Genomic DNA, 144,179 nt, shown 5'->3' with positions numbered 1-144,179 from the left:
TTCCTTTTCTATACAACTGTTAAAGATACAGGAGCCCTGTCCTCCTTTTCATAGGGTCATCCTACTTCAACAAGACTTGTGTAGGTGAGCAGCCTTTAAACCATATTATTATTATTATTATTATTATTATTATTATTATTATTATTATTATTATGTTGCCTTTTGCCCAATGCTGGGCCTCAAGGCGGCATTACAAAATTTAAAACATGTACATTAAAAACCTATAGAGATATACAAAAGTTAAAAGTATATTAAACATATCCCAATATTAAAACCTTTAAACCTTTAAAATGACAATTTTAAAAAGTTCTAGGCACAGACGGAGGTCCAGATCATTCACCAAAGGCCTGCTGGAACAAAAAAGTCTTTGCCTGCCTCCTAAAACACATCAGGGAAGGAGCCAGTCTAGCTTCCCTGGGAAGAGAGTTCCAGAGCCTTGGAGCAGCCACCAAGAAGGCCCTCTCCCACGTTCCCACCAGGCGTGCCTGTGATGTTGGTGGGACTGAGAAAAGGGCTTGTCCTGAAGATCTTAAAGCACGGGCAGGCTCATAAGGGAGAATATGGTTTTTCAGTTAACCTGGACCCGAACCATATAGGGCTTTATAGGTCATAACCAGCACTTTGAATTGTGCCCGGAAACAAACAAAGTCAGTGGAGCGGTTTTAACAGGGGAGTCGTATGCTCCCTGTAATGGCACTGAAATCTTGTCTGTCCTTGCATCTCATCACCCTGGAAATAACTTATGGCCCAGCATTTTGCACACATCTGAAGCTTGTGTAGAGAAACTGGTAAAATGTCTTGTAAGACCAACACTTACTGAATTAGAAGAAAGTTCTGCCTAGCCCAGCAATAATAACCAGTGAGAGGGCCCGCCCAAGGTATTTTCCTGCCTGAGGCAAAGGAGAAGATGGTGCCATCTCTCTAGTCCACATACAGAAGATGACTGGACTGGCAAGTGAATCTCACTTTGACAGAGCCCTCCACAACATCTGAGATATCAGGCTAGTTATATGGCATACACAGCTCTTTCCTCCAACAGAGTTTATCAGGAACAACTGGAAGGCTACCTCTGAACAGCTGCCTCCTGAGCCAATTGTCTCAATGTGCTAATGGTAGGGCCAGATCTGACCAGTAAGCCCCAAGGGAAGCTCAAAAAAATGGACTTGATGGTAACAACCATCTCCTCTTTTAAATTGCCAACACCTTTTAATTAGAGGTACACTGTGTCTGTACCTGGAGGTTCCACTTATACCTATCACACATAGGTACTGCCCACGTCCACTGTGAATTTTTCAAAGTCTTTTTCTTCTTTCTTAAAACCCATCGACGACCTTGGTCATTACCATGCCTTGTGGCAATACATTTCAGAAGTTAATCATGCATTGCATGAAGAAGTACTTCCTTTTATTTATCCTGAAGCTATTGCCAATCAATTTAATTGGATGACCCAAGTTCTTGCATTTTGGAGGAGAGAAAAAAGAATCTCTCTCCACACCATTAATAATTTTATAAGCCTCTATCATTTCCTTTTATTTGTCTTTCTGAACTAATTCCCACAGAGAGGGCTTTCTTCATAAGAAAGGTACTCTAGCACATCTGATCATTTTAGTTGCTTTTTATACTTTACTTTCCCCCAGCTTTGAGATCCTTTTTTTTTAAGATAGCTGTTCAGAATCCATCATGGGGGAGACCATAGATTTATAATAGCATTATGACGACCTTTGTTGTTTTTATTTTCAGTTTTCCCCTAACAATTTATCCCTTTGCAGATGTCCTTAATCAATGTGTATTTGGGGGGGAGGGCAGAGAAAGAAGTATTGAGGCAATAGGATCCACCCTTTATTTACAAATGCTCTTCCCAGAGCAAGACCCTGCACATACACCTGTAGAAGTGGAGAGCTCTGTCTACATGATCAGGGACTACAAGGTGTATTTTTTCTTCTCCCCTACCTGCTGCCCAGGCTGCTTCCTTTCTTTTTCTAGTCTTTTCCCACCCACCTCCGGCTGTCTTCTTCCTTCCTTCCTTTTTTCCAGGCTGCCACATCTCTCTCTCTCTCTCTCTCTCTCAATACTGTGCTTGCATGTGTATGTGTATGTGGGCGGGGGGGGGGGGGGGGGAGAAAGAGAGAGGTGTGAGAGAGGAAATCTATGGGTGGTGATAGAGGCCTAATCTACACCAAACAGGTTATTGCACTATGAAAGTGGTATGGAAGCTGTTCACAAAAGGCAGGAGTCACACGACTGCTTTATCGCAGTATTGAAGTGCACTGACAACTGTTGGCGCCCGTTGACACATACTGTATACCGCTTTTATACTGCTTTCATAGTGCTTGGTGTGGCTCCTGCCTTTTATATACCACTTTCATAGTGAAATATCCTGCTTGGTGTAAATGAGGCCCCAGAGTGTGAGAGAGAAAGACATGGGAGGCGGGGGAGCAGGGCGGGATGAATTATCTGGTAGGGGAGAAATAGAGTTTGCCTTCTGTGAAATGGGTTTCTGTTAGTGCTGAGAACTCTGGGAGTTGTTTATCTGTGCCTTGTGCTCAGTCTTTTGACTAACCATGTTATTAGCCGTGCTTCCCCCACAGACATTTTGTAGTGGTTCCCAGGACAGTTCCTCAAATTGCGAAATATGCCCACGAGCCCAAAAGATGTTGCCTATCCCTGCTCTCCAGTATCCCTTTGTTCGCTTGCAACTTACCACGGTGGATCCACACTTCTTCTGGGCCTTTCAGCCCTGTCCTCCTTCTCTGCAAGTTGGGAAAACACTGAAGCACTCTGAGGACAATGGGTACCCAGTTGCACAATGAACCTCTGATTTTTCTATAGGCTTTTATATGATCGATGACAATGGCATATGGTACTGGTGACAGGCTGTATTGTGGGGAGTAGGTTGATAGATGGACAATGCCGAGGGGAGACAGTAGATTGGGAACAGATAGTGAGATTCCCACCACTCCACTCAAAGGAGAGATTTTCCTCAGGACTGCAGTAGTAGGAAGAAAGGATTAAATTACCCCTCCATGCCTGCTTCAAATAATCATGCTAGCAACCAAGCTGATGCTATTTGCATTTTTTTAAATGTTAAATGCAAAGACACATGTAATGTTACATCAGCTTTGGCCATCAGCCTTACAGGGTTATAGTTGAGGATAAACAACCTAAGTTCCTTGGAGGAAGGAGGGATACAAACACAGCAAATTAAATAGAATGACAGTTTATCAAATTTAGAAGTAAAATAGAAGAACTGCAGAGGGGATTTTGCCATTGTTAAAATTGGAGCTAAGCCTTCTGTATGTGATTTTGTCTAATATAATTTTAAAGTTCATGCCAAAGCCACAACCATTAAACCCCCATGTATGCCACAAAGGATTCTATTGTATGATACATATGACTAAGAAGATATATTTTTGTTTGACGACCCATTTATAATTTGGTTTGAGGCTTAACAGCAGTTCTGCTAGTAATAGTTTTCTTTACCGCATGGCCATCAAGTTAATAGAGCTAGCAGTGTACAATTTAGAGTAAAACTAATAGGAAGTTACACACTTTTACTGCACACTGTAATAAGAATATGAGTTGAAACTCAAAAATTCACAGCAAACCTGTGAAAAATGGCATTCATTGTTAACTACTTTATTTCAGGATCTATAGATAAACAGAATTGCAAGCCATTATATTAAATTCAGCACTAAGTGATTTGTTGAAGCACTCTTGCTTCTGAACCCAGCATTCTTAAATGACACCTTGAAGAGCAGGCAGAATATTCTTCTTGTAAAATCTGGGACTAGCGCCACTGCCATAAAGGAAGGTTGTGAAAGTGCTATTGTCTTCTCAATGGCTGTCATTCCTTCTGTCAAGAGCTTCAGCAGAGCTGAGAGCACATCCCTTTATTTCCTTATGACAAATGACGATTTATCACCTTTCGTATTTCTTCATTTTAGTAATGCTTGTGTCTCCCCCCCCCACCCCCGGATGTCATTTAGGGAGGGTATGCTCTCAGCCTTCAAAGTTGTGGTAGAAGCATAGATTCCATTTAAGGAGGATTGGAGGGCAGTTCCCTCCTCATCCTGTGACTCTTCCATAAAAGCACCAATACCCTGAGCCAGCTCACTGTTTCAATTACATGGCCATGCATGCTAAAGGGTTAACTCCCATTGCACTTTCTATTTCAGGGAATAAACTATTCAGGTAATAGTTGGATGAGGAAAAACAACCTGAAGCTGAATTCAGACAAGACGGAGGTGCTTGCTGTCGCAGGCCACAACCTGGATTTGGAGGTGTGTCATCCAGTTCTGGATGGGGTTACACTCCCCCTGAAAGACTGTGTTCACAGCTTGGGGGTGCTTCTGGATCTGTCGCTCCAAATGACAGTCCAGATAGATGCGACGGCCAGGAGTGCCTACTATCAGCTTCGGCTGATATGCCAGCTGAGGCCCTTCCTAGAGTTAGAAGACCTAAAGACGGTAGTGCACGCACTAGTAACCTCAAGGCTTGACTTCTGCAATGCGCTCTACGTAGGGCTACCTTTGTGCCCAGTCCGTAAACTTCAACTAGTTCAAAATATGGCAGCCAGGCTGGTCACTGGTACACCTAGGGAGGGGGCCACATTACAGCAGTTTTAAAATCTCTTCACTGGCTGCCAATTAGTTTCCAAGCAAAGTATAAAGCGTTGGTTATCACCTTTAAAGCCCTACATGGTTTGGGTCCAGGCTACCTGCGGGATCGCCTTCTCCCGTACAATCCACCCTGCACACTCAGGTCCTCTGGGAAAAAATCTACTTCAGCTAGCAAAAACTAGATTAACAACTGTTACGCAGAGGACATTCTCTTCTGCTGCTCCCAGACTGTGGAATGGCCTGCCGGAGGAGACTCGTCAACTTAACAGTCTACTAGCATTCAAGAAAGCTATAAAGACTGATCTCTTCTGGCAGGCCGAATTTTAAGACGTTTTTAGAACGTTATTAGGCTATTTTTTAGGATGTTTTAAACAATGTATATTATGTTTTGTTTTAATTCAGTTTTATGTATTTTATTGTTTATTGTTTTTCCCTGCCTCGATCAAAATGGAGAGGCGGGTAAGAAATAAATTGATGATGATGATGATGATGACGACGATGACATGGAGTTTGCCTGTCATCTGTGGCTCCTATCTTCTAGTGAGTAAGTTGACAGCAAGAGAATGTTGATAAACAGTACACATTTCGTAATGGCAATCAAAAGTTAGGCTGATTTGGAAAAGTCTTGCAGAATCCAGAGTAAGTTATGTGGGGCAGCATGCTAGTGGCCGCAATGATGGACAATCCAAAAAGCTTTGTTCTGGGAAACTGAGGGTGGTGGTGGGGGTTGGTGGAAGGGACAAGACTGCAACAAGGCCGAAGGAGGTCACAATACTTACAAAAGCAGGCTCCTCAGAGAAGGATGGGCAAAGGAGGCCTGAAGCGGATGGGCGGGAAGCGGAGCAAGGAAATGGAAGGCTGAAGAGGTGGGGGAAAGTAAGGATTCCGAGGTGTTTGTGGGCAGAGAAGAGAATTGGTGGCTACTTGGCCGAGGTTTTGGAGGCCCCTGGGGAAAGATGCCTTGAGTGAGCCTCCTCTCTGAGTGGGTTCATCTCCTCACTTCTTTCTCTGCTGCATAAACACATACCCTGTCCCTCTGGGCCCATTCTATACCACCAATCAGAGGAAGAGCACAAGACATGTGAAGCAAGTCAGTCTGTCTGCTCCCTCCTGTCACTGCTTGCATGCTCAGAGAGGACAGGCAGAGGCAGCAAGAAAGAGGAGCAGCAAGGCCAGGAAGCTTCAGGCATTGACACCCACACCCACCCGCAGGGCTGTCGGCCTTAGAAAGTGCCCAACAATGCCCACCCATGCCACTGACCCTGCTATTGGAGTACCACAAGCCGTAGGGCCCAAGAAACCTGCACTGGATGTGGTAGGAGAGCTCAATTTAACAAAAAATGATTTCATCTCCTCAGCCAACTCTTTGGGCTGCCAACCTCCAGTGTTTCTGCAGAGTCCAGTTTCTTCCCCCAAGCTTATTAGAGTTCTCTCCACCTTCCAAGGAGCCCTCTCTTTTAATACTCCTCTTTACTGCTTCAGCTCTTTATAGTTTCCTGGATTGTAATTAGTGTTGTCATTATGCGAGCTCAATATGCACTTGGAGGCTATTGGGGTGGGTTCAGCAGAAGCATTAGCTGCACTCAACCCTCCCCAAGCCAAGAAGGTCACCAACACTTCCATTCCCTGCAGCAGCTCCTGTGCAAAGGATCTGGTGCTTATTTTTTAACCCTGACCTTTTGCAGAGTAGTAGGTAAAACGGATGCCAAGTCACTGAGCTGACATAACAGATATACTCTCTTGCATGCTAAATGCTCTGAAATTTTCAAACCCCCAGAGGAAGTTTTTGGTTTTGATTTTTTTTAAAAAAAATCTAAGTAGATTTTTATGCTTGATTGTTTTTATTTTGGAACTGATGTTTATTGCAAGTGACTTAACATTTATTTGTGTTGAGGCAAAAGCTGCTGCCTTCTTTTTCCTTCCAGTCAGTCTGTCTGTCTCCGTTGTAGCTATAGGGAAAAATTGCTATTGGGACAGAATGACATAGGCAGGCAATGACCATGAGCACACTGTGCTCAAAGCTCAAATTCTAAGAAAAAAAACATAATTATGTGATTCTGCTATAAGTAATGCAATTTATTATTATTATTATTATTATTATTATTATTATTTATTTATTTATTTATTTATTTATTTATTTATTTATATAGCACCATCAATGTACATGGTGCTGTACAGATTACACAGTAAATAGCAAGACCCTGCCGCATAGGCTTACAATCTAAGGTTTCGTGATTTCTCTTGTTTTTGTATTCTGTTTTTTTCTACTCCAAGGGAAGACAAAGGGCTTTGCAATGCTATCTCATACAAATTTTCCTGGGAGTAAATCACAGTGGAACTTCTGAGTAGGCATGTATGGGATTGCATAGCGAAAGTCTTAATTCAACTATCCCGGTGGCTTCTGAGATTTCACTTGGCACCATCCTTTTATGCACATATTTGCACTTATGAGGACTAGAAACCCGTGAAGGCCAAGAGCTCAGGAAGTTGAATTCTTTGCCACGTTCTACATCCTGTGCTCTGTGCCCAAAAATATTTAGTGATGGAATTTGGCTTTGTTGCCATTGTGGCACTTTGCTAAATCTGCAGTGCTGCATGGCGTTTTGAGAAACACTGTCTGGAGGGACGTGGATTTCCTTAGTCTGCTATGTGGACCAGTGGGATCAGGGAAACTTTGGCTCAGGTACAACCCTCGCAGTGTGTTTTGTTTTGTGTGAAGAGCAGTTACTTAAACAATCCTTTAAATCATCATTATAAGCATAGGCCTGAATATGATATAACTGGAGATGAACACATTGTACAGACGTCCCCAGATCCGGCTTCTGGGTTTTGGAGCAGTGGGTTTCTTCTAGAAATCTGTGCTTGTTTGTTTTTTAATGTGTAAATAGCAATTTCCACAAATTTCAGCCACAAATTACACAAATTTTAACTGGAATTTGTGCAAATCATGCATATTGCAGGTACAGTTTGCACAAATTGCTATTTATGCTTCTTTTTTAAAAAACAAAACAAAACACAAAAATCCGTGAACTGGCCCGACTTGATGCAGAATGAGTTGGGTCAGCTTGTGGGAAAGTGAGCCGAAGTCTGGGGGTCTCCACCTCCCAGACGGATTCCTCTAACGTCCCTAGCACATGGTCACATCTCATGGCACTTGCACTGAGCTTCTGGGAGAACACGTGGATGCCGGCTTACTACCTCTTGGTTGTGCTCTTGGTAGCACATCAGCCACTGTAGTGTAATTGTTAGTCTGTTGAACTAGGATGAAGGAGATCAGCCATCAGTGAATGAATCACTGATGATTCATTGAATCATCAGTGATGATTCAATGAATCATCACTGTCATGGCCAGTCATTGAATCCCAAAGGATTCAGTTTAAAGCCCTCCTGATGAAGTTCTTCATGCTGTGGTCAAACACATTCTTCCCAGCCCTTGTGAGGTGTAACCCATCCCTTGCCAGCAGTCCATCTTCCAAGTAGCGTAGCCTGTAGTCCCAGAATCTGAATCTCTCACATCGGTACCACCTTCGTAGCCAGTCATTCACCCAGAGTATTTTTGTTTCCCTTTCTATTCCTCTTCTAAAAACTGGGAGGATGGATGAGAAAACTGTCTGGGCCCCAAAGTTCTTGAGTTTCCTTCCCAAAGCTTCAAAGTCTGATGTGATTTCTTCATAGCTCTGTTTGGCAATATCATTTGTTCCCACATGGATGAGAACAAAAGGATATGTGTCAGTGGGCTTTATGAGCTTTGGCAACCCTTCAGTTATGTCTCAAATCTGTCCTCCAGAGAGACAGCAGACCTGGTGAGTCCATGGCAACATACTTTAGTTTCAATCACACAGAGCAGAGAGTCTCCCACAATGACTATTCTTCTGTTCTTGTTGTAGGCCTTGGTATTGTTGCCTCTGTTCAACTGACCTTCTGCCTGTTGCTCACTGCTGCATGGGGTCCCCCTATAATTCTTCCTCTGCAGGCTGTCCTCCAGTCTTATCTTCCAATAGCTGAAAGCAGTTCCATAGCTCTAGTGGTTCCACTGGTGCAGAGTGTCTTCTAGTTCTTCTGCTCCTGTCAGCCTTTTCCAGGGAGTTTTCTCTTCATTGGCTTTCCTGGTGGAAGAGCAACATCCTTCATCTTGATGTTGCTCTTCCACCTCTTGCACTTCTCTCTGCTGTTGAAGTTCCACCATTTTGTCTAAGAACTCTTCATCCTTTCTTATTTCTTAAAGGGTGGACACTCTTAGCTCAAGTACACTCATTTTTTCTTCCAATAGTGCAACCAGCTTGCACCGGTTGCAGGTGTACACCATGATGATCTCAGGCAGGAACACAAACATTGCACAAACATTGCAGGTCACCACCACTGGAAAAACCTTTCTGTCCACTGTCCCTTTTTGTTTCTGCCCTTCTGACTTTACTAGAACAGCCTCTGCTTTGTACTGTTCTCCCTGAATGTTAACAACAGAGTCCCATACTGTACGGGTGTGTCTTACAAGAACAAATATATATATATATATATATATATATATATATATATATATATATATTGTTCGGGACCTCCCCCTTGACCTCTTCCATCAAATTCTCTCTGACAAGCTCCTGTTTGCTCTCTCTGATCACTCTCTCTCTCTGGGAGCTGGCTTCCTTATGTAGCTTCTAGTCCAGCTGGGGCAGCTCCTCTTCTCTTCTCTGCTCAGCTAGGAGTCAGGAAACGGAGTGAGACTCCCTGCCCACTCAACTGCTGAGAGCAAACAAGCCACACCCCTTCAGGCCCAGCAGCAGCTCCCAGGACACACCCCTTGACTCAGGAGCACAAGGCAAGCACACAGCCTCTCTGAATAGGCAGCCCCCTAGATTTACTGGAGGCCTGTCTCCGCCTTGCCTTGGTCTCCTCTTCCACTACACCCTCCCCCTCTGACAAGCTCCTGTTTGCTCACCCTGATTATTCACTCTGTGAGAGCTGGCTTCCTTCTAGTCCAGCTGAGGCAAAGAAAAGAAAGCATCCATTAGAATAAGTAACTACCAGCTTCTCAGGCATAGGGTAAAAGAGAACCTGACTTTTAAAATATTCATAAACATTAACTAATATATTAAGGCAAACCTGCAAAATTATATTATTATTATTATTATTATTATTATTATTATTATTATTATCATCATCATCATCATCATCATTATTATCTTCAACCACAGCAGTTTGAAAAATGTGAGGTCTTGAAGGACAGACTCCTTTTAGTGAAAATTCATTGATTCATGTACAGAGAACTATGTCATGGACCCAACACTGTTAAGATAGAAATTGCTTTTTTAATATTTTACCCCAAACAAGGCAACCTCTATTCTGTGACTTTTATTTACTCTGCGTTCAGCCTAATCCTTTAGAAAAGCTGCAGGTGTTTTTTTTCCATTTTAAAGAGCACAGTGGATTCTTGACTCCATCAAACAATTTTCTATTCTTTTATTTCATTTTTCATAACATGCTCATCATCACGGCATCTGAGCACCTTTTTTCAGAATTAAATCGGAAGAAGGTGACTTTCCATCAGCAAAGTCTCTTATTCATATTATTGCCCTGGAGTGAATTCTTTCTTTCTTTCTTTCTTTCTTTCTTTCTTTCTTTCTTTCAAAAAGAATTGTTTGTGTTCTAGAAGTACTAATAGAGCTTGAATTTGAGGGAGGAAAACCATACCTAAGATGTAGACTTTTGAATTAAAGAGTCAATGGCAATATCTTACGCTGGGATGGGAAGGTGGTAATCAAGTGTGGGTTTTTTGTTGGAATGAATCCTGCAAACCTTTAATAAGTTTTGTTTTGAGATTAAGTGAGGCATGTTTTACTTTTTCTTTGAAGCAAAAAGGATTTATATTATCAGCAATGTATACAAGTGGAGATTTATGAGAATTTACAGTGGGTGGCGGTAAGGAAAGAAGGAAGGAAGGCCCATGGTGAATTGTATACGCATAGGCCCTATCTGTGCATTGATTTCCTTTCACAAAATGGGAGAATGATTGAATGAATTGGGGTGTACATGAACACATTTTTCCCCATAAGTTAGGGTGACCATACAGAAGAAGGACAGGGCTCCTGGATCTTTAATGATTGTATAGAAAAGGGAATTTCAGTATGTATCATTTGTATGCATACAGCACCTAGTGAAATTCCCTCTTCATCACAACAATTAAAGCTGCAGGAGCCCTGTCCTCTTGGCCAGATACAAAAGAAATTCCCTTTTCTATACAACTGGTACAGATATGTGAACCCTGTTCTCGTTCCCCTATGAACACCCTCCATAAGTAACCTTGTGTTTATGCAGGTGCCCAGCTCCAAGTAGGGCTTAGAAAAGACCTCTGTCTGAAAACCTGGAGAGCCACTGCCAGTCAGTGTAAACAACACTGTGGTAGATGAACCAGCAGGCAGCTTCCTATGAAATTCTCCTTGGTGTCTTCAGGACTTAAAAAAGAAAACCTTATCCTAATGTTTTCAGCACTTCTGCATCAAGGAAACTTTAATTTTGTGACCTTTATGAGATCGCAATCCTAAACACACTTCCTAGGGAATAAGCCCATGAAGACCTATTTTTCAGTGAGCATGTATCCGATTGTACTGTAAATAATAATACTTCTGGGAAGGGACAAGAACCTTTGTACTGAAAAGCCTGAATGCTGCAGGTAAGTTACAGTTTATTCTAACACTGTGAGCTTTATATTATTGGATATTGGTTGCTTCCTATTTTGTACAAGCTCATGACCATAAATTGGTTCAGATAATAGTTCAGATATTTTTTCACACACACGACTTATTATAGTTTTGTAACATCTGCTTTGTTCCTGCCTTCTCCCCTCACCCTCTTTTAACTCCCCCAGATGTTTGCTAACATACATTACTCAGATTTTTGTTTAATATAGATGTTCTCAGCCCACAAGGTTAGTGTTCCATAAAGGGTGATTCACATTGACATAATCTCTTTTATTATCAGAATTATATGTGCATCTGGAGCTAGATAGGTTTTTTAAACACACACACACACACACACACACACACACACACACACACACACCATGAGTAACATCAAGTAAATCATTATATATAATCTTGGCTTTGGTAAATTGAATTTACATCTTGTTACAGGTTATAATATGAACTCATAAGCTTTCACCAAGGAGTCTAGACACTGTTGACTTTATTTTTAAAAAATCCCCTTCCCATTTCTGCAATAATTTTAATGAGACAGAAATAGGGAAGTCCTGTCTTATCTCATCTTTATGAAGGCTACATTTCAAAAAAGTATCAAATGGGATTTTATAGGCTGTAGTCAAGAGAGTTATGCTGCAAGAATAAAATATTTACAGGCAGTGCCAAGCTCAGACTTTCCTGTTGGACTGTGCGTGTCTGCACTTCTGTCAGAACAAAAGCCCGGCTATATGATCACATGGGCGTCTGCAGGACATTTTCCAGGGCTGGGGTGCAATGCAGCAGTGCAGAGTGGTTTGTGGTTGTAATTCACACACATAATGTGTGTCACTACGACAGACATTTGCAGTAACCTTCTGAGTGCGTTGTTCCTTAGCATCAGATTCCATGACAATTCGAAGCTTACGCAGAGGAGTAGAAGATCCTGGGAACTGAACAGTGCAGGTCTTTGCAAGGCAAGAAAATCGGATTCTGGGTAGGGACCACATCACAGCTGGAGTATAGATGACTTGTGCCTGGGATACGTGCTGGGAGCAGGTGGGAGGACAAAGGGGAAAACAACCCATGCTAAGCCGATGAGTGTCTGATTGTCTGTCCAGAGCAGTGGGGCTTAGCAAGTGATTAACCAACCCACATGGCTTGTTTTCCACATAACTTTTCATAATGTGGGAACCGGCCGCGTGTGCCACCAGCTCCTCCTCTGAAGTTAATGGTGTTTTCTTTTAATGTATTGTAGTAATAAATAACCTTGTTGCAAAAGTACCTGTGTGTTGCCTACAGAGCCTAGGAGTGTGTAACATATTGGGTAGGTGACCCTCACCACCATATTAACTATGTCCTCCTCCTCCTCTGTAATGGCCGTTGGCCCAAGGGTAAAAGGAGTCAGAGAAAGAATCGAGGGACCATTGCCTTGCCTTGCAAAGGTCGGTGTTGACATATATATGCCATATCTTCAGGGTGGTGGCGGCGGCGGCGGCTTACCTTCCTTAGGGATGTCCACTGCTGGGAAATCCAGAACTCTTTTGATTCAACAGAGTTCCGCAGCGTGTATGATTTGTGTCTGCGAGACAAGCTGCAGGAACTTTTCTGCACATTTTTTTTTTTTTATGGAAAGGCTTTGCAGTTTCCCCAAATTTCAGAGCAATTTACACAAATTACAGCTGGATTTGTGCATATTATGGCTGAATTTGTGCAAAATGCTCAGACGTTTAGGGAAAAGGCAGAACCTTCCCCCCCAAAAAGAGAGAAAAAAAATGTTCAAAATTTCTTGAAAATCTGAAAAATGGCCTGACTTGCTGCAGATCGAGTCAGGTGCCACAGTGGGAATGGAAATGAAGTCCGGGGGTCCAAGCCTGGAAACCCCCATAAAAATCCACCCCTCCCCAGATGGATTCCGCCAACATTCCTAATCTTACTTTTTAGGATGAGGTGGCTGAGGGGTTTGTTTATTTTCTTTCTGTAACACTTCAAAAGAAGCCTCTTGAGATGCTGCTTGCAGCCAGGGATGAGCAATGTTTTTCTTCCCAGCACAACTATGCTTGTATGCATGATTGACTTAGCTCTGGGTAAGCGTGTGTGGTCCCAACTTGGGACCATGGCGATTCGGAAGGAGAGAATGTTAAACTTCCCCCCATCTTCTTTCACCTTACTTTGGCTTACATATCGGTTCCTACCAAAATGCCCTCTTCTGTACAACTCTTCAAGGTCCTAGAGGCCCTATTTTCTTATGGATCTTGTCAACCTAGTGTCCTTCCTGCTTTTTAGTAATTGTCTCCTAGTGCCTTGAATGTGGACATCAAGCTGTTTCCCCTAATTTCAGGACATGGCGAGGGCTCTGAGTGGTATGAGAAGGGCCACTTTGGCTTCCCACTAAGGAATAGGAGTGTTTCTCTTCTTCTGGCAGTTCAGCCAGAGGGTAACTAGGGGTGAATGGAAATCCCTTTTAGGCAAACAGAGGGAATTCCTTTGTGGTAGCTTTTTAAATGGGAAGGAACATTTCAGGCGTGACCATTGCAGAAAGCCAGCAAGTCACTGTGTCTTTGCAATCACTTAGCTCAGCTGGAGAAATTACTTAATTGTTGGCTTAATAACATTTGGGAAGACAAGAGGAGGGAAAACTGTAAGTGAAATTGAGGAGGGAGTGTGCAATTAGCCTCGCTAAAAGCTTTTATTATGCAAAAACCAGTAACTCTTGTAACTTTCAAAAGCACAGCTACAGTTCTTCTGTTCCTTTTCATTCTGAACTTGACACTCAAATAGTACTTAGCAATCTTTTCAGCTGAAGCGATTTCCCTTCCCCTTAATTTCCTGGAAGGCAGCAGATCATGGAGTTCTCATAGGAAATATAAAGTTAAAATTGGGCCTGTGTGATAGCTGATGCACAACTGTCAGAGAAATGGTGAGAGAAATGCAAATTAAAATATTTATCAGAAACTTTCGCAACTCTTTCTGTGTTGACCTTCTTCTTCTTCTTCTTCTTCTTCTTCTTCTTGACATTGAAATGTTTCCAGTTCAATCCTGCAGTTCCTTATTCATCTTTCCTGCCTGAGGTGTCCTGATTTTTTTGCTGTGAAATTCACCACAGTGAAAAGAAAATTCATATATTATTTTTTGGGCTATCTGTCCTAAATGTGAAAACCAAAATTGTTTTTCTACTGCTCAGTTGTTTGTCCGCTATATCAAAAAGATTTGCTTTTCTAAAACTCTGCTAGCATTCCAGGCTGTTCAGTATGCCAGCCATGGGGAACCTCTGGCTCACTGACCAAACTTGGCCTGAAGGGCCTTGGCTAAGGCTGCTCCCCTTCACCCCTTCAGGGCTGGTGAGGAGGGGAACTCCTGTTGTTATCTCCAATAAGCGGTTCCCCTGCATGCTCCCCACACCAATTAGACAGGCAAAGCTGCCCCAACTGAGGTGCCAGGTGGAGGAACAGATTTCTTGCCTCAGCAGTGGACGCTGGTGGCTCTGATATCAGTGGGGGGGGTGAATCAGCTCTGGGTGCTCCTTGGAGAGTTCCTTTACAGTTCTGTCTGGTTCTGAGTGATACCCAGAACTGATTCACTGCCCCACTGACATCAGAGCCATCAGCCTGACCTTGACCTTATGTGGCCAGCAGAGGGATGTGTAGGGTAGTCATCCTGCCACCCACCAGTTAAGTTCACCATCCCTGCAATATACTTTTCTACTATAATCTTCTGTTTACTACAGCGGAGATTGGCCACTTCCAAACACATCGAATAATTTCGGAGTGGAGGCACACGCAATAAGAGTTTCTAACATCTCTGAAATTATCCAGCTGTTTTTCAGGCATCAATGCTGTGTGTTTATCTCAATTGAATATCTCCATATTTGGAAGACGCTGAGTGGGGTGAGGCGTAGCTTTGATAACCAATTAGGAATTACCACAGTGTTGTCCATGACTGTGTTCTCCTCCAATCACTGCTTTCAGTGCAGTGTGTGTGTGTCTGTCCAATAGATTTGGAATGCACCAGGTTGGAGAAAGCTGGAGTAGAAACTTCCACCAGTAGTAGTGGAGCTCTGCATCAGCAAAGTAAAGGATAAAAGCTCCCTCCACAAATGTGCAGGGGTGGATTAATATGTGTCTGTTTTTTTTGAGGGGGGGATTATTTTTTTCTAAAAAATCAAGGCATGAATGGATCTGCTACAAACTTGGCATGCCTAAAGCCCTACATAAGAGCTATCATTGTGCCAAGTTTCATCTCTTTATCTTTAAAAATGACAGCAGTTTTTTTTTTTAAAAAAATATATTTTAAAACTCCAATTTTTTTTAAAAAATGGAAAAATCAAGGCTTGAAGGGATCTGGTCCAAATATGGCACGTCTAAAGACCTATGGAAGAGCTACCATTGTGCCATATTTCAACTCTTTAGTTTTAAAAATGAGGGAGTTGTAACCAATTGATTAATTTCCATTGACTACAGCATTTATCCAAAAACGGGTGGTTCTCCGATGGGTAATCTGATGGGATGGAGTAAGGGGAGGCACTCTGAATTTTGAGGTGGAGAGGACCTGCTCTGCATACCCCTACCTGCTATTCTAAAAATTGAATTAAACTAATTATTTTATTGTTTTATTGTTTTACCTGTACAGCACCATGTACACTGATGGTGCTATATAAAAAAATAAAATAAATAAATTATTATTATTATTATTATTAATAATAATAATAATAATAATAAAGAGGAAGGCTGCAGGTTGGAGCCAAAAACTCCATGGGCCTCAGACATTCCCCACCCTTGTTGTGTGGTATTTGCCGGGTGTAAACCATTCTTAAGATTCGTAGCTTGGAATATTCAGTGACACAGCGAAAGAAAAGTCAGTGAACAGATTCCACATGAATCATTACTTGGGGAGCTAGAACTGCAGTTTTAATTTAAACAAATTAAACCCATCTGTATGTCAACTGTGAAACACCTTCTGTAGTGACACCATTATTATTTTTTAAATGTGTGTGTGTGTGTGTGTGTGTGTGTTGCGGGGGTGGTGATCAAAGGTGAATCTGACAACCGGGGATGCTATCTTTAGATGAATGGGAGAAGCTTCCATGCCTGTGATCCAAAAGTAATGTTAAGAAGCCTAGCCTCATCTTTGGCCCAATGGCCTTTACAAATATGGATTAATCTACATGAATTGACACATAAACACTGAATTGTGTGGAATGACGTGGCAGATAAACTCATCTTGTGCATAATGCCACCAGATATTTAATATAATCCCTCCTAGGACTCTCGGCCTTCGAAGGAATACACAGATGAATGTGTGTTGTTGTAACCTGAACTGAGCAAAGCTACTCATATTTTCATGGAGTCTTTGATTATTGCTGAAAAATGAATCCCGGCATTCCTTGAGAAGCAATTATGCCAGTAAGCATTGTCCTTAGCGACATAGAATCATAGAAACATAGAATAGCAGAGTTGGAAGGGGCCAACAAGGCCATTGAGTCCAACCCCCTGCTCAATGCAGGAATCCACCCTAAAGCATCCCTGACAGATGGTTGTCCAGCTGCCCCTTGAAGGCCTCTAGTGTGGGAGAGCCCACAACCTCCCTAGGTAACTGGTTCCATTGTCATACTGCTCTAACAGTCAGGAAGTTTTTCCTGATACCCAGCCGGAATCTGGCTTCCTTTAACTTGAGCCCGTTATTCCATGTCCTGCACTCTGGGAGGATCAAGAAGAGATCCTGGCCCTCCTTTGTGTGACAACCCTTTAAGTATTTGAAGAGTCCTGTCATGTCTTCTTCTTAATTGCTTAGCCAAAGATGCACATCATTGGTACAATGGTACATTATGCCCCCCACCACGTCAATCTGTCCTCCATTGAGGGTTCCCCATATGCCAACGCTCCTTTTCTCCCAGCCACTCATCTGGTGGTTTTGTACAGCTTCACCCCCCATTATGCAAGGTTGAAATGCCTCTTCTAAAGCTTAATTACTACTGGCAGTAAAACCTTTAAACTAATATATGCTGTGGGGTTTTTTGGGGGGGGTATTTTGACCCCACCCTTATCCCTTTAGCTCCACCTACTACTCGAATGTGGCCCTTGAGAGCTTCTCTGAAACTGAATTCAGCCCTCCGGCAGAAAGACTTTCAAGACTTTCGTCATCCCTGCCCCAACGGATTGGAATCATGTGAGGGAGAGTGGGGCTGGGCGAGGGTGTTAGCTCTGCATCTTCCATTGTTATCCTGGCTCCCTGCTGCTGATGTGCACCCTCCAACTCCTGCAGGGTGACACACTGGCACACTTCTTCTCATTCTCCTAATGATGTGGGGGTATTAGAATGCTGAAATGGGGCTTGTGTGACCTCCCGCCCAGAGAAGGACCACCAAGGTGACCAATATAGGAAGGAGAAAGCAGCAGCCCCTTAGAGAAACAATGGCATCACATGAGATTTTTAAAAAAGATTCACCTACATGTTTTTTTTAAAAAAATTAATTATCCCTCTGAAATTGCTAGTTATTACCTGAAAATCGAAACTGGAGAATATTTGGCACAGTCCTAGTCATACCTAGAAACAAAATGCCTTTGCAACAATATATGGGGATATTGCTCATTTGTCTGCCTCTTTCCCTATTATCTTTGCTATTCTTTATGGCCCTGCTCGATTTAATGTGCCTTCTCTGTGCAATTATAAGGATGGGACAAAGGCAATTGCTATAGTTGCAGATGTTGTAGCTCTGTACGAAGAACTATTGACTATTAGTTTATTATAGCAATTTGAACGTGGACGGGGAGAGAGAAAGCCAGGCTTGGGTACTGGTTTCATGCTTCCAGTGTATCAGACAACTTGTTTGTCAACTATAGTAAGCTTCAAGGTGATGGAAGGGTAATGAGACAAAGTGCCAAAGTCTATGAAAATCAAGCTGCTAGGCCTTAAATAGGGGGCTAGTAACCACAGGAGCTGAATAGCTTTTCATGAACACAATCCAACAGTGTTCTTAAACTGGAATTGAAGTGCCAAAGGCACTGTGCTGAGTGAGTGAGCATGTCTGGGTGTCCTCTCCATTAACACACGAAACCTCTAAAGCATCTGTAAGGTTGCGGCAAATAATGCCACGTATCTTTCTTTAAAAAATAAACAAATGAGAAAAATACCCTGGCAGGTGTGTGCGTTTTTAAGAGATTCTTTCCCATCTCTTCCATGCTTAGAAGAAAATCCTCTTTAGCATTAATTTGATTCTTACCTAAATGAAAACTGCAGTGCAATAAAAGGTATTTTGCTTTCATTTGATGAATCCCTCTGACTTAAAAATGATGGCAGAGGAATTTGCTAGCCTAGCTTATTGGGGCCCTCAAGATGAGGCTCTGGCCAGAGATCAAGATGAAATAAAGGGAGGATATTTTCCAGGCAAGATAAATGAGGCTGCTCTAGCTGTATGTTCATTTGTTTTGGGAACGTGTGACCATTGAATATGCTGTAATACTTCGTGTCTTTTCTTTCAGGCATTTGTTAGAGAAGCTCTTGTGGAGCATTCAGCAGAAGCAGACAAATCCCATCACAGAACGGGGAACAATAATTGAAATTACTTTCATAAATTCCTCTTCGTCCAAAAGACACCACAGCCATATGTTCTGTGAGTGTTAACAGCAGAAGGTAGCAAGTGGCTGAATAGATACCAAAGCAGGTATAGAATCATAGAATAGCAGAGTTGGAAGGGGCCTACAAGGCCATCGTGTCCAACCCCCTGGTCAATGCAGGAATCCACCCTAAAGCATCCCTGACAGATGGTTGTCCAGCTGCCTCTTGAAGGCCTCTAGTGTGGGACAGCCCACAACCTCCCTAGGTAATTGGTTCCATTGTTGTACTGCTCTAACAGTCAAGAAGATTTTCCTGATATCCAGCTGGAATCTGGCTTCCTGTAACTTGAGCCCGTTATTCCATGTCCTGCACTCTGGGAGGATCGAGAAGAGATCCCGGCCCTCCTCTGTGTGACAACTTGTATTTGAAGAGTGCTCTCATGTCTAGCTGGTTGTTTAGGGGTCTTCTATAAAACAAAACACCCGCAGGACTTGGAGGAGCCCAGCAGTTCTTCCTGAATGCCTATTGGAGACCATGTGACCTTGCCATCTCCAATAGACATTCAGGAAGAACTCCTGGGCTCCTGCAATTGCTGGGGATGTTTTTTTTTTAAAATAATACTAGAAAAAAGACCCTTCAAGAACTGCCTACACTTAAAAAGGTACGTGGAAACCCTGCCCTTCTCTCTCCAAGGAGAAAATTCTCTATACACTGATGGTGCTATATAAATAAATAAATAAATAAATAATAATAATAATAATAATAATAATTCTCTCCCCAACAGACTCTTTTCCCAGAGTTTTCATTTTTCTCCCACCCACCCCAAAATGCCAAAAGTGGAATAATTTAAATTTTCAGCACAGCACTACTAACAGTATTAATATTGCTTTATTAATATTCTGAATGCCAGACAATAAGTTACGTTAATCAATCTATCACTTTTTCTTTTCTTTTTTAATGCATCATTTATTTTAGTATGTAGGAAAGAGCAATTTGGGTGGGTGGGTGGAAATGCTTGGAGACGCCAAGCTACCAATCTGGGCTGGGAGCACAGTGCCAGCTCAGGCCCCTGCCGCTACTCTTCTTTCAAAATGAAAGCAGCAGCGATAAACAGATTTCCCTCCCCGCCCCACCGTAAAAGCATGATTAAAGTAACATGTAGTCTGGTGCTGTGAATGTTGATGGGCAATTCAGGTTTGAAAACTCCCCCTCTACAAAATGTTACAAATATTCAGAAATAGCACATACATGGACCCACTGGAATTATGTCACTTCTGATTGCAGGAGGGGATTGTTTGTTTGAAAGTTCCTGCTTGTCGAAGAGCTTCTCTTCATGAGAAATTCATTGCATGCTCACGATTGGCAACTCAAGAAAGTTTGCAGGTCCATTACATAACATTAACAGCCAGGTCGTCTCTTGCGCTATCCCCTAGAAATCGTGTATTTTTTAAAAAACAACAACAATGATAATGTGTTATTATCTGGATATTGTGGGATTTCTCTGCCACTAGATGGCGCTGTCTCATTAAAACACAATGGGGCCTTTTCGAGAAGGGAAGAAATCATGTGGTCGTGTGTGAAGGAGCACATCACGATGATGGGAATATTGTGAGGCCAAAAGCCCTGTTAAGGCACGGGATTTTTCCTGTGTGTAGAGACGCTCAAAGGCTCTTCTCTCCAAGCCTTCCATGTGCAGAGTGTTTGATGTGAGCTTTCTAATAAAATAACCCCATCTATCATCTTGGGTGGCACAGTCCCAAGTGGTCTATATCAGCTTCTCTGAATGTTTGAAACACTTCTCCCTTTGAGACTGTAAAACGCTATTGCAAGAAGTACAGAGTGTTTTCATGAATATTCAATCCTTGAATGGTGCTTTAGCTGTTAAGACTAGGGTGGCCAGTTATGGACCGCCAAAAGTAGACAAAAGTGGGCACTGGTTTGCATAAAATGTGCATGTGCCAATGTATATGCAAATTTAGAAATAATTATTATAATTTAAATAGAAGTACAGCAGCTCTCCCCATACTGTTCAAGGTTGTGAGCATGGGCAATTCTACACTATTGCTTATCACGTTGTATATTACCCATTCTAACTTTATATTTCTTTGTGGTTTAAAATGTAGCAGGGCACACTAAGGGATTAAAGCGTTACTTACCTTTCGCTTTGACGGTATAAATTCATTAGACTGGGAGACTCTGTTTCTTGTCTCACTGTAGCTTGGAGTTACATTTCTTCAGATCTTACATTGCTCCGCCCACTTCCTATTCTCCTTCATTCTCCCTCCCACCCATTTTGTATTCTATCTACGCATGAGCTAGAATTGAATTTGCATTGGTGGGATTTTTAGGCTTTCAGTCACTTCAAAATCAACTTACCTTGAAACAAGAACTTTTGAATGGAGATAATACAGAACGGAACAGCCTAATGTCCTCCGAGCCGAATGGACATGAGGACAAACACAGGAAGTGAAGCTGTTTTATGCCCTGGAATCAAATAAACACGCCCCCTGTCAAGGATTGGATGAACAAGGAGGTTTGAAATTACAAAGAAATGTAGCGATAACAAAGGAAGGGGGCACATACGACCTCATGCAACATTGCTACAATGACGAAAAAGATCTAACGATACTAAGGTGGAGAAAACAACGATGATTCAACGTTACATAACGAGCGTCATGTGTACCAATGAGGTTTCATAACCCTTCTTTAACGTTATTTTTCATTAGTGTAGATCCCCTCCAGGTGACCTATGTGACTTGTTCACTCTGCTGGCCAAGTGCTGTTGATGCACAACCTCAGTGCTCCTGCTTTCCCTTCTGATTATTTTTAAATTGTTATACTGGACTTGAACTGGACACACTTCAAATAGAAGACTGTGCTCTATAAAAGATGATACATGGGCACCCTAGGATGCGAACCTCTGCTTATGTCACTGTAGGAAATGTTTATGTTCTAGTAATTACTTTATGTGGCAACTAATACAGCAAAATGAGAACAGTAGCATCAAGCTTTTCTATAATCACAAGGACTCCAAATGTGGGGGCTTCATGCACTTAGGAGATTCGGAGCCTTCAGGTTTCAAAATACTAAGTGGTAATTCAATAAGTGTGCTGTGAATATTCACAGATTTCCAATCCCAAAGCAAAAATAATGTATTAGCCTTGTGAGTAAGTGCCTCAAATAAGTGCTTTGAATAAGCAACAGGTTGCAAAACTGCTGTCAGGTTTATGCAAAGAATGAAAGGAAGAAAAGGAGAATACAAGCACAATAGCTAACCATGACTCTGCTGAAAATGGGGAACTGACAAACAGTGGCCCAGCAGGATGCAAAATAGCTTGTCAGTGCTTTTGAATGGGAAGAGAAATTGCTAAAATTGAATATCTGTGAAATTTATGGCAAAGATGTGACAGCAAAGTTTAGGAAGGCAGACAGCTCCACGAGGGAAAAATTGGAAGGCTTCCCCTACAACTTGTGTGCTGAAAAGCTGAATGGATTGGGCATGCTTAGCCTAGAGAAGAAGAAAAAAGAAATTATCTTTTAAAAGGAAGCCAGAAACATAGAGAATTATTGTTGGCCATATCCACTGAAGGTAGGACATGAAACAAACCGTTAAATTGCAGGGAATTGTCAGATATAGGGGTTAGAGCCATATTTACCTTTATTCACTGAGATAAGCCTAACCGTATCACTGTTATAAAGTTAGCTTACAGTCTACTAGTATGTCTTTACATTGCCCTCGTGGGAGTTTAATTGAATCTGCATGTCAGCAGGCATCTGCAAGCATTTCGGTTTCTACTCAAAGACATTTTGTGATGATGAAAGGTCGTCTGAAACCCAACTCTCCACTCTGCTTTTAAGAAAGGAAGTGGGCTCTCATTTTGAAGTGTTTAGAATGAATATAAGAGACATATTCCAATTGATCCATAGAAGCATCAAACATCTCATGGGAATATCTATTCTAATGACTATATACTTGATTTGGAGCGGCATCAAATGGTGCTGTTTCATTAGCTAACACAATGAAAAAGATACTGACCTGTCCTTTTCCAGAAATGCTAGTTTGAGCTAGTAGCTGGAGTTACTCTAGCAAGCATTTCTGGGGTTACTCTACCAATCCCCCACCATGGGCTGCTAGCCATGGGCCTGATTTTCATGATGAGGTTCCTCCTCCTCCTCCTCCTCCTTCCAGAAGGGGGAAAATCCAACCTCCTGCCATGGGTCCTGTTGCCCCAAGGGCCCATGGCAAAGTGTTGGATTCCCCTCCAATAATTGGGATGTGGCGCTTTAAATTCCATTGCAAACCTATGGAGATGGTGGTCTCCATAGATTTGCATTGAGATTTAAAGTGCCCTATCCTGAAAATTGAATTGGGAGAGGTGGTGGAGAAGCCAACCCCCTGCAATGGGTCCTATGGCAGAAGGTTGGATTTTCCCGCCACCCAATTTTTGGCATGGGATGCTTTTAAAAAAGAAGATTCTGAGCCCCATTTGTGTGCAAAGTGGGTCGGGGGAGGGGGGAGGAAATCTCTGACAGTGATCATGATCACAATCAAAGTTGGGAAGGGGATTGGTCCAAAGTCTGATTTAGGCACCACTGGAGGGTCTGTCACTGACAGTGGCTTGGCCACCATTTATAATGGCAATTGTGGCCTTGCCTGGCAAGAGAAGCAGGGGTTTCTGCTGCTCTTGCTTAGTGGCTCAGTGCCTGATGCCCAATAATGGGTTGGCATGTCTGGGTTCACATGACATACCAAGCCATCATGGGTAAATCAATCCTTACTGTAGATCAGGGTCAGTTGTTTAGGGAAAACAATGCATCCTGATAAGACAAGTCTGGGTTTGCACGACACACTAACCTGTTGTGCCCCCACGATGGGTTAGCATGGCATGTGAATCCAGTCATTGAGTAAGTGCCCTAGGGGGAATCTGCACGTCGTTCCGAGATCGCTTCTAAACGACCCCAGTGTGGCGTGAAAGTGAGCGTGTAACTTGCCTTTTGAAGAGCCGACGAAGAGACGTCCTTCCCGCCGCCGCCACCCAACTCCCTCCTCACCGGCTGGGATGGAGAGCTCGGGGGAGAAGGCGGGGTGGAGAGCTTCTTCCGTTCTCAACCCCACCTTCTTCAGCCGAGCTCTCCTCGCTGCTCGGCAAGGAGGTCTGCGGGTGGCAGCGGCGGCGGGGGGAAGGACGTCTCTTCGTTGGCTCTTCAAAAGGCAAGTTACACGCTCGCTTTCATGCTGCACTGGGGTCGCTTAGAAGCGATCTCGGAACGATGTGCAGATTCCCCCCTAAAATGTTATCCTCTTGCCCTCTGGCAGAAGGAAGTGTTTGTGGTATGGAGTTGCCACCTTGCTTGTTCACAATTTGTTTCCTTTCTTCTGTCCTAGCATAAGTGACATGAGGGAGGAGATACGGTAAAACCAGCATAGCTGCCACCTTTCACCCCCTACTCTACCATCCTCGACATTTGAGCAGTGCTAAAATGAGAAGTGTTCAGGCTACAAGCTAGGAGTTTGCATCAAAGCCATTCCTGCTAATTGCATAGTTGTGGCATGGTCAGCTGTTACTCAGGCCATTTCTACACCTGCCTTTTTTCCTGGGATTGTCCCGGGATCATCGCTGTGCATCCACATGACACACGGGATCCCGGGAGCAGGCAGGGCCGACCCTTCCATTTGCCTGGGATAATCCTTAGGTGTAGAAAGGGCCATAGTGATGGGTAAATACATGTCACACATATTCAGAAGCCTATTTTTCTTTTTCTTTTCTTTTTTAACTCCCCTGGTTCAGAAATGAACTGACAGTCTCCCAGAGAGCCTATGTTTAGTAGTCTGAACTGGCACATGAAGGCCAAAATTCTATGTACCATTAGTGGAAGAAACTGCTAAAACTACTGAAAAACTACGCCGCACTGCTTCCCCTCCCACCCACCCCTTGCACGTGAATGTATGAATGATAGCAGGCCCCACTGTAAACCTACGATCTGCAACTGCTTGCACGACCAGTTGTACAAGTGGAACTTTTGTTGGGTTTTCCCTTTTCCTGCCCTTCAGAATTTGGTTTCTGATAGCACAAAATCATTTGTGCTCGTGCAATGACACCACTGGATACAACCCAAAATATGTACTGAATTTCCACTGCCACATTTTATGTGTGAGACAGCATAGACACAGGGGCCGTGATGAATAAATTAAAGAAAAACGTGCCGTTCCATATGAGAGGAAAGCTTATTGAGGTCATATGTATGTATATCATGATTTTGGTGAAGAGCACGGGAATGCCGTTACATTCAAATCTTTTCATTTGTTAAACTTTGAAGAAAAAGGTTTCTATTTAAAATGTTGGGATTAATTTGTGTTGGTTGGTGAATGTGCATTAACACTATTTATTTATTTATTTATTACATTTCTATATTATTTTTCCAGGAAGACTTGGGGAATTTGCACAAATGGACAGCTTTAATGGGGGATTTGCATATTGCCTGATTAATATGACTCATCACCAATGATTGTGAGAGAATGTACATTGATCAGACTTTTTGTATATTGCTCAGTTAATATGTAGGCTCCCCATGTCAACATTGTTCAGGAAATATGTATAGGCCCTAGCTGAAGGATATGTATATGAATCACAATATATACATTAATTGGACATTCTCCACTTGTGTCCCTTGGGAACTATGTAGGTTTGATTAGACAATGTATGAAAACTAGTATTTTGGCATCAAGGATTTTGCCCGTGGGCATGTAGATGTATAAAATCACCAATATTTGTGCACATTCCCCTTTTATTTCACACTAGCTGTACCCGGCCACACATTGCTGTGGCTCAGTCTGGTTAAATGGAAAAGAAAGAAAAAAGAAAGCACACGTTTCTAATATGTTTAACTTCACAATGCTTGTGGGTATACAAAAAATTTTGTTGTTCCATTGTCTGTGCAGATATAGAGATTTTCTGGTTTGCCGACTCTAGAACACGCAACATATAATTGTCCATGTGAGAACCAATCCGTGTCTAGATCTAAACCGCGCAATTCTAAAGATTGGCCCTGAGCTTTGTTGATGGTGATTGCAATCGAATTGGGAATTGCAATCTCTTAAACTGAAATGGCATATCCGTTGGAATCATAGGAATGCGAGGAATGAGGACATCTTCACCTTTGAAAGGTCCTGTCAAGATTGTTGCTTCTACGACGTTGCTTAGTAATATTTTTACTGCAAGCCACGTGCCGTTGCAAAGCTTTGGCTGGTTGATATTTCGCAAGATGATAATTGGCACGCCGATTTTCAATTGCAGTACGTGCGGTGGCATCCCTGGCAGATCGAGTGAATTCAAAAATTCTGTTGGATAATTAACCGCTTCATCTGCTTCCACAACAGTGTCGACGGACTTGTATGTGACTGCCTCGCTTTGAATGTTAGACTGAATAATATTGTTAAGTTCGTAGACGTCTTTGTTCTTGGCCGCAAGAATCGCTCGTTCACTCAGCCAATCGTGATTCTTATAATTGGTTTGAATATTGGGAAATACTTTTTGAACCAATTCTTCTTTTGACGTCACTAAATTGCAGAAGTTATGAGGCACCTTTCCGTTCCCAATTTCCAGCAATTGACGTGAGAGTATCTCAGCTGATAGATCATTTTGCAGCTGGACATGCATATTTGTAGTTAATTTTAACGTCTTTACATGTCGCCACGAAGTAGAGTATTTCAGGGAAGCATTTATTTCGTCCACTGGTGTCGATTGAGGAATTACAGGTAATGTTTGCCTGAAATCTCCTGCAAGCAATATTAATGCATTCCGAAATGGTCTGATGTTTCCACGCAAATCTTGCAATGATCGATCAAGAGCCTCGAGCGATTTTTTTTGCGCCATTGTGCATTCATCCCAAACAATAAGTTTCCCATGCCGGATGCTTTGGAAATGTTGCACGTGGGAGTTTCAATGAATTGCATGTTCAATGGCAATTTCAAAGCGGAATGAGCAGTTCTTCCACCTGGTAGCAATGGCGCAGATATTCCGGATGACGCAAGAGCTAAGGCTATGTCATTTTGGGATCGAATTGCTGCCAGAATCAATGTAATTAGGAATGTTTTACCAGTTCCTCCTGGCGCATCTAAGAAGAAGATTTCTCCAACCCCGTTATTGACAGTTTGCATTATTTGATCGTAAATGCCATTTTGCTCAAGCGTTAGCTTAGGAATATTTGATTGCACATACGACAAAAGATCACCCGTGTTGTAATTTTGTTCACGGCGCAATTCTACATGGAACGAAGCACGTGTCATTTTGACATAACGTGAAGAAAGCAGTTAACGTTGTAGCCAGTGGATTCAGGGCTATTTGTTGCACATTTGCAGCTGTGAAATAAATGCGTTATCCATTTTCTAGATGTACTGCTAAGTGAACAACAGCTGGACTTCGTTCATGTATGGGAAATGAAAGAATTCGCCATACAGCTTCATTGCTGCTTATGTATCTTCCAGCCTGACCAGCATGTGTTCCTTTTATGTCCAACAGATGGCGCTGTTTTTTGTAAAAAAGCATGTTTTTACCTGTCACAGGTGTGGTGAAGAGGTTAGTGGGTTTTGGCCCCTCTGCTAGGCCGGAATCTCCTGGCAGTTACCTTTCTTCAGAACTTGGAACTTCCATATAAGGCCGCAGTTCCGAGAAACATCGCTAGATGGCGCCAAATAGGAGAGAACATGGAAATAGGAGAGAAGGCAGAGGCAGTGGATTGGCCTACTGCTTGGTGATGTCACAATGACTTCTCTCCTATTTGCATAAGTGGCTTGGAGGAGGCCTCTGGGCTTTTATATACCCTATTTCTTCGATTCTAAGACACACTTTTGTCCCCATCTATAATATAGTTACATAAAAATACACGCGTATTTGAATGCAACGTTGTGTCAAAATTTCAAAGCAATCGGTGAAGAACTTTCAGAGATTTTAGATTAGGAACAAACAAACATTTACCTTTTTATTTATATAGATTAGCCATAAAAAAATGTTAAACGTAGCATGGCAAAACCAGTCTTAACTTTTCATTGCTGAAACTATTTGTGAATAACTGTAGGAGACTGGTGTCAACGATAAACCATGCAACAACAAGAGTGTAGTTCAATGATAATGTCATTTGTTATGTCTGTCCATGAGAATCTGTTACTGGATTTCCACTGAATGACAGCTGTTATTCTCTGCCTGCTTCTTTCACTTGCCCAGATGACATTTCACTCCAGTGGGACTTGCCCAGAACTCTGATAAACAGCCCGTCTATTTTTTCTACAACTGCTTCAGAAAGTGATAAGAAGAAAGGATGTATGTGTGAGATCCATTGGCATTTAACTCCCTAAACCTAAATAACTCATGTTTTTATTGCTCTCATATGAACCTCTTTGCACTCATGTCTTCTGGGACGCTTGGCCCTGTGTGACATCACCTTAGGGTGTTGGGTACAAAGGAGCAGGAGGGGTTTTTTTTCGGGGGTGGGGGGGTTGTTGTTGTTGCATCACACCTATGAAATTCCTCCATGGAGGTTTATTTATTATTTATTTAATAATATATAAAATATTTCTGCAGCTATGGTCAATGGAGGATACTCCACGGTTATCACCTGGCTGGGCAATGCAGAATCTGCAGGTGAGAATTCCTATGTGATCCCTGGAACTAGGAAAGGAGTGGGATATATTTTCTGTCCTTAAGACAATCATGTGAGGGCCACTGAACACCTGGATGATGTGTGCTATCTTCAGTATCCGAGGTAGTAGGCCTATATGCACCAGATGCTGGGGAACTTGGGTGGAAGGGTGTTGTTGCACTGTGTAGTGCTTTGTTGGTCTCTGGCTGACAGCTGGTTTGCCACTGTGTGAACAGAGCGCTGGGCTAGATGGATCCAGCATGGCACTTCTTATGTTCTTATGTGCAGCTAATTAAACTTTCAGCGCTGCTGCTCCAACTGCCGTGGTTGCTGGTTACTTGCATCTTACAAAGGTAAGCCTTTGCCCTTTTCTAATCCTGATGAGTATCATCAGTCTTTCCCTTGACTTTGGTTTGCCTGATGTGTGGAATTAATTTACTCAGTTGCCATTTCTATACTAGGGAAAAAAAGTACGCCTGACTCCTGTTTGTTATTTCAGTCTTGAGTACTTGAAATCAGAAGCGCTTTCATGGAACCTGCGGTTACTTAAAGCCTCTGGTACATTGATCTTGGCCTCTTAAGCTTCAAGAGTTGGACAATTTGATCATATTGCTTTCAATAGGGGCTGGTTTTTGTTTTGTTTTTTTGTTTTGAAGGAAAGAACTCCCTGCCATCAATCTTAAATAAGAGACCAGAGAGCGTTCAAGGTTAACTATTCGACTAATCTTAAAAACTAAGAAGGAAACGAGGTGAGATCAGCTGCATGGTCAAATCAGCACAGGAGAAGGGCACAGTGGGAAAGGCACCACGGGAAAGGAATATTCTTTATGTTGGGAAAGAAACTCACATTTTTTGTGATTGTCTTTTGAACTCTTCATCAGGCCCCCAAAAGACTCACATCAGTGTCTTGACTGCAGAACAGTACTGAGGCAGATTGACCTCCATAAATAATGTATCCTCTATTTCCTCTACCCTCTACCCTCTACAGACAATCCCCGTCCTCATGTACCTTTGTTCCCAGATTCAGGGATTTACCTCCTTTGCAGATCACGTTCCACAAGTCACTCTTGGTCTTATTCCCAATAACTACTTTTGAAAATTATTTATTGCATAGCACATTGTGGTACCTTTGAAAAATATGGATCCGGATACCCCACTTTGAGCAATTTTTTTTTTTTGGTTTTCACTTATTTTTAGAGCTGCCTTCTGTAAAGTTAATATACTGCTGTGTTGCCTCCATTTTACCCAAGTTTCTTGTTAAATCTAATAAACTTGAGCAGGAGGGGTGGAGGTGCAATTGGTAGGTACCCTCATCAAACACCCCTCCAAAGGGGAAAAAAGGCTAATTGCAAATATGAAGATATATATTGAGTGATACAACGCTCCAACAGCTGTAGAAAAAAAAATACTTTCCTTCCTTCCTTTCATGTTGTCCCATAGATTGAAGGGCTGTGAGGTTGCTTGAAATATTTAGATGTTTTAGAGATCATTTGGTGGTGGTAGTGGTGATACTCGAAGACAGAGGAAAAACTAGAAAGAGTATAAAAAGCTGCCAAGAAGACAAATGCTTAAACCAAACACACATTTAAATGCCACAGACAAATAATCAGTGTCAAAATGTGTGGCCCTATGATGTGTTGGAAACTCAGGGGAAAACACACATTAAGGGCTATTGCATCTATCCTAGGTTTGTAGCTATGCCCAGTAGCAGGCAATTTGACAACTATTGTAACGATTGGAATTACAGCAGCATTTTATAGATAAATTGTGGGCTAAATGTGAACTTCGAAATAGTCCCCCCCCCATAAGATTACACAAAAGAAAAAGTTGGGGGGAGGGGAAGAGGAGAGAGAGTCCTAAAATGGGTAATCTTCTATTTTTCTAAATGTGCTCCCTGACTGAGGCCATGTGTGCCAGCTTCACCCTGAAGCAAATTGTTATAGTGAAGCTATTAACTTCTAAAAATAGGGAGCTGCAATGGAAACATTAAAAGACCTGCTACTGGGCAGAGCTACAAACCTAGGAAATATATAACAAGAACAGCTCCATTCCTCCCATGTACCCACCCCATTTCCATCACATCAGACTGCCACAAAGGGCTCATCTACACCAAGCAGGATATTCCACTATGAAAGTGGTATATAAAAGGCAGGAGCCACACTACTGATTTATAGAGTATTAAAGTGCACTGCAGGATCTACACTACTGCTTTATAGTGGTACTGTAGTGCACGGACAACTGCTGGGGCCCAGGACACATCTACACAGAGCAGGATATAGCACTATGAAAGCTGCATGAAAGCAGTATGTGGTATGTGTCAATGGGCCCCAACATTGTCACTGCGGTTCAATACCACTATAAAGCAGTAGTGTGGCTCCTGCCTTTTATATACTGCTTTCATAGTGGAATATCCTGCTTGGTGTAGATGAGCCCACAGTTTGCCACTTCCAGGAGGAAGTCCTGGGCTGTAATCCACCCATGTTTGGGTCCTCACCAAGGGCTTGGAGATGTGTAACTGGCTATTAGCCATGACAGACACATGGAATCACCATGTTCCAGTTAGGCCATGGGTGGGCAACTTGTAGCCCTCCAGATGTTTTGTTTGATAACTTCCATCAGCCCCACACAGCATAGCCAATGGCTAGAGCTGATGGGAGTTGTAGGACAAACACTTGGAAGACCACAAGTTATCCACACCTGATTTAAGCAATGTTCTGTAGAATGGCAGTTTTTGGGGGAAGGGGGGTAGTGCTTGTCACTCTTGGAAACAGGATGTGGACTAGATGAAACCTTGGCCTGATCCAACAAGGTTGCTTTTATCATAATCTTCTGCTTAGTTCTTCCTAAAGAGGGAAGAAAGAGGCAACCCTACCAATATTCTGCAGAGCTAATGACAACCCAAAGAAAAAACATACTGTTCAAGTTACGTGCTCATCTCCTTGATAAACTATGATTAAAAAATTATCACAGTAGTCCTAACAGAGTACTCAAATGACATTCCCCACCCTTAAAACGTAGAAAAGAGGTATGAATTATTCAGAGAAAACAGAGTATATGAAATGTAAGGTAAGTTACAGATTTGGCAGTACAAACCAAAAGTAGGTTATAGCCGGGTGCCATCGTTGATGCAGAAAACGTCTCTGACAAAGGCCAATGGAAATTTCAGTTTGTGACATTAAAGGCTTCTGGCCTCCCAGACTATTTCAGTGTTTAGTTAAAAATAATATACAGGTTGTCAACATTGATTTATAAATGCAGCTACTATATCAAGTGCACATGAGTCAGGAACAGCTACATATACGACAGAACGGCACATTAAAATTGCTGCAGTTCTGTTATTTATATTTCTGTCCTACTTATTCCCTTGTGGTCAGGTAGTCTAGCAAGCTGTTAGACTGAAATTACTCTGAAGAACATGGGATGTAGGCTCTAACTCGTAATGTTGATGAAGTTCACAAACAACAGGGCAGTGATACGAATTTTCCCTGATCATAACAGTCGTTTTCAGTATAACTCAGGCAGCCTTGCCCCCAAAATGTTTACTCCATTTCTAATGAATAATGAGATGTATTTCAAGCTGCTGTCCCAGTTTTGCACCTGTTCAACCAGCATTCATCAGATCATGGTGGAAGCTGGGACATGCTCAGAACATACTTACTTTAACCCCTTACTCAGGATCAGTGAGAAATTGTCGCTCTTTCATGGTAGTTATATTTTAGCCCAGTCTTCGAATAACCCACATTGTTCTACAGAAACCCCACACTGTCACATACTAGCATCAGTTTCCTCTTCCACCTTGGTAGGAAGACAGGACAGACAAGCAAAGCAAACACACGGCTGGAAACAGCAACCACCTGCCATGTACATGGCAAGACTACCTCCGTTGTAATTGCTGACATGTCTTTTGCATCCATGTTTTCACTCATGGTCCAGAGTTGGCCCAAGGTTACATAGTGAGCTGCATGGCTGACTAAGATTTGGAACCCAGACTCCCGCAATACAAGTGCAGTGCTCTATATCAGCTTTCCTCAACCTGATTAGAACCCCAGTTATGGGATTTGGACCCTGGGCCTGAGTTTCTGCATCTCTGCTATATACTGTTTAGGGATGCATGGTGGGTATTCTACAAGTTGATTTCCTTTGTATTTGTAGCACTCCTTATACTTCAGTAATTACTTCCATAAAATATGTAATTAGGGGGTATTAAGGCTGAAAAGGATGCAAAGGGTCATATTTTTCTATTTTCACCTTATATACTACTTCACTAGAACTAAGCCAAGCGGAAAATGCAAAGATGTGAAAAATATTTATTCATTTGGAAAGAGAAGTTCTTATGCCCAGGTTTACTCTAATGTATTTCTAAATGGTTAATTGGTTTGGCCTCGGGTATCATACCATGTTTGTGGATGGATCAAGAAGGCACTGTCAGTAATACACTAAATTCTGTTGATTTGAACAAAACCAGAAGATGTGATTGTATGGCCCTCTACGTTTACTCCATTCATAGAGTTCGGAAGGATGCGTTTGCATGACAGGTTGATGGTAGACATTGCAAATTTAAAGTAAAATAGAAGGCTGTGGTTGAAAATAACAATAGTACAATATAAGTGATAACACTCAACCACAAAGGTACTAAGAAAGTACCGGACTTGTACTTATTAGACGCTTTAGGAAATTATTTATTAGACACATATTTATGAGATTATTGATTCTTGTCATAAATGTTTAATGTATGCCAACTTATTGTAGGGTTCATTATGAATGTTTGATGAACACCTTGTAAATGTTATCTATATGCCTGTCTTTTGTACATTTGTGATATCTTTTGAACTATTCGTCTATAAAACTTTCTTAGTACCTTTGTGGTTGAGTGTTATCACTCATATTGTACTATAGATGTTGCAAATTTGCCAGGTTTTTTGGAAGAGGGATTGAGGCTCCATTTCAACTAGCAGACTGTGCTTCTGTTACTTGTCCGCAGTTATCAGATCTGCAAAGGCTTATTTTCTGTTAGGGTGTCCACTTATTAATTGCTCCCAAAGAGGAAATGCATCAGCGAAAAAACAGACAAAATAGCACACTGATTTGCAAAATACTTCTATATTTTAATTTATACATATAGATGCAAATTTAGCAATGCTTATTAGAATTTTAATAGAAATATGGTACATTTCAACACATTGTAGAGGAATGTGACCAGGTGACTTGAATGCCTGCCTGCAGTCTGCTGCCCAGGTGCTAACTTTTGATGGACAACAGGTCTTATGGTCCTTTTACCTTTAAACCGGAATTGAACAGGACAGCATTTCAAACAGAGGATGCTTTCAAATAGAGAACAGTCCTCTGGCAGCCCTTCGAATAGAAGAACTGTTCTCATTGGGCATGTTCAGACAATGTGCTAAGCCATGGTTAGGCTACTAACCCTTTTGCAGCAAAAGGTTAGTGGGTGTGTTCAAACGGTTGTTATGTAGTCACCATGGTTAGAAATGGTTCGCATGACATCCTAAGTCGTAGTTCACCCAACATGCTAAGCCATAATGTTAAGCTCCACGTGCTTAATCACCATGGTATAGCATGTCGTCTGAACAGGGTCATTAAAGGAGGACACCTGGTCACTGTATTGGCCATTGTGAGGCAGGACCATGACCAGCCCAAGACATTTTGCTGCCTGAGGTGAAAGGCAAAAGCTGTCCAGACTAGCAGTTCCTTTAACATTGCCACTGGGAAGGCTGCCCTTTAACTTAGGAGATGCAAGGCATGAAGCCCACAGCTCTCTCTCCTACAACAATTTTCTGCCACCACCCATCATCTGCTGCTTGAGGCAGCTGCCTCACTCTGCCTAAGGGTAGGGCTGGCCCTGGATAGGAGCCTTTCTAGCAAGCCAGATTTTTACTTTTTTTTAAAGGAAGTACTTTCCAGGCATCCACTGGTCAATGACTCCACTTGGGACCTTGTGCAAAGAGCACTAGCTGTTCATAAGGCAAATGCCAGTAAGCTGTTTCAGATGAAGACAACCTAACATCTATTCCCCATCTAGCATCCACTCATGAACTTGTGAGCTGTTGCACACGAGGCAGGAAGAATGCTTGGAGCAATAATGGCAGCAATAAAGAAAGAAATGAAAGACTCCTGTTAGCCCAAATCACCCGTGCATGAAGGAGGCTGTTTGGTGCATCTCTGCATGATTTACTGCTCTTCCCCTTGCCTTCCCCCACTCAACCTCCTTGTAGGATGAGCTGCTTGGGCATAATTGGATTGTCGCTGTTCTCAATGCGGAGACAGAATTACTCATCACAGAGGGAGTTCCATTTGAATCTCTGCAAGACTCACTGCTCTGGCCTTGTCTCTTTTTAATCTAGAAGGATTCTCCAAGCTGAGACTTTTGCAGAAAAAGAGAGGGACAGCTCCCATGAGAGAGGTAATCTTTACTCTTTCATACACTCTTCGGGGGTGTAGCCTTCTTATATTGTATGTCAGCCTTCTTAGCAACTGTTTTTAGAGAACTATAGGGGATGTTTTGGCTAAAATTGCGGGGGGGGGGGAGATAGGATGGGTTTTGTTAGCCCCCTTTTGGGTGTAAGAGTGAATATGATAGAGGTATGTAAAATTATGCAAAATGTGGAGAAATATGACCTGCAGTCATCCAATGGTGAACATTCTGAATGGTGGAACATTCAGTACAGACAAAAGTAAGTACTTCTTTACAGAGTGCATAGTTAAGCTATAGAATACACTACCTTGAGGTGCAGGGATGGCCACTAACATAAATGGCTTTAAAGGGACATTAGACAAATCCATGGAAGAGAAGGCTATCAATGGCTGCTTGCCATGATGGCTATAAGCTACCTCTAAGATTAGAGGCAACATATCTCCAAATACCATTTGCTGAAAACAGTTGCAGGTGATGGCTAGTTCCCCCAGGCATCTAGTTGGCCACTGTGGGGAACAGGGCAGCTGGACTGGATAGGCTTTTGGTCTTGATCCAGCAGAGGTCCTCTTATATTCTTATGGTACTTGCCTCCAATTTTAATTCAGAAGAAAATGTGCATCAGCTATCAGACATTTGGAAATCCCTGGCATACAGTACTGTCCATGTTATTTGAGAGCTGTTATGGGGTTTAAGGTAGCTCTTTGGTAGTGTGGCTGTAACTTTCTCTCTCTCTCTCTCTCTGAACCCCGTCAACCGCAGTGATTACTACAGGCTCTGCTGACGTATAAAAGGTATTGAAGTTGTGCTCAAGGCTTAGTGAACATCACTGCATGAGCCCTTTGCAAAATCCTAACAAGAGATCAGAAATTCCAGCACACAAAGAGGGGGGGGAAGAGGGGTGTCTTTTGTAATACGGAGCTTTAATTAAAAACTATACCTTGTTTTCAATCCAATTTGGGAACAAATACAAAAAAATATATATCACAAGATGTAATTTTTTTTACAATGCTTGGTGATGTATCCAATTCTGAGCTCAACAAAAAAGCTTATAAGCTGAAAATCTTGTAGGAATAAAGCATGTAAGATAAATATTTTTTTTTTTTAAAAAAAAGCTTTCTGTGCTTAATTCCAATCATCTCCCAACAACTGGAGCTGCTGATAAGACACCTACTCAGAGTAATGATGCATAATGTGAGCAAGCAATAATCCAGACTCCATAAGTATGACGGGATGCCATTCTTGAACAGAGAAGTGTAGCAAATGTAAAGCTTCGTGAATGTTCTGAGCCATTTTGTCCTAAGGTGATACTCATGAAATATGAGTCAACAACGTGCCAAGATTTGATTCCTAAAAACAGGACAGTGAGAACAAGAAACATAACATAAAGGCATCCAAGTGTTTTGTCCATGGAAATAGCTGTTGACCCCAAGGTTTAAACTGGAGTATCTATAGCCTTTTCTACACCTATGGATTATCCCAGGCAAATGGAGGGGTCGTCCCTGCCTGCTCCTGGGATCCCGTGTGTGTCATTTGGATGCACAGGGATGATCCCGGGATAAATCAATGGTGTAGACATGCCCTGTGTTTATTCTCAAGTGGAACATTGGGAGCTTCCTTATATATCACATCAGAGCATTTGTCCATCTAGCCAAAGAGTGTCTGCTCTTAATAGCAGCAACTCTCCAGAGTCCCAGGCAGAGGTCACATCACCACATCTGCTACCTGATTGCGGGCTCCCATACAGCTTTGCTGACAGTATGTCCTGGGTCGCAAAGGAAGTGAAAAGGTGGCAGAAGCAGTGCAGGGTTTCAGGTTAGGGTGATGATTCAAATAGAACCAAATCGTCACCCTACAGCAACCTGTGGGTCGCATGTGCGATCTGCTAGAGGAGACCTGGCCCACTACCAGCCATTTCTGCGTGTTCACTCTGTTTCCCAGGCGATCCAGGCTCCCACCAGCCCATCAAATAGCTGTTTTGTGGGCTGGCAGGAGTCAGATTCTGCTGGGAATCAGGGCATGTGGAGATGGCTGTCCAACAGCAAGACACCCCAGTTTAGTGGCAGCTTCTGCTCAGTAGCTTGCTTAACACCAGGGTTAAACTAGCTTTCTCGGAGGTTGATTCTGTTTATGGACCAGTTTGCATATATGTACAGATGTGCATAAAATCCTTACTAAATGGAAGAAGGTAAGAAAGCCAGAGTGACTTTGACTATATTTGGTTGATGAATTACGGAGATTCACTGTAGAATAATATAAGAAATGATTAGTTAAGATTATGCTGGCAGTAAAAATACTCATGTTTTATTACATGCTGAGTCTTAACTTTGCATTTTATGTGGGGGTAAATTAGACTGCAGGGTTGTTTATCCTGGTTTTATGAAGGCCATTTTCTGCTTAGTATTAAAGCTTCTTACTCCTCTACCCTGTCATTTCATTTGGTCAATGTAGATGCCCCAGGTGTGCCAAGGCCACGGAATATGCTTCATGTACAGTTGCCAACAAGATTTCCCTCTGTCTTCAGATAAATTCTGCCACAACATTTCCCTCTGTATGTGGATAAACCCTGCCACAGAACAGTCTTAAGCAACAGGAAGGCAGACTTTGTGAGATCATATTATAAGATTAAAACATAGCTCACTCAGGTAGTATTCAGCTGCAAATATGCTTCAGCTGCCTTGTGCAAATGTTTTACTGTGTGTGTGTGTGTGTGTGTGTGTGTGTGAATATATATATATATATATATTCATTCCAAGTAAAACATCCATGTTTGTCTTGACAAACTCATCATAGTCTATCTAGTAGAAGATTATTTATCTAAATGCTAGGAGAGGAAACAAATTATTTTCTGAAGAGCAGCAAAACAGTCTGAAATTAAAGTAAGATTGCAAGCTAATTTTGCCTTCTTTCATAGGAAGTGGAATTGAGAAGTCAATTTTGGCAATTTTCAGTGCGAATGCGGGTGAAAGTGGGTGAGTCACCAGTAGCAATGACACATACCCCTCCCAGTGGCTCCTAGCTAGCAGACATTAACACATACCCCCATTCAAGAGGCAGCTGGACAACCATCTGTCAGGTATGCTTTAGGGTGGATTCCTGCATTGAGCAGGGGGTTGGACTAGATGGCCTTTTAGGACCCTTCCAAATCCACTGTTCTATGATTCTATAAATGCCACCCCTTGGTATGATACTGTACAACATAGCATGCAACACTTGAGATATGGTGACCATATTAAAAGGAGGACAGGGCTCCTGTATCTTTAACAGTTGTATTGAAAAGGAAATTTCAGCAGGTGTCATTTGTATATTTTTTATTTTTTTATTTATTTATTACATTTTTATACCGCCCAATAGCCGAAGCTCTCTGGGCGGTTCACAAAAATTAAAACCACAAAAAAAATCTAACAGGTTAAAAACACAATTACGAATATATATGGAGAACCTGGTGAAATTTCCTCTTCATCACAACAGTTAAAGCTGCAGGTGCCCTGCCCTCTTTTAAATCTGGTCACTGCAGCATAAACTGTTGTGATGAAGAGGGAATTTCACCAGGTTCTCCATATATACAAATGACACCTGCTGAAATTCATTTTTCTATGCAACTATTAAAGATACAGGAGCCCTGTCCTCCTTTTCATATGGTCACCCTACCTGAGATGGATGTCCGGTCGGGGAGAAGAATGGAGTCTACCAGGAAAAACACAACTATGAAACTGCTTTCCATGACACAGTTCTAATTGACACAGCAATTGTTGGGCATATTCTCTTTCATAAACTATCAAATGGTGTGTCGGCTGAATAGCTGTATATTAACTTTAATTTAATTAAGGCCCTTAAAACCTGTTTAAAAAAATGAAAAAAATCCCCCCCCATTCCTTGTACCATTTTCATTGCACTGGAAAACTGTTAAGTGCTTAATCTGTTTTTGCATAGTGGTTCTATGCTTTTAAGAGGATTACGTTATTAAGATTTTAATTATTCATTATTCTGTGTTTTGCCAATTGGTACCAAAAAGGTCTATTTTTGAAAAATAGTTTTATCCCATCTTTACAGGCATGCTTTATCCGGCCTTCCCTATATTTCTCAGGATAGGATGTTTTTCGAGGGGAAAAAAAAATCTATATGAAAGGCTGCCATCCTGAAATTGAAGCTGTTGATTGTTGTAGACAGAACTCTTTGCCGGTGCAGTGACAGCCCACTAGGACAATCATGCTACACTCAGGAGAGGGTGGTTTGGTTTCTGTCATGGCCGATGGATCATTAATCATAATCGACAGCAAGTTTCTTGACCTCATCACAAGAGGCAAAGGGGTCACTTCACAGAATAGCATACACTGTTCAGAAAAGAGAGAGAAAAATATTGGAAGGATTTCTGTTTTGTCATCCACAGTATTCCTTTCCTTCTTCTAATTTTCCCTGTAATATGGAGGGAGACCAATTTCTGACATTTCATTGTTTCAGTATCCAGGGAGACAGGTTCTGACATTTCATTGTTCTTCTTTTTCCCCCAAGTGGAGAAACCATCAGTGACCATTTGTCACTGAAATATAATACCCAAATATAATATGTAGGAATGTGACAGCCCAGACTGAGAGGTGTGCTAGGTCTGACACTTCATTGAACCTCACTTTCTGGTTCACACAAGGCAACATCCAAAGGGCAGTAGCCAACACGGCTCCTGCTCCACTTCTGATTGTGTTGTGCTCATTTCTGGAATGGGATGGTCAGTGAAGCTCTTTTCTGCAAGCTCTGATGATTTGTTCTGTTCTGGATATGAGCGTTTTGGCTTATTTCTAGTTGCGTTAGGAAGAACTAGCTTCCCGTTGCACTTCTGGTGGGTCCCACTGGTGCATGGGCAACATTGGATATCACTCATGATTTGTTTTTCTCTGTTGGCAGTTCCCCTTATTTATTTATTTATTTTGTAGCACTTCATAAATTTGTAAAACTCATCAGATGACATTGGAGCAGAAAACAAGAGGGTGTGCACCATTGCAAATCTGGCTTCCTCATTATAACCAGAATGCTCTTGGGTATTAATTGAAGATGGCAAAAGCAGGATGGCTGTAAATCCATTCCCTCATTCTCTCCTCACACAATTCACATTGCACAAGGGGGAGAGAAGTCCGCACTGACTGCCCCCACCCTGTGATTGCATTCTGTGCTGGTCCCCTGACTGCATGTTGGGGCTGAAGGCCTCAAGCAGCGAGCTTGGCTTTATATGTATAGTCTCTGCATAGCAGGGTGATGCCAGTGGGCCTGGTGCTCTCTCTCCACTTCATTTTGATAGGGTGACCCCATGGAAAAGAGGACTGGGCTCCTGTATCTTTAACAGTTGCAAAGAAAAGGGAAATTCAGCAGGTGTCATTTGTATATATGCAGCGCCTGGTGAAATTCCTTCTTCATCACAACAATTAAAGCTGCAGAAGCCTCTTTTGCCAAAAGGGCCGAGCTCTCCAACCCGGGTGGCTCTTTTGCCGGCAGCAGGAGGCCGGCGGGGAGTTGGGCTCGGCGGCAAGGAAGCCGCCGAGCCCTGGGAACTTTCCGCCGCCGCCGCCGCTGCCTCTTCCTCTGTCTCTTCTGACCAGGTAGCTACACTAGGACTTTCGAGGCGCCCTGAAGCGCTTTCGGGGCGCCCCGAAGACTGTGTGTGGAAGCCCCCTGGGTTTGCAGTGGCTGGTGTTGACCTCTCTGTGTTCAAAATGGTTTGTACCAACTGTACATGTGTAAGGTTTGTCTGTGTGTGGAGGACCCATGGTCTTTGTAGTTATGTGATTTGAGTATCCATTATTGCTTATGAATGAAGGTTCCACTTATTAATGATTCATCTTTTCTGCATTCAACTGCTTAAACTCTTGAGGAATGCCAGGGGACAGTTGCTTAGTTTGCACAAAAACATCTTCAACTGGTTGCTTAGGTTACTAATATTACTGTTCTTTACACATGCTTTCCACTCAGCTCTCCTCTCCTCTCACTGGGTTGCTTGCTGCAGCCTCAGCTGTAATATAGTTATAGATGTGGAAGTTTGAGTAAAATCAATAGTAACTGTAAACATGCAGCAGAACTGACTTTTAAAAAATGAAGCGCTAGTGTGAAAAATTCAGTATGTTTTAATCCAGGGCTGGACAACTTAAGGTGGCCCAGGGCCCATATTTGTCTCTGCCCCAGACTGCCCAACGCCCCATGGGCAGAGCTGCTGCGGTAGCCACTGGTGACAAGAAAAAATAGCTGATTTGCTGCTGATTTTCCACTGCAAACCACCACAAAACATTACAATGGCCGAATTTAGCTTGAAAATTTAGCTTGAATGATAATGGGACCATAGTAGTAATTCCATAACATTTTTCCTTTGGTTTTCTGCAGCAAGTTGACTTTTTCTTTTTGCTGCGATTGTATATTTTAGCAGCACAGTAGTGGTGGTGGGGTGCACCAGGGGATTGCAGGGGCCATGTGTTGCCCACCACTGGTGTAATCCTTTGCATAATATGAGCTCCAACAGGTAGGGGGAAATCATAGTTTCCTGCCATAGGTTCTCTGCCTCTGCTTCTGTTGCACAATACTTCCTCTTTCCCATGGAGAAGAAAGAGGAAGTAAATAAGGCTAGAAGGAGTGGGAGACCCACAGGAGGTGGACGGCATCATGAAAAGGACCCATGAAAATCCGTGAGTGCTCAGTACATGCAATAAAAAGCTTGTCAGATGACGCTCTATGATTGCCTAGTTGCTAAATTACCAGCAAGTCATTTACCAGGACCTGTAGGTAGCAATAGCCAAGTTTCCAGAATTGGATGCAAAAGAGCATAGTTTCTGGAGACACTTCAAAATACCGAATGAAAGCATGGAATTGGAATGGCTGGGAGGTGGTTTCCACAACTATGACACAGCAGAGACACATTAGGATGAGAAGGATAGAACTTGACCTTTGGAATAATGTAGAACTCAGCTTTCCATCTGCATTATTTAGTTCCGTATTGATTATTTTTTTTGGAAGCTCTTCTCCAAGCAATCATTGCATTCCTAGAACATTATAAATGTGGTATCCTTGCTACCCCAAAACCACTCTGGTATGATGAAGGCCTTATGCTGTACCATTTCTAAATGGCAGCCCCATTAGCACTTTCCTGAGGCTCTTGTTGATAGGTCTTATCACTCTATTCACTGTTAACTACTAAAACTAAGGGCATGGCTAGATGAGGGGGGTGGAGGGGGATGATCTCACAATTTTATGATTGTGAGATCATCCCCCTCGTCTATGTGTGGCATGCAATGTTCCAGGAGGAAGAGGATGTCATGCCCACCATTTTGGATTTTTTTTAAAAAAGGGAAACGTGTACATGAGTACTCGAACGAAACTGTAAGTTTTTTTTAATAAAAAAAACCCCTCACCCACCCCCCACCCCTGATGGCCTGTGCCTGGTTCCCAGGTCCTCACGTTTACTCCTGAGTAGCCGGGACCTAACCGCAATGGCAGGCAACATGTCCCATGGTTTCGGGATCATCCCAAGACCACGGGAAAAATTGGAATGAAAGGGTAGGGCAATATCCCAGGCCAAGGGTGGGATCATCCCTCCCTGCTCCTGGTATGCCCTGTGCATCATGATCCCTGGGATATCACCCCATCTAGACATGCCCTAAGTTTGGATTCAGCAGCTTGGTCTTGATGAGAGTTTAGATTGACAAAACTGCATGCCAGCATTGGTAGACATGCCAGCATTCGGTTAAGAAATTTTGGGCTTTTACTGTTCTGCCTGCCATGAAGGCCTCTGGATCACAGACAGACCATTGCCAAGGCAGCAACATCAGGGACATTGAGACTTTGGAAGCAGGAGAACCCTGTCAAAAGATGAGCTAAAATTTGTGAATTTGTCAACTGGTGCAGTGCTATTTTGGAAGCAACACTGGCAGATTTATGGTTTCAGGTGGAAACAATTTAAAGAAGGTCATTTTGAGTGAGTTTTGCTTGGAGGTTTTTTGATTGATATGGACCAGAAATTCAAAGTGAAGCTGGAACAAGGAAACACACATAGATCAGAAAGATTGGAAGACTGAGATAAGCTCTTGTAAACCTGAATCACAATTGATTTATTCCTAATCTATGAAAAAAAAAGCAAGAGCATTCAATTGATTTATAGTGGTTAAGTTCCTGGAAACTCTCAATGTAGAAATTTTATTTTTGCCATAGAACAAGGTTTCATGATCATTATTATCAGGGCTGGGTGCATGGTGCAATTCTGCAGGAGAGAAGAAAAAGCACAAATATATAGTTACTTTGTGCAAATCTGTTTTTTAAAAAGCAAGGGTTTTTTTGCTGTTATGGTTAAGATGACATGCTTGAAAATCTGCCTGACTACCCCTGTCATCACTGAAGCAGTTGTGAGGATGTTTAGATGGGCTGATACCTATGAAGTGTTTGCTATAGTGGCATTTTGGCAGGTGTCACAGTGGTAAAGTCATCCATTTTTTTTTGAAAGCCTCATAACAGTATAACTTTGAGGTCACCCAATGGAGGTGATTGGAAGAAGGATCAAGAAGGACAAAAGAAAGGAGTATCTAGCACAGCTATCTAGCACTACTCATAAAGCACCTACTCATAATTAGCTTACAGAATGCTTGGTCATGAGTTGCATGACAGCCACTAGCATTGATGGTTTTACAGGAAGATTGCATAAATGCATCTGCCAGTGGCTCTTCATCATGGTTTCTAAATGGAAACTCCATGCTCAGAGGCTAAGGCAGTACACTGCCAGATGGTCAGGACAAATAAATAGGGGAGGATGGTGGCTTTCATGCCCTGCCCTGCTTGGAAGCTTCCCAGGGGCTGCTGTCTGGCCATGATTAGAAACAGAATGCTAGACTAGATTAACCTTTGGTCCACTCCATTAACGCTCTTGTGTTCATATGCAGTGACATTGTCTGTTTTGAATATCTAGCCAATATTTAGTGGCAAGACATTGAATCAATTACTTACTTATTGATGGCCGCAAGAATCCTTACAGCTCAATATCAGAGAAGAACAGAAATACTTACAATTAATCTATGGAGGATTATTAAAAGCTGTTCATTAAGTGACAGTGTAATCCTAGGCATGGCTACTCAGAAGTAAGTTTCCTTGCTGCACACTTACCTGGGAACAAACCCCATCCAGTTCAGTGGGACTTACATCTGAGTAGACTAGTATAGGGTTGTGATATAAGTCTTCAAAATTGACTTTTCTATTAAAAGTAAGAGAAGAAAAACTCTATCATTTACTTGGATACTTGGCTCAGCAATACTACAAACGAGAAGGATCTTGGAATTGTTGTAGATCACAGGCTGAATATGAGCCAACAGTGCGATACAGCTGCAAGAAAGGCAAATGCTATTTTGGGCTGCATTAATAGAAGTAGAGCTTCCAAATCATGTGAGGTACTGGTTCCTCTCTATTCAGCCCTGGTTAGGCCTCATCTAGAGTATTGCGTCCAGTTCTGGGCTCCACAATTCAAGAAGGACGCAGACAAGCTGGGGCGTGTTCAGAGGAGGGCAACCAGGATGATTAGGGGTCTGGAAACAAAGCCCTATGAAGACAGACTGAAAGAACTGGGCATGTTTAGCCTGGAGAAGAGAAGATTGAGGGGAGACATGATAGCACTCTTCAAATACTTGAAAGGTTGTCACGCAGAGGAGGGCCAGGATCTCTTCTCGATCCTCCCAGAGTGCAGGACACGGAATAACGGGCTCAAGTTAAAGGAAGCCAGATTCCAGCTGGACATCAGGAAAAACTTCCTGACTGTTAGAGCAGTGCGACAACGGAATCAGTTACCTAGGGATGTTGTGGGCTCTCCCACAATAGAGGCATTCAAGAGGCAGCTGGACAAGCATCTGTCAGGGATGCTTTAGGGTGGATTCCTGTATTGAGCAGGGGGTTGGACTCGATGGCCTTGGAGGCCCCTTCCAACTCTGCTATTCTATGATTCTATGATTCTATGATTTATCTCCAATATTGTGGTAGAACTCTCAGATTAGGTAAAGTAACTTAACTGAACTGAACTGAGCACCTAGTCAAATGCCAGAAGATAGTCATAAATATAGTCTAGGTTGCAATTCTATAGGCTCTTATCTGAGAGTAAGTTCCATTGAACTCAATGGGCCTTGTTTCTGAGTAGACATGTACAGGAGTGTATGGTTAGTTGATCAGTATGTTGGTTAAAAATGTATTCTGACTGGTGCAGGTTGAATGACTAAGAATTAATGCAAATGTTTTAATATTTATTATTAATATCACCTATAACTTTGAATGTGTTTACTATAATAATTAGTGGCAGAAACCAGAGAGCTTCATTTTTGCCACATCCCATTTAGTTTTCTACTGATATATCTTGAGAATTACGTTCATGAAGCAATTTGGGGGGTGGGGAATAACGAGAGTGATATTTTGTTAATTATGGCCATAAAAATGAGCTTGTGGTGTGTTGTTGTAATTCTGACAATAAATTTAAGTAATTCAATTGACTTTTGCTCATGGGAAAAATTATGGGGTTTACCTGAGTGTGAAAGAACATTATTAAAAATATTGAAGTTCCTTTCCCCCACCATTTGGGTCAATAATAATAATAATAATAATAGCCATGTAAATGTGTTAGATGATGAAGATGAAGATAAAATTAAAAAGGTATTATATTTCATTTCTTTTATTACATTTCTATACCACCCTATAACTGAAGCCTCTGGGTGGGTTACAAAGATTAAAAACCTTGAAAATATATTATAGATAGTATAAAAACCAGTTTCATACAAACATATAAACAGTCAGCACACACACACACACACATCTAAAAATTGTAAACAATCAACAATAAGAAAAATCCTTATATTCTTATATCATTAATGTTTATGTTCAGATTCTCTTAATGCCAGTTTCCCCCACCTTTTTATGGGTGATGTACCATCCCCATGTATGACAGTTATTTTTGAATAACATTTCTGAATAAACTTTGAAGAATAGTTGGCAAGGACCACAAAAAATTCTGGAAGCCCAAACACAATATTCTACAACAGCTTCCTCTTCATGTTGAGCGAATGGATGTACATATGTACACTCCACCTTGAATTCTTCAACCAAACATGGGGAAGTCAGGAGTGGAGTTGACAGGAATGTTCACATTGGGTTGGAGCTAGCCAGTGGGTCTGGCCACAATCCCCTATCCATGTGTTCACTGAATATATGGAGGAAATTTCTGAAGTGGGCTAATATATTAACAGATTCTAGAAACCCTGCTCTTTTATGGCATATCCATACATGATAACATTTCACTAGCTTAACAGCCATATTTCCCCCTGGAGAACCAGGGCCATTGTAGTTCTGAAAGGGGGCCTAGAGATCTCTAATGAAGTATTCTCAATTCCCTCATCAAACTAAAATCCCCAAGTTTCTTTGGGGGAACCCAAAGTCAGCTGATATGGTCTAAAAGTCTTAGAAGCTTGCAGAGCAGATAGGACCTTAGGTGTCTTCAAATTAAAGGACAACCATTTTCTTGAATGGTGTAACTCACATGTCTGCCATTGATTAGGAGCATATCTACACCATAGGGTGTAGAGGGAGGGGGGACGATCCCAGATTTACCTGCTTCCAGGATTGTCCCTGGCCATGTAAACGGAAGTGCAACGTCTCAGAAGGTAAAAGGGCCATCGCACCGTCACAACCATCTTTTTTTTAAAAAAAGGCAGGTGCTGGAGCACACTTGCATCTAGCAAAAATGTAAGTAAGTAAAAAAGAAGAAAAGCCCCAACCCTGCGCTCCCCACCCCCAATATCCCTGGACTCCCCCCAGCCTGGCTCCTTCCCTCTGCTGACCCCTGCTACTTGTGGGGAGGAGGGAAGAAACTGGGCTGGGTGCCCACACTGCCCGCAGTCTTTGGGACCATCCCGGGATCGTGAGAAACCAGTGCCGGATCTACACTACTGCTTTAAAGCGCTTTATAGCGGTTTTGACAACTGTATCCTGGGCCCCAACAGTTGTCAAAACTGTTATAAAGCACTTTAAAGCAGTAGTGTAGATCCTGCCCAGGAAAAATTTGGCACCACAAATCCTGGGGAAATGGAACGATTGTCCCTGCCTGCTCCCGGTATCCCCTGTGCATCATGTGGATGCACAGGGATGATCCAGGGATGATGAATGATGGTGTAGACATGCCTTAGGCCTATTTCCCTTCATAGCCCTTGAGAGGATCTACACTAGTATATGAAACGTTGTTTTTACAGTCATTGAACGATTGAAAACGTAGCAGTTTTTAAAACGTTTACTTACTTTTCTCTTTCCGCGGGAATGCATTCCTTTTGGCCACACTAAGAAAAGAAATCTGTTTGTTCTATTCTGCCAGTTTCCCCTCCCACTTCCACTTCTCTCTGAGACAATCGTCCACCTACAAACAATCCAGCAAGCAGCCTCCCAAAAGTGAAACTGGAAGTGTCTGCAAAAAAGAGGCCTAAAAGAAAAATAAATGGCTCCAACTTTGGGCAGGGAAATTACATAAACAAAGTCAAAGTTTGTTTATTTCGGTCATAGACCAGCACAACAGAAATCATCATCACAATAATATTAAAAACCCCAACATACAATAAAATACATACATAAAGTCCATAAAACGTGGCAGTCTCAGCCTTAGTCTAAGGTGCAATAAAATTCTTCAACATTAATTTCCGTTGGCTTATGGCAGCCGCACAAAAACTGGCCACTTTTAGAGTAATCTGAGGATTCTGATCCAATAGAAGATGTTTTAGAAATTACATAAACATGCCCCCCCAGGAAAGCGATTGGCGAATTAAGAACTACAGGAAACCCATTTAATACAATGAAATCGGCCACATCATACCAAATAGAACAATTTATTTCAGAGTCGTTCAAAATAAAAACCAGAGAACAGACAACAATAAAACGTCTCAAACTGAACGTCATGTGGCGAAATACTACCAAACGCACAGTTAAAAACGGCAAGACACGTTCTAACTTGACTAGTGTAGATCCCCTCCTTGTCTCTTAGCAGAGAACAACCTAATCCACCACAAATACTTTATTTTGTATGCTTGCTGGGATTGCAGGTGGTGGTGATAGATTTATACTTTTTGTCTTTAGCCTTGGAAACAGCTTAAAAGAACTTCTTTCCGGGCTTAACAATGGACTACACTTCACACTTGCCAGAAGGCTCGCTCTCAGCCACAGCCGCCTCCCCATTTCCTCAACCTGCTTTGGAAGAGACAAATCTGTCTGTTTCACTTTCTATAGTCACAGTTTTGCAAGCAAATGTTTGTTTCATCTTGCTTTTGCCTCAGTTTGTGAATCTTTTTTTGCACACATTTTGTATGCACTTTTAAAATCAGAGAAAGGACAGAGCAGGGCCTTCCCTCCAGCCTAAACAGTCTCCTTAATTTCTTTTTATTTTCTCCCTCTTCCCTCCCCATCCACTTTTCCTTGTGTGTCATGTCTTTCTTTTTCTTTTTAGAATGTAAGCCTGAGGGTAGGGACTGTCTTCTTTACTGATACATTGTAAGCCGCTCCGAGAGCCTTTTGGTTGAGGTGCGGAATAAAAATACTCTAAATAAATAAAAACGGTGTTCTGGTTCTTGTATTACCTCAGGACGTACAAATTATGTCAGTTCACTTTAACATGCAACCCAAATAAATGTTTTCCCTCTCCCTACCTTCAGTATAGGGACCTGCCAAGTGTGTAGATCAGGGGTGTAGGACTTGGGGGGTTCCTTCCCAGGCTGTCAGCAGGCTGAACCACATCAGTGGACATGGCTATGTTATTACCCCACCTTCTACCCATTTTAGTTTCCTCTGTGCTGAGGAGAGGCATGGAGGTCTGTGTGTTTCCTCAGCATGGAGAAAGCGACTCAGCACTGGCAGGCGCTTGGCAGGTCCTCCTCCTCCTCCTCCCATCACTGGCTGAGCTGCCAGCTTCATGCACCACTTCTTGTCTAGAAGGCAAGACTAAGGCGCTTGATCAGAGAGGGTAGTTTAATTTGGAGCAGCAACAAACTAAAAGCACAATGGGAGCAGCTAACCTCCCTTCTCAGTGGTTTTGCAATTTTAACTTCTAAAAAATGTCTCCATGGAAAGTCAGGGCTGCCGTGGGGTGAGCATTGTAATATATGCTTGGGGATAGAAGGCAGGACAGGTGTATGTGTATGTGTATGTGTATGTGTGGGAGGGGGGTTGCATTACAGAAGAATTGTGAATTACATTTTTAGATTACTCTAAGCAGCGAACACTGATTTTCTTTTTATATCCTGCAGCTATATTGTCATAATAATACCTTTTTAAAACCTCTTCCTTTTTGTTCCTGGGTTTCTTAGCAAGAAAGCAGCTTGTCTTTAAGAGGGAATAAAACATGGTAAGTTTGAACATTCTTTGGTACAGAACAGCTACCAATTAATTCTGATATATTTTTAGTTATGTTCCATTAAATATGTACAATGATGTGTCTTTAGTATTGGTGAGATGGAAAAGTGGAACATAATTAATAGATGAAAGAATGCCCACTTCCGAATAGTGCCTGTGTAAGTAGTCTTGGATGACATGAAATGTCTAATTCTAGCCTTTGGAGCTATATTTTAGAGTGAGCCTCCCTTCGCTGGGAAAAAAAAAACCTCTCTCAAGAAGTCTTGTTTAGTGTCTCAGCAGGTAACTGTGCATTAAATGTAATGCTGAAAGACAACAGAAAACAAAGGCCAGGTTGTGTTATTAGAAGCACACTGCCGCTTCCTGACAGATGTGCGCACTAGAAAAAAAATGAAGAGAGTCCACGCTTCAGATCCTATCAAGCTTTAAATATTTCTGCTTTATATATGTCAACTTGCGTTCCCTCGCCTTTTTCAAATGCATGATAATGGTGTAAGCAATCTCCACTGCAGAGGGGAAGCTGCAGCCAATCTCTGTACATAAGAGCCACTGTCTCTAATCCTTTGTGTAGACTGAATGTATTTCAGCCTTTTTTGGTAACTTGTCAGGGTTTTTTTTTTTTAAAGAAAAACACGAACACTGTGTGAAAAGGCCCGTGTGTTAATTTAAAAGCAACCGCAATCATGAAATATTTGCTTGCCCAGTTTTCAGGAAGGAAGCTTACATTTTTTGTGAGTAACAACATTGAAGCTGATGTTTACTGCATTTCTCCTTTGTGGTCATTGACAAGAAGCAACCACTGAACACCTGGGAGATTTCTTTGTACCACAGTTTTCCTACTCGTAGTGACAGGGCCGGTGCCAGACTATTTTGTGCCCTAGGCAAGGTGAGCGACTTTCACCCCACCCACCCCCAAAAATGCCAACTTTGATTTTTAAGAACATATGTTTCCTGGAAAAAATAAGAAGCACAAAACTTGAAACTGCTAAATTTATTTTAAAGTGCAAGAAATACGTCATGCCAATTATAGCAAACAAATTGGAAAGGAACGTCGATGGGTCTAAAATGCATTATTTAATAGGAATATCACCTCCAAATCATCCCCCCAACTCACACACACACACGCACACACTCAGCATCACTCACTCCAAAAACACACATGCATGAACACATGCATTCACTCAAAGACCCCATGCACCCCGTTCACCCATACATTCTCTCTCTCTCTTCCGGGCGCGTTCCGGAAGTCTGAACGTGGAGCCACCCCACCCCCACCCCAGCGTCCCTGGCTTTGCTTTGGCTGGGCGGGCACGGGGCGCCATCTCGCCCGCCCGGGCCCACCTGAATCCTTGGGCCGGCCCAGGTCACAGCCAACGCATGTGAGTGCTGCGCTGTGCCCGGCACCCCTCTTAGCTTGGCACTCTAGGCGGCCACCTGAGTGGCCTCTATGGTAGCACCGGCCCTGTGTAGTGATGATTCAGTGATGAGATAGTTGCTGTGTGGTAGTGGACCAAATGCATTTCTTTGTAGTGATCGGAGTTGCACCAGAATAAATGGGTTAGCTCTCTGCTGTCTTTATAAGTAGACTGAGCGTAAGGATGCCCATGGATGTAGCATCTCTTGCTAATGCGTTCTCACTAATACCACCTCCATGGTTAAGATTGGAATCCACAAGTGTTTTTTGGGTGGGCCATTTGGAACATTGACAGAATGTCATGGACACTCCCACAAAATAGCTGTCCTGGGGGATTTCCTTGTTGGCGAAAATGGCTGCAATGATGGGGGCAAAGTGGTGAGATTAAAAGGACAGTTCCTCGCCCCAAAACTAATGAACAAAGCAGAGGTGGGGGGGCTGAGCTCCAAACATAAAACTGCTCTTTTAAACCTATATTTTTCTGCTCCAACACTCAATTCACAGAACGTAAACTGTTGATACTCAGAAACATTGGACCAGAGGCATTCTTGGAGATAAAGCTGGTACTGGAGGCGGATGGCAGCCTCCCAGTTTAAAAAATTGTTTAATTAAAGAAAAACTTCTAACAATGAAATAAAAGTCAGGAGGGGAAGGGAGGCAAGCAAGTGCCCAGAGAGGTGCCCAAGGGCTCACTGGACTCCATGGGCACCATGTTGGAAACCCCAGGGTTAGGTTGATGGCTATTTTGTTGCTAGCTGCTATTATTTTCTAAAGGAAGCTGTGTGGTGTTGATTAGTATTGCCATGGGGACAGGTATGCATTAACCTCTTCATGAGTTGGAAACCAGCTACCCCTACCGCTTTGCCACTGACATACATGCTGGCTATGCCCTCTTTGTGGAGTCCCTATATGTGTACTGACTTTCCATGCAATGGAGAATCCTGATGCACCTAAGATACCCAGTCGCATAGGGGATTCCTTTGTGTATATACTGAAGCACACCTAGGGCCACTTTGCATGGCTGCCATGTTCAAGGCGTGCAGCTGGCACATGCATTGGTGGCAGGGGACTAAATTACTTAGAATGACCCCATGCCTCCCTTGTGCATGCTGTCATTGTGTGAAGGGATTCGTGTAAACCCCCCTATGCTGCGCTGCTGAGCTTTCTACCATAGCTGCTGCGTTTTCTGAAGTTAGGCATATGTGAAACTTGTCTCTTCATTTCTGCAGATTTTTCTGCCTTCCTGCATGCTGGATGGCATATTCAGGACACTTATCCACAAAAGCAGACGTTTCCCCAGGGATTATAATGCAGCTCTGAACCATTGCTGTGCATTGCATATGCATCGATGACAATTAGCTTAATTGCGCATCACTTTGCACATCCAGTTGTCAGCTTTTTTTTTGGTTTTGGTTTTGCATCCAATGGTAACGTTCTCAAATCTGCTGCCTAGTCAGGGCACCTTCATCAGCCATTTTGTGGTTTTGCATCAGAAGCAGAAAGTAATGCAGATTCACAGCATTCCTGGCTCCAATACTAGTTATGCTATGTCAAGTGCAGCATTAAGGGCATGTCTGAAGAAGAGCCTTAGTGTCCTTCCAGGGAAAAGAAAGTAACATCCTGGTTTTTTTAAGCAAGCATCACATCTTCCTGTTTGACTGGATTGTGACATGCAACAAAGATGTTGGATAAAATAAATTACACACAGATTCTCTATGGGTCAGGTGTGTTGAATAGGCATTAGATAGCATTTACATTTCAACTCAGTTGCTTTTTCTAAATTTAGTGGTGAAATCGGGCAGTGTCCTATTCGACACTACTGCGAAGGTAAATGATGTTGCTTTAGTGTAAGTGACCCCTAACTCAATGCCAGCTGGCAAAACGTTTCACACCAGCCAAAGCTCTGGACTTTGTGCTGAAGGTCGCTTACGCTAGCAGTTAGTGGTAGCGACAAATAGGATACTGCCCACTGTGCTTTTGTGTCCAACTCTCTGTTTCAGACCACGTGATGCAGTTATGTGTAAACAGAAGTGAAAGCTTCAAAACTCTTCCTCACAATTGTGCAGGAGGAGACAAGGTGAAAGGAGGATGTGTGTGAGCTTGTGGCTTGCCTAGGCTTAGGGACACCTCGCTGTGGTTTAATGGGATGTCTGAAAATGGCTGTAGTGCTATTTCTAACCTGGTGGTCAAGAGCAAATTGCAAGCATTGTGTGTGTGTGCATTTTTTTTAAAAAAAAGTTCAGTGCTGAATTGTTTGAGGCATTTAGTAACAAATAATAAACACTATAATTAAAGCTACATTCCATCACGGCGTTCATATTTTGAGGTTTGATGTAGAAATGGCACTTTCTCACACAAAAAATTAAAATTACAAGGGTGAGGAGGCCATGTAAAGACTTGCTCTGGAGATAAAATAAAAGGGAATAGTGCTTTTCCAATATACAAGGGTCTCTAGTACCACATGTGTGTGACAGTGAGCTGCTTACAATCGATCTTTGAAACACTACAATCCTCCCTCAAAATCTGTTACTAAGGAGACTTGAAATACTGGCAGAAAACTACTTGAAATAATGAAAACATCACTTGATTGTCATTTGTTAGAAATATTATTTTCATCAAGGAAATGGAGATTTCAAGAGTGCTCATGCCTCAGAGATTCGGGAGCGGGGGAAAAACACCCTCTTTCAATGAAAGCATGACCCTCAGTTGAATGCCAGCTCATAAAGCAGCGTTGCAAAGAAGAGATAGGCACTGGGGGCCTCGCTGATGATTCTGCCATTCATCACATTGACCGATGTGAGAAATCTAAATGCCAATTCAGATGAGATGGCTAAAGCCAGCCTTTTTCTAATATTCTGTTTTATTGGAATAAGGGCCATGGCGGGAGGCACATTTTCATAATAATCCACATAGCAAAACCCGAGGCAGCAATCTGTCATTCATCCCTTTTCCCTACTCTACAAACATTTATTGGCTTAGCATGTGGAGATCTCTAACTGCCTCGTTGCATGTTACGTTCCTAGGCATGTGTAGGGCCTGTGCCTTAAATGAGGGGGTAGGGAATGGATTCAGCCCTGGGGACTGGATTGGCTCCTGTGATACTAGGAGTGCTGATTGGAAGTAAGAGTGAGGCTTCCTTTACACAGCACATAGTCAAACTCTGGGATTCACTACCACAAGACGTAATGATGGCCACCAATTTGAATGGCTTTGAAAAGGGGGTTGCCAAATTCCTGGAGAAGGCTGTCAATGGCGACTAATCCTGATGCCTTAATGCTACCTCCGGTATCAGTAAGCCTATGTATATCAGTTGCTGGGGAACATGGATGGGAAGTACTCATGGTGTACTCATGTCCTGCTTGCTGGTCTCCCATCGACAGCTGGTCAGCCACTATATGAACAGAATCCTGGACCATATGGACCTTGATCCAGTTTCTTATGTTCTTTTGTCAGTGCTAGAGCAAGGCAACCTTTTTCTAGTAGTGACCATTGGCTGGAGCTGGGGAGAAGGGGGTGGGGCCTGGGAGAGAAACTGGTAGATTAGATGAGGAACCTGTCTTGGCCGTATCTGGAGGTTCCCCATCGCTGGCTTAAAACAGCAATGAAATAAAATAGGTAAAGTGTAAAAGTGACAACTGTTTTGTATTCTTGTCTGTCTTAAAATACACTCATTGGGGATCTGGTATTATTTGCAACTCTGTATCAAGCGTGCACTTGGTGGCAAAAGCAGGTTTGTCCTGCGTAGTGTGTGAAAAGGCCCTAAGCAATAGGCATATTGTTTGAGGAATGAAAATGGGAAACTTGCCACCATAATTTTGTTTGCATGAGCTCTAAGTGCTTTCTCTCCGGCCGAGCCTGGGCTCCTCATAGTGGTAGCCCTTGAGCTGTGGGCTTTCTCTTCCATTTACCTTTCTTTTCCATGTGGCTTCCCCATTCCACTCTAGTGGTCATTCCTCTAGCATCTGATTCGTTAAGTCTGAACTATTTTTAGAACCAAGCTAGAATCCCTATATTCCGGGGAACAGCAATTCCATTTCAGAGCTTGCCCTCTTCCATGTTAGACCTACCTCTAGCTGTCTCCAGTTGGGCATTGCACTGGAGCTGAGCCACTTGCAGATAATATTCCTGTGTGCACAAAGCCCCACTTGGCCCTGGAGACCCATCACTGTTACTGCCTGAAAACCTCCCAGCCAGCCACCGTGAGTAACACCTATGCTGTGACAACTAGTAGATGAGTGCCAATGTTGTGAAATACATTAGGACATCCAGAATCCAAAAGGTGGCATTAAAATTTGCATTGGTTTAAGAGAGAGATTTGTAACAGAACTGAAGGTACTATAATGTCCACTATGTTGCAGTGGACAGTGTATTGTTGTTCTAATTTGTGTTGGAATAATATCCACCATTCTTCCAAGGTGCTGAGAGACATAGGTGGGGTCATCTGAGTTTCTCCTCCCACCGATTATGTACTGTAGGTTGAGCGGAAACCTACTAGCCCAAAGTCTCCCAGGTTGCAATCCTAATTTGAAGAACCACACAAAAGTTTAGTCAATCTTTTGAATATTTAGTCAAGTTACGGTTTGGCTCAATCCAGGAATTGGACATCAGGGCACCACCTTGCACCTGGAGGGATCATGTGAGAACAATGACAATACATGAATAAGTCTGGAGGACCAATCCCTGGTTTGGCATATCTGAACATATGCTTTATTCAGGCATTCCTTATCTGTGTTTACTAAACATGTAAGAAGGGGTGCATGCTAACCGTTCCCTTTCTCAGGTGTTTGTTATATTCTTCATATGAAAGGTGACTTAATGAAAAGGAGAACTGAAGCTGAGCTTCTTGGACATCATATTTTTGGTAGGTCTACTCACAAATAAGTCTTGCTGGATTCAGAGAACCTTAGGGCTCCATCACACCTACTTTCCCCTCCCCCTGGTTTGCCTCCACAATTTCCACCTCTGTTTCATTAGTGCTTCAAGCTAGTGGTTCCTTTCACGTGTGGTTATGGTATTGCCACTGTACTCATGAAATCTCCTTTCGCTTGTTTGCTCTCCCACTCCACCCCGCCCCTTCTCCTTCCCCCCTCCAGTTCATTGGTTCTTGTCATTGACGGACATTGTGATGGATGGGCGCCTTCTTCTCCTCACTGCTCCGCCCTCCTCTTTCATCAGCAAGACCTCCCTTCAAAGTACATGCCCCCAACAAAGGACATAGCATGAGGATGGTAATACACAGGGGCAGAAGGGTGCTTTAATCCCCCATGGAGGAAATAAACTGGACTTTTCCTGCTCTAGGAAAACACAAAAAATGGAGGGGAAGAGACAGGGTGACTGCAGGACAGGCACAACATCATGTGAGTACTGCGCTGCAAAACGGCAAACCAGGCATGATGAGTGTGCAATAAAACACTGGTGTGATGGAGTCCATATTCGTACTAAGATGTGTATAAGACTGCTGCCTTTTCTAAACTGTTAAAAAAAAACTGGGTTAACAACTGCAAATGTCTGTTGTGCCTGAATCTTATATAGTTTGATCAATTGTCTTATTACATGTTTCAGAGATCTCTTTCACATTTAGGTTAATTTCCTAATTAAAGTATTGGAAAATACTCGTATTGTCAACTGTTTTCTGCTCTGGTTTCCATCTTTGACTCATGTGGTTAACTTAAAAGTGCAAGATTCCTATTTTAGAGTAAAGCGAAATCAAATTCCCTCACTGAAATGGCATTCATAAGGCATTGGTTTTTCCATCTTACATGAGGTGAAATAACGGGGGTGGGGGACCTTGGCAAAATGAGAGATAGCACCCCCAAAGCATTCTAAATGCTCCCGTTGAACTGTTGTGCAGTAGGTTAAATAATAGTTTTCTCTTCTCCCAGGCATTTAACAGCATTTAACAACATATGCTAAGTTTGTTTTTGTTTTTTAATGGACCCCAGAACTGCTGTTGTTTAAATGGATACTGTTGTTTTATACTGTTTTTATATTTTTGATAGTTTTAAATTTTGTATACTTCGTAATGTTCAGTGTTTTTAACCTTTGTAAATCACCCAAAGAGCGTCGGCTATGGGGCGGAATATAAATTTAATAAATAAATTAATAAATAAATGGTTAATTAAACAGTAATACTGTAATAGGAGCAAGAATCCCTTTGCAATGCTGCTCTGTAAGCACAAATGTAGCACTCAAAGAGAAATCCAAACCTTATTCATTCTCTCTCTGTTTTGTAATACCGTTCTTGGAAAGAGTCTCATAACGTTACAGAATTGACATATTTACTGGTAAACGATAAAGCATAAAGGTGAGTACTACCTCCTCCTCTGTACCACTAGAGTAAAAAAAAAACTACTGCATTCTGCTGGAAAGAAATGTCTTCCCTTCTATCAGATTAGCAGCGTTGTGTTCCTTGAAAATGTTATTTTGGGCCTGTATTGCTTTCAGTTGTGTAGCTTTTTCTTACAGCAGATTGTCAAATTTGTCAGGCTTACCTATTTTTTTCTTTACTTGAACTGTTTTTATGTTCCCAGGCAGCAGGGTTATTTTTCACAGGCCATTTTATTTTAAAATGTCCCCACAAGACACCATCTGGCTGACAGCAGCCCAGGCGGAAGAAGGACTACTGGTCATGCAATAGTGGGAGGGGACAAACTCTGGCTCATGTCTTCATCCGCTGTGCCTTGATCACCTGGGGAGCCATTTTATTTTGTTTCAGGTTTCACTATTACTCTTTTCTCTGTTCAATAGTAATTGGCTAGCGCTGTGATTGTCCTCCCCTAGGAAATATATACCTAGCATATTTCCGGATGAAATGAGACCACGGTTTGGATGGCCACCAGTGCTGTGTCTCATCTGGAGGATTACAGCTCTATTAGCGTGGCATCCAGTATTATCATTAGTGTTAATTCTGGGGACGAGGCCAAGTGCTAGCATGGGAATGAAATACCAAAGCTTGCCCCTGACATTCTCCCTACCCTCTTTTCATATTGTTCTGCTTTGTTTTTAAACAAATTAGATTGATAGATTTGGGGGCGGGGAAGGGATGTCCCGTTACTATATGTTTCCGTATCATAATTGGCAAGCTGAATCCTGCAGTCCCTTTGCTTGGTGCCCTAGGAATTGCTGTGGCAGAAATAAAAGGAGCAACAAAAACCTTTTGGCTCCAAGGCAGGAATGTTACAAATTGAACCATGCTAATGACTAATTTGTGTTTTCAGTATCTCTCTGCTGCAGAAGACAAGGGCTAGGTAATTTCTTGGCTTCCTTTTCTTCCATTTCCTCTTCTTAATAAACCAAAGACTTTGCCTTATAGTAGGGGTGTGATCCGCTCCGATTAGGAGCGTAGAAGCAGTAGCGGATTGGCCTGCTCCACCTTACCCAGAGGCGGAGTAGGAGCGGACCGCGGACCCCTAGAAGCAAGGCGAAGAGAAGCGACCATTTTTCGGAGCTCCTAGTTCAGGCGGAGCGCTCCGTTCGCCATCTTGAAAACATTTCGCCATAGGATTGCATTGCGGCAAATAATCGCGCATAACTAGGTTGTTTTTGAAGCTATCGTTCTGGAAATTCTTGTGCTCAGAGAGTCGTGGATGGGGGTCATTTTGAGACCACTCTCACCTCTCTGCGTCGTGTGGGTCGTGTGCTATATTTTTTTGAAAATCGGGTCAACCGCGCGGCTCAAACGGCGTTTTCGGCTTTTCGCCCATAGGATTGCATTGAGGGAAAGAATCTGAGGGGCAGAGTCAGCTCCCGGTCATGATGATCCCAAAGTTAGAGGAGGGCATAGGCAAAACGGGTAACTTGGGATTCTGGGAAACTTCTCTTTCTTCATCTGAACGGGCTTTTCCCCGTGTTTTTTAACACAGTAGCCCCACCAAATGCACAAACACAACCTGAAATCATATACTAAGCCAAGAATAAGAGATAGAAACACAGCACTGCTCCCCACCCTAACTTTGGGGAACAACTGAAAAGATGTGGTGCAAGGGGATGAGCTCCCCTAGGGCATCTCGTCGTGGACGTGCCCCCACTCTCTCCTGCACTGGAAGGCCATTAGAGCCTTCCAAAGAGAGTAAAACGGTGGAGCAATGCCTATCATGAGTTGAAGTGAATGTTCACTTTTTAGTGGTGGAGCGATGCCTGTTATGAGTTGAAGTGAGCGTTTACTTCTTAATCTCAGAGCTGTTGGTGGCTGTCTTGAGTTGAACTGGCAGCTGCTTCCCCCTCCCCCGGGCACGTCCCCCTATTGCTGGTAAAAGACAGATATAGCCTTTTTTTAAAAAATCTTCTTGCTGTTTATTCAGCAACACTGCTGCTTTTAATTCCACCCCTCCTTTGTTTATTGATTGATTTATTCCATTTTATATGCATTACTGGCTTATCCTTGGCTCACTTCCTTATGCCCCCAGAAATGCCAGCTGCATGCCTGCCTGCCTTCCCTCCCTCCTCCCCTGCCCACCTCGCAGGGATGTTGTGTGTGTGTGGCTTTGACTCAGGGGAGAAGTCCTTCCTGCGCTCACTTGGAGTTTTGGAAGTTAAAGCCCCGCCAAAAAACAGGGGATGATGGGACTGCCTTGAGTCTCGGCGTGCGTATGTATCCCTGGATAAGCTTTCATGGTGGTGAGTTTGAGGTTTTTTTTTAACGTGCAAAATTGACGGAGCTATGGAAAGGGGTGTTGGATTTTCATAAATTCCCCAAAAATCAGGGGATGATGGGACTGCCTTGAGTCTCGGCATGCGTATGTATCCCTGGATAAGCTTTCATGGTGGCGAGTTTGAGGTTTCTAACGTGCAAATTGACGGAGCTATGGAAAGGGGTGTGAATGGGGTGCCCAATTTTCAAAAATTCCCCAAAAATCAGGGGATGATGGGATGGCTTTGAAACTTGGCGTGCGTGTGTATACCCCCATGAGGTGTCATGGTGCCAAACATGAGGTTTCTAACTTGAACAGAAAAAAAGTTGTATAATTTTTTAGCTTTCAATGCAAGCCTATGGGGGGGGGGAAACGGAGCTCCGGATCCGGATCCGGAGCTCCGAGTGGAGCGGAGCGGAAGTGGGCGGAGCGGGGGCGGGGCGGAGCGGCCCAATCCAGAAAATGGCGGATCTGCAAGTGAAGCGGAGCGGGGGGTCCGTGCACACCCCTACTGTAGACTTCCTATGGGCAGGATGCAATGTTGTCATTGACATAGCACTAGCATAAGTGACACTAATAGCATACGTTGGTGTGATGGTTTTCTTCTGGAAACATAAGAGGCAGCAAGGAGAAGGGCTAGAGTTATTTGATGATGGTGGAGCTGAAGGAGTGAAGGTCATGGACAGGGGGGAGTCAGGTAGCTTCATCACACCAGGGTTATACTGTGCAATCACTGCGAATTGCGTGCAAAGGACTTCGAAGTTTTCCAGCTTGTAATCTGCTTGTACTGAAGTACTCCCATGCATCCTGCTTTAATTGTGCTTCTTAGCCAAAAGAACCGACGTATTTTGGACTCCTTTAAGAATGAATCTCTTGTTGTTCTCTGAGCAGGAGGATTTGATATTTTTAAACTTCAAATTAAACAAATGCTTGCATCTGCATAAGTTTTAAAGATAAAGACATCAAAATTGGCACAGCAATAGATATTAAGGAGGGCTTTCAGCATACCAATTTTGAATCCGATTGGGTTATCCATTGATTTTTTACATTTCACCCCCTTAAATCCTTTTCTTGGTATGCAAAGGATCTTAGGAGTGCTGCCGTCCAGGGTGTGATTTAGCTAACAACAACAATAACGATGACAACTTGACGCTATGGGGATAATTCAAGGGAAACGGGCACGTGGGATGAAGCTCAGGATATACCATATTTCTTTGATTCTAAGACGCACTTCCCCCCCCCCCAAAAAAAACATCTCTAAAAATGGGTTGTGTCTTAGAATCATGGGTGCGTTTATTATTTCTTAGAATCAAAGCTTTTTTCTGCTGGTGGTACTGAAATTAGTGTGCGTCTTACAATCGATGGCGTCTTAGAATTGAAGAAATACGGTAAGTGCAGAGTGATAACATGGGCAAGGTCATGGGAGGCTTTGAAGGTAAGGATGTGGAGCGTGTGCTGCTTCTGGGAGTGGATAGGAAGCCAGTATAGGGCTTTAAGGAGGTGTGTCATGTGACCAGAACCATGAAAGAGGTGAATAGCAAGAGTGCTGGATAGGGATGAGGAGGAGCCTAATGGGAGGGAATGGAAGAGCAGAGAGGAGACAGTTGGTGAAAACTCTTTTGCTACTGTGGAAAAGGTGAGATGAAAGGGTGCTTCTAGATAGAGGGCTCCTACTAGCCCTACTGCTTACAAGACTTTGTGGAGCTCCATCTTTTTTCTCGTTAATGGACTTTCTGAATGTAGGAAAAAAGACAGAAGAAGCAGTGGGGAAACCCTGAGGGTTACACGTGGAAGACAATGTCGCCTAGATTCACCAAGAAATTTTGTGAATGAGCCAGGACGGCAATGGTAGAATAAAAGTCTCAGCTGGAAGCATAAGGAGACTTATGGTGCCCTTCCTTTATAATATTTTATAATACGCCAATGTGGCGTAGTGGCTAAAGTGTTGGACTGGGAGTGGGGAGATCCAGGTTCTAGTCCCCACTCGGCCGTGGAAACCCACTGGGTGACTTTGGGCCAGTCACAGACTCTCAGCCCAGTCTAACTCACAGGATAAAATGTGAGGATAAAATGGAGAGGAGGAGGATTATGTATGCCGCCTTGGGTTCCTTGGAGGAAAAAAGGTGGGATATAAATGTAATAAATCAAATAATGGAATTCTCTGCCTCTGGAGGTCAGGCAGGCACCAACTTTTGGCACCTCCCGAAAACGTCATTATTCCAGGAAGCCTTTCCTTAATCACCAGCCATGATTCACTTTACATTTCGCTTCTTTTAAAGTGTTTTATTTTGTTATTTTATTTTATTTTATCTTGTACACTGCTCTGAAATTTTGAATGGGGAGCAGTGTATAAATATTGGAAATAAAATAAAGAAATAAAATAAAATAGATTATAAATATACAAGCAGAGTATTTCTAATCCCTCTCCCCCCCTCCCAATTCAAACTTCCCTCAAATTATTTGTGTATCCACCCCTTTCCCAAGCTGAAGTTCATCATTACTTATCTCTGCTGGGGATTCTAGTCCAATAGCTGCAGAGATTCCTAGAACATCTGTTTGTAGTCCACTCGCAGTGATAAAAACCTTAGCCGATCCTTTCTGATTATTATTAAGTGATCAGTTTAACAATGGATGGTCAGCCAACATTAGTAACAGTATTTATGGGGTGCTGCCTCTGTGCCCAAAGGCACCAGAGGTGACGTGTAACAAAACCAACAATTCAATTCATTAAATACCAAATTAAACATTAAACATTCAGTAACTACCTGGGGATATGCACATACTTTGAAGTAATGGATTTAGGTAATTTGTTTTGCCCTTGAATATACGTGTGATTCCACCAAAGTTAATGGAAGTTAACACATGCATTCTTAAAAAATAAATTTGCCCTGAAATGCTACACTTGTGGATCCTTCTCAGCTCTGCAGTTGTGTGTGATTTTGACTGTTCAGTCTTCAGCTCTTCCTCTTCGGTTGGTCATTAAGCAGAGAGTTTGAGCATATTCTTATTCTTACTGCTGACAACAGAAATCCCACTGAGACCATAAAGAAATCTATGTGAAAGGCTGAATAGAACCTGGCCTCCCATTTGTATCTGTCTGCTTTTAAAGGTCATTACTCGAGAAACACCCCCATTCTGCACAGCCATCTTGCAGCTGGGTTTTTGACCATTCATTATTCTCACTCTTGATCCTTTATAACCTGGATACAAAGAGCTGGAAAGACAGAAAGGGGAGAAGAGGGGGGGGGGATCAACTCAGCAGAATGAAACGCAACCAACCAGCATTCCCCAAACCAGTAGCAAACATTTCCCAATTAAACACAACTATTTAAAAATTCTGATGGGGCCTTACAAATGAGAGACAGAGATTTCAGAAAAAAACCAAAACAATCTTTTAGAGATTTGTTGGCAACTATAATACTGCCCTCTTGGTGGTGCTGGCAGGAGGCTGCATCCGAGTGATAGAGGTAGGCAGAAAGAGATGGCGTTGGCTGCCTTTCCAAATACGTAATGTCCCCACCGTCTTCCCATGGAGGATTGTCAAATAACTTCCTGTGCAGAATTACATTTGGTGACTGAAGTTTAGTAATAAAGTTCATCCTAAAGTTCATTCAGCCCAGAGCCTGTCCCTAAGAAATGGGCCCATCATTCAGTCCTAGACTCAAAGTACATGTTACAGGGAGTTTCCATTGTACTCCCTCCCCACTGCTTTAAACAAACAAAATCCACCTGTGCCGAGAAAGGGTGTGTGGAGAGAGGATGCTTCCTTTCAGTGTTCTTCAGCTCAACACACCCGCCCCCCCTCCGCCCTCTCTCTGCCCTAGCTGTTTTTTCACCGGAAGAAATAAAGCTATGGGATCTCTATGTGCCTCCCATAGAAGCTGGGGTGGGGAGCTGATTGTGAACTACAATAGGCCTAATCTACACCAAGCAGGATATTGCACTATGAAAGCAGTATGAAAGCAGTATATAAAAGGCAGGAGTCACACTAAGCAGGATACAGAGCTATGAAAGTGGTATATGGTGACAATGGGCCCCAACAGTTGTCAGTGCACTTCAGTACTGCTATAAAGCAGTCGTGTGGCTCCTGTCTTTTATATACCGCTTTCATACCACTTTCATAGTGCCATATCCTGCTTGGTGTAGATTAGGCCTAAGAGCTCCATCACATGGGAGGGGGAAAACACGCTTCCTTCCGTCGCTTCTCCGCCCGTGTTTTCCTTCCTCAAGTTACTTCCTCTTTCCAAAGAGGAAGAAAACAACGAGCACGAGGGCCATTGAGTCCGCTGTTCTAATTGCGCTGCTTCTCCTACACACAGCAGGAGAAAGCAGCAACTTCCAGGTTTAAAATATATTGGACTTTGTGGAGATTTTTTTTTTCGTGCAAAGAAGGCAAGAAGGGTCGGAAGGCGCGAGGGAGTCAGATGACGTCATGGGAGGGACCTGCAAAACATCCTCGAGTGATCAGTAACGAGCATGCAATAAAATGCTCATCAGATGGAGCTATATGGCCACCTTCTCCCACACATGTTTATTCTGGCCTACTGCCGGCCCAGGCAGATTTTGAGCTTTATAATGTGGAGGGGAAAAGGCATAAAACTGTCTGGAATATGTAATGTGAGCCTCAGCAGCTTGTGAGCCCCATTCCCACCCTGGATCAAAAGTGATGGATGCTTTAGCCATACTGTGGACAACAACTTTTAGCATGCAGACTCTGATTTTCATGTGACTTTTTATAGCCATCAAAGCCACTTTCCCCGCAATTACAAAATTATTATTTATTATTTACTGCGTTTATATCCCACCTTTTTTCCTCCAAGGAACCCAAGGCAGCATACATAATCCTCCTCCTCTCCATTTCTATCCTCACAACAACAACCCTGTGAGGTGGGTTGAGCTGAGAGTCTGTGACTGGCCCAAAGTCACCCAGTGGGTTTCCATGGCCGAGTGGGGACTAGAACCCAGATCTCTCGACTCCCAGTCCAATACTTTAGCCACTACACCACACTGGCTCCATTGGAAGCCAAATATGGCAGGGGCCAAAGGGGAAAGAAAAGACCCCTCCCCTCACACACACATCTGCCCAAATACCAGCATATTTCTGTTGTTTAAACCTCTTAGTCCCAGTAACTAAGCTCTGGGAGAGGCATTCCAGCAGTTTAGAATGGACAGGGGGGAAACAGTGCAAATGCTGGGAAACCACTAAACAATTGGCGTTGAGAAGAAAGGAGCATGGCCATCTGGTGAACTCCAGAGTGCTGGATTGGGACTGCAAGTGGGCCAGAAGTTCAACACAGAGCCTGGGACTCAACACACCTGCTGTAAAAGAACTGGGCAGGAGTCCTGATGTGAGAAATAGATGAAACAAGTCAAGCCTGCAACAAAGATGTCATTATCTGAAGTGCTCCCTGTTCCGGCCACTCCATTGCATTATATCCCGCTCTGAACAGCCTGACAACAGTCCATGCTCCCTACACATGCTCAGTGCTGTTGGGCTGTTTGTGGGAGTCCCTAAGGCTTTTTTTCTTAAAGTTTTTTCCGCACTTTCGAAACCCCAAGATTGCCAATACCCACCCCCCCCCTCTCTCTCTCTCTCTCTCTCTGTGTGTGTGTTGGTTGGTGCCTTTTTAGCTACATGATCAAGGGCACTCCCAGCCACAACATCAGAAATAGAGAATGATGAGAGTATTGGTAAAAGAGTCCAGTTGCATTTGCAACATGTTAATTCTTGCTTTCTTGTCAAATCATGGCAGACGAGACATATTGAAAGTCTGGAAGACGATATTGCACTCATCCCACTCAAGAAATTGATTTCTGAGCTATCCAGAATGATAATTGATGCAAACATCGTGTGGGGCTAGCTTATAAGTCCTGGAGCACCCATCGGGCCTGTTATCTATGTGTGTGCTTCTTTCACAGCGGAATGTGGCAGTATTTGTCACTGTCTTAAAAACCTGGACACTCTGCTATCAGCCAGAAACACAATGTGAGTCATTCACTGCCCCCCCCCCACACCCTGTGCACACCTCTAGCAAGCTGGTACTTGCCTAATCAGTATTTGAGGAGTTTGTTGGAGGGAGCAGGCTGACTGACAAAGGAGTTCATTTTTTTTTCCAGAGTGCCATCATGTGCATACCTTCACTTTACTGAACACAGCCAGATGTGATAACTTGCCTGTGTTTAGGACATGTATCATGGGTGCTAGAATTTAGTTTAGTTGGCCTATTTATATTTCTTCTACAGGCTTGCAGCCAAAGGGTGTTGGATCCATATTTAGTTCTTTATTCTGTGGGCTTTTAAAATGCCACTTTGCTTCCGAATTCTTCGAGGGATTAAGATCAGCTCCTTTAAATGTGTTTTTCCCCCTAGGTGTTTTCTTTTTCTGCCTTTCCATATGCTACAATTATACAGCCACTAGGTGGTGCTGTGGTATAGTGGAATTGTGCAAATAAATTGAGTTTCATGCTGCAATTCACAAAAATGCCAGACTTTCTTTGTTAGGAGAAAACACACACACACACACACACACACACACACACACACACACACACACACACTAATGGTTGCAAAGCAGAGCAGAGACTTTGAAGGATGTTAACAACATCATGTAAAGCATCTGCAAATTATCATGAGTAAGGAATCAGGAGCGCACAATAAATGCCTAAAAGGCTCTGAGACTGGATCTACTGTAATAATAGAAGTGGACTTCCTCACACCTTCCTTCCCATGGCAGCCCCTCCTCCAGTCCCCTAAAAATGCTTCAGAGAGTCAGCAGACCCTGATGAATGGATGGGAGGAGCTATGTTATGGGAGAATCCCCCATAATCAGACAGAGGGACTTTCCACAAGTGGGGCCCTTACTCTCCTGGAAGGCAGAACTTGCACTCGGCACCATAATTTGTCCGTTTTGTTTTCCAGATCAATATTTGAACCTCAGCCCTACAGACTTGAGCTGTAAACTTTTCCTTTCAGATGACTTTGTTCTTTTTAAAAATGTATTTTTAATATGGTGTTTTTATTCTTTTCACCACTCTGAAATCTTTGGACGGGGAGTGGTATATAAATATTGTAAATAAATGAATAAATAAATACTCCCTCTGGCATTTGCCTTTTCCTCTCATCATGTCCTTCCAGCCTTCCTTTCCTGGGCCCCTGTTTCTGCTGCCCTCCTTCTCTAAGAGCCTACACCTGCCCTGCTCCTGTTAGGATCAGATCCACATTTCTACCAAGAAAATGGTCCTCAAGGGAGCATATATGATCTGTGTCCATATTAAGCTGAATGCATGTGGGCCTAGAGTGGGGCAGCACAAGTAATTGCATTCCCCCAGCCCCAAAACACATGTTCAATGAAACATGAGTAGATGTAGTGTGCCTCTGCTATCAGAAGATCAGGAAACACTGGACTCAACAACCTGTTGTTGAATAGCTTTTTGCAGGATTTTGAAGCACTATAAATATGTGCGGAAGCAGCCGTGCAAAGATTGTAAGGCTAGGAGAAAAGTGAAATGTATGCCATGAGCAATGATGTCTCCATCATACCTCCTTAATGTCTCTGAAACATTATTGTCTGTACACAGCCCTAGGATATGTGTATTCTTAGGTATTTAATTGTCCAAGTTCCCAAGCAATTATGAAGATTAGCAAAGTCTATTTTAGATACTCTAAGTAACTAACCACTAAGAAGTATAAGAAGTGATTTTCTTGATTAAAATGTTGCCACTGGAACATTAAAAAATGTAATCCCCTTAATGTATCATCGTTCAGTTGTAGTAATGTTTTAGAGCAGCGTTGTCAGGATTTTCAAAGCGATGAGAGTTTTTTAAGTTCTATTACTCAATCACTAAACAATAGGATGTTTCATAAGCTTGAAGATGGTTTTGAGTCACCTCTGAACAGGAGGACTCACTGAGGGCCAAATTAGATGACATACCATTCATGCAGTTAGCAATTTCCTTTTAAGAAGTAAATAGCTGGTGCACAAGCCCTGATCCAGATCAGAACCCTGGCAGAGTGGAGTGGCGGTATGGCATGGTATCACTTCATATAGCATGTCCAGCAGCTCATCTATAAGAATATGGGAAGCTACCGCTCTAGGTTTTTGAGGAGCCTTGGGCAAGACACCATCAATGGACCCCTTCCCTCAGCAAGTCTTCTTTCTCACCACCGTTGCCACCAGCTGCTCTTGCTCTCCATCCCCTTTCTCAGTACGGCTACCATTTGCTTCCTTGACAGGCAGAGAGCCAGTGAGCAAGTAGGCAGCGCCATCTACTCCTCCTTCTCACCACAAATGTTGTCTGGGCAAGAGTGAGAAGCAGGTGAGCCAGCAGGTTGCGGCGGCGAAGAGGGGGAGCAACTCCATGGGTCTCTTGTAGGTGGGCCCCTGCTAAGGTGTGGGCACTCTGCAGATGCCCAACCATTTTGAGCCTTCACGCTGACCCTTGTTCCAGCAATGAGTGCTGCCACATCCGTTCCAGTTTTACTTACCTTTCTGGTGGAGGAGTAGCTGATTCAGCTGCATAACGCCCTCCCTGGCCTGACTAGAGATGGCTTTCCTGGGGCCATTAATGCACGTAGAGAGCTGTGCAACATGGTGGCCCATATGCAGGAGTTAGCAGGTGTTCTAGTGGGAAGGACAACAAGAGATATCTTAATCTGCATTGATCTGTCAGGTCCTCCCACTCTCAGTAACCTCCTCCATTCCCAATGTGGAGAGTTCAAAGTCAGAAACCTATCCTTCTGTCTGCTTTTGGAAAAGGATTATGAGAGGATAAATCTGGGGGTGGGTGGGTGGTTTACAAGTATATTTCCGGAAGAGCAAGTCCCTCATGGAGCAACTGAAAGAGGAAGCTCTGGATGTATCGCTTCTGCTATAACATAGGAAGTGCCCTGCTGGATCAGACCAAGGGTCCATCTCGTCCAGCACTCTGTTCACACAGTGGCCAACCAGCCACCGGCCAGGGATGAACAAGCAGGACATGGCGCAACAGCACCCTCCCACCCATGTTCCCCATCAACTGGTGCACACAGGCTTATTGCTTCGAATACTGGAGATAGCACACAACCATCAGGGCTAGCAGCCAATGATAGCTTTCACCTCCAGGAACTTATCAAACCCTCTTTTGGAGCCATCCAGATTGGTGGCCATCACTACATCTTGTGGTAGTTAGTTCCATAATTTAACTGTGTGAAGGAATCTCAATAAACTCCTTAGAACAAAGGGAGAAAGCAGATTCTACTGTCTCCCTTTGTCTTTAGATTCTCTTACTTTCCCGCTTAGAATGTGCAGCCCTTTAGAGCCAAAATATGCGGGATACTTACATTAGCTCAGGCATAAGAAGAGCATAGCGGAGCAGGGACATGCTGTTTCCGATGGCCCTGGCTCTTTCCATGGCGTCATTGGAATGCATCCAATGATTGATGTGCTGTAAGGGGAAGCAGTGGCTCAGAAATGTCGCATTGGGCTAACATATTATGCAGCGCTCTTGCCATGCTGCTGGCAGCTGTGCACCCCCAAATCCATTTGTTCCTCAGTTTACACAGACAGATTTTAGTTGCTTATTCCACACAATTCTAAATGTGTGCTTCTCTTGTTGAGCTTCTGCTTTTGTCCTAATATTTCCCCATCCAGCTGAGTATCCAGTCAGGCTGGTCCTGGCCACACAAAGAACATGTTCTCTTTCCCCTGTCTTTAAAGGCTGAGGCACTCTTTCCCTTATCCAGAATAAGAGGTCCAATTTAAACATTTTTACCCTGCGTGCGTAAATATTTCCAGATGGGGTGGCAAGGAGCAACCCGCCCAGCACATGAAGATGGATACCATGTCAGGATCAGCCTGGATTAAATCCTTCCATGCCCAAGTGACTTTTTATATTATATGGGAGCATTGGGGGCTGCCCCAATAAATTTGCTGCCTCAGGTGGAAGAAGGGATGTGTCACCCTTTCCCCCCACTCTCCACATCAAAATGCATAGTAGCCAAGGTTAGTCAAGTGATTTTGGCATCTGAGGCAGAGAATCTCACAAGCACCTCACCCCCACCACCTCCACGTGATGAAAAATACCATAAGAATAATGCAGTAATAACAAAGAGAGCTCCGGCTATTGGGCGGTATAGAAATGAAATGAAATGAAATGAAATGAAATAAATAAATAAATAAATAAATAAGAATCCGCTGCTTGGGGTGGTCACCTCACTCTGCCTAATGCTAGAGCCAGCCCTGCAAACTCCTCATCTCCCACTTGCATCCTGAGGTGGAACAGTTGACCACCACTTGCTTCTGTGGGTGTTAAACTGGCACTGTGTGTCCTGGAGAGAAAAGGACAGGCTCCCCAGACACCCTCTGGGATGGAAGATCTGAGCCTACTTCACGGTTTCTCTCCTGCTTCTCTTTGGTTCCTCTTAAGCTTTGGCTGTGTTCAGACGACATGCTAATCAACAGTTGTTTCCCATTCTGTTCCTATTACCCACCCACCCCAGTTGATTAGCGTGTCATCCGAATTCAGCCTTTGTCTCTGTTCAGTCACTGATTGGACAGATGTTCCAGCTCATTCAGTTTTTCTGCCAGCAGAGGAAGAGCCACAGTAGTGCGCAGTGGGTGATTCTGCTGACCAGATGTGGCATAGGTGGCAATCACTGCCTACCAGGCTTTCTCTTGCCACCATCTTCTTTTCCTGTGCAGGGCTGCCCTGCCATTGGACAGTGTGGTGCTGGGGTGGGGCACAAGGTGGCAGCCTCCCAGCTGTCCCCTTCTATTGGAGGACAGAGCCTCACAACATGTCCTGGGCCCCAAATAAGCCTGCTGCCTCAGGTATGGTGATTTATTTTCCATTGCTAGCATCGAAAATAGACTCAACTACCAGTCTATTCATCCTGTTTATAAAGATTGGAATGGGGTGCCATCTTGTCCTTCACTTCAGACAGGAAAATATCTTGGGCCAAACCTACTACAGTGCACTTACTTTTAAAATCCTCAGAAGATGTGGTATTGTCGGGTCCTCTGCTAGTAAGGATCTGAGCATACTTTCCAGGTTTTCTGAGGATGATCTGTATAGCGCCTGGAAGAAATTAGAAGTGACTTTCATACTTACTGGATTTTCCCAGGCATTTCTATAAACATGCAACTCAAAGCTACGGCGCTCGGCCTGCCTTTCCTGGGCCACAAAGGTCTGCCCACTACACCACAAACACAGAGATTCAAATAAGACAAAGAATGCAGAACCACAGGCTCTGAAGGAGCATTTGCTGCAGTACTGATGAGCAAAAAATGAAGTTACCTGTTTGCTGACATCATCGTTAACCACATCCATGGTAAAAACGCCATGTAAAGCCAGGTGTAGCACATGAGACTCAAGCTCTAGGTCAAGTGGAGGCTTGATTTTGCTGGCAGGATGGAGGGGAAAGTATTAGAGGGAGGGGCACTCATGCAAATTGACTCCATATCAAAGTTATTGATTTAAAACTCCCCCTTCCCACAGGGAGACTCCACTTGGGCCGAGAGAAGCGCAGGTCTTCGGGCTCTAACACCAAGAAGAGAATCCCTACTGAGGGTAGAAGGAGAACAGAGCTAGATACTTGAGCCGTGAGGCCATGTTTTCCAAGGTGTGAGGAAAACTCCTATGACATGTGGGCACTTTCTGGGCACACACCCACATGCACGCGCGCGTGCACACACAAACCAGTTCTTTGTTCAAGTACTTGGTGTTTTGATATTGTTAAGAGCTGCTGAAAAGCCCCTTCTTTTTATGGGTTATTTGCTTTCTGGTTTTTTATAAGTCTTTCCCTTATAAAAAATGTCAGCATTTTGCCCACATGTCAGCATTTTGTTTACTTTCCTAAAACATGTTCTGTTTCCTGCCCTCATCTTCCTTTATAGAATTCCCCTCCTAATCTCTGATTCTGGGGAAAAGATAGCCTCCCCCAGACACAAAGAATATACCTCAAATTGTTGATTGCATCCATGGCACATGATAGCACAGATGTGGGCACAGAGGGTTGTGGCAGCTTCTCCATGACCTCCTAGGAAAGACCAAGGGTCAGATTAGAGTAGGTGAAGTCCAATTCCCCAAGAACACCAGTAGGGGCTGCGCCAGACTTAGCTTTCCAACCAACTTCACCTTCCAACTGGTTCTGCATGTGTTCTTGTTCAGCTAGGAGCCCTCAGAATGGGAATTACAATTCCATAACATCATGGGTGTTCTTATGAAAATTCCCTTTTCTTTCTACCACACCCACAAGGTTCCACAGAAGCATCCCAAAATCCAATCCTAGGGCTTCCCACCCACCTTCTTGCTGCCTCCTCTCCACTAGATTTCTGGTGCTGCATCTCACTCACCACTATTGCTTCTGCCAATTCCGCTTTGGAGTACGGGAGATCCAGTTTCTCCTGGTAGTTCTTCTTTGCAGCCATGCAACAAGCAGAAATGGCCATGAGGAACCCTATGCTGTCTTTCTCGGTTTGGTTCATCTGGAAGTTGTGAGAGAGTCAGGTTGTTAGGTGAGGAGTAATTTCTAGATCTTGCCTAACCCATTCCAGGCAAAAATTCCCACAATGGTTCGGAATTGGAGTGAAACTGTGGAACCCAACATAATGGTCCACTACTGCACAGAGAGTCCTGGAAAAATGATGGAATAAAAAGGGGGTGCTCTGGGATCCTATGGGGGTAAAGAATCATAGTGGAAATTATCCTGGGATCTCTTGGTGCATCCACACTAGCCATTTAATCTAGGGTGACCACATGAAAAGGAGGACAGGGCTCCTGTATCTTTAACAGTTGCATAGAAAACAGAATTTCAGCAGGTGTCATTTGTATATATGGAGAACCTGGTGAAATTCCCCCTTCACCACCACAGTTAAAGCTGCAGGAGCTATACTAGAGTGACCAGATTTAAAAGAGGGCAAGGAACCTGCAGCTTTAACTGTGGTGATGAAGAGGAAATTTCACCAAGTTCTCCATATATACAAATGACACCTGCTGAAATTTCCTTTTCAATACAACTGTTAAAGATATAGGAGCCCTGTCCTCCTTTTCATATGGTCACCCTATTTAATCTGGATTGGATATCATTCATTCACTCGCTATTTATGGAGACTCAGACATGGTTGCCAACTGCTGACAACAGAAAAATATTCAATTTTCTTTTTGAAACCAAAGGCACTTTTTTCCTTTGGTTTCTCAGCAGGAAATTAGTCATTTCCTGTTAACCCACATCTCCTTGGATTGGCCTTTTATTAGTCAATGACCAATTGGTTCAGGGACACATGAGTGAATATGAAGTGTCTAATTAAAATGGTAGAAGCCAAGAAGCAGAAGTCACTTTAAAAGTAAGGATCAAAGAAGAAAATACTAGGTAAAGGTGCCATTGCTGACTGCGAATTACCTCTGACTAAACAAACACTAGTAGGGGACAAACACTTGTTCATGGGGAATATAGGGGTATATTAAATATCACTGCTTTAATTCCACAGTTTTAATGCAGTTTCCACCTGATTGCTGAAAAGCAACGGCTCAACGGTTACAAAGGTTCTTGATCAACTGTCTCCGCAGAGGCCACCAGTGAGGGAGGAAGCAGCAGCCAGGCACCTCTCCACCGTGCCTGGGTCCAGCTCCAGCTGAGAGCCCCCTCCCTCCTGCTACCAACTGTCTCTGCAGAGGCCACCAGTGAGGGAGGAAGCAGCAGCCGGGCACCTCTCCACCGTGCCTGGGTCCAGCTCCAGCTGAGAGCCCCCTCCCTCCTGCTACCAACTGTCTCTGCAGAGGCCACCAGTGAGGGAGGAAGCAGCAGCCCGGCACCTCTCCACCGTGCCTGGGTCCAGCTCCAGCTGAGAGCCCCCTCCCTCCTGCTACCAACTATCTCTGCAGAGGCCACCAGTGAGGGAGGAAGCAGCAGCCAGGCACCTCTCCACCGTGCCTGGGTCCAGCTCCAGCTGAGAGCCCCCTCCCTCCTGCTACCAACTCTCTCTGCAGAGGCCACCAGTGAGGGAGGAAGCAGCAGCCAGGCACCTCTCCACCGTGCCTGGGTCCAGCTCCAGCTGAGAGCCCCCTCCCTCCTGCTACCAACTGTCTCTGCAGAGGCCACCAGTGAGGGAGGAAGCAGCAGCCGGGCACCTCTCCACCGTGCCTGGGTCCAGCTCCAGCTGAGAGCCCCCTCCCTCCTGCTACCAACTATCTCTGCAGAGGCCACCAGTGAGGGAGGAAGCAGCAGCCAGGCACCTCTCCACCGTGCCTGGGTCCAGCTCCAGCTGAGAGCCCCCTCCCTCCTGCTACCAACTGTCTCTGCAGAGGCCACCAGTGAGGGAGGAAGCAGCAGCCGGGCACCTCTCCACCGTGCCTGGGTCCAGCTCCAGCTGAGAGCCCCCTCACTCCTGCTACCAACTGTCTCTGCAGAGGCCACCAGTGAGGGAGGAAGCAGCAGCCAGGCACCTCTCCACCGTGCCTGGGTCCAGCTCCAGCTGAGAGCCCCCTCCCTCCTGCTACCAACTGTCTCTGCAGAGGCCACCAGTGAGGGAGGAAGCAGCAGCCAGGCACCTCTCCACCGTGCCTGGGTCCAGCTCCAGCTGAGAGCCCCCTCCCTCCTGCTACCAACTGTCTCTGCAGAGGCCACCAGTGAGGGAGGAAGCAGCAGTCAGGCACCTCTCCACCGTGCCTGGGTCCAGCTCCAGCTGAGAGCCCCCTCCCTCCTGCTACCAAATGTCTCTGCAGAGGCCACCAGTGAGGGAGGAAGCAGCAGCCAGGCACCTCTCCACCGTGCCTGGGTCCAGCTCCAGCTGAGAGCCCCCTCCCTCCTGCTACCAACTATCTCTGCAGAGGCCACCAGTGAGGGAGGAAGCAGCAGCCGGGCACCTCTCCACCGTGCCTGGGTCCAGCTCCAGCTGAGAGCCCCCTCCCTCCTGCTACCAACTGTCTCTGCAGAGGCCACCAGTGAGGGAGGAAGCAGCAGCCAGGCACCTCTACACCGTGCCTTGGTCCAGCTCCAGCTGAGAGCCCCCTCCCTCCTGCTACCAACTGTCTCTGCAGAGGCCACCAGTGAGGGGGAAGCAGCAGCCAGGCACCTCTCCACCGTGCCTGGGTCCAGCTCCAGCTGAGAGCCCCCTCCCTCCTGCTACCAACTGTCTCTGGAGACGCCACCAGTGAGGGAGGAAGCAGCAGCCAGGCACCTCTCCACCGTGCCTGGATCCAGCTCCAGCTGAGAGCCCCCTCCCTCCTGCTACCAACTGTCTCTGCAGAGGCCACCAGTGAGGGAGGAAGCAGCAGCCGGGCACCTCTCCACCGTGCCTGGGTCCAGCTCCAGCTGAGAGCCCCCTCCCTCCTGCTACCAACTCTCTCTGCAGAGGCCACCAGTGAGGGAGGAAGCAGCAGCCAGGCACCTCTCCACCGTGCCTGGGTCCAGCTCCAGCTGAGAGCCCCCTCCCTCCTGCTACCAACTCTCTCTGCAGAGGCCACCAGTGAGGGAGGAAGCAGCAGCCAGGCACCTCTCCACCGTGCCTGGATCCAGCTCCAGCTGAGAGCCCCCTCCCTCCTGCTACCAACTGTCTCTGCAGAGGCCACCAGTGAGGGAGGAAGCAGCAGCCGGGCACCTCTCCACCGTGCCTGGGTCCAGCTCCAGCTGAGAGCCCCCTCCCTCCTGCTACCAACTGTCTCTGCAGAGGCCACCAGTGAGGGAGGAAGCAGCAGTCAGGCACCTCTCCACCGTGCCTGGGTCCAGCTCCAGCTGAGAGCCCCCTCCCTCCTGCTACCAACTCTCTCTGCAGAGGCCACCAGTGAGGGAGGAAGCAGCAGCCAGGCACCTCTCCACCGTGCCTGGGTCCAGCTCCAGCTGAGAGCCCCCTCCCTCCTGCTACCAACTGTCTCTGCAGAGGCCACCAGTGAGGGAGGAAGCAGCAGCCAGGCACCTCTCCACCGTGCCTGGGTCCAGCTCCAGCTGAGAACCCCCTCCCTCCTGCTACTAACTGTCTCTGCAGAGGCCACCAGTGAGGGAGGAAGCAGCAGCCAGGCACCTCTCCACCGTGCCTGGGTCCAGCTCCAGCTGAGAGCCCCCTCCCTCCTGCTACCAACTATCTCTGCAGAGGCCACCAGTGAGGGAGGAAGCAGCAGCCAGGCACCTCTCCACCGTGCCTGGGTCCAGCTCCAGCTGAGAGCCCCCTCCCTCCTGCTACCAACTGTCTCTGCAAAGGCCACCAGTGAGGGAGGAAGCAGCAGCCGGGCACCTCTCCACCGTGCCTGGGTCCAGCTCCAGCTGAGAGCCCCCTCCCTCCTGCTACCAACTGTCTCTGGAGAGGCCACCAGTGGGGGAGGAAGCAGCAGCCGGGCACCTCTCCACCGTGCCTGGGTCCAGCTCCAGCTGAGAGCCCCCTCCCTCCTGCTACCAACTGTCTCTGCAGAGGCCACCAGTGAGGGAGGAAGCAGCAGCCCGGCACCTCTCCACCGTGCCTTGGTCCAGCTCCAGCTGAGAGCCCCCTCCCTCCTGCTACCAACTGTCTCTGCAGAGGCCACCAGTGAGGGAGGAAGCAGCAGCCAGGCACCTCTCCACCGTGCCTGGGTCCAGCTCCAGCTGAGAGCCCCCTCCCTCCTTCTACCAACTGTCTCTGCAGAGGCCACCAGTGAGGGAGGAAGCAGCAGCCAGGCACCTCTCCACCGTGCCTGGGTCCAGCTCCAGCTGAGAACCCCCTCCCTCCTGCTACTAACTGTCTCTGCAGAGGCCACCAGTGAGGGAGGAAGCAGCAGCCAGGCACCTCTCCACCGTGCCTGGGTCCAGCTCCAGCTGAGAGCCTCCTCCCTCCTGCTACCAACTATCTCTGCAGAGGCCACCAGTGAGGGAGGAAGCAGCAGCCAGGCACCTCTCCACCGTGCCTGGGTCCAGCTGAGAGCCCCCTCCCTCCTGCTACCAACTGTCTCTGCAGAGGCCACCAGTTAGGGAGGAAGCAGCAGCCGGGCACCTCTCCACCGTGCCTGGGTCCAGCTCCAGCCGAGAGCCCCCTCCCTCCTGCTACCAACTGTCTCTGCAGAGGCCACCAGTGAGGGAGGAAGCAGCAGCCAGGCACCTCTCCACCGTGCCTGGGTCCAGCTGAGAGCCCCCTCCCTCCTGCTACCAACTGTCTCTGCAGAGGCCACCAGTTAGGGAGGAAGCAGCAGCCGGGCACCTCTCCACCGTGCCTGGGTCCAGCTCCAGCCGAGAGCCCCCTCCCTCCTGCTACCAACTATCTCTGCAGAGGCCACCAGTGAGGGAGGAAGCAGCAGCCAGGCACCTCTCCACCGTGCCTGGGTCCAGCTCCAGCTGAGAGCCCCCTCCCTCCTGCTACCAACTATCTCTGCAGAGGCCACCAGTGAGGGAGGAAGCAGCAGCCAGGCACCTCTCCACCGTGCCTGGGTCCAGCTCCAGCTGAGAGCCCCCTCCCTCCTGCTACCAACTCTCTCTGCAGAGGCCACCAGTGAGGGAGGAAGCAGCAGCCGGGCACCTCTCCACCGTGCCTGGGTCCAGCTCCAGCTGAGAGCCCCCTCCCTCCTGCTACCAACTGTCTCTGCAGAGGCCACCAGTGAGGGAGGAAGCAGCAGCCGGGCACCTCTCCACCGTGCCTGGGTCCAGCTCCAGCTGAGAGCCCCCTCCCTCCTGCTACCAACTATCTCTGCAGAGGCCACCAGTGAGGGAGGAAGCAGCAGCCAGGCACCTCTCCACCGTGCCTGGGTCCAGCTCCAGCTGAGAGCCCCCTCCCTCCTGCTACCAACTGTCTCTGCAGAGGCCACCAGTGAGGGAGGAAGCAGCAGCCGGGCACCTCTCCACCGTGCCTGGGTCCAGCTCCAGCTGAGAGCCCCCTCACTCCTGCTACCAACTGTCTCTGCAGAGGCCACCAGTGAGGGAGGAAGCAGCAGCCAGGCACCTCTCCACCGTGCCTGGGTCCAGCTCCAGCTGAGAGCCCCCTCCCTCCTGCTACCAACTGTCTCTGCAGAGGCCACCAGTGAGGGAGGAAGCAGCAGCCAGGCACCTCTCCACCGTGCCTGGGTCCAGCTCCAGCTGAGAGCCCCCTCCCTCCTGCTACCAACTGTCTCTGCAGAGGCCACCAGTGAGGGAGGAAGCAGCAGTCAGGCACCTCTCCACCGTGCCTGGGTCCAGCTCCATCTGAGAGCCTCCTCCCTCCTGCTACCAAATGTCTCTGCAGAGGCCACCAGTGAGGGAGGAAGCAGCAGCCAGGCACCTCTCCACCGTGCCTGGGTCCAGCTCCAGCTGAGAGCCCCCTCCCTCCTGCTACCAACTATCTCTGCAGAGGCCACCAGTGAGGGAGGAAGCAGCAGCCGGGCACCTCTCCACCGTGCCTGGGTCCAGCTCCAGCTGAGAGCCCCCTCCCTCCTGCTACCAACTGTCTCTGCAGAGGCCACCAGTGAGGGAGGAAGCAGCAGCCAGGCACCTCTCCACCGTGCCTTGGTCCAGCTCCAGCTGAGAGCCCCCTCCCTCCTGCTACCAACTGTCTCTGCAGAGGCCACCAGTGAGGGGGAAGCAGCAGCCAGGCACCTCTCCACCGTGCCTGGGTCCAGCTCCAGCTGAGAGCCCCCTCCCTCCTGCTACCAACTGTCTCTGGAGACGCCACCAGTGAGGGAGGAAGCAGCAGCCAGGCACCTCTCCACTGTGCCTGGATCCAGCTCCAGCTGAGAGCCCCCTCCCTCCTGCTACCAACTGTCTCTGCAGAGGCCACCAGTGAGGGAGGAAGCAGCAGCCGGGCACCTCTCCACCGTGCTTGGGTCCAGCTCCAGCTGAGAGCCCCCTCCCTCCTGCTACCAACTCTCTCTGCAGAGGCCACCAGTGAGGGAGGAAGCAGCAGCCAGGCACCTCTCCACCGTGCCTGGGTCCAGCTCCAGCTGAGAGCCCCCTCCCTCCTGCTACCAACTGTCTCTGCAGAGGCCACCAGTGAGGGAGGAAGCAGCAGCCAGGCACCTCTCCACCGTGCCTGGGTCCAGCTCCAGCTGAGAACCCCCTCCCTCCTGCTACTAACTGTCTCTGCAGAGGCCACCAGTGAGGGAGGAAGCAGCAGCCAGGCACCTCTCCACCGTGCCTGGGTCCAGCTCCAGCTGAGAGCCCCCTCCCTCCTGCTACCAACTATCTCTGCAGAGGCCACCAGTGAGGGAGGAAGCAGCAGCCAGGCACCTCTCCACCGTGCCTGGGTCCAGCTCCAGCTGAGAGCCCCCTCCCTCCTGCTACCAACTGTCTCTGCAAAGGCCACCAGTGAGGGAGGAAGCAGCAGCCGGGCACCTCTCCACCGTGCCTGGGTCCAGCTCCAGCTGAGAGCCCCCTCCCTCCTGCTACCAACTGTCTCTGGAGAGGCCACCAGTGAGGGAGGAAGCAGCAGCCGGGCACCTCTCCACCGTGCCTGGGTCCAGCTCCAGCTGAGAGCCCCCTCCCTCCTGCTACCAACTGTCTCTGCAGAGGCCACCAGTGAGGGAGGAAGCAGCAGCCCGGCACCTCTCCACCGTGCCTTGGTCCAGCTCCAGCTGAGAGCCCCCTCCCTCCTGCTACCAACTGTCTCTGCAGAGGCCACCAGTGAGGGAGGAAGCAGCAGCCAGGCACCTCTCCACCGTGCCTGGGTCCAGCTCCAGCTGAGAGCCCCCTCCCTCCTTCTACCAACTGTCTCTGCAGAGGCCACCAGTGAGGGAGGAAGCAGCAGCCAGGCACCTCTCCACCGTGCCTGGGTCCAGCTCCAGCTGAGAACCCCCTCCCTCCTGCTACTAACTGTCTCTGCAGAGGCCACCAGTGAGGGAGGAAGCAGCAGCCAGGCACCTCTCCACCGTGCCTGGGTCCAGCTCCAGCTGAGAGCCTCCTCCCTCCTGCTACCAACTATCTCTGCAGAGGCCACCAGTGAGGGAGGAAGCAGCAGCCAGGCACCTCTCCACCATGCCTGGGTCCAGCTCCAGCTGAGAGCCCCCTCCCTCCTGCTACCAACTGTCTCTGCAGAGGCCACCAGTGAGGGAGGAAGCAGCAGCCAGGCACCTCTCCACCGTGCCTGGGTCCAGCTGAGAGCCCCCTCCCTCCTGCTACCAACTGTCTCTGCAGAGGCCACCAGTTAGGGAGGAAGCAGCAGCCGGGCACCTCTCCACCGTGCCTGGGTCCAGCTCCAGCCGAGAGCCCCCTCCCTCCTGCTACCAACTGTCTCTGCAGAGGCCACCAGTGAGGGAGGAAGCAGCAGCCAGGCACCTCTCCACCGTGCCTGGGTCCAGCTGAGAGCCCCCTCCCTCCTGCTACCAACTGTCTCTGCAGAGGCCACCAGTTAGGGAGGAAGCAGCAGCCGGGCACCTCTCCACCGTGCCTGGGTCCAGCTCCAGCCGAGAGCCCCCTCCCTCCTGCTACCAACTATCTCTGCAGAGGCCACCAGTGAGGGAGGAAGCAGCAGCCAGGCACCTCTCCACCGTGCCTGGGTCCAGCTCCAGCTGAGAGCCCCCTCCCTCCTGCTACCAACTATCTCTGCAGAGGCCACCAGTGAGGGAGGAAGCAGCAGCCAGGCACCTCTCCACCGTGCCTGGGTCCAGCCGAGAGCCCCCTCCCTCCTGCTACCAACTGTCTCTGCAGAGGCCACCAGTGAGGGAGGAAGCAGCAGCCAGGCACCTCTCCACCGTGCCTGGGTCCAGCTCCAGCCGAGAGCCCCCTCCCTCCTGCTGTCACCTGTAACTGCTGAACTTTCCAACTAAGATTGTAGTGCCTGAATTTGCTTTCCTTTCCCCCCTCCTCCTCCCTCCCAATCCCTTTTCCTTTTGTGTCATGTCTTTTAGATTGTAAGCCTGTGGGCAGGGACTGTCAAGAAATACTTTTGTAAGCCGCCATGAGAGCCTTTTTTGGCTGAATGGAGGCATAAAAATCCTTAAATAAATAAAAATAAAAAAATAAAAAAAGAAGAGACTTGTGAAGGAAGCAACTGTGATGAAGTGTTTGTTTGCTTGTTTACCTTCTCTCCATCCTTCATGTGTTCTACAATGATGTTCCTTGGCTTATTATCTGGTGCAATTTGGAATCGTGCCTCTACGCTTTCTTCCTTCAGCATAGGACACACCTTGTTTCTTCTGGGGAAAGGCATAAAGTGCCATCCCTGGGCACCTGAAGAAATGGAAGCAGCTCTGCCTTTGCTGCTGCTGCTGCTGCTGCTGCCGCCTCCCTCGTCTGGCTCCACCTTGGGTCTGCGTTTTTGAAATACGCTTTGCATCTTTGAGAACCTAGAACAGAGTGAGATGTTGAGTGAGAATCTGTGGGCCTAGACTGGTTTTCGGCCATTTCATTCTCAAGGCTTCATCAAGTTGCATTTAGTATGACTTATTATTTACTAAAATATTTTGAGGGCTACCATTCATCCTCACAGAGTATTTAGCATCTCTGACTCTTTGCTGTTTGGTAGGCTGTGGGGAATGGGATTGAAATGGGAAATGCGGAACATGGAAAAAGTAATCTCCATCTCACCAATGGTAGAGTCCAGCTGGCAACGTTATGCCAGTGTGATGGGTTTTCAAGTGTACTCCATTTCACAGAGCTCCTTTGTGAAGCGTGGTATCCTGGTGGTTCCTTTCCCGAGAGAGTACACAGCTTCCTTCCCTATCACACATCCATGGCTGGAGTTCATCAGTCCGGAGTGTCATCTTTTAAAGATCACCCTGGGCAGGAAAGCCCCCCCCCCCGCCCCCAACAGGAATGTGTTGGGTAATGATCAACCCAGAATGCAGGTACCACTAAGAAATTTTACTTACATTTTCTCTGTTTCTCTAGCAATTATGGAATGGATAGGGTGACGATATGGAAAGGAGGTATCTTTAACAGTTGTATAGAAAAGGCAGTTTCAGCAGGTGTCATTAGTATGCATGCAGCACCTGGTGAAATCCCCTCTTGATCACAACAGAGTGTCCAGATACAAAAGAGGCCAGCGCTCCTGCATATTAACTGTTGTGATGAAGAGGGAATTTCACCAGGTGCTGCATGCATACAAATGACACCAGCTGAAATTGCCTTTTCTATACAACTGTTAAAAGAAACAGGAGCCCTGTCTTCCTTTCGATGTGGTCAACCTAGGAATGGACAAAATGCAAAGAGAAATCAATGATGCTTCCTCTCTCTCAGAGCATTCCTGCCCTACTGGCTTGGGCAGTTGAGGTACTGGTCACTAGATGGGGACCGTGTCACAGCGGAATGCAGGCGTGTCACAATGGCCTTCACAACCTAGCACCCACAGGGGTTGTTGCTGTTAGGAGGAATCATTCCTGGAATGGCCGTTAGTCTATGTTAAGCCTTTTACTGGTGTGTGTGTGTTTGACTCAGGCCAGATTTGCACATTTGCTTAATAAGAATAGCATCGTGACTGTTTCTTTTAAAATATCATTGGTGTTCCCACCACACTTCTGTGAATGTGCATGGAGGTTCAGTACATTTAAAATATATGACATTATGTCATCCCAATCTGAACTTTGTGGCAGTATTGTGGGCAGCATTTAATCTACCCCTAGTGCAATGGCAGTAGTGCGTGCGGGTCCCGAAAGCCCATCCCACCAGACAGAGCTATTTGTGTTTTGGTAGAAGTAGTTTACGCTATATAGCACAATGTCATTTCCCTTAGCAGTAGTGTCACATTAGATATTTCCCCCATATAATCTAACCTACGCTCATGTTATTTCTCACAGTCCTAAGATTGCAAGAGATACTCTTTCTAAATCCTCATTTTACAGATAAGTGAAGTTAAAATTACTAATATAAAACTCACTTATCCTCATTATTCTCAACCAAATATCAATTTAACTTTACTCTCATTGCTTCACATTAAATACTTCTAAAGCTTAATTCAATCCATCACTAAATCAAACAAAATGTCCATCTCAGACCATGATATTTCCCCCCATATTGGGAAAAAAAACACCATCTAACATTTTGACATTCATTATATATGTCCTTTCCCTTGATTATCAGTTTTTTAAAAATATTACATTTAGCTGAAGCTCTCTGGGCAGTTCACATAGAAAAACTTAAAATCATAAAATATAATAACATAGTGCAACATAATGTAAAAATCCTACATTTAAAAGCAGAATAAAACCAAAAAATGATCCAAGGTAAAAACCAGCAGTAGTGCAAAGATCTAAAAAACACGGTAACAATTTTTTTCCCCTAAGGGTTAAAAAACCTGGGAAAATAAAAAGGTCTTCACCAGAAAAGACTGCAATGAAGGTGCCACGCAAGCCTCTCTGGGGAGGGCACTCCATAACTGGGGTGCCATCACCGAGAAGGCTCTCTTCTTTGTAGCCACCTGCCCCACCTCATTCAGTGGGAGCACCCAGAGAAGCGCTTCTGTGGATTATCTTAATGTTCAAGCAGGTATATGTTAGCTTGGGCCAGGTTTTCTTTCAGGTAACCTGGCCCAAGATGCTTAGGACTTTGTAGGTTAATACCAACACTTCGAATTGTGCCAGAAAATGGACTGGCAGCCAGTGCAGATCAAAAAACATTGGTGTAATATGATGATAATATCACTGTTAACAATCTCTCTGTTCTGTTTTGGACCGCCCTAAACTTTCCAGACTCTTTTCAAAGGCAGCCCCATGTATAACACATTGCGGTAGTCCAAATGAGTGGATCCCAGAGTGTGCATAACTGTAGCTAGGCTATCTTTGTCTAGATAGGGTCATAGCTGGAATATCAGCCTAAACGGATTAAGGATGCATTGTGCCATTGAGGATACTTTTCTCTCCAGTGACAGTGCTGGATCCAAGAGCACCCCCAAACTATAAACCTGATCCATCAGCAGAAGCACAACAAGTTCCAGAACAGGTTGAATATCACTCAGCTGGGCAGAAAAATCACCCAATAACAGTACCTTCTTATGTCAATGGAGTCTCTGTTTATTGGCCCTCATCCAGATCTTTATTGCACCAAGGCAATAAACCTTAAACCACAGCTTTAACCATGGTGCTTAAGCCAAAAAGCCTTAAGCACCATGGTTAAATCCGTGGTTTAAGATGTCTTCTGAACAGGGCCACTGTTTCAAAACATCCACTGTCTCACCTGGATTTGATGAAAAGGACTGATAGAGCAAGGAACCACCCACATTTTGGTGACATCTCAGTCCATATTTTTATGTAATTTCCTCCAGCAGTTGTATGTAGATATTGAACAGCATGAGGGTTAAAATGTGGCACCCCATGGCAAAACTGGCAAGGGACAGAACAATAATCTCCCAGCATCACCTTCTGAAATGGTCACCACTGCAGTGCAGTAACTAGCCTAGAAAACCTATCCAGAAGTTTACCATAGTTCATCAAATTAGTTTATTTTCTGGCATTTTAGAAATCACTGACAATTTTCTTCCCATTGCTTTATCAATGGAACTTCTACTCTCTTCCAAAACTGGGAAACCAGTACTTTTATTGGCATTATCAACATTATTAACCTTTAACCCAGCTCTTCAAAGCAAATCATTATAATAGGTTTAAACTCCCCCAAAATCCTAAATACTCAAGAATATCAACCATATGTGATACATTATCATATCCACCTCTCCAACGTACAGAGATGTAGTAAGATAAATCATTCTGTTCCCCCTTATTTTTGTGAACCGCCTAGAGAGCTTCGGCTATTCGGCAGAATAAAAATGCAATAAATAAATAAATAAATAAATAAATAAAAATTATGTTCGCCAATGTCATCTCCATTATCTCCTTATTCATATCTAAAGTTCACTTCCGAAAACAGAAGTTCTTATTTACCCATAAGACCCCTATCATTATCTATATAAATAAAAATGAAAAAGACCGTTCGTTACTGTCATTATATCTCCGAAAGTTCTTCACCGATTGCTTTGAAATTTTGACACAGCATTGCGTTCGAATACGCGAGCGTTGTTATGTAACTATGTTCTCTATGGGGTCAAAGGTTTGTCTTAAAATCGAAGAAATAGGCCTCCTCAAAACCAGTCCTGCTGATCCTTGTGACATCACCAACCAGTAGGCCAATCCGCTGCCTCTGCCTCCTCTCCTATTTGCATGTACTCTCGCAATTGGCTGAGTGAATATAGATGTCACACCTGTGACAGTTACACGTTCTGAAGAAAGGTAACTGCCAGGAGTTTCCAGTAACCTCCTCACCGTAAAAACATGCTTTTATATCTCCGAAAGTTCTTTATCTATTGCTTTGAAATTTTGACACAGCGTTGCATTCGAATACGCGAGCGTTGTTATGTAACTATGTTCTCTATGGGGTCAAAGGTTTGTCTTAAAATCGAAGAAATAGGCCTCCTCAAAACCAGTCCTGCTAATCATTGTGACATCGCCAACCAGTAGGCCAATCCGCTGCCTCTGCCTTCTCTCTTATTTGCATGTTCTCTCACAATTGGCTGAGTGAATATAGATGTCACACCTGTGACAGTTACATGTTCTGAAGAAAGGTAACTGCCAGGAGTTTCCGCTAACCCTCTCACCGTAAAAACATCCTTTTTTAAAAAACAAACAATCTGCTTTACTTCATCCAAATAATGCCTCGCAGAAGATCACACTTAGATCGTCGTACTCGCGGAGCGGAAGCACTGCGACGAGAAATTGCAAATCAGACTGAGGAAGAACGGGCATCAGCAAACGAGAAAAAAAGAAAAAGAATGCCTCAAATACGTGCCAAGGAACCAGCCAAGCAACGTTCAGCCAGACTTGAGGATGCACGGTTGCGAGCACGGCAATCGCGTTCTACAGCTTCAGATCTGCTTTGTTCTCAACAGAATGAACGCGACAGGCTGAGAGCGGCTGAAAGACGTCAACGAGAAACAGCACATCAGCATCAAACACGACTCCGTGGGAAACAATCACACGATTACAATCGCCTTGCATTCCGGTACAACCCAGCTGATGATTATAGTTTGAGGCGGCATGTTCTCATCGGCACTGTGACTGAAGTGTGTCCTTATTGCAGGGCTCTTAAATTTAATGGAGAAACAAAAGGAATGTGTTGCGTTGCTGGAAAAATTAAACTGCCTCAACTTGGAGGACCACCAGAGCCATTACAAACTTTGCTTGCCGGATATACCGCAGAATCAAAGCATTTCCTATCTAACATCAGGAAATACAACTCATGCTTCCAAATGACGTCATTCGACGCAGAAATCATCACAGCTCCATTTATGCCAACTTTCAAAGTCAAAGGACCAATTTATCATAAAGCCGGCTCCTTCCTTCCGTTTCAAGATAGTCAACATAAATTCCTACAAATGTATTTCATTGGTGATGGCAATGATGAATTGAATGCACGCTGCGGAATTTATACCAGCATTAAAAGGTCCATTGTTTCAAAACTGCAACAGCTACTTCACGAAAAAAACAATTTAGTACATTTGTTCAAAACAGCAATTGACATGATGTCATCTGATACACACAAGATTGTTATTCATGCTGACAAAACGCCTGCTGGAGAACATGTGCGAAGATTTAATGCTCCAACTATAGACGAAGTGGCAATTGTTATAGTCGGAGATCAATCTTGACGGGACCTTTCAAAGGTGAAGATGTCCTCATTCCTCGCATTCCTATGATTCCAACAGATATGCCATTTCAATTTAAGAGATTGCAATTCCCAATTCGATTGGCGTTTGCAATCACCATCAACAAAGCTCAGGGCCAATCTTTAGAATTGTGCGGTTTAGATCTAGACACGGATCGGTTCTCACATGGACAATTATATGTTGCGTGTTCTAGAGTCGGCAAACCAGACAATCTCTATATCTACACAGACAATGGAACAACTAAAAATATTGTATATCCACAAGCATTGTGAAATTAAACATATTAGAAACATCCGCTTTGTCTTTACTTTCTTTTCAATTTAACCAGACTGAGCCACAGCAATGCGTGGCAGGGTACAGCTAGTTGTATAATAAATGCTTTGAAAGTAGGCCTTGATTCTTATCCATTAGTTCAAACCTTCTTTCATACTTTAAATCTTCTCCCATACATCTATCCTTCACCCAATGCATCACTTGAAGGGGAAACCATTCATTTCCCCTTCAAACTATCCAACAGAGGAAACCATTCATTCTTTCCCCCCCCTTATAATTACCTCATCAGCCAAAGTTGTCCCATCTTCAGCCATTCACTTTCATCTGATATGTCTACTAGATCCATGGATACCTCCCACCTATGACTCATGACCATATTGTCCAGTGCAGAAAAGACAAAGGGCAATGTCTTCGGAAGAGCATATTTTCATCCTTCCTCTCCCTTGAATTTTTGGCTGTAGCATAGAGGTCCTATTACCCAGGGGCTGTCACATAATCTCAGGGGTCTTTGCTCTGAAGCCACATGCACATACCTGCCTGGCAGAAGCCTAAACAATTACAGGAAGCAGATGAAGGGAGGGAATCCCAAGGAAATGTACATGAAAGAAGGAGGCGAGGCGATGGTCATGGCAATGTGAGGGACAGCTTGGCTCCCACAATAAACTAGCTTGCCTGATGAGTTCCATCCTGCAGTAGAGGCTGCTTCTGAAGACAGTTCTGCTTGGTGGAAATGATACTCTTTGTATCATTTTATCACCCTGGATTCCAGGACCAGTAGTCCCAGACTTATCCCTATCAGGAAAATATGATCCACTGGGGTGCTGGGATTGCTCACCACTTTATTTATTACATTTATATACCACCCCACAGCCGAAGCTCTCTGGGTGGTTTACAACAGTTTAAAATGGTAAACATTAAAAAGTATACAAAATTTTAAAACCATCAAAAACATAAAAACAACAGTATAAAAACAGTATCCATTTAAAACAACAATTCTGGGGTCCATTAAAAACAAACTTAACGTTGTTAAATGCTGTTAAAATGCCTGGGAGAAGAGAAAAGTTTAGACCTGGCGCCAAAAAGATATCAATGTTGGTGCCAGGCAAGCCTCATCGGGGAGATCATTCCACAGTTGGGGGGCCACCACCGAAAAGGCCCTCTCCCTTGTTGCCATCCTCCGAGCTTCCCTCGGAGTAGGCACTCGGAGGAGGACCTTAGATGTTGAGCGTAGTGTATGGGTAGGTTCATGTTGGGAGAGGCGTTCCATCAGGTATTATGGTCCCAAGCCATGTAGGGCTTTATAGGTTAAAACCAGCGCCTTGAACTGGGCTCGGAAACGTATAGGCAGCCAATGCAAGTGGGCCAGAATCGGTCTTAAATGCTCAAACCTCCCTGTTCCAGCTATCAATCTGGCTGCCGCATTTTGCACAAGCTGCAGCTTCCGGACCGTCTTCAAAGGCTGCCCCATGTAGAGGGCGTTGCAGTAATCTAATTTGGAAGTTACCAGAGTATGGACAACTGAAGCTAGGTTATCCCTGTCCAGATAGGGGCGTAGTTGGGCCACCAACCGAAGTTGGTAGAAGGCACTCCGTGCCACCGAGGCCACCTGTGCCTCAAGTGACAAAGATGGTTCTAGGAGAACCCCCAAGCTACGAACCTGCTCCTTCAGGGGGAGTGCAACCCCATCCAGAACCGGTTGAACACCCCCCATCCGATCAGAGGAACCACCCACCAGCAGCATCTCAGTCTTGTCTGGATTGAGTTTCAGTTTATTAGCCGTCATCCAGTCCATTGTCGCACTTCCACTGATTCCCTGGCCAGTGAGGTAACTTCTTAGCCTCTGAGATAAGGGAGCAGGGAGGCAGCTGTAGAGGTGATGGAGGTGGAGACTTTAGGTTAACCCCTTTGAGAATGTCGCAGGTACTGCTGCCTTTGACGTGTCTTTGGAAACTCTACCTGCTTCCGCGTGCTGCAGTGAGACTTCTGAGCAGGGCTTTTTATAAAGGAACACGCCGCTCCCAAGTTAGAAAAAACTGCACTGGTGTCAGGTTACCCAGTGACTTATGCAAGCACACATTCTGGCAAACTGACACAGGACACCCAAATCAGTGAGCCTTCTTTATTGCAGGAAATCTCATGGCACAAGCTTAATGGTTACATACTTCGGCAACCATATAGCTAGTGATCAGTCGTTATAGGCTCCGAGAAATTCCAGAACAGTCAAAAGCTAATCTCTACTACTGTGATGAGATCCCCATTGCCATCTCCATGGTTCTTAACACCAGGGAAGGTCAATCCATACACGGGTTCCATATTGAGAAGAGAGGGAATCGATTCTTGACATGATCCCTCAGGCAATCAAAGGAGCAAATTCTTGAAAGGCCTAACAAATCATCCAGAGAGCTAGTTCAACCTCAGATCATATGTTGGTAACTCCAAGCAAAATGCTGAAGGCCTAAGCATTTATCCTATTGCTTTCTACATACAGCTAGGTGAGAAAAACTATGGAGGGACTTTCGGCTGCATGGTCTTCCCCAAAATCCTAACATAGTTGTCATCTTAAAAACTAACACCACTATGACTACGTGGAGCTATAGGATGATCAGAAGAGAGCTAGCACCAATAGTTGCTTGGATATTTCCCAGTCTGACTGTGGAGCTGTGAAGCATCTGATTCTCCTGACACTGTGCCCCTGTGAGTAATTGAAGTTGCAGATGTAGGGAAGGAGGTGATAAAAGATGATCACTGTACTTATTGTGGGGGCTTGCTGTCACATGGATCTATTGCATTGCTTTTTGTCGTGACTGTTTGAGCCCGCACTGGGAAATAATGAGCCTTGTGTATCTCAGATTAACCATTATAATCACTTGACAATAGAGTTCCCAGAAGCATAGGAAACTAACAAGAAGCTCATAAAAGAAGTCTGTTTGATAGAAATTTCACCACAATTTTTCTTCTGGGATTGTTAGGTGGAACATTATGGAGATTTGTTGTTGTTCCTGGAATTTTGGGTGCTCAAGCTTATATGGCAACCAAATAGCTGTGATTTCTCCTTGCTTTTGACAGCCTAAATGAGGAATTGGTAACCTATGCTTGTCACTGGATTCCAACTCCCATCAGTCCCAACCAGAATGGCCAATGGTCAGGGATGAAGAGAGCTGCAGCCCAATAACATCAGGAAGGCCACAGGGTCCCACCCCTAGCCTCAGTAGTTATATAAGACTTGCTCCCCATCATACATTTTGAGCCCTTGTCGCAGTACTGCCTGAAGACTACAATATTGTCCCAGGGGCTGGGGTGGAAGAGCATAGCAACGTTACTGATGAAGAGACCTTCTGGCTTCTGCTATGGAACAGCAATAACCTGCCCTGTGAATGGAAGGGGGGGGGAGAAGGCAAAATAGTGTAACCCCACCCCACCCTCCATTTTGCCCTTCCTTTCTTTTGACTTTTTCTGCTGTCACCAGGTTCAAACCTTTGTTTCTCTGGCTGCATCCACCAAGCCAGCCTTAATACTCTCTGGATCTCAGGTTTCTATTTTAGGTAGTGTGGAGAAAGGCTATTAGACTTGAGGTGGGTAACCCATAAAGAAAGAAGAACCTAAAGTTTCAGATAATAAATGTCCCAATTATGGAAAGCCTGCCTGATGCCAACATTGTCATCTTTTGGGACCATGTTAAGACTTTCCTCTATTCCCAGGCATTTGATAGCATTTAATGGGCTTGTTAATGCATCTGTCAACTTGTTTATGGTTGTTATTGATGTTTTCATTATTTTATGGGATGGTTGCATTTTAATAGGGTGACCCTATGAAAAGGAGGACAGGGCTCCTGTATCTTTAACAGTTGTATTGAAAAGGGAATTTCAACAGGTGTCATTTGTATATATGGAGAACCTGGTGAAATTTCCTTTAACATCACAACAGTTAAAGCTGCAGGTGCCCTGCCCTCTTTTAAATCTGGTCACTCTAGTATAGCTCCTGCAGCTTTAACTGTTGTGATGAAGAGGAAATTTCACCAGGTTCCCCATATATACAAATGACACCTGCTGAAATTCCCTTTTCAATACAACTGTTAAAGATACAGGAGCCCTGTTCTCCTTTTCATAGGGTCACCCTAATTTTAATGGATTCTAGATGTAGCCCTTTAAAATGTTGTATGTGATAATTCTATTGTAAGTCTCCTTGAGTCTTTATTTTTTGGGGAGAAAGGCAAACTCACAAGCAATGACTCCTTGGGCAGAGGCTGGTCTCTGTACAAACAAACTCTGGACAGATCTACAACAAGCAGAATAAAATGCTTTGAAAACTGTCTATGGAGTGTATCCTGGGCCCCAACAGTTGTCACTACTGTTATAAACCATTTTAAAGTGGTAGTGTAGATCCTGCCTCTGGCTTCACCTTGAAGTATTTATAGCCAGATCAGATCAGGAGGAACCAATAGGCTGTGCATGTGGGTGGAGTTATTCAGGGACCAGGAAGAACAATACTTCCCTTTCTTCTCATGTCTGCAACTTCAAGTGCCTCACCATTTCATATTCACATTGCTTATCAAGTTGGATTGTTTGCCCATGCCAAGAGGGTACATTTTGCTGCTGAGATCCCATTTATAATGCATTTTCTCTGACTATAAGTGCGAATCACATGCACTAAAGCCACAAGGCTTCAGGTTTGCTCTCCCCTAGCCTATCCAGCTCTAGGAGAAGCATAATAGAAGCTGTCTTTTCATTAGTGGAGTTGATAAAAGTTAAAACTTTTCTTTATTAAGATTTTCTTGAAAGAATCTGGTGCTGCTAGAGATTTATGCAGGAGAGGTGATACTGGTGCCTGTAATTTCTTTTGTGCTAAAGATACAGATTGCATTTAATAAGGATAATTGTTTGGATGTTTAATATTCCTTGGAAGTTTAATATCCCTCCGGCAAATCTAAAAAAAAAAAAAAAGTGAATCTCTGATACTTGACAATGACCTTCACTGCTATTATAAGGATTTATATAAGTCTCTGTAAGTGAAATGGTGCAAGGAAAAGAATGCATTTCATTGTTCTCATGACAAAACAGAGATAAAGGTACAGCAGCGAAGTAATGCATATTCTAGTCAGTTTGGGCATATTTCAGAGGTTAAGCATGGGTATTCTGATTTGTCCTGCAAAGGATCATCTACCTTTAGCATTAGAATCTGAAACAGAATGTGGCTGCTGCCAAACAGTGTAGGCAATACTGAGCTAGATGGAATGGTCTTACTCAATATAAGGCAGCTTCCTATGTTCTGTTTTGGTTGGTAGTAAGGATTTCTTTAGGTCATATAAGATTACCCCAACAGCCTTTTAAAAATGGGACAAGCTGCTTCCTGATAGACAATTGGGATATGGATGCTGTAGAAATCCATTTGAGGTGGGGTAGAGCTATATGAGCTTCCATTGATTTGGTCCTCTGGACTTGCACAAATTATGGCCGAAATTTGTGCAAATTCCACAAACTGCAGCCAAAATTACAGATGGTTTGATGGATTTCAGGGGGAAAGCTGCACCTCAGCCCACAAATGCAAGCTGGAATTCCATCAAGCCAAACGTGAGATGGATTTCCAAGCAATAGACATCCCTAAATTGGGGTTGGGGAAGTAATCAGGGGAGGGTAGCACTGAACATTTCCCCTGCTCCAAAATGGTTCCCCAGCCTTTATCCAAATGTTTTTGTGGGTTTTTTTGGCATCTAGAATTCTGCTGGGGGAAAGCGACTAAGGACTGATTGGAGGGAGAAAATGACAGGGAAATGGTTAAACACCTTTCTCAGCAGCTTTTCCTGCCCAACTACTGATAGTGGCAAACCAGCTGGGCCCAAGCTGGGATCCACAGCTTGACCTTGAAGCCCACTGACCAGCCCAGAACCCCATGCTGTGCACACAAATAAGTACACATATGGTCTTACTTCTCTTCCAAAGATCTAAAAGAAATAGAAAAACAGACATGAACATTTAGCTTTGAGGGCTATATTTAAATAAGCCCACATCCTGAATACTCTCTGATGGAAATCCCTGGAAGAAATGGTTGACACTGCACTGGTCCAAAATGAATGAGTGTAAAAATGCTGACTTGGTTACCCCCACCCCCCAAACTAGTGCTTAGTAAGGGCTGACCCATTCGGGGAACAAACTCACCCTGTCAGCCTTCCAAGCTCCAGCTCAGCATTACGGGAGGGGTCATCAATTAGGTACAGGGACAGCTTAGGTGGAGAGTTCCAGAGCAGAGTCAAAGAGGCCATAAACTGTGGCTGATCTGGCAGCCTGGAGTTTCGATGACGGGGAGAGCAAAGCCCACTTGGCTGAACCTTCAACAGTTGTCAGCAAAAAGCCACCTGAACCACAGCAGGGTAGTCATGGCAGTAGAAATTGAGACCCCCCAGCCAGCAAAAGCTAGCCAGGAAAGTCGATAGTGGCCCCGGAATGTGGACCTTAATTGGCCTGCCAAGACAAATCATATTTCCAGCAGCTGAAAATCAAAGAGGCCAAGGGCAGGGCTCCATGGGCTACTATTATTTGTAAGCTGTGCCCCAAACCAGGCAAACACATGTAATGAGCCAAAACACCTCATTCCTTATCCCCACCTTCCCCCTGTTACCTCTTCCCTGCACTGAGGTGAACCAGGCATGGGGGAAATCCTAGGTAAGTGTAAGGAGCATCCACTAGAAAGATAGATACATTTTCCTTAGGGCCCACCAAAGAAAGTCAGCCATCTGGACTGCATAGACCAAGCCATTATCTAGCAGCTGTGTGGACCAACAAGACCAGTACTTACAGAAGTAATATTCATAATTCATTTAATTTACACAGATAACTGATTGGCTAGTCATACTATCAAGATATGTTGTAGTAATTACTTATAATTCACAACAGTGTTAAAGCATAATATGATATAAAATCATATCAGTAAATTCAGTAAACATACAAGCAGACAAAACAATACTAATACAGAGGCAGAGGCTTCTTATCCTATCATTTGAGATTTTTTTTTAAAAAATTTCAGAACCAATTACAATTGCTTTTTCCATTTCTGACAAGAGCTTGATTATAGCCAATCTTAGCCAATTCAATCAAATCACATCCATCTACACACCTTGGCACATAAATGGCTTGACATGTGTTGGTCAGGATGATTAGAAAAGAAGGTTTTGTCCATTCTCAAAGGGATGGAAGTTAGAAGAGCTTGTTCTCAACGCAGGATGTGCTTTGACAAGAACAGCCTGAAACATTCAGTAGCTGTTTACCAGAGCTAGGAAACATTTTCCTCACGCAAAGCGCAAACTTTATTAAAGAAAATAAGAGCATAAGAAGAGCCCAGATGCTGGATCAGACCAAGGGTCCATCTAGTCCACCACTCTGTTTACACACTAGCCAATCAGCTGTCGACCAAGAACCCACAAGCAGGACAGGGGTGAAACAGCCCCCTCCTGCCCATGTTCCCCAATGACTGGTGTATACAGGATTACTGCCTTTGATACTGGAGGGAGCACATAGCCATCAGGACTAGTAGCCATTTATAGCCTTCTCCTCCAGGAATTTCTCCAAACCCCCTTTTAAAGCCATCGAAAGTGGTGGCTATCACCATATCTTGTGGTAGTGAATCCCAGAGTTAACTATGCACTGTGTGAAGAAGTACTTCCTTTTATCTGTACTGAATCTCCCACAGATAAGCTTCATGGGATGTCCCTGGGTTCTAGTATTATGGGAGAGGGAGAAAAATCCACATTCCTATCCACATTCTCCACACCTCCACAATTTTAGCCCACCCTATTCAGGCTAACATCTGCACAGTAGGTGTAGCTATATATATCCACAACTAAACCTACGAGTGCAACAGAAAGTCTTTTAGTTGCCGTTTTCTGCACAGAAAGTGCAGAAAGGGGCAACTAAGATGATCAAGGGGCTGGAGCATCCCCCCTAAGAGGAAAGGTTACAACAGCTGGGATTGTTTAGCTTGGGGGGGTGGGGGAAGAAGAATTTTGACATATACACAATTATCTCCGCATAATTTTGTATATGTCACATCTCCCCTTAGCCTTCTTCCCCCACCCCCCAAGCTAAACAATCCCAGCTGTTGTAACCTTTCCTCTTAGGGGGGATGCTCCAGCCCCTTGATCATCTTAGTTGCCCCTTTCTGCACTTTCTGTGCAGAAAACGGCAACTAAAAGACTTTCTGTTGCACTCGTAGGTTTAGTTGTGGATATATATAGCTACACCTACTGTGCAGATGTTAGCCTGAATAGGGTGGGCTAAAATTGTATAGGGATCAGATGAAATGGTGGAACATTATCAAAGAGAAATTATGCACCTATGGGCTCTCTACAGAACATCTACTAGCCATAGGTTTAGAAAAAGCCAAAGACCTTGTTAAGCAGTGTATTTGGGATATTGAACTGCAGAACGATCTAAGCCAAATCCTATATATTTACCGTTCTCCTCAAGATATACAGGGCGGTAGCCCTGCGGCCTGAGCTCCCTTACATATTATAAATACAGGTGGGCGTTTACTAGGGGTCGCTATAATGCTCTCCCTTCATAGTTCGCAGAAGTCAGATATCAAGGAATTCCAGTCCCCCAAAGGTTATGCCCATGTGATTCAGGTGAGATAGAGACATCCTCTCATGTGCTTTTACCCTGTTTGTTCTACTCAGAGGCCCGGTCAGGCTTAATCCATCCTCTACTACAGGACTTACCAGGTAACACTGAAGAATTTTATACCAAGTTCCTCCTTGCCGATAGAAAACCCTCAGTTACCTAAAAGGTTGCTAAATTCTGCCACTTGGCTATGAGGACACGTCATAACCTATTAACCTCAGAGGACTGTTAAATCTCTGGGAGATGGGAACTAAGGATCTGTACTACTTTGTATGGTTGCTGTTGCTGGATTAATGTTTTGCTGGTCTCGGACCGTAATAAAGTGATTGATTGATTGATTGATTGATTGATTGGTATAGGGAGCAGGGATGCGTATGCGAGCACCACCTCCGGCATCCCTGTGCACAAAGGTTTTGCAATGTTTTTTGAGTGCATTCAGCTGGTCAGGAACCTGAAGAAAGATCCTAGGAAAGGATTAAAAGCTAAGAGAGAGCAGGGAGGTGGGTGGAGTCAATGGAGAGGATATATAAGGGAGAGGGGGCCAGAGGAGGGAAGAGAGAGGAGTGATTGAGAAGAAAGAAGCTTAGCAAGAGTCTGGGGAAGGGGAAGGGGAAGGGGAAGGGAAATGGACAGGGCCTTGTGCTATGGGGTGGCACAGCTGGAAATGAAGTGCCAAGGACAGGCCAGAAGCTGTAGCAACTACATCCTTTGCAAAACAGCAATCCTTTGCAAAACAGCAAAGACAGCAACAGGGTGGGTGGGAAGATATAGGCCTCCAGAGAGGACACAGCTCAGAGTCAAGAAGGACTGCAAGTGGGGTAGATAGGTGACATTAACCCGGCCCTGTCTCACCTGGAGTTTGCCTGTATTTCTGTTGATTCAAACAGATGTTGTTGGATTGCAATTCCCCTCATCCCCCCTCACCATGGATGGATGGGAATTGCAGTCCAACATCTAGAGAGCTAGACATTCCCCATTCCTCCTGTAAGTTGTTGAACCCTGCCCCGCCTTTCTGCATCTATTATCTGGGGAATTAGGTTGAAGGTTATGGAGCTGTACAACCTTAAGGCCCTGACAAAGCACAGGAGAAAAAACACCATGTCCCTAATGATCACCAGCCAAGTCTCTAGGATAATTCTTTGGGACGGTGTAAAAGCCGGAACGGAACGGAACAGGCCGGAACAGCCCCATTATATTAAAAAACCATACCAAAAACAGTGGCATGTGTTAGCAACACTTGAGAACAATATTTTAAGACTAAAACCATACCAATATTATATCACTATTAACCCCAGAACTCCCAAAATGACGTCCGGAACAGAATGGGATGGCCGGAACGGCCACTAGGGAAAGAGCGATATCAACCAAACTCACCAGACATACATAACTAAATGGCAGGGATGCAATAGGCCACAAAAGTTGCCCCGAAACCACGTTCAGATACCCGTTCCGGGCAAAAACACGTATTGCGCAAAATGGGCCGTAACGGCAGCTTCCCAATGAGATAAGTGAACCAAACTCACCAGATGCACATGACAAGGTGGGACAAATATAGAAAGCTCCAAAAGTTGCCCCCAAACCACGTTCAGACGCCCGTTCCGGGCAAAAACGCGTATTGTGCAAAATGGGCCGTAACGGCACCTTCCCAATGAGGTAAGTGAACCAAACTCACCAGATGTACATGACAAGGTGGGACAAATATAGAAAGCTCCAAAAGTTGCCCCAAAACCACGTTCAGATACCCGTTCCGGGGGGAAATGCGTATTGTGCAAAATGGGCCGTAACGGCAGCTTCCCAATGAGATAAGTGAACCAAACTCACCAGATGCACATGACAAGGTGGGACAAATATAGAAAGCTCCAAAAGTTGCCCCCAAACCACATTCAGATACCCGTTCCGGGCAAAAACGTGTATTGCGCAAAATGGGCCGTAACGGCACCTTCCCAATGAGGTAAGTCAACCAAACTCACCAGATGCACATGACAAGGTGGGACAAATATAGAAAGCTCTAAAAGTTGCCCCGAAACCACGTTCAGATACCCGTTCCGGGGGAAAACGCGTATTGCGCAAAATGGGCCGTAACGGCAGCTTCCCAATGAGGTAAGTGAACCAAACTCACCAGATGCACATGACAAGGTGGGACAAAAATAGAAAGCTCCAAAAGTTGCCCCAAAACCACGTTCAGATACCCGTTCTGGGCAAAAACGCGTATTGCGCAAACGGGCCGTAAGGGCAGCTTCCCAATGAGATAAGTGAACCAAACTCACCAGATGCACATGACAAGGTGGGACAAATATAGAAAGCTCCAAAAGTTGCCCCAAAACCACGTTCAGATACCCGTTCCGGGGGAAAACGCGTATTGCGCAAAATGGGCCGTAACGGCACCTTCCCAATGCGATAAGTGAACCAAACTCACCATATGCATATGACAAGGTGGGACAAATATAGAAAGCTCCAAAAGTTGCCCCGAAACCACGTTCAGATACCCGTTCCGGGCAAAAACATGTATTGCGCGAAATGGGCCGTAACGGCACCTTCCCAATGAGGTAAGTCAACCAAACTCACCAGATGCACATGACAAGGTGGGACAAATATAGAAAGCTCTAAAAGTTGCCCCAAAACCACGTTCAGATACCCGTTCCAGGCAAAAACCCATATTGCTCAAAACGGGCCGTAACGGCAGCTTCCCAATGAGGTAAGTCAACCAAACTCACCAGAAGCACATTACTAGAAGGGACAGATATAATAACCTCTGAAATTTCCATGAAATCAGGTTCTGTTACCCATTCCGGGCCATAGTTCATATTCCCAAAATTAGCTGGAAAAGAAAATTATGGGTGAGGAAAATGAGGCACTATCTAATGTCGGGAAATTGCCTCGAAAGGCAACTTCTATGTGTGTGAATGCAATCAAATAAACTACTTTCATTGTACTAACTGGAACATTTAATAAACTTTCTCAGAATCCAGAGTGAAGTTCTGCAAAGATGGTTTCCTACAGAAGCCCATAGTTGTCATGTGGTTTGATAGTGTGCTTAAAATATCAGTCTATGATGGCATTGTTGGGGTTGGGCTGTCTCATTCCATCATGAAGCTTACAATGACCTGTGGCTATTCACATCTTTCAACCTAACTTATTCCACAGGGTTATTACAAAATTGGGAAAGGCCATTGTAGTTCACCATGCGTTTCTGGGTGGCGGGTGGGATATAAATGTTCTGTCAAAAAAGCCCAGGTCTTTTGAGGATTGCCATGGGAGTACTGGAGGCTGCATTCCAGGAAGTCCAAAAACGCGGCCCCCAACCCCTTCCAGGGCTGATGGAGGCCTTCCCCTTCAGCCCTTTCCCCCAGGAAATTGGGTGCCAGTCCCGGTTGCCGTGGAGATCTCTGTTTTTCCAGAGGTCTCCCGGGTTTTCCGGGTCATCTGGTCACCCTTATCACACCAGGAGACAAAGCGTTAATGCCCACATTCCACAATCTTGACAGGTACCCCTCCCCTCCCCAAACATGGAATTTATTTTTAAAAGCCAATCACACAATTTTTAATTGTATGTTAGGTGTCTTGAATAGGTTAGCCCCATGTGAATAAGAGGGAGCTAGGTTGACCATTTGTTTGATTCAGTATAACCCATTGTCATTGGCTGTGATGTTCTGAAGCTTTATTAACATATACGCTTCTTTAGTCATATTCTTTATGAAAACATGAATACAAGAAAAATAACCACAAACAGTAAGAACAAAAACAATGTACATAATATCTATATACTCTCTCTCTCTCTCTCTCTCTCTCTCTCTCTCTCTCTCTCTCTCTCTCTCTGTGTGTGTGTGTGTGTGTGTGTAAATGTAAATGCTAACATATAGCACCTGTTAACATAAATTTTTGCCTACAGTGTAGATTATTCATTTCTCACAACACTTTGGACATTTGAATATACCACGAGAAGCTTGATTTATCTCAAGGCAAGAGAGGTGGTGCCAGTCCTGACAGGCTCCCTCGCACAGAACCATGGTGTCCTCCTTGGGTTTCTTGCACTGATCACCCATTAAGCACAAAGACCAAGATGAAGTGTTATACTGTTGTATTGCTGAAGACAAGAACTGGATTGTAGAAAATGTTCCTTTCGGTGGTTTTCTAGAAACAGGACTATTGAATTGCTTAATTTCTCTCTGATTTATTTGCTTCTTTATTCTCTGCTGCTGTCTCTGCATTAAACTTGGCCGTGGAAGAAGTGATTTGTGCATGAGAAGTTCATTTGCAATCCACTGCCGTACAGGCACCATGTCTGCTGGGAAAGGGACAGGTGAGCCACTGCATAGCACATGTGCAAAGAGACATACAAAAAGTTTGGTTGACTTACCTCATTGGGAAGCTGCCGTTACGGCCCGTTTTGCACAATATGCGTTTTTTCCCGGAACGGGTATCTGAACATGGTTTTGGGGCAACTTTTAGAGCTTTCTATATTTGTCCCACCTTGTCATGTGCATCTGGTGAGTTTGGTTCACTAAACTCATTGGGAAGGTGCCGTTACGGCCCATTTTGCGCAATACGCATTTTCCCCCGGAACGGGTATCTGAACGTGGTTTTGGGGCAACTTTTGGAGCTTTCTATATTTGTCCCACCTTGTCATGTGCATCTGGTGAGTTTGGTTCACTTACCTCATTGGGAATCTGCCATTACGGCCCATTTTGCGCAATACGCGTTTTCCCCCGGAACGGGTATCTGAACGTGGTTTCGGGGCAACTTTTGGAGCTTTCTATATTTGTCCCACCTTGTCATGTGCATCTGGTGAGTTTGGTTTACTTTCCTTGTTGGGAAGCTGCCATTACGGCCCATTTTGCGCAATACGCGTTTTCCCCCGGAACGGGTATCTGAACGTGGTTTCGGGGCAACTTTTGGAGCTTTCTATATTTGTCCCACCTAGTTATGTGCATCTGGTGAGTTTGGTTTACTTTCCTTGTTGGGAAGCTGCCGTCACGGCCGGTTTTGCGCAATTATTATTATTATTATTTATTTATATAGCACCATCAATGTACATGGTGCTGTACAGAGTAAAACAGTAAATAGCAAGACCCTGCCGCATAGGCTTACAATCTAATAAAATCATAGTAAAACAATAAGGAGGGGAAGAGAATGCAAACAGGTACAGGGTAGGGTAAGCAGGCACAGGGTAGGGAAAAACTAACAGTAGAAAGTAACAGTAGAAGTCTGCACAACATCAAGTTTTAAAAGCTTTAGGAAAAAGAAAAGTTTTTAGTTGAGCTTTAAAAGCTGTGGTTGAACTTGTAGTTCTCAAATGTTTTGGAAGAGCGTTCCAGGCGTAAGGGGCAGCAGACGAAAATGGACGAAGCAATAGGCGTTTTTGCCCGGAATGGGTATCTGAACGTGGTTTCGGGGCAACTTTTGGAGCTTTCTATATTTGCCCCACCTAGTTATGTGCATCTGGTGAGTTTGGTTGACTTTCCTCGTTGGGAAGCTGCCGTTACGGTCGGTTTTGCGCAATACGCGTTTTTGCCCGGAACGGGTATCTGAACGTGGTTTCGGGGCAACTTTGGGGGCTTATTGCATCCCTGCCATTTAGTTATGCATGACTGGTGAGTTTGGTTGATATCGCTCGTTCCCTAGTGGCCGTTCCGGCCATCCCATTCTGTTCCGGACGTCGTTTTGGGAGTTTTGGGGTTAATAGTGATATAATATTGGCATAGTTTTAGTCCTAAAATATTGTTCTCAAGTGTTGCTAACACATGCCACTGTTTTTGGTATGGTTTTTTAATATAATGGGGCTGTTCCGGCCTGTTCCGTTCCGTTCCGGCTTTTACACCGTCCCTAATTCTTTCCTGTCCCTTTAAATTTTGATCAGCGAGATCCTGAGCATGTTTGTAAGAGCCCTCAGCCCAGCACCATAGATAAAATTCTCATCCAGAGTGAAGACAGAAATGCTGGGCGATGGGGTTTCATATGTTATTATCCTTTTTCTAAATGTCAGTCTTAAGTATATTTTGCTGAAGTGATGACAAAGGGGATCTTCCATTTCATTTGCTAATATTAATTTATTCCAAGCAGACAAGTTGGGGTTTTGAAATAACTTCTCTGTGGACAGTATTAAGGGCATTGGGGAAATAGAGAGATTATGTTAAGTACAGTTGTCAGTAGCTTGCCCATGGCCTGCAAGATAGCGTATGAAGGCAGATGTATGTACAATATAAGCATGGGAATTCGTGTTCTCATGTATTATAGGATTAATTTTGGCACTTTTCGAATCACACCCTTATTTCTGTCTCTCCGTTAGCTGTCTTTGCAAACTAATAGACATACATCAGATGCATCTCCCTTTTATAAAGTTTTGTAAAATACATGAAATAAATGTAGCAATTTCATTTTCCTAGCTAAAGGCCTCGCTGCTGTGATCTTTCCTATTTTTTGTTTTTTTGAAACCCCCCCCACTCTTCTTTAAAAGGCATTTCACTAGGTTTGCCTTGTTTAATTATCATGTTGATGCCTTTGCTTTTCTCTTCAAATGTCATTTTAAAATGAGATCAGATATAAATCTTGTAGCTGAAGCCCTTTTGAATACAACTACATCCTCTGTAAATTTTATTGTGACTATCTGCCTCTGAAGCAGAGTAATGTATGGCATTAGTGAATCTGGATTACATATGGCCCTTTATGAAAGGCTGCTTGCCTGATTTTATTATCAAAATCCTGGTGGGGCTGTACAGCCAGGGCTTATATGTGCGTGTATACCTCAATTCCATGGGAGTGCAGAAACCCCACAGACTCATCTTTCTGAGAATCTCAGCTTTCATTTAATAAAAGTGAACACAGGTGTCCATGTATGTGTCCAGGAAAACTTTGGAGGTGAGTTGGCCACCCTGTCTCTTGAAGGAACACACACACACACACACACACACACACACACACACACACACACACAGAGAGAGAGAGAGAGAGAGAGAGAGAGAGAGAGAGAGAGAAAGAGAGAGAAAGAGAGAGAAAGAGAGAAAGAGAGAGAGAGAGCGCTTTACCAGCTTGATATCCTAGGCAGGGTTCCTGAGTCCTTAAGTCCAGCCTTCGGGGTGTAGCTGCCACTAAGGATGGTGGTCCCTTCATTACGATCCTAGGACAGTGGGGGAAATGACCTCAGGGTACCTGGTGGCTGCTCCAGACCAGTGCTACGCCCTCTGAGGCACTGCATTTCTCCCTTACCAGTACAGAAATGAGGCAGGACCCAATAAGCAGGGCTGCTCTAGTTACCTTTTAGGTCCTCAAAAGAAAACCGAGAACTAGAATACATGGAAGCAATATCATGCAATACCACCAGTAACTGACTTTCCTCACCATGGCTGCGTCATAAGAAGAGCTACACTGAAGCAGACCTAAAGCCTATTGAGTCCATCATCCTGTCCAGTTTACTGCTTGCTTTATTGTTGTTGTACTTTTAATATTGGTTTTAATTGTGTATTTTACGTGTATTTGTTGTTGAAATTGTTTTCCCCCCAAAAGAGTTTTAATGTAGAGAGGTTCGCTTGGCGCCTACATTGTTTTCCTTCTGTCGCCAGCTATTTTCTCAGTATTTTAACACCTAATTTAACTTAAATTTAAACTTTGCTGTTTTAATCTCATATTTTAACCTATATGAATTTTTGCTGTGTGGTTTTATCCTGGTTGTGCTTTTTATATTGCATTTTGTATTTGGGTTTTTAAATTGTTGGCTGTTTTTATGCTCTTCATGGTTTTAATTTTTGTGAACCGCCCAGAGAACTTCAGCTATTGGGTGGTATAAAAAAATGTAATAAATAAATAAATAAAGTTAAATGTGAGTTTTAATATTTGTATGTGAACCACCTGGAAATTTGTAAATATTCATGCCTCAGCTACACCTAACAGTCTAATGCGATGGAGGGGTGAAGATCCCATGATATTTTTATCATGAGATCTCCCCCTCTGTTAACACATGGCACGCAATGACCTCAGAGGAAAAGGCGTCACGCCCGCCATTTTTTTTAAAAAGAGAAAGGAGCGTACGAGCGCTTGTGCGCAAAAGGTACATCCTTTTTTTTTTAAAAAAAAAAAAATCCCCACTCCCCCACCCCACCCCTGATGGGCGCAGAGCTTCTGAGGAGCTCTGTGCTCCATGCGCGGGTCCCGGCTCCACACGAGGAGCTGGGACAAGCCGCAACGCTCGGCTACACGTTCCGCAGTCTCAGTCCGAGACCACAGAAAAACCAGGCCTAAAATGGAGGGCGAGATCCCAGGGCAAGGGAGGGATCATCATGTGCATCATGTGGACGCACAGGGACGATCCCAAGGGATCATCCCGGGATAAAGCCCCGTCTAGCTAAGGCCTAAGACTTATATAAGTATTGATAATAATTAATAAAATTCTGTGCAAACTGTGGACTACCAGCCACCTGAGAGGAGTCTGCAAGTAGGACATGAGTGCATAGTACCCACCCACATCATGTAGGCCTTGGGAGGGAGAATCCCTGCACCAATGCACTTCCAGGAGTAGGCTGATGCTAGCTTGGAAACACCCCTGGATGGCACAGAGAAGATGGTTGTGTTATTCTCTCTTGTTTATATTTATTTATTTATTTATTTATTACATTTTTATACCGCCCAATAGCCGAAGCTCTCTGGGCGGTTCACAAAAATTAAAACCATCATAAAACAACCAACAAGTTAAAAATACAAATACAAAATACAATATAAAAAGCAGGAAATGTTTGAGAGATCACATTTGTTGTCTCCCTCTTTCTGTCCCTTTCCTACCCTCTTACCACTGAAAACATTAGGATTGCTAGAGTAAAAGAAAAACTAGAATTGTTCATGGCTGATTGATTTAATTTAAAATCTGTCATTAATTACTTTAAGGAATGTGCTTGGTTGTTCATAAATCCAATGTTTGCCCACTCGCCTGAGTACTTTCTTTGCAAAACTGTAATAAGTCTGTTTTGGTTTTTTCCACTGTGCTTATGCTGAGTCCTTCAGTCTCATGATGGCATGCAATAATTCATCGTTGCTTAAAAAAATATGTTGTGAAAATAGAGTAAGTAATTGTTTCCTGGAAAGAGCTAATGCTAGTAATATTTTTAGATGGCCAAGGTTGAATAATGAAGCCTGAATGACCCAGTGCTACAGTTTTGGCCTGTACCGGTTGCCATAATGAAAGAAGTTACATCAACTGGGATTGTTTAGCTTGGAAAAAAGGAGGCTAAGGGGGAGACATGATAGAGATGTACAAAATTATGCATGGTGTGGAGAATGTGGACAGGGAGACATTTTTCTCCCTCTCTCAAAATACTAGAACCTGGGGACATCCCATGAAGCTGATTAGTGGGAGATCCAGGACAAATAAAAGGAAGTATTTCTTCACACAGCGCATAGTGAAATTATTGAACTTACTATCAAAAGATGTAGTGATGGCCACTGTGGCATTACCCCACAGTTCTGTTCCCTTAGGTATGTCTGAATTTGTATGTCTAGTGAGTGCAGACTGTTGGACTGGGTGGGTGGGGCTGATGATGCTGTGAAAGGTGGGGGGAAGTATAAATGGTGGTTAGTTGGTTGGGAGTGTCAGTTAGGATTGTCAGTGGTATGGAGAGTGAAAGAAGGTAAGATTTTAAGAGACTTAAGATTACTATTATTATTAAAACTAGTAGATTAATCAGGTTAACTTGAATTTGAAGTAACTAAGATCTGTTAAACAAAAATAAACATTTTATTTTGTTTTGTTACCTCAAAACATGTGTCTGCTTGGCTTTATCACCCGCTCTACAGTTACTATAACAGTTGTATTGAAAAGGGAATTTCAGCAGGTGTCATTTGTCTACATGTAGCACCTGGTGAAATTTCCTCTTCATCACAACAGTTCAAGCTGCAGGTGCCCTGCCCTCTTTTAAATCTGGTCACTCTAGTATAGCTCCTGCAGCTTTATATGTTGTAATGAAGAGGGAATTTCACCAGGTGCTGCATGCATACAAATGACATCTGCTGAAATTCCCTTTTCTATGCAACTGTTAAAGATACAGGAGCCCGGTCCTCCTTTTCAAATGGTCACCCTACTATAGTAAACACCTTCAACAAACCTTCAGCTTGTTACATACACAGTAAAACTTTCAGATTCTAGCCTTTATCCTCTCATATGAGGTAAAGGTTGTGTTTTACCCTACCCTCAGGTTGTTCAAGTGGTGGCGCTTGGCTTGAGGAGGGTTTGTGTGCGACAAGGCCTGGTGTGTGAGGCCTGTGTTGTGACAGCCACCAATTTGGATGGTTTGAAAAGGGGTTTGGATAAATTCCTGGAGGCGAAGGCTATCAATGGCTACTAGCCCTGATGGTGGTGTGCTATCTCCAGTATTCGAGGCAGTAAGCCTGGGTGCACCAGTTGCTGGGGAACATGGGTGGGAGGGTGCTGTTGCACCATGTCCTGCTTGTCCATCCCTGGCCGATGGCTGGTTGGCCACTGTGCGAACAGAGCGCTGGACCAGATGAACCCTTGGTCTGATCCAGCATCAGGGCGCTTCTTATGTTCTTAAGGGGTGAATTGCTTTGACTTCGTTGTGTAGGGTTTCATTTGATCACACATCTCTTTGTTTGCTGTGCTGTATCACTGGACCTCTGCAATTTCCCCTCCTCTGGTAATTACATAGTGAATGCAAGTTAAGCTATAATAATGGCTGTCATAGTGGTGAGACACTCTTTTGGAGTTGTCTTGTTATGCTTTGTGAGTATAAAATGGTAAACCTTGAAATGAATGGAATCTCCTGAATAATATTCCATTCTCTCCCCCCACCTGACACCCTCTTTTATTGAGCACAATGAGCATTCCATTGAAATCAATGTCAAAAATGCTCTTGATTATAATGCACTGGGATTGCAGCCATTAATAGCATCAAGAAAACATCTAAGTGTTTATAAATACTTCAACAAAAAGATCCAGTTATCCTGGTCAAGTAAGAATGTCTGGTCCTGCAGGGTATAAAACCTGAAAGAATATTCAATGTGCTTTGTACCTTCTTCTCTGTTAGCAGAGAATTTAGTTCAATGTTCATGCTGTCTTTTCTGCAAGGGTTGGGGGTTGGTAGAACTGTTAAAAACAAAACCAACACAATTTGAACACCAAACACCCAGTCCTGCAACCTAAAATCATCTTGACTGGAGATGCCAGGAATGAAAACTGGATCCTCTGCATGCAAAAAACCCCACTTGCTGTTCTATTCAGCTATGGGCCCTCTCCTCAAGTGGAAGACAATCAGCAAGAACACATCTTTAGAGGGCCTAGTTTTTTTAAAAAACATTTGATACATGGGTAGTGTAGTAAGAAACAAACCCTGTTCAGACGTGAATGTCCTTCAGGCATTTATTTAGAGTGCAAGCTTCATAGGAGAAAAGTATCCCCTCTAATTTTATCTCGAAGATGACAGAGAACCAGCCCAGATGCTAAAGCACTGGGTCAACCTCCCAGTGGTTCAAGTAGATAGATATCTCCTTTCTTAACTGCTTCATGACTATTAAAAATAATCCTTAGCCCTAGGGATAAGAGAATCGGTCAGTTTCGCTTTCGCATTCAGATTTTTAAAATCCAGTGGAAACTAGATTTGAAAGATCCAGGAGGAATCTGGCCATTCTCACCAGAACACATATGATTGCTTGAATTTTCCTCCTATGTTCTGTTCAAGTTCTAATGTCCCATTCTTGCTCTAAGCTTACTCCCTTTTACCCTTGATTTTTATGTATTAAAATGTATTATTAATGATATGTTTTATATGCTTAGGTTATCTTATTGACCTTTTGCTTGGAATGACTGTACCTTCCTTTTTCTGGTCTATTGACTGTAAATAAAGGATTGATTGATTGGCATGCCACTTTAGAAGATCAAGTAAAGTTTACTGGAAGCAACATGTGTAACAGAATTGAAAAAAATTACAGAAGATCCAGGAGGAGGTTGAAGACGAGGGTTAGCAAATTTCCTACCCCTCCCCAGGAAGAAGCTCTCTGAAGTGTCAGGTATGAATGTGAAAGAGTGACACAGACTTCATAGTTTATAGTTGTTATTATTATCATCATTATTCTTATTGGTATTATGAAGGGACTTCAGGATCTACAGATATCTTCTTCGTCACACTATGTACAAATGTGGAACCAATCTTACTAGCAACCCGCTCTTAAGAAATGATGGGAAGATGGACAAGCTCCCCACACTGTGCTAAGTGGTAACACTACCCTTATACCACATACACACAGCACCACTTTCACTTTTGATCCCCCCCAAAGCCCTGCAGCATCACAGTTGTGAAGTGACAACCACTGGGATACATGGACCGAATTGAATGTGGAATATCCTGTCCCGAAACTTTGCAGGATCCCTTACATAGCCTCAATTCCCTCTTCATCACAACAGTTAAAGCTGCAGGTGCCCTGCCCTCTTTTAAATCTGGTCACTCTAGTATAGCTCCTGCAGCTTTATCCATGACATATGGTGGGAATGAAGACCAGCCAAGTAGAATGGCAATTCTGGACAGGCCGAAACTTACAAGACTGAAGTAGCTCAACTCCTGCAGAAATTTCATCCAGCTTCAGTTACTTTTGCTCTATGTGTCACTGAAATATGTACTCCAGAATAATTAAGAGGTGTTAATTAAAATGATTGAAAGGTGAATTTATTTTAAATTTTAAAAAGCCGAGAGAGCCATGTTTTCTCTAGTGTTTGGGGGTGTATCATGTAGTTCAGCTGTTTCCAGTCTTTTTTTTCTCCTGCATCTCACTGACTTCTGTGACCTTTGTTCTTAACCTTGAGATTTTTCTTGCATCTCAAAGGGAGAGCCAATGAGCGTTTGCTAAACCGCAGACCATGAATGTGTCAAAATCAATTAGCACAGTTCATCTAAAACTGTAGCTTCTGGGAAACGGTTGAACAAATATTCCAAAATAAATTTAATAACTGATTAGCACCATCTGACTGGAAACCAGATCCAGCGTTGTTTTGTATTTTTAATAATACAAAATCTTGCCAAGTAGCATGGGTATACAAAAGGGAAAGTGAGAGACAAGAAAATGAGCTCACACTTTCCTTGTGTATTTGCCATAGCAATTTATGAAAATGCTCATTCTCATGCACTAAGGGATAGCACCAAATGTTGCCCCATCCTGAATTTGTCTTAAAATCCTAGGTTCCACTTTGGGCTGGCACAATGGCTGGCTTGTATTTTTAGGAGCTATCAGATTCTAGTGAACTTTGGGTGTAGGCCAGAAATAATATGAAAAGCAAGAACTGATATTAGTATTCTATCCACTACATTAGGGTTGGCCAAACTTGGGCCTATGGGCTGAATCCAGGCTTTGAATCATTGACAAATTTGGTGCTACCAAATTTGAAACAACTTATGCCTCAAAAACTTTCATGGTGTAAAACAACAACAACAATGATAATACACATTCCCTTGTTCTCCCTCTCTCTCTGATTTTTGTTTGTAGTATGTAAATGCATATAACAATCATATATAATGCAATAATGTAAATTGTCTCTGTAACTAGGAAGCCCTTACTGATGGATAGCACCAACTGTATTATCAAATTTGATCACAGAGAATGTAACTATGGTAGAGAACAGAGTGACCCCAGAGAATACAGAAGTTGGCCATAACCAACAAATATATATTTATTTACTGTATTTTTAAATTGCCCAATAACCAAAGTTCCCTGGTGTGTGTGTGTGTGTACAATATGTTAAAAACATGCAGTGCAAATGTTAAAACAGCTCAGAATAAAACCAACATAAAACCAACAGCAAAGAATAAAACTATTATAACATCATACAACCAAATTAAAACCAGCACCAGGGGTAGAGAATTAAGTTTATTTTTCACAAATATTACTAGACAGTCTTTAATGTCTCCTTTTCTTCCCCATTGTCCCAGTGGGCTGATCAGCAGCTTGTGGGGATGCCCATCTCGTGGGTTAATGAGAGCTGCGAGAGTTCACAATGGTTCACAAGAACTGCCTCTCCAATGGCCCACTTGACTTTGCACTCCTATATGCTGCTAATCAACATATGGGGCCAGTACATTGGGCCAGCTTTGGCTGATCTGCCAGCTACAGCCTTTCCTGGACAGGGACAACCTTGCCACAATAGTGCATGCACTGGTAACTTCCCGCTTAGACTACTGCAATGCACTTTACGTGGGGCTGCCCTTGAAGACGACTTGGAAATTGCAGCTAGTACAAAATGCAGCAGTTGGACTGCTGGCAGGTACATCTTACACAGACCACATAACACCAGTCTTAAAGGAATTGCACTTGCTGCCTATATGCTTCCGGTCAGAATTCAAGGTGTTGTTAATGACGGTTAAAGCCCTAAACGGCTTGGGACCTCGATACTTGAGGGAACGCCTCTCCTTATGTATGCCTGCCCGAGACTTGAGATCTGTTGGAGGAGCCCTTCTCTGCATCCCACCAGCGCAACACATATGCTACGATGGGGCAAGGAAGAGGGCTTTCTCTGTGGTGGCACCCCGACTGTGGAATGCCCTCCCCTTGGAGGCCCGACTGGCGCCAATGCTGATTTTATTCCGGCGCCAAGTGAAAACATGGCTTTTTAACAAAGCCTTCAATGGTTAAATTCACCAAGGCCGGATCTACACTACTGCTTTAAAGCGCTTTATAACAGTTTTATAGTGCTTTAAAGCAGTTAAAGCGCTTTATAACTGTTATAAAGCACTTTTAAGCAGTAGTGTAGATCCTGCCCAAGTTTGCACATTGTTTTAACTGTTTTAATTGTTTTTATTGCTTTTAAATGATATACTGGTTTTAACTTGATTCATGGTTTGATTTGTTTTTAGCTGTGTAAATTTATTGTTTTCTACTGTATGATTTTATCTGTACGCTGCCCTGAGATCCTAGTGTAATAGGGCAGGATACAAATATTTTAAATAAACAAATAATAAATATGGATGGGGGGGGGTTAGGCAAAAACTGCCCTTCTCTTCTCTCTGCACTCAAGCTGCTCCTGCTCTCACAGCCTCTGCCTACAAGGGAAGTGGTTGTCTGCCAGGAAAGGGGAGGGCTGGTGCAGGTGAGGGTGGTTATTTTGCTGAGCCCCCATTTTAGATTCGTTTAATTCCCCCATTTAATTCCAACTTAAAACGGGGAGAGCTTTGTAGAGCTCTCCCATCTGTAGTTGACACTTGTAGAGATGTATTTTGAAGCTATTTAATGTTGTATATTCCATTAAATGTTCCTCTCCTGAAATTCTCAGGTGTACCCGGAATGAAATACTGTTTTTATTTTTGTTAGCGTGTTGGCTTTCTGTACTGCCGTGTGTTGCCCTGTGCAGTGTTTATTATGCTTTGGGAGTCCTAACAGGTAGATGTGAATATTCTAGTTGGCTCCTTTCCATGGCTTGAGGTAATACCTGGGAAAGCGTTTGAAAGTTCAGGGGATTTTCTTTTCTAAAATATGGATTTAGACTGCATAGGTACAGTTATAACGCTATAGCAAGAAAACAACATTAACAGAATGCTCTCAATCATGAAAGCATTCAATACCATCGACTCTCGATACCATCGACCATGGTATCTTTCTGGAATGTCTGGCTGAGTTGGGAGTGGTTGCATTGCAGTGGTTCCGCTCCTACTTAGCAGGATGGCTCCAGAAGGTGGTGCTTGGGGGACATTGCTCGGCCCCATGGACTCTTCAGTATGGGGTTCCGCAGGGGTCGGTCTTGTCCCCCATGCTGTTTAACATGTACATGAAACCGTTGGGTGCGGTCATCCGGAGTTTTGGAGTGCGCTGTCATCAGTACGCTGACGACACGCAGCTCTACTGCTTCTTTTCATCCTCATCAGGTGTGGCTGTGGATGTGCCTGGCCACGACAACGGACTGGATGAGGGCTAATAAACTGAAACTCAATCCAGACAAGACTGAGGTGCTGCTGGTGGGTGGTTCCTCTGATTGGATGGGGGGTGTTCAACCGGTTCTGGATGTGGTTGCACTCCCCCTGAAGGAGCAGGGTCGTAGCTTGGGCGTTCTCCTAGAACCATCTTTGTCACTTGAGGCTCAGGTGGCCTTGGTGGCACGGAGTGCTTTCTACCAACTTCGGTTGGTTGCCCAGCTACACCCCTATCTGGACAGGGATAACCTAGCTTCAGTTGTCCATACTTTGGTAACTTCCAAATTAGATTACTGCAACGCCCTCTACATGGGGCAGCCTTTGAAGACGGTCCGGAAGCTGCAGCTTGTGCAAAATGCGGCGGCCAGATTGATAGCTGGAACAGGGAGGTTTGAGCATTTAAGACCGATTCTGGCCCTCTTGCATTGGCTGCCTATATGTTTCCGAGCCCAATTCAAGGTGCTGGTCTTAACCTATAAAGCCCTACATGGCTTGGAACCACAATACCTGATGGAACGCCTCTCCCGACATGAACCTACCCGTACACTGCGCTCAACATCTAAGGTCCTCCTCCAAGTGCCTACTCCGAGGGAAGCTCGGAGGATGGCAACAAGGGAGAGGGCCTTTTCAGTGGTGGCCCCCCGACTGTGGAATGATCTTCCCGATAAGGCTCGCCTGGCGCCAACGTTGTTATCTTTTCGGCGCCAGGTCAAGACTTTTCTCTTCTCTCTGGCATTTTAACAGCATTTAACAACATTAAGTTTGTTTTTAATGGACCCCAGAATTGTTGTTTTTAAATGGATACTGTTGTTTTTATACTGTTTTTATGTTTTTTAATTTTTTTGTATACTTTTAATGTATACTTTACTATTTTTAATTATTGTAAACCGCCCAGCGAGCTTCGGCTGTGGGGCGGTATATAAATGTAATAAAATAAATAAATAAATAAATAGAAATAAATTTTTCGTTAAGAGATGCTAGGTTATGAAGGTTTGCAATCTTTCCCCCTTGTTGAATGATCCAGAACTGGAACAGCTGGGTTATGCCCTCTTCTGGGACTGTAGACTGGCTCAATGAATATGATTGATTACTTTGGACTACAGCCAGACTCTCAATGTCCTGTGTAGTATAGTGTAATTATTTAGATCACAGTTCTCCTTCTATCAGTCTGGTCCAGAACAGTGTGCTACTACCACTATTATGACGACGACTACAGAGAAGGCCCAACCAAGATGATGGGCATCATCCCACAGGGGAAAATCTCATATGCTTACCGTTGCTTCTCTACCTGCATGTTTATCCCTCACTACTTCCTCTTTTGAAAGAAGGAGTAAACAACTTGCACATGGCCCATTCAGTGGCCCATTTTGATCCCACTGCTTCTCCTGCCCACAGCCAGGGCTGGTGCTACCATAGAGGCCACTGAGGCAGCCGCCTAGAGCTCCAAGCTAAGAGGGGCGCCGGGTGCAGTGCAGCACTCATGTGCTGTGAGCCGGCCCGGTCCGAGGATTTAGCTGAGCCTGGGTGGGTGAGTTACAGTTAAACCTCAAAAAAACCAAGATTATGGCAACCAGCTTGATTGATAACTGGCAAATAGAGGGAGAAAACGTGGAGGCAGTGACAGACTTTGTATTTCTGGGCGCAAAGATTACTGCAGCCAGGAAATCAGAAGACGTTTACTTCTTGGGAGGAGAGCAATGACAAATCTCGATAAAATAGTTAAGAGCAGAGACACCACACTGACAACAAAGGTCCGCATAGTTAAAGCAATGGTATTCCCCGTAGTAACCTATGGCTGCGAGAGCTGGACCATAAGGAAGGCTGAGCGAAGGAAGATAGATGCTTTTGAACTGCGGTGTTGGAGGAAAATTCTGAGAGTGCCTTGGACTGCAAGAAGATCAAACCAGTCCATACTCCAGGAAATAAAGCCAGACTGCTCACTTGAGGGAATGGTATTAAAGGCAAAACTGAAGTACTTTGGCCACATAATGAGAAGACAGGATACCCTGGAGAAGAGGCTGATGCTAGGGAAAGTGGAAGGCAAAAGGAAGAGGGGCCGACCAAGGGCAAGATGGATGGATGATAATCTGGAGGTGACAGACTTGACCTTGGGGGAGCTGGGGGTGGCGACAGCCGACAGAAAGCTCTGGCGTGGGCTGGTCCATGAAGTCACGAAGAGTCGGAAGCGACTGAACAAATAAACAACAAGGGCGGGTGAGACGGCACCCCGTGCCCACCCAGCCGAAGCGAAGCCAGGGACGCTGGGGTGGGGGTGGGGTGGCTCCACGTTCGGACTTCCGGAACATGCCCGGAAGAGAGAGAGAGAGAGAGAGAGAATGTATGGGTGAATGGGGTGCATGGGGTTTTTGAGTGAATGTATGTGTTCATGCGTGTGTTTGTTTGGAGTGAGTGATGCTGAGTATGTGTGTGCGCGCGCGTGTGGGAGTTGGGGGGGGATGATTTGGAGGTGGTATTCCTATTAAATAATGCATTTTAGACCCATAGACTCCCTTTGCAATTTGTTTGCTATAATTGGCATGACGTAGTTCTTGCACTTTAAAATAAGTTTAGCAGTTTCAAGTTTTGTGCTTCTTATTTTTTTCCAGGAAACATATTCTTAAAAATCAAAGCTGGCAATTTGTGTGTGTGTGTGTGTGTGTGTGTGTGTGAGTGTGAAAGTAGCTCACCTTGCCTAGGGTGCAAAATAGTCTGACACCGGCCCTGCCCACAGCAGGAGATAGCGGCAACTTCCATCTTTAAAAATCGGTTGGACTTACTGGGGTGCTTTTTTGTGGTGCGAAGTAGGCTACTTCTTACCTAGTTTAGCCCTTACACTTACGTGTAATATAAACCTTTCAGCCAGTCCTTTTCAAAAGTCAAGCTACTGTATTCTGGACTAGTTGTAGTTTCCAGATGCTTTTCAAAGGAAGCCCTGCAGGAGGGGGAAAAGGAAAGGAAAGGAGAATGATTTGCATGCCAAATGAAAATTTTCCATTCCATTATCACGTTGTACTATCCTTTACAATTATACTTTATCCAAAGGTTTGGCATTTAAACTGATCTGTTTTGATAGCCTTATTTCAAATGTGGCTTAGTAGTGATGTTACTAGCCAGTTCTCTGAAGCTTGCTGAAAAGAGAAGAGTAATGGAAGAAAATGATGGATGAACCTAGAAGCAGAGATTCAGGCTAATTATAATTTTTAAAAGTGACAGAGGATGAAAAGCATTTCTTCCCCTGAAAAAAAAAGGGAAGAAATATTAATATCTTTAGATCATGCAGCTCAGATGATGGGAAACAATTCATAACTAATGACTGAAATAAACTGTACTTTCTACATACAGAGGAACGAAAGGTATGGTAACTACATGCCGCCTTGCTAACATGTCATTCACAATTTAGTAAGCTAATAAAATGCAGGCACTAAACTGATTAATATTTAGAAATGTAGATAAAATGGTGTTGGTTTATGACAATGGTATAAAATAAATCCTGAAGGGAAAGATGTGTCTAGGAAAAATATTACACAGATATTCACTTGTTCTTATAGTTTACCAGGAAAGTACCCATAGTCCTTACATGGGTGCTGATAACAATGGGACTTGTAGTTCTTCAAAGGGCAACAGTTTGCAAAGCACTACGATTGGTTCAGGATTTTTTTTTCCTGGAAAACCTAGAATATTACCAATTCTAGAAACACCTTTTCTTATGACATATTGCATGAAAATCCATGTGACTGGTAGATCCATATATATAAAAGGGTGGATTGTAAATCCATGGATACAGCCAAGAGGGCATCTTATAGATCCATGGATTTAGCTGTGGATCTTAGCCAATCACGTACAAGTGGTGAAGGGAGAGGGTGGATGTGTGGGTGAGGAGGTCAGAACACTCCCCCATCTGCTGTGTATATTTCTACATCCTATGTTACCAGGTGCTTTTCTCACCAGTCAAGCTTCGACTTTAGAAGGCTTTTAAAAAAGTGCTTGGAGAGGAGGACTGTGAGAGGAGGACTTTGTACTCTTGATTCATGCATTTTGCTATTAAAAACAGCCTCATTATCTGCTTCTTCTGACATGATAGGGCCACATTCATTTTTAAACGGTTAGATCTGTCACCGTCACGTCTGGTTTGGCTTTCAGGAGCATTAATTTCAGCACGTTGATCATTTTGCAGCTCACGAACAGATGGTGCACACATTAAAATACTTATGCTGTAAAAAATCTACTTCACACGTGCCCTCTGTAAGTGTGCGTGTGTGTGCACTGATGAGCAATTTCTTTATTTCAGTCCAGAAATGATTGTACTTCACTAGTGGATAAAATTACCCCCTGATGTGTTTTGTGAACTGACTACAACAGAAAATAACAAGCTAGAGGTTTAAGGTCAGATACCTCAAAAACTGTCATGGCTAAAAAAAACCTCTGTGCAACAAGTATTATGCTGCCCACTTTAACTATCCAAAATTAGTGCATTGGGTAGGGCAGGGGAAGCCAGCTGTCTCACAAGTGGGGCATGCAGTGGGGCTTATGGTATGCCTGGACTGGAGCAGGAGAACCTATATGTCTGGTAATAGCTTAGTTCTACTCTCTAGCCTCTTCTAAACAGTATATATAAGAGATCCTGCCCCAGCTTCAACTTATTTGATCAAGAAAGTTTCCAATTCTTTGGCCGTTGCTAGACCAGGCGTTAGCGTGGTGTGAGGCCCAGTTTCCCTCCTGTGCATCCAGATGACGCAGAGGGGAATCCGGGGTCAGGCCGTGCTAAAACCTGCCTTAACCCGGCATAAGCGGATAAACGTCTAGCAGGGTCCGTGGCTTTTTGCGGCTGCTCGCTTATTCGCAAGTAGCCAGGAGAAGCCACAGACTGGGCACAATGCTCATAGGAGCTCTGTGCCCATTGGGCCAGGGGGGGGAGATCCTGGGGGGGGAGATAGGGCCGTGGGGGAAGGCTGGACCTGGCAGGAGAGGGGGGGGAGAAGGATGGGCATTGGACCTGGCAAGCGGGGGATGAGGGAAGAAGAGCGGGCATCGGGAATGGCGGACGGGGTGGGCGGGGTAGAGCGGGCATTGGGAATGGCGGATGGGGCAGACGGGGATACAGCGGGCATCGGGAATGGCAAGTGGGGGCAGGTGGGGGTAGAGCGGGCATCGGGAATGGCGGACGGGGCAGACAGGGGTGGCGGGCGGGGGTAGAGCAGGGATCGGGAATGGTGGACGGGGGCAGGCGGGGGTAGAGCGGGCATTGGGAATGGCAAGCGGGGGTGGGCGGGGGTAGAGTGGGCATCGGGCCTGGCAAGAGGGGGGGAGAAGATCAGGGACGGGGACAGGCCTGGCGGACAGGGGGAGGATGAGTGAACGGGCAGGAGGGAATCAGGGCAGGGGGAGCGGGGGGGCCTTTATTTTTTTTTAAAAAAAACCACTTACCTTCTCCGTGGTGCTTCAGCGCACATGGCCCCTTTAAAAGTCTAAACAAAATGGCCGATGTGACAGGGCTTCCCCTTGCCCCGTTGCGTGTTACATCTAGAAGACGGCGATGGTGCACGCTAGCTGTAGCGCGCCGTCGCCCCTCTTCCCTGCTGGATTATCCGGCAGGTCTAGCAAGGCCCATAGTCAGACAAGTTCAGGGATCATGCAATAGGTATGGTGGAGAAATTTATTTGGAGTGCCTACTCACTGGCCCCGCCACTAAGACCAGTAAATTTAGCAGGAACTAGGAAGACAGCCCTTCATGGTGGTAACTCCAATCTTGGCTTTTAAGAAGGCTTTAAAAGCATATCTGCACTCTCAGTTTTTTTATTGAATATGTTTTATGGTATTAGCAGCTGGTACAAAACAGGGCAGCCTGCCTACTAACAGGGACTGGCCGACGAGATCATATCACACCAGTCCTTCTACAACTTCATTGGCTGCCAGTCCAGGTCCGGGCCCGATTCAAAATGCTGGTATTAACATTCAAAGCCCTAAAGGGCTTGGGGCCAGGTTATTTGAAGGAACGCCTCCTCCCATATGTACCTGCCCGGATCTTAAGATCATCTACAGGGGCCCTTCTCTGTGAGCTCCTGCCAAAGGAAGTGAGGCAGGTGGCTACTAGGAGGAGGGCTTTCTCCACTGTGGCACCCTGGTTGTGGAATGAGCTCCCCAGAGAGGTCTGCCTGGTGCCTACACTGTACTCCTTTCGTCGCCAGCTGAAGACCTTTTCATTTTCTCTGTATTTTAACACCTAATTTAACTTAAATTTAAACTCTGCTGTTTTAATCTCACATTTTAACCTATATAAATTTTTGCTGCATGGTTTTATCCTGGTCGTGCTTTTTATATTGTATTTTGTATCTGTGTTTTTAAATTGTTGGTTGTTTGATTATGCTCTTCATGGTTTTAATTTTTGTGAACCATCCAGAGAGCTTCGGCTATTGGGCGATATAGAAATGAAATGAAATGAAATAAATAAATAACTAAATAAATAAAATATTTGAAACTGTATTTTCTTTTAACTAGTTTATTTAAAATCATGTTAAGGTGCTTCTATAATTTTATATTGAATTTTGCTAGTTTATAATGTAAGGCACCTCAGGAAGACCATTGTCTTGAAAAGTGGCTAAAAACCCCAACGAGATTTAAATTCAATGTATTTCTTTTTTTTAATTATGTACTTCCTTTTTATTTTATTTTTCTTTTGAAAGTTTGGTTGATTTTGCTTAGGAAAACTAATAAAAAAGTAAAATGGATAATAAATAAATAAATAAACTGTTCTCAAGGTTTGGGAGCATCCATTGGTTCTATACACTTTCCCTGCATCCTTAAAAATACACGTGTGTGTGTGTGTGTGTGTGTGTGTGTGTTGTGTGTGTGTGTACATAGCTCTGCCTGAGCTATTATTAATTCCCAGGTTTCCAACTAAAATATATGAACTTGTTAGTGGCTGTTAACATGAAACTGATATGGCAGTATAAAAAGGTTCAGTTAACATTGTTAGCAGATTGGGGAGAGGGGGAACCCTGACTTTTTCTCTTCTCTTTTTTTTCAAGAGATGGCTTACAAAAATCAAGCTGCTTCTGAATAAAACTGAGGGGGAATTTGCCCAGTCACTAATGACAATGGGGGCAGGGGATCTTTACTAAAGTTAGGAGGTTGGGTTTAGCTATGTAGAAAGCTGTGCTCTACCACTCAACTTAATATTGGCAGGTAAATAAACCCAGAACCATGGGTGTGATGGCAGATGCTTACAGCTGTTTTATAAGCGACATGTTCTGAATGCTGACATAGCCATTTAGGGAGGCTTGTAGGCATGCATGTGTATGAGGTCTGGCACAACGGCTTCTCGCCATGTGTGTACGCGCTGTTCATCTGCCTCACCATCTGTGTATTTGTGGCAAAATAAAATCTTGCCCTGTGGTTTATTTGTTATAGATTTGCTTAATAGATTACATTTTTCAGGCATAAGTTATTTTCAATGTACACAATGTACACATAAAAATGGGAATTCCAAATGTGACTGGTAAATGTTTGTGCATATCATCCATCGTTAACGTACATTAATTTGGGATTTAGGCTTGGCTATAGCATATTGAGTAGGGTGACCCTATGAAAAGGAGGACAGGGCTCCTGTATCTTTAAGAGTTATATTGAAAAGGAAATTTCAGCAGGTGTCATTTGTATACATGGGGAACCTGGTGAAACTTCCTCTTCATCACAACAGTTAAAACTGCAGGTGCCCTGCCCTCTTTTTAATCTGGTCATTCTAGTATATCTCCTGCTCCTTTAACTGTTGTGATGAAGAGGGAATTTCACCAGGTTCGCCATATATACAAATGACACCTGCTGAAATTCCCTTTTCTATGCAACTGTTAAAGATACAGGAGCCCTGTCCTCCTTTTCATATGGTCACCCTAATATTGAGTCCCTACTCAGTGCATGGAAAGTGACAAACTAGATATGCCGCTATGCTAGGTGGGGAAACTACCCTTTGAGTAGTATCTAAAGCTGTCGTTGCACTAACAGGAAGAACCACTAGCATAATGGGAAGCCAATGCTTCTTAGAGCCATTGGTAACTAGCTGAAACTAACATTTTTGGAACAGAACAAATCAGAGTTCAGAGAGGGCAGCTCTGCTAACCAGTCCCAATTTAGTCATGCTAGTTTCAGCTAGTTTCCAGGATTCTCTAAGAAGTGGTAGCTTACTGTCGCGCTACTGGGTGTTCCTGTTAGTAGAACCTAGTGAGTCCAGGCAAACTGGCAGCTTTGGATACTGCCCAGAGTCTGCATCCTTCCCCCACACACACATATGCAGAGATGAACTACATATAGAAATAATGTCATGCTTGAAGCAGCCCTACAACTTTACTAGCAGGCTGTTTGCTGAAATGAAAAGAACATTTGGAAGGGAATATTTTGATGCATCTATTGAATGCCAGATGGTAACACTTCAAGAGAGAAGGCCTTTACATCTTACCATTATCCCAATGCAGCGAGAGATGTTGATGAGCTGTGGTCAGCATGTGCAAATACTGGGAGCATTTGTAAGGGATGCTACTACTAGGTTTGAATGGCAAAACCTCACCATTAGGTAGCTGTTGTACAAGGGATGTCATGTACGGGGATCACATTTGTGTATAATAGTTTATCCTATCAGTCAAAAGATCATGTAAAATATTCATAGGATGTCAGATCATCCATGTATAATAAGATCTTTGAGTGACAGCTAAGCAGCTGGCCAGAACTGTGAAAATCTTTCCTTACCCCTTGCATCTCTTTGTATACACTGAAACAGTTGACCATCATTTTGGCTTTCTGAAGACTTGACCCACTGATATAGTGGCTCATAACATCACTAGTATAATCCGGGGGCGGGGGGAATCTAAATTTGGAACATTAAAAAAGATTAAGATTTAACTCCTTAATAAAATATTAAAGTTAAAAGCTAACATGTGCTGTCTTTTTTCTTTTTTCTTTTTACACTGCCAGAGAAAAATCTGTGTCTAGAAGTTCCAATTTTAGCTTGGAGTAAAGAGGTGTCAAAGCAGCAGGAGAGAACAATCTGAAATCCTATGTATGCTTACCTTTGAGTAAACCCCATTGAACAGTGAGAGACTTCTGAGTAAACATGTATAGAACTGACTTTTAATAGTGTGGTTACTCAGGAGTTTTTAAAAAAGAAAAGAAAAAAAGAAGACGTCTGAAACAGCAAACTGGAAAGAAGTGCTCTGCAACCCTATGCTTACTTCTCTTTACTCAGAAGTAAGTCTCTCTCTGTTCAATGGGGTTTACTCAAAAGTAAGCATGCATGGGACTTTACTATGACTTGGATGTAAATGCAGTTGAAATCAGTGGGATTTACTCTTGAGTAAGGGAACAGCAGATCTCTGTTTTATGACCTGGAGATGCACTGCTTCCCATGAACAAAGTCAAGGAAAATAGATCGTTCACAATTGCAAACAGGTGGACTTTTGCACTGATGGACTATCAGGAAAAGGGTTTTAGGGTTGTATTTTTTTAAAAAAAAATCTAGGGATGAACAGATCTGATTCAAACTTGGCATGGCTAAAGCTCTTCTTAAGAGCTATCACCATGCCAAGTTTGATTTATCTTTAAAAATCACACAAATGTAAGCATATTGGTTACCTTGGAGCAAAGGAGGGGACCTGACCACATTTACAAAAGAAATTAAACTAATTGTTTCAGGTGCTATGAATTTAGAAGTTATTTGTTTCATGGGTGGAACGTCAGTCTGAGGATGTGTTTTATTAGGCTAATTTTAGCTTAATTTTGAAATCTGCAGTTTAAAATTCTGACACAGTGACCACTGATATTATGGGAAATTATGCAATATTTAATTAAATCATTATTCAAATTATTTAGCAATCTTCAAATAAAATTCCAACAATTTCTCAAACTGTGGCCAGTTTTGATGTGGCTGCTTTGGCAATCTCATGCATGGAACTTTCTCTGGCCCCATGCACATTGGACATAAGAGGAGAATAGGCTGGGAGTTTGAGAGACATATTGGCCAATTAACAAAGGCTTCACCATGTATCTCCTGTAATGTGAAGTGCTCCCATAGTTGCACTTGTAATGGTCCTATTCATCCATCTTTTTGAGAAGAAAGAACGATGCAAATAGCTATATTTGCAATGGCCTCTTGGCACAGGTAAGGAGAGGTGTGTAGTGGATCGCAGGGTATGTGCCTGCCTTTCCAACGCAGGAACAGACCTGGCAGCCAAATAATGTATGGACTGAATGTCCCTGTTTATGATGATTGAGCACATGCTTCCCAATGCATGCAAGGTAATGTGGGTAGTATATATGCAAATATGCAGGCTCATTACCTGTGGAATTCTTGAATCAGGCATATCAATGTTTGTGCATACTTCCAATATCCCATGTTAAATGCAGGGAGGGTGATGCATTTGTTTATTTATTCAAAATTTCAGAGCGGTGTACAAGAGAAAATAAAAAAAGAATAAAACACTTTAAAATACATTTTTAAAGAAGCAAAATGTACAGTGAACCGTAGCTGGTCATTAAGGAAAGGCTTCATGGAATAATGACGTTTTCAGGAGGCGCTGAAAGGAATACAAAGTTGGCGCCTGCCTGACCTCCAGAGGCAGGGAATTCCATAGGAGGGGTCCCATCACACATGTATATCCTCTCCCACACAGTATATACAGGATGATGCAATCCATCAAAAGAGTAAGAGTCAAAGTCAACATTGACTCATTGAGAGGTTTATTATTATTTTTTGTCTTATTCTTAGGAAAGAATTGGAAAGTAGTGAGTTAAATTTGCTAGTTCTACCTGTCCAAGCATTGGGCAGAGTGGAAAACATTTTCGAAAGGATTTTGTTTGTTTGTTTGTTTTAATTTTTATTCAGCCCAATTCATTATGGAAGAAATACATTTTCCAGGGTCGATAGAAGCTACCAGTCTTCAACTGAAGCCTAAGTCATGGTGTCTAATGAGGATGGCCTTTGAATATTGTGCATCTGAAACCGTTCATATGTCAGAGGAGCTGGAAACTCTCTTCAGCCGACGTATCTGAGTATGAAAATAACAAAAGCTTTGTTTTTCAAGGCATGAACTCCCCCCTCATCTCCTTCTGTCCCTAAATCTCCAATTTGAGAATGGCTTCAGCCACAGCTGAAGCAAGTTCTGACACGTCAAACAACAGTCAACATTGCTCAGGCTGAATCGGAAAGTCCTGGTTTGAACAGGTATTTCAAACCCTAAGGCTTTTAGTTATTTTCAAATGAATTTTAAATAAAACATGTTATGCTCCTGGCTGTGCAGTTTTGTGGTGGGTGATATTTTGGATGTTTTATGTGGTGCAAGTATAAGGCCCATGCTGGGCTACTGCAGAAATAGCAATCAGTAAAAACTGGGGAAACAAAAGGCTTCTCACACCCATCTAGCCAGAATGTCTTAAACAAACTTGATTTATTTTAGACAGTGAGCAGCTTTATAGTATGAACCAAACGAAGCGCTCCTACAACCCCTCCCCTCTTTTGGGGAGCTTATATCCTTCCACATCCTGAAGACAGCATTTGAAATACATATTCTGTTTTGCTCCTATAGGTTGTCCATAGAAATACCAATGAAGTAATTAATTTGGAAGTCCTTGGCTTCCCCTCTCCCCACCCATATTTTGGAAACAAGGAGATTCTCCTTTTCATTTTTGTGAGTTGCAATGTTTGTCAGTTGTGTTATATGTTCGTTTGTCTCCAGGAAATGGAAAAAGTAATGATGGTACCACAAGAGTTCTTTTTTTCTTTTTGGTACCAGCATCCAATGTATCATTTTATATGGCAATGAATAACATTGGCTTTCTCTTTCTTTTTTATTTTCCAACTGTGGAAAGTTGCAACTGTGGAGGAACAGAGGGCCTGATTCCATCCTCACTTTTACAGATTAATGATTGGAACCAACGACCTAGAGGGGTAATGGACTCACCTTCACTGGGGGGTGGGGTGTCTTCAGACTGTGGCTGTACAGCTATTTGTTGGGGGTGCTCTGCCTCTGGATTATATGCATCAATCATGGGGCTGGACTAAATGCCTTATAAGCACCCCTCTAATTCTGCACTTAATTATTGCATATGCGAACTTGTTGACTGCATTTTCATGATGACTTGTATGTGTGAATAGGCCTTCATATATAGTACTTCCATTTCTCATCAAATACAACACTTTTCTGTGGAGTTAGCTGATTCATTAGGGTGACCATATGAAAAGGGGGACCGGGCTCCTGTATCTTTAACAGTTGCATAAAGAAAGGGAATTTCAGCAGGTGTCATTTGTATATATGGAGAACCTGGTGAAATTCCCTCTTCATCACAACAGTTAAAGCTGCAGGTGCCCTTCCCTCTTTTATAGCTGGTCACTCTAGTACAGCTCCTGCACCTTTAACTGTTGTGATGAGGAGGAAATTTCACCAGGTTCTCCATATATACAAATGACACCTGCTGAAATTCCCCTTTCTATGCAACTTTTAAAGATACAGAAGCCCTGTCCTTCTTTTCATAGGGTCACCCTAGATTCATTCAACTGTCTTTCACCAGACGTAGAGAAATCAGCTAATGCACATGCATTTGTGAACTAGATCACTAGTGGCAGCTGGATGTGTGAACTGAATCACTGAAAAGCATTGCATTTGAGGTGAGGTGAAGAGACACAAATGTTTTGTCTATAATATTCTTTTGCTGACATTCAACGTGTGTCATGGTCTTGTACCTTCTTATCTTTCCTCTTTCATTTCACATCCTAAAGGGCGTCCAGTAAGGCCAGAAACAGGCCTATCTAAGTTGGGTGAGCCATTCATGGCCTGTGGGTTGGCGCTGCCGTATTCGCCCTCCCCACGGGCCTACCCCTTGTGGGGTCAGGAGACCTTCCAGTGTCACCCCCAACTCAGGCCGCAGGGCTCTGAGTGGTTGAGAAGATTGGGCTCAAAGGTAAGCCTTATCTCCCATCTAGGCTGTGGGGCTCACAGCTGAGAGCCTCAGAACTTACCAATCACCATAACAGTGCCTGAATGCTCACCAATCCTAAATTCCTTTCTGGATTGCCCTTACATATCTGCCTATAAACAAATGTGACCAAATAGTGAATCAAACAATCTATTTAATACTCCCTAGCTGTCTTGCAGTGTAGAGTAGGCGAAAAAACGCATGAGCAATTCAGAACATGAGTAAAAAATTCCTACTTGGCCCCCTAATGGCAACCAGCAAGCTCACACTGCTTACAGGGAGGGAGCCACACAAAGAAAGAGGAGGCTGGGAGGGTTGAGTTCCATTTTATTCACATTTACACCCACACACACCCACACCTGTGCACAGCCAATGGCTGGCAGACACATCTCTTCTCCCTCACTTGCCAGCAAAGGCTTCCCCATGCCCAGGCTGTGTCATGCGTGGCAGAATTAGACTTCTGTAGCAGAAAACATAGTTCTGCAGATGCAGGCCTTCTCACACCCACCTTCTGTCTGACTCAATCTGATTACCTTTCAGGGGGTGGGGTGATATTGGGGGATGGATGTGCTAGTTGGGGGTTCAAGAATGGGGATTTATTTATTTATTTATTTATTTATTTACATTTATATACCGCCCCACAGCCGAAGCTCTCTGGGCGGTTTACAACAATTAAAAATAGTAAACATTAAAAAGTATACAATTTAAACACACACACACACACACACACACATAAAAACAGTATAAAAACAACAGTATCCATTTAAAAACAACAATTGTGGGGTCCATTAAAAACAAACTTAACGTTGTTAAATGCTGTTAAAATACTGTTAAAAATGCCTGGGAGAAGAGAAAAGTCTTGACCTGGCGCCGAAAAGATAACAATGTTGGCGCCAGGCGAGCCTCATTGGGGAGATCATTCCACAGTCGGAAACACTCATCTGAATGTCCTAAACACTCATCTGAATGTGAATCCCACTGAAAGCAATGGACAGCGTGTATATTTGAGTATACATTCAGGTGCATGAATACGTGCAAGAAAATCCATAGTTTCTAAAAGCAGGCTCTCTGTGGTACTCTATGGGCATCTGAGGAATATCAGCAGAAGAAAGGAAGAAAAAAAGTTGGAAATCAGGGTCTCCAAATTGACTTTGCTGAGAGATCTGCTCCATTTGGCTCCTCCTTTCCCTCAACTGTCATTGATTTCCATTCAAACTGGTCATATAGAACATTGTAATTTCTACTTGTATTTTCCTCTTCCCTCGCCTTCCTCTTTTCCTTTTGTGTCATGTATTTTAGATTGTAGGCCTGCAGGTAGGGACTGTCTTATTTTTTATTGTTCTTATGTAATCCATTCTAAGAACATTTTTGTCACAGCACAGTGGGGTAAAATCTTTTAAAATAAGTAATAAATAAGTAGGGTGGAAAAGTGGACAAATCAGCAGAAATAAAAGGATAAGTTTCACACATCTTTTACAATAATGTAGGGTAAAGTTATTTAAATAATGATAAATAACAGTAGTGTATTTTGTAGAGCTGGGAAAATCTAGTTTTGATTAATATGGAGAACTGCTGTCTTGAATAGTCTCTACACACATTATATAGTGTAGATAAAAGGTAGCCTGGAAGTGTGACATCAAAGGCTGCTAATAGGAAGAGGAGCCATCAGGCAGCCATCAAAGAGAAACTAGGGACCAGAGCAATAGCCACAGCAATTACTTAGTGTGAACACAAGAAGAGAGATCTGTAAAGTCCACTACATAGCCAATAAATCTGGTTTATATCGTTTCCTTCCCTCAAGCAGTGCAGAGCACAGATATATCTTAAGCCTGGAATTGGTGCACAAGGCTCAGCTGTGATGATTTGTCCCAGGCAAAGACAAAAACAAGGCATCTTTAAGTGGCCACGGCCGATTCCTGCTCTGCTTCTGGGGAAATTGGAAACCCTTAGACTGTTCAGGATGGATAGATCAACTTTTAGCCATGCCATTTGTATTAAAATCTATTTTCCAAGCTTGTGGAATGGTATCAGGCAATATCCAACTGTGTCATTCTATTTGCGCTAATGACATTGCAGAAGTGGAAGCTAGGTTTTGAGTGATGCACACAACATTGTGCAGTTGGTCGAGCGGTTGTGTGTTATGCTTGTGCAACCAGTTGTACATAATTCATGTTCAACTTGCTGTGCAACTCGTTTTGTGACTCATTGTGCAAGCGGTTGCACAATCTGTTTCACAAGCATAATGTGCAACAGCTTGTACAACAGAAAGATTCAACAGATCTCCGTTAGCACTATTTGAGTTTGTGGGATGACACCATTGGATACTGTCCTGGGAGCTGATCTGTGCATTCAGAGTAGTCATGTGACACATCCAGAGCTGTACCACTTCAAAATGGAGATGAAGGAGTGCATGTCCAACTTTAAATCCCCCTCCACTTTTAAAACGGTGCATTTTATTTTTTATTTTATTTATTTATTATTACACTTATATACCGCCCCCATAGCCAGAGCTCTCTGGGCGGTTTACAGAAATTCTCTTGTTTTCATTGAAAAACAAGAACAAAACATCCTAGGATGTCAGAGGGACAGCTTCTATTTCTTTGGGGGAATGGAAGGTGAAATAATGAGACAAGACAAGAAGTTGGATTTAAATAGGGCCACATTTATTTATATATTTCTGCAAAGGAAGATGGAGGCCTAGGCGGGCATCCTATCTTGGTCAACATCTTGGCCGTAATGGGGACTGGGCAAACCATTCATATCCTGACAGGTGATGCATGAATATCACCACCTACCAGGATTTCCCTTTTGGGATAGGTAGGCCTTCCGATGTCACTCCCCCTCAGGTTGCAAAACTCTGAGAGAGTGAGTAAGGTTGGCCTAAGGGGTAACCCTTATCCCGTCATCTGGTGCTGCAGGAATCCTAGCTGAGGGCCTCAGGTGTTACCAATCACCACAATGGTGCCTAAGAATGCTCACCAACCTTATCCTTGCTCCAGATGCCTGCACCTGATTAAATGTCACCAAATTCATCCAACTGGCCTACTTAATACTCCTCCATTGTCTTACAGTATGAAGTAGGCGGGGGGAAAACCCTATGGGGGACCTGCAAGCCCACACTGTCTACAGGGAGGGAGGGAGGGAGCTGCAAAACAAAGAGGTGACTAGGAGGGGCGAGAGCCCCTTATATAGGCTTACTGTCCCCTCCCAGCCTTCGTGGCGCCACACGGGGGACTGCCAATGACGAGCATCCACGCGTCTCTCTCACCACCACCTGCAACTACCTCCCCGCACCCAGGCAAGCTGGGTGTGGTTGTAAGACCTTTCCCTTGATGTGCTTAATTGTGCAGGAAGTGTTGTTTTTTTAATGTGGCAGAGTGCTCAAATATGTGATGCCATCCAATCAGAAAGGTTTTTTTTTATGGCTGGATGGAAAGGTGTGGGTTTCTTTTGTCCTACCAGCGTCTTGCTTCCTGAGAAATTTCCCTGTTTTAAAAGAAAGTTCCCTCCCTTTCTCCTTATCTTGAATGAAATTTTCTTCAATCTATAAATGCTGCTTATCGATATATAGGAGACAAGTATAAGACAAAGGCATTGTAGAAATCTGAATATTTCACCTTATCAAGTAGATGTGATATCGATAAACATGCCATACCATCACAAGTTGTATATGAAGTCCTAATCCCCCCCCCCCCCAAAGATTTCTGAAACGTCAGAGAAAGTAAGGAATGTTGCTGGTAAACTGGTGTCTATATCCATCCTTCATTTCTTCTCTGATATTCCTTTTTGATATACAATTTCTTTATGTGCAAAGCATATGTTCCACAAACAGTGGGATTCTTTGTTAACTTGCAAAATAAGAGTCACTGGCATTCTTTTACATGACACTTGCTCTCCTTAAAGGCCTCTCCTGTCAAGGTGATGAACTAGTTTCATTTTCTTAATACAAGATTGCTGTAACATGAATATGATAGCTGATATTAACATTCAGACTGAAGCAGTTTCCTTAATTGTTTCACAACAGTAAGTTTTATTATCCTGTAACCTTTATTCATTTCCTTGCTTCCTTCTTCCACTACAGTTGTGTGGAAATGGAGCTAGCTTAAACTCTCTGAGATATGCTAGGGTGACCATATGAAAAGGAGGACAGGACTCCTGTATCTTTAACAGTTGTATTGAGAAGGAAATTTCAGCAGGTGTCATTTGTATATACGGGGAACCTGGTGAAATTTCCTCTTCATCACACCTGTTAAAGCTGCAGGTGCCCTGCCCTCTTTTGTATCTGGTCACTCTAGTATAGCTCCTGCTCCTTTAACTGTTGTGATGAAGAGGGAATTTCACCAGGTTCTCCATATATACAAATGACACCTGCTGAAATTCCTTTTTCCATGCAACTGTTAAAGATACAGGAGCCCTGTCCTCCTTTTCATATGGTCACCCTACCTTTCCCCAAGGAAGAGACTCACATGGGTTGCTTTGAGCAAGTAACTCTCAGTCAGGTTGCATTTGTACTATGCACTGAAGTGCCAAAGCAGAAAACTCAGCCAAGTCTGGCTTCTTCTTGGGTTCATATGTTCTCTCCTTAATGAGGCATCATTGAGGAAAAAAAGCTTCCAAAAAGCTATAGTGGCTTGCAGTGTCCAACACAGCTACCAGCAGCCATGCCTCAGCGTTCCCCTTTCTGCCCTCTTCTTGCTCCATGATGTATTTATTTATTTATTTATTTTATTTACAATATTTATCAAAATTTTGGAGCGGCGTACAAGATAAAATAAAAACAGAAAAAAAATCATTTTAAAATAGATTATAAAAGAAGCAAAATGTACAGTGAACCATGGCTGGTCATTAAGGAAAGGCTTCCTGGAATAATGACGTTTTCAGGAGGCACTGAAAGGAATACAAAGTTGGCACCTGCCTGACCTCCAGAGGCAGGGAATTCCATAGGAGGGAGCGCTACCACGCTGAAGGCTGTTCTCCTGGTGGACTTCAATCAGAGGATGGGTCTATGTGGAACCACCAGGAGCAGGCCCTTGGATGACCTCAGTGACCAGGCAGGTTGATAGGGGAGAAGGCGCTTTCTCAGATATCCTGGTCCCAAGTTCTTTAGGGCTTTGTACACAAGTACAAGAACCTTAAACCTGGCCCGGTAGTGAATAGGCAGCCAGTGCAGTTCCCTCAGCAGAGGAGTTACATGCTGGAAAGGGGCAGCTCCAGACAACAGCCGAGCTGCAGCATTCTGCACTAGCTCCAGCTTCCGGAGCAGCTTCAAGGGCAGCCCCACATAGAGCACAATGCAGTAATCCAATCTTGAGGTTACCAATGCCTGTACCACTGTGGCCAAGCTATCCCTGTCCAGGAGAGGCCGTAGTTGGTGAACCAGCTGAAGCTAGTAAAAGGCATTCCGAGCTGCCGTGGCCACTTGAGCCTCCAGCAACAGACATGGATCTAAGAGTATCCCCCAAACACCGAACCTGTTCTTTCAGAGGCAGGGCAACCCCATCCAGAACAAGCAATGAGCCTGTCTCCCAGATTCGGTAACCACTCACCCATAAGGCTTCCATCTTGCCAGGATTCAGTTTCAGTTATATAACAGGACATTTCTGGAAGACTGATGAAAGTCTAAGGATGAAAGAGCAGTTTAAATACAAAAACCCAAAGAAGTCCCTCTGTCAAAAGTGATTTTTACAAATGAATTGGTGACCTTTTTATAGTCACAGTCCCTGAACAGGCCGAATCACATAGGTGATTTTCTATTCTTCTTGTATTGGAGTTGGTGGGAAACTTTATTTTTATTATTATTAAAAATAATAATTTGTATGTCTCTTTTCCTCCCTCCTCACCCCCAGCCACTCACTTGTGCTTCCTGTTCTGATCTGTCTGAGTTCTCCTTACCAAAATTGTTATGACCTACCACACAGGAATGGTGATTAATTTCATCTAGATCAAAAGCTTTCCATGGGAAGGGAAAAAAAGTGATTAGTAAAAAAGGCTGTTCTATCATTGATCATTAAAGTTGACTCCTTTCTCTCCAGAGCCTGGTCTGTTCCCTGCCTTTTCTACTCAGGCTTGTCACACACCTTGCTCCATCTTATTATCAACATAGTGTTATATCTGGGCTGCCTTACTAGAAAGTGTCATTATTCATTTCCCCCTGTAAGGAAGTGACTTCAAAGCTCTCACACCTCATCTGTGACTTTTATTCTCCTAGCAAAGAATGTGAAAAGGTAACATTTTCTCTTTCCCAATCAACAAAGATCCTCTCATCGCTCTTGCTTCATTATTCACTTTTGCAATCACTAGTCCCCCCCCCCGCCCCAAATGCCACTTTTATCTATCCAATCATCAGGCACCCAACAATATATCTGGCCGATTTTAAATCAGCATGTAGTTCTGCATATATTATTGAAATGGCTTTCATTTAGTTAACAATTCTGGTGCTTTCTCAGGTTTGGGATGGGTGTGTGCCTGCATGTGTGTACATATGTGTGTGTCTATGCTGTTTTCTCCATTTTAAAGAAAAAAAATCTTAGCCAAGCTGAGGAATTTGCATTAATGAAGAACGGGATTGTTCTGTTAAAATTTGAGAATTATACTTTCTGTATGCCAAAATGGAAGCAGCACGGTTTGGCAGGATGTGTGCCGAAGGCCTTCCACAAAGGAGCACCAACACCTGAATTCTGTGAAGCACTTATGCATGTCCAGTTGTTTGCACGTTGTCACTCCTTTGCAGACATTCTACTGAATGTATAGATACTGGATGTGGGGCCAGCAGAGTAGGTCAATATCAGAGGCACGGCCTCTCCACTCTCCCCTCCACATTTTTAATCTATGCAAGCAGGAATACATGAAAAAGACCATCCTGTTACCCTTTTCTCTCCTCTCTCTAGTTTGACACTAATGTTATAAAGCATTAGTGTCGATCTAGCCTGGGTTTGTATTCCACCTGAAGGAACAGCTGGACAGTTTGGGACTGCTCCTTGATCCATCATTAGAATTAGCAATAGGTAGGTTAACATGTATTAGACCTGTATTGAAACAACTACATTGGCCCTTTCTACACCTAAGACTTATCCCAGGAAAATGGAGGGATCATCCCTGCCTGCTACTGGGATCCCCTGTGTAGCATTTGGACGCACAGGAATGATCCAAGGACGATCCTGGGATATAGGGCTGGTGTAGACATGCCCATTGGCTCCCAAGTCCACTTCTGGGGTCAATTTGAAGTGTCGATTTTATATAACCCTTGCAGCTGGGTCCCAGACTACCCGAAGGACCGTGTGTCTTCACGTGTCCCTGCCCAAGTGTTAAGATCAGCTGGGGATGGCCTACTACGAGGGGGTGAGCTTTCTCAGGGGTGAGACCTCTATTGTGAAAATAAATATAAAACTTTAGCTAATTTTGGAGCAAGTATTACTTCCCTTTAATGCAATCAGCAACAAAAGACTGGAATATATGTTGCCTATTGGTTGCATAGAGTATAGGAATGCCATTGAGTGTATATCCTACAGTAACTGCAGTTAGTGTACAGTTGGTGTAGAACTTAATCTGTCTATTGCATGCTTTTAGAAGACCGCTGCACATTTGGTATTGGGAGCACATCCTTTCACTGCCATCCCACCCACCTCCATCCCCCACACTTTTGAGCCAATAGTATCACAGAACATAAGAGGTCCTGGGGAGTATATGATATTTTACATCGCTAGAATGTCAACCTTTTATAAAAATTAAATTTGTTATCATTAGCTTTTTACTTTATATAAGATGATAACAAAGGAAAATCAAAGCAAGTCTTCAAAACTGTCCAGAGTAATTATCTTTCCAGAATGGCCTTTCTGTTCAATGGCAGCAATTACAAAAAATGAAAGACGGGCTTCTCATTTTAATCCAATTAGCTTCCTACATTTACAGCATCTCCTCTCGATTTTGTTGTGCAGATTTTTATGAAACACAGCATTCCCCCTGCCCCCTTTGGCGACTGGCAAGAAGGAAAAGATGCACGGAATTAGGAAAGAGCAGGGCAAGTTCAGCCGTATAAGGAAACTGCTCAGCTAACTGGGCAGGTTTCATTTAAAGCAATGGTCTCCAATCTTAGTGGGGCCCTGAGCATATTTACCAATTTGAGAAACTGTCCTGGGCACTGCGAAAAAATAGCTGCTCTCTCCCTCAGTGTGTGTGTGTGTGTGTGTGTGTGTATGTGTATGTATGTATGTATGTGTGCACACCAAGGTAGGATCTACACTGCTGCTTTATAATGGTTTATAACAGTATTGACAACTGTTGGGGCCCAGGGCACACTGCATATACTGTTTTCAAAATGTTTTCAAAGTGTTATATCCTCCTTGGTGTAGGAGCGTCATCACACAGGGGGAAATCATGTTTGCTTACCATCGCTTCTCCGCCTGCCCATTTATCCTGCATTACTTCCTCTTTTGAAAGAGGAAGTAAGCAACGTGCAGGTGGCCCATTCAATGAGCCATTTTGATCCCACTGCTTCTCCCACACACAGCAGGAGACAGCATCAACTTCTGTCTTTTTTTAAAAAAAGTCGGAATTACTGGAGTGGTTGTTTTTTTTCCCCATGAGGAAGGCTAGAAAAGGCAGGAGGCATGTGGGAGGCAGACAGCATTGTGAGAGGGCTCTAGATCTGGGACACATCTCCAAGCCCTTGGTGAGGACCCAAACAGGAGTGGGTTACAGCCCAGGACTTCCTCCTGGAAGTAGCAAACTATGGGCTCATCTATACCAAGCAGGATTTTCCACTATGAAAGCAGTATATAAAAGGGAGGAGCCACACTACTGCTTTATTGCACTATTGAACTGCATTGACAATTGTTGGGGCCCATTGACACCTACCATATACCACTTTCATAGTGTTATATCCTGCTTGGTGCAGATGTGTCCTGGGCCCCAACAGTAGTCAGTGCACTTCAGTACCACTATAAAATAGTAGTGTAAATCCTGCAGTGCACTTCAATACCGCTATAAAGCAGTAGTGTGGCTCCTGCCTTTTATATACCGCTTTCATACCACTTTCATAATGGAATATCCTGCTTGGTGGAGATGAGCCCTAAGTGTGTCTGCAACCATTTCTTCTGTTGGTGTGCTTTACTACAGGAGAAAATGTTTCATCATAATCTTTGTGATGTTTCTGAGAATATCCCTTAGCCACCAATCTGGCTTTGAACCTCCCCTTCTGCAACATGTTTGGTTATAAAAACCCATTTGCACCCCATTTTCGTTCTTCCTGGACGTAATTCTGTAAGTGTCCAGGTTTGGTTCTGAGGTAGAGATTCACATGCCTCTCAACTGATAGATCACAAGCAAAACCCTAAATGATTTTGATGTTGCTCCAGTTCCCTTGAAGCAACAGACACAGTTCCGATTGGCTGGTTATCCAAGCAAGTGGTACAATTCCCCCTCTCAGATGAGAACAGATAACAAGCCAAAAAATTGCTGAATTTTTTATAGGATTTGTCTTACTGAGTTTCAGATTCAAAAGGCACATGCATACATACCTCCCTTTGCTGAAAGGGAGAAAGGGTGGGGCTTTCTTTCTTGGCAGGAAAGACACAGCAAAGAAAGGAGCATTTCTTCTCAGCAAGGAAGGTACAAACTGTGCATGATAGTTACTGTGCATTATCTAACTTTGGTGTTAGTAGCAAGAAGCACTGAGCTTCACTAAGCAGCTGGGTGAACCAATTCTAACTTCATAATAATTGCCAACTGTTCTACCAAATTAGTATACATATGCTCCTAGACAGTGCTTATGACTTATGAAGAGAGACTGAAAGAACTGGGCATGTTTAGCCTGGAGAAGATTGAGGGGAGCCATGATAGCACTCTTCAAATACTTAAAAGGTTGTCACACAGAGGAGGGCCAGGATCTCTTCTCAATCCTTCCAGAGTGCAGGACACGGAATAACGGGCTCAAGTTAAAGGAAGCCAGATTCCAGCTGGACATCAGGAAAAACTTCCTGACTGTTAGAGCAGTACGGCAATGGAACCAGTTACCTAGGGAGGTTGTGGGCTCTCCCACACTAGAGGCCTTCAAGAGGCAGCTGGACAGCCATCTGTCAGGGATGCTTTAGGGTGGATTCCTGCATTGAGCAGGGGGTTGACCTTGTAGGCCTCTTCCAACTCTGCTATTCTATGATTCTATGACTCTGGGTAAGTTCACACCTGACTCCTCCCCATTCTTCCAAAACCAAATCCAATAAACTATGTCTCTTTCGTTCATTGTACATGATATTGTGTACAACTTCTACTTATTAAAACAATAAGATAATTTCTCCACAGTATCATTTGTGAAACGTTTGATGATGATGACAATGACAACAACGATGATGATGTTGATGACAACAATGCTTATGGGTATTTCTGTTATTAGGAATGGGCAGAGCCTTGACTTTCCCACACTCTCTCATCAACGTGTCCTACATTGAATTAGGTGATACTAGTTGAACATCCTCAATCTTTTCTCTAAGGAGCTCAAGACAGTGTACATTGTTCTTTCTCCCTTTTACCCATCATGGTTCAGCGGGAATTTAAGCTTCAGTCTCCCAGCACAGTAGCCAGCCTTACCTATATATTATTCAGATGATTGTGGTCTTTCCTCACCCTAAGAAATGTGAGTTATATGCAACTTTGGATTCCCAAAGATTGCATTTTATTTTGGGATGTTTAAATATGCAGAGAAGATCTTCATTTCAAAATGGAAAGGTCTGAAAATAAAAAGTGATTTGTATTTAAGTATTTCTGGTGCATGTAAGTGCAAGACATACTGTTCTTCGAAATCTGTACTTTTACAGTTTTTAAATGAAGCTGAACCTTGTTAAAGGAGTTCAGACAGCAAGCTAATATTTCAATTTTATATTCAGAAAATTCAAAATTTCTGATAGACATGATCCTGCTAAAATTAAGCAGTTTGAATACTAGTTGATTTTAATTACAGAATCAACTTCCCATTTGAAACCAATGGAATGTCAAAGTGCTTAATTATGACTGCATCATACCTAGTGTTTTTTCTTTAATTAGTGTCAACAGAATCTAGGAAGACATTCAGCTCTACCTTAATGCTAACACCTTTCAAACACTTGCTAACTCCTTAACTGACTTTTGCGAGTAGACCAAAGCAACTATATCGAAGTACCCATTCATTTTACAAATGTAACTGGGAAAACTGCAGGAGGCTAATTGTATGAGCCTATTTCCCACTATCTGTTAAGAATATTACAGGAGAGTGCTCATTAACATTTGTACATTTTTACAGCCCTCTGGATGAATGATACTAAAAGTAGAAGTTGTCATTAGAAAAGCTATTGCTCTTACTTCTTTATATCTATATAAACAGCATACAGAGTAACTTAAGAGGAAAGTCCTTGCCCCAAAGAGTGTACAATGTAAATTTCAACAGATGGGGAGATTACTTAGGGATGGGAGGAAAGACAGGAGCAAGAATATTTATTACTGTAACTATTGTACATCCGTAGGCTCAGTTTTTGTCAGGGATGACAAGACCAAGGCCATGTCTACACCATGGCTTATCCCAGGGATCACCTGATGCACAGGGGATCTCGGGGGCAGGGAGGGATGATCCCTCCCTTTCTCTGGGATAACCAGGACAGTTTTTACCCGGTTTCCCCCGGCAGTCTTAAGATCATCCCGTGACAGCGGGATGTGTGGGTGGCTCTCCCGGTTTCATCCCAGCTCCTTGCGAGTAAATGCATGGAACTGGGCATGGCTTCAATAGTCTATGCTCTATAAACCTCCAAGTTAGAGTACTGCAGTGTACTCTATGTGGGGCTGTGCTTGAAGATGGTTCAGAAGCTGCAACTTGTGCGAAACATGGCGGTCAGATTAATAGCAGGAAACAGAAGGTCTGAGCCTATAACACTTTTTCTGGCCACTTGCACTGGCTGGTTGTACATTTCCAAGCCCAATTCAAGGTTCTGGTCTTGATCTATAAACATTTACTTCAGTCATGACTGCAATTTTGTAAACTGCCCAGAAAACGGGTGATACAGAAATGTAATAAGTGAATGGAATGAATGAAACCTTGCATGAGTGGAAGTCTGCTCACACAATGGGATTTCTGTTTGCATGATGGGACTTTCCACTCCTATCATCCCTCCACAGCCCCTTGTACATCCCCCAAATCAGTGCCCAAATCTTCAGGGCAGATTTTGGTTGTGTGCAGGCGGCTACAGGGGGAAGGGGAAATCCATTGTGTCAGCAGTCCCTTTCCACAGGTGGAATGACACCATTGGATACAACCCCTTAGTGCTGGATTGGATTGACAAGGACAAGTTTTCAGTTATTTTGCTGACCTCAGAATTACTGTATTTCTTCGACTGTAAGACGCCATCGATTGTAAGACACACACTAATTTCAGTACCACCAACAGAAAAATAAAAACCCTAAGACACACCTGCGATTCTAAGACGCACCCCATTTTTAGAGATGTTTATATGGGGAAAAAAGTGCATCTTAGAATTGAAGAAATAGGGTAGCTACTTTGTTTTGGCTATGATTCAGGTGTGAAGCAAAATTCTCAAGCGAAAGAAAATCAGGGCTTCATTCAAACATAGAGAAAGTTTCTGCATTTTATCCGGAAATAATCACAATAACATTAGCCAGCTGAGCCCTTACCTAAGCCTTGAGGATAAAATATACATGACTCTGTGGTGGCAACTATTCAGTGGGGTACTTTACAAATGAATGAGAACCTGTTTAGGGATATGGGGGTGGAGAACAAGAAAGAGATCCCTATCTCTTAATGATATAGCAAGCACAGCTAGTGCCATTTGATCTGTGCTTTAATTTCATGTTCCCAGGTGATCACTGTGAGACAGATCATTTGTGATGATGGTCAGATTGCCTAATCTTTTAAAGCCATCTAAGGTAGCAGTGAAAAAATTAATGGAGGGAAGGTCTAGCAATGGCTATATGAGTATTACCTATCTACGTCAGCTAAATGGAATCTCTATGTTCAGATGCAGCATATCTGAAAAATGCCAGATGATGGCAGACAACAGTGGTATCTCTGTGGCAGGCCTAGGCACTGGTGAGTACAGCCTGGTGTCTATGCATGGGTGATACTAGGTGGAGAAGATGTAAACCCCATTGAATGCAATGGAAATTCCTACCGAGTAGATGTGTATAGGATTGCACTGTGAATTGTAGTTATACTGATCTGAAAGAAAGGCACTTTGTATGTGCTCAGAGGCACTCATCTTCTAACTTTACATAATGAAGGGCTGAGGCCTAATCTGCAGCAAGCAGGATATTGCACTATGAAAGTATGTGCACTATATGGTATGTGTCAATGGGCCTCAACAGTTGTCCATGCACTTCAATACTGCTATAAAGTAGTTGTGTGGCTACTGCCTTTTATATACCGCTTTCATAGTGCAATGTCCTGCTTGCTGTACATTAGACCTGAGTCAGTAATCTTAGATGTACTCTGAAAAATATGTAGCAACTAGTTGATCCTTATCCAATGACATCTGCTACATCTCCCTATACTCCATTTTAAGCCTTTAAAGGAATGTAGACCTTGTTGTTTTAACATTAGTCTAGGAAAGATGTGGGGGGTAAAAGTACTAGATGTGGACAAAATTGTAATAGAAGCATTTGTATCATTTCTGAGTATATCCCACTCAGAAATGATAGCTGGTTAACATATCCAAAATCTGACAAAAGAGACAAAAGGGAACACTTTTAAATATTGCCCATGTCAAATGGTGTCTACATGACATCAAACTGCCTTTTTTCTCTGTGTTACGTTCAGGAGTAAACTGTGTGCATCTTCAACCTGCATTCTATTCTTGCTCTGAGAATGTTGGTGCCTGTTGAAAGCCTTTGAGTGGAAAGCCCTCTGCACATGCTCAGATAGCCTTTAGTAAATGAGGCTGCAATCCTATACCCACTTACATGGGCGTAAGCCCTACATAACTGTGTAGACATGCATAGGATTGCACAGTCAGGGCCAGTTTATACAGCACTATCAGGTGATTTATAGAGCACTATCCATTTCCTGGATATCATCATCATCATCATCATCAACATTCAATTTATATCTCGCCTATATATAAAACACTCTACTAAAAGAGTTCTCTCACCAAAACTTTCCATGAACACAGAACATACATAGAGGATATTCTTTTTTGTCTGCACCCCAATGACATACTAGCATAAGGATTTATGCTAGTAAATCTACTCTATCCTACTTTTAAGGATAAAGTATTTTCCTACTTTATCCTGTAGGAAATGTAGCTGCCGTCATGCTCCACCCCCCATCAAGACAATTATTAAAAAACATACCATAATGAAATCCAAAGATAAACATAATGAAATCCAAATATAAATATAAGCTAATGGTCTGCACTGTGATTTTGAGCAGTGTAACTATTTTTAGCTCTTTTCTCACCTTCTGTACTGCATTCGCTAAACTGCAATTCCCAGGATACTTTGGGGAAAGCTATGCCAATAAAATGGATATAAGCTCATAGTGTAGATATACCCTCGAGAAACAGGTTTCTCATTTGTATTCACAACAGTGCGATGCATGCCAGTATTTTCAGATCAGGAACAGATCATACTTCTCAAAAGAAAAGGCCTATATGTGGCCCAACTAGGAAAGTGACTCCATGGTTTGTGTGTCTTCTCTTGTACTGAACTGTAACTGTTGCATTTTCATGTATCTTTGGACATTGACATGATTCATGAGACTAAGCAGCTTCCTGGATCCAATGGCAGGATCCTATTGCAGGAAGGAGTAGTGTGGGAAATAACGAGGCAAGACACAAAGCTGAGATTTTAACAGGGTCACATTTTATTGATAGATCTGCAGAAGGGGTAAACCTAAGCAGGGATCTTCCTTCACTAACATGGCATCATGCCATAGTTTAAATGGGCAAGGCATTCACCGCCAGGGAGTGATATCAGTAAGTTTGCCACCTCCCTGGCTTCCCCTTTGGGGTAGGGAGGCCTTCCGGTGTCACCCCTCCTCATGCCGCAAGACTCTGAGTGGGTGAGGAAGGTTGGCCTCAAAGGTAATCCTTATCTCTGCGAGCTGGCCCTTCTGCAAATGTAACAAAAGTAAATCATTACCAAGGTCTCACAAATGTACCCTGTCTAATTTGAGACTGGATGCTGGCCACTGCAGATGGGGTGTTCATGTCTGTACCAATATGGGGAGCAAGTGCAGGTGCCTTGGGAGCTATACTCCCAACTAGGGGTGTGCACGGACCCCCTGCTCCGCTTCACTTCCAGATCCGCAATTTGTGGATCGGGCCGCTCCGCCCCGCCCCCGCTCCGCCTATGTCCACTCCGCTCCGCTCGGAGCTCCGGATCCGGATCGGAGCTCCGTTTCCCCCCCCCCATAGGCTTGCATTAAGCTAAAAAAGTATACAACTTTTTTTCTGTTAAAGTTAGAAACCTCAAGTTTGGCACCATGACACCTCATGGAGGTATACACACGCACGCCAAGTCTCAAGGCAAACCCATCATCCCCTGATTTTTGGGGAATTTATGAAAACCGGGCACCCCATTCACACCCCTTTCCATAGCTCTGTCAATTTGCACGTTAAAAATCTCAAACTCACCACCATGAAAGCTTATCCAGGGGTGCACATGCACACCAAGACTCAAGGCAGTCCCATCATCCCCTGATTTTGGGGGAATTTATGAAAACCGGGCACCCCATTCACACCCCTTTCCATAGCTCCGTCAATTTGCACGTTAAAAATCTCAAACTCACCACCATGAAAGCTTATCCAGGGGTGCACATGCATGCCAAGACTCAAGGCAGTCACATCATCTCCTGATTATGGGGGAATTTATGAAAACCGGGCACCCCATTCACACCCCTTTTCATAGCTCCGTCAATTTGCACGTTAAAAATCTCAAACTCACCACCATGAAAGCTTATCCAGGGGTGCACATGCATGCCAAGACTCAAGGCAGTCACATCATCTCCTGATTATGGGGGAATTTATGAAAACCGGGCACCCCATTCACACCCCTTTCCATAGCTCCGTCAATTTGCACTTTAGAAACCTCAAACTCGCCACCATGATAGCTTGTCCAGGGATACATACGCACGCCAAGACTCAAGGCAGTCCCAGCGGCAGAACCCGGTAAAGGACCAAGGGAGAGGGGGACCTTACCTGCCTCCGTCCGTGGTCCATCGCCGTCTTCAATTGAGCCCGCAGTTCCACCAGGAAGTCTGGGCCGCAAGCGGCCCAGACTTCCTGGTGGAACTGCGGGCTCAATTGAAGATGCTGACGGACCGCAGACGGAGGCAGGTAAGGGAGAGGAGGGCGGGGTTTTTTACCAGGCCCTGCCGCCGTCGCCGCCCATGCGGCTGCGGCGGCAGAGCCTGGTAAGGGACCAAGGGAGAGGGGGGCCTTACCTGCCTCCGTCCGTGGTCCGTCGCCGTCTTCAATTGAGCCCGCGGTTCCACCAGGAAGTCTGGGCCGCAAGCGGCCCAGGCTTCCTGCTGGAACCGCAGGCTCAATTGAAGACGCCGACGGACTGCGGATGGAGGCAGGTAAGGGAGAGGAGGGCGGGGAGGGGGGTTACCGGGCCCTGCCGCCGTCGCCGCATGGGCAACAGCGACAGCGGCAGGGCCCGGTAAACCCCACTTACCTTTCCGGCGGAGCTCCGGATCAAGGCGAAGGATCCGCCTTCACCTTGATCCTTTTCGCCACACTCCGCCGGCCCCCCAATCCTCTTCGCCTCCACCTTAAGGGCAGGCGAAGCCCCCCGCTCCGCTCCTGCTTCTCCAGTCCGATTAGAAGCGGAGCACATCCCTCCTCCCAACACAGCAAGTGGTGTTGAACCTCTTGCCCCCACTCCCCTAGAGGTGGAAGCGGGCTGCTGTTTGGACAGAATATGCCCATTATCTGGCCTTTTGCCAAATGCAGGCCTAGCTGCTGTCATAAACTGAAGCCAGAAGTCATGATCCTTTATGTCCCAGTAGAAGGAATGATCAAAGGATTCATCATATGCAAGCCAGGCTCCTCTCTCATATGCTGCATATATTCTGTAGATCATATCCAGATAATTGGTGAGAATGCAACCTCGGTCTGGGAAGCATTGCTGCAGAACACCCATGTTAATGAGGAAACCAGGGAGCCAATTTGCCCAGGTCCTGGCTACCTACCTCTATCTAATTCTCTCAAAATCCTTATCAGCTAACTTATCTTTTTCCTTTATTCTCTGTCTCCTGGAAGAGCAAAGGGAAAACATTTACAAACTCACCCCTCAGTATCTTCTCTCTTGTAGAAGGCAAGAGGTGAAACCCCAAAGAAGTAGACGTATTCCAAGTTGGGATGGCATCCCTTTCTGCTGCCACATGTGGGTCCTTGACCACCTGAGCTGTAGTGTCTGCTGGAGGTGCTGCCACCCCTGCTGGGCCTTTCCATGCTATAGCACATGCTTCTGCAGCAGAAGGTGTCTGTTGAGAAGCAGACACCAGGGATGGGTGGGATGTTGCCTCTTGAGGTTCCCTGCAGAGTTAGTAATAACCCTATCCCCTGCTGCAGCACTGGGGTCAGGAGCCCTGGCCTGCTCTGAAACCACTGGGATGACACTGGCCACGAAGGTCTCAGGAATAGGTGTAGCCTCCCTGGCCGGGGGCACAGGTTTTAGTATGGGTGCTGAAGATGTTGCTATAGTTGAAGCAGGAATGGTTGGTGGACCTGGGGGTGTTCCTCCACCTACCACTGAAGCTGGCCATCCCATCCCTGTCAACCAGGGATACCAAACCCAAGCACCTGCAAAGGAATAGGTAGAGTTCGTGTTGCTCTCTCACCTTGATCCTGGACCTGAAGTTGTCCTGATTAGGCCAGAATTGAGCTAAGAAGAGCAGCAGGAGACTCCTGGGTGTCCTGTAGGTCCTGATTCAGTGTGGTCTGTTGCATTGCATCACTGGGTCTCTGGGTTGGTGTTGAACTGGATTATGCCTCAATGGCATCCAGTCAAGCTGCAACAGATAACCAGAGTTTGTCTTGAGTCTGCTTCCTGGTTTGTAGGTGCCCGGATCCTCCCTTTCCTGGTTCTAGAATTGGAGGAGCAGGTGGCTGGTTAATCCCTATAAGGCCAGATTGGGGTGTCCACCCACCCCTCAGCTGGGAGGGGGCATAGGGGAGAGCTGCGCATCTGCCAAACCATGTGGCATCAGCCATGTCCCCGACAGGGAGAATCAGCAGGAAGGTGGGGAAGACCAGCCGGTCCTCCTGGCAAACCTGGGCCTATGCAGCCAATTAGTAGCATCCATCCTCTAGTTCTGTTGCCGCTGGCATTCTCAGCCACTCCTGGCTCGCAACACTGACTCAGAGTAGGGGGCTTGAAAGAGCACGGGACGCACAGGCTAAGGATTGCTGCTGCCCTTCAGTGCTGCAGCCTCATCTTCTTCTCCGCTGCCTTGATCCTGCTGCCCACGCACATCTTCTGTGCTCGGCAGCCACATTGCAAAGAGGAGGAGGGGAGGGGTGAGAGCCAATAAATAGGCTCAGAATCCCCTCCCCTCCCTGGTGGCACCATGGGGAAGCCGCCAATGGTGTGCCTCTGTGCCTCACCCTCCCACCCCAACCCACAACAGCCTCCCCACAACCAGGCTTTTCCGGGCGTGGAAGTAAGGCACTTTGCTTTCCAAATTAAAATTCCATCACCATCTTTTAAGATAACTTTTTAAAATGCTTTACCTTTAAGGAGCACATTCTACATTGAACTATCTGTCAGGAAACCCCACAATACTAGAGAGGTGTGGGGAAACTGCTCCTTCACTGGGTAGTACCAGCTATGGGCTTACTTATTTTTTGCAAATGCTTATATTTCAGGGCCTAAGGAACTCTCTGCTACTATAACTCACAGTTCCACAAACTGACCCTTTCCCGCTGCCAGAAATTCTGTTAGAATACTTTAAAACCTCTTAGTAGCTTGGTATAAGACGTTTAGGTGTGAGATGGGCACCTTCGCTAGAGCTAAGATGAACTATTAAACAAGCTGGTTTATTAAAAGGATATTTTCTACATAAGGGGGTACTAATATCTACTTTGGGGTTTTCAAAAGAATGCTTAATGATATTTTGTAAGGACTCAAGAGACACTGTTGCTAATACAAACCTCTGAATGACTTCTTTTACCTAGGGAGTTCACTTACCTAGGGAGGTTGTGGGTTCTCCCACAGTTAGGGCATTCAAGAGGCAGCTGGACAACCGTCAGGGATGCTTTACAGTGGATTCCTGCATTGAGCAGGGGGTTGGACTCGATGGCCTTGTAGGCCCCTTCCAACTCTGCTATTCTATGATTCTATCATTCTACCTCAGGCCAAATCCCCTAAACCTCTACTCCAGCCAAATACACAGACAATCAAGTCCAGCTCTTGAGTTTAGACTTCCTCTGATTCATAAAGCCTTTTCTGTTGTATTTCTGGCTGCTTTATCTGGGGTTTTTCTGCCTGCTTGTGTAACCTTCTTCTGGCAAGATCTTCGAGTAGCCTCCTGGCATAACACAGCCATCTGTGTTCCCTACTCCTGATCTTCACCAGCTATGTGGTTATCTCACAGGTTAATTTTCAGGCCTTAGCTTTTCACTTTCTCATCAGCTTTCTCCTAGTCCTTCTATCACAGAACCCACACAGAGCACTTTCTCCCTCACAGACTGACCACCCACTGACTAACTGCATCTCTAACTGTCAACCGTCATTTCCCCCAGTGGGTCTTTCCCACCTAGTTAGAACCCCGAGCCAATCAGAATCTGATGTTTCCCAGACCAATCAAAATTTAATTTACCCAATCCAGGCCTCATCCAAATATATATATATATTTAAAAATTCTCTTTCCCCCTTCAGAAACATCACTATTCAGTTACTACTCAAAACAGGCTGTCAACATAGTAGCAATGCTAGACTTCAATGTATAATGTAGATACATTATAACTTCTCAGAGGCCACACAAAATACTTATTCATTTCAGAACAACAGTTATTCACATGGCATTCCTTCACAAGAGGTATTTTGTATTATGTTCTAGGTTCACACTCAGTTCACCTGGTATGTTATCGACCTGCTGCACCTTAGAACATACCAAACATTGTCCCATGGTTGGAGTGCCGTCATACGTTAATTGCATGAAGGGAACTCCATGTGATTAACTCATTAAAGTGATGTATATGTTGAGTGGAAAGATCAATGTTGTGGGCAAGCACTTGTCTGCTGCCATGGTTGATCTTCTTGCTGAGGAACTTCTGATGACCTTCCAAAGAATCTCCTGGTTTCCTAAAACACAATTTAAAATCCATTGCTTTAGGCTTATTGGATAACCACCACTACTGACTTGTCTGGAGGATACTGTTTTTAGCTCTTCCTTTCAGCAATTCTATGCTGACCAGAAGGTATAAATACCCTATGGTCCTTAGCCCAGCAGTAAAACTGACAAGGTCTGCTCTTTATAACAACCTAATTAATACAGTCACATTAGCTTTTTACATCTTGCTTTAGTATCCTTTCGGGATGTGGGACCCACTGACCTCTAAATGAAAAGTGTGTTCTTTAAGCAATCATTATAATATTACATGTGCCCTTACACATTTATTTTATTCATAAAATTTTCACTAGCTTGAGGTAAATATTTTTGCTTGTTTTG

The sequence above is a fragment of the Elgaria multicarinata genome, chromosome 5 (genome assembly GCF_023053635.1).
Source record: "Elgaria multicarinata webbii isolate HBS135686 ecotype San Diego chromosome 5, rElgMul1.1.pri, whole genome shotgun sequence".
Lineage (NCBI taxonomy): Eukaryota > Metazoa > Chordata > Lepidosauria > Squamata > Anguidae > Elgaria > Elgaria multicarinata.
This window is presented reverse-complemented; position numbering follows the sequence as displayed.